This window comes from Bos taurus, chromosome 4, assembly GCF_002263795.3.
Source record: "Bos taurus isolate L1 Dominette 01449 registration number 42190680 breed Hereford chromosome 4, ARS-UCD2.0, whole genome shotgun sequence".
NCBI lineage: Eukaryota > Metazoa > Chordata > Mammalia > Artiodactyla > Bovidae > Bos > Bos taurus.
Window position 1 is genome coordinate 32286554 of NC_037331.1, and position 144179 is coordinate 32430732.

Genomic DNA, 144179 nt, shown 5'->3' on the forward strand with positions numbered 1-144179 from the left:
GAGGCACCATCCCGGTAGGAGTAATTGACCCTGATGCCTCTTTTAATAAAGAACATGCACCCCTGTTGGTGGGAGTACAGGCAGTAGACACTGTCAGCTCCTTCAGGAATTCCCAGCTGCAGAACCTCCTTACCTAATCATGCCCCATCTTGGCGTGGTTATTGAACATTTACTGATTTACCAGTCGGCTTCACCTAGGAACCCTCAAGATTCCTGTGGGGTCAGTTAAGTCCAGAGGCACTCCTTAGAAAACCACCTGTATGCTAAACAAGAGTTTACTTCCTGTGGGAACCCAACCTGTGATGAGTTGCCTTTAAGGCTCTCAGCTTTTATAGTTTAACTGTACCAAAACAGAGAAGAGTATGGGATTACTATTAGGGGCAACTAATATGGTCCCTGGGGAGCCTCAAAGAGTTATTGAATAAAAATAACAATTTAGTCCTTCAAAGATGTTTGTTAATAATGAGAACAAACTGTTTTTGAAATATGAGAGTATTTTGAAAATGGGTATTTGTCCATTGTTATGTGAGTTCACTACTGAAAACATGTCTCTGTAAAAACCCTCATACTTAACAAATGGAATTTTCTATCCTGTTTACCAATTTTTATTAACTGTCTATTGGTGTTGAAATTTTCCTTATATTTGAATTTTCTCTAAATTATTGAATTGCCTAGTGATCAAAGCAGTCTTCATGTTTTGAAACTTATCTACAATTCATTGCCACCCCTTTTCTCATTTCTTGATACCAAATTAGGGATTTTTTAAAACTACTATTTTCTACAAAACATTTGTGCTACGTCTTAGCTGTGGCATTTGAGACCCTTAGTTGCAGCATGTGGGATCTAGTTCCCTGACCAGGGATGGAATCCAGGCCCCCTGCAATGGAATCTCAGCCACCAGACCACTAGGAAAGTCCCCCAAACTAGGGATGAAAGAATGAATTTTGGAAGAAAGTATTTCCAAAGGTAAGAAAAATTATTTCATTTCATAAGCTAGCCTGGTTAAGTTTTTTTCCTCATAGCTTCTAATGAGCTACAAATAACTCCTCAGTGCCAGCACCCAAGCATGGTCCACCAAGTTCACCTTCAAGTGTCAATGTTTCTGGTAATAATGATTTCTAGAACTCAAGACACTGAAATACATTTTTTTGTGTTTTGTGTGAAAATGAGGTTTTTAAAAGCAATATTATGGAAATCTTTTAATAGACAATACATAAAACCAGTGTACCTAATTTATAATGCTAAATTTTCAAATTCTCAAAATTTTACTTGAAATTAGTTTTCACTGACATAAAGCAAATTCACTATTCATAATTCTTAGAAAACAATTATGAACACAGTATGTAGAGTCACAAGTTTATTCCATTTTTTCTAAAATAGGTATGCAATTCTATAGAAAAATGCAAAATCACTTTTATTGTTAATATTTACATTTGGTTCTGTAAACAAAACTGGCAAACCCCCATTCCCCAAACTAAGAATTTTTATACATATTTATAAAAATGTCAAGAATATGATCTACATTGCTTCTGAAAGGCATTTATTTTAAACCTAAAAGCCAGTAAATGTAGAAGTTGAAGGGGAAGAGAAAAACATTGTTAACAGATTTGAATTTTCCTCTTCCAAAATATCTAAAACATCACATATATTATTCTTTTCAGTATAGCTTGTGAAACCCAAAAATTCTGATTTCTCTTCACTAGTCTGAAATAAATCCAGTAGAGATTTTACTGGTGAGCTACAAACTCTGTTTTCTTGTGTAGTAAGAAATTCAGTTCTTTTTTTATCTAACTCTACATTTGGTTCCAGGTTTTCCTTTTTATTTCTTCCTAATGGTATTTTCACTTTCCGACAGATTTTACCAGAAGGCAAACTATCCGTACTCTTGATGTCACACGTGTTGGGTTCCTCAGGAGGGCTTTCGGATGGAATTTCTGCCCAAATTGTCAGGTGCTCCTGTGAACTGTTTATTGCTAACAGGTCACAATCACGATGAAATACCGAATAAAGGTTCTTTTCTTTCAGATGCTTTGCTGGAAAAAGCACAGTATCTAACTTTTGTTTCCATTGAGATGCGCTATCATCTGTATTGAAATTAGAAACTTGTATAGATGTCTGTGGCCTACATGGACAGTGATCTACCTTTACTTCTAAGTCACTTTCATTTAAAATTAATTTGTGTTCAGAAACATCAAGAATGTATTCTTGTTTACTTTTACATGGAGGCAGAGGTGTAAAATTTTGTTTTACGTTATTTTCAGCTGGATTTAACATGGAACATTTATGAGATGTTTTATCATCAAGTTCTCTCAGTTCACTAGAACGGCGGAGGGTATGTTCTGAAGAAGACACAAACTTTTGTTCAGGTTCCCGAACAGGTTCTTTATATAGGAAACCCTGCTCCATCATATGTACATTTTCCCTGGAGTCTTTCTGAGAATTATGCAGCAATTTCAGCTCTTTAGTTCCAGACCTTTTCACAACATTTGCAATAATAGGAGAAAGGGATCCAACACTGTATTTTATTCTTCAAAGGAAAAAAAAAAAAGAAAAAAATTAAAATAATTGCTATCAAAACTCTTTGAGTATCTTTTAAACCTGTTTATGAAATTTAATTAAGAAAACATTACAAAAATATAGAACTCTTAACCTTTAGCCAAATTTGCTTTAGATGTTTTTGAAGTAATGAAACTTTACAGATATAGCTGAAAACTCTAGTGTGCCACTCCTTATCCACATTCTTCCACTTTCTACCACAGGCAAGCAGTATCTTGAACTTGGTATTTAAAACTGCTTTGACCATATAAACCAAGGAAAGATGATGGTGAAGGGATTTGAGTCTGCTCCTAATTTTTTTATTATCTTAAAAATTTTCTTCCATGTTTTGATTTATTTTATTAAATTAGTAGTCCTTAAGCTTCATACACATATTTGACCTGAAACTCTCTTCTTCATAGAGCCTCTTAATATTCTTGAGATGCTATTTTGTATTGTGTGTGTGTGCTCAATATCCTACTCTTTGTGACCCCATGGACTGTAGCCTGCCAGGCTCCTCTGTTTATAGGATTTCCTAGGCAAGAATACTGGAGTGGGTTGCCATTTCCTCCTCCAGGGAATCTTCCCAATCCAGGGCTTGAACCCATGTCTCCTGCATTGGCAGGTAGATTCTTTACCACTGAGCCATGTGGTTACAACAGCTCACTAATTATGTTTTGTTATACATGTCATAGATAACAAAGAAAAATACAGAAGTCCAACTGCCCCTTCAAAACCAGAAGGGTTCCTTTTCTACTTATTTTGATACTTTCACTTAAGACTCCTCTTGAACAAATGGAGGATATAAAATATAAAAACACTAGTCCAACACCACTCTCTCCTTTGAAAGTCCAGAGATGTTTAGGTGACTTGCCTGTAGAGATAAAAATTGTGCAGGTAATAAGATAACTGATTATGGAATAACCAGTTGATGTATAAGTACTAGTGTAGAATTTTGCTGCAGAATGTTTTTAGGAAATTCCACATTCTTACCATAGCCTATATATGTTTTAATAGTTGAAGATATGCTTCCTCCCCAAATATTCTATTAAATCAATCATGAGCAGTCATTCTGAATGTTGCAGAAATACGATGTTTAGTAGTCTTTATGCATTTATGATTGGTCTAGAAACAGATATAAGGAGTAAACAACCTACTGCATTATTACCAATTCTAGGGTATATCCACATGAAAGCATTTTTAAAAATTTTAGATTTATTGGTATAAACTTAATGAGGCTTAGTTTGTCAATGTACAGTTACTGTATATTGAACAGCACTGTATTCACTTAATATTTATTAAAGGTACTGACACAACTTTTATCAGCAAGCAGAGCAGAAATATCTAGTAAAAGTATAAAGAAGACTTAACAGAAGTAGAAGAATTTCTTAAAACTCCTTAAGAATAACAAAAAGTTCTATTTTTTGAGTCCAAGGAGATGGTCTAGATGAGGGGCCAAATCTATCTAGTGTGCCACCTATTTTTTAAATAAAGTTTTACTGGAACATAGCCATACTCATTTACTTTACCGTCTGTGGCTGCTTTCATTGTACAGAGGCAAAGCTGAGTAGCTGCAGTAGACATCTTGTGGTTCACAAAGCGTAAAACAATTCTCTATATTTTTTGCCAACTCCTCTTTTTGACTATACTGTTAAGAAGAGAGCCTTAAAAGTAATCTAAGGTAAGCACTTTTGGTGGTGGAAGTAATCAGTTCTTAACCATATTTATATCCTGAAATTATAATCCTTCTAACAACAGAAAACTTTGGATTTATTTTTAGTTTAATAGTCTGATAGTCTTAAAACTTAGGTTGATAAATTACCTTTTCTTTTTAGGCATGTCCCTTTCGTACTCCACAAAGTCAAAAACTAACTTAGATATAATGTCATCAACAACTTGATAGTGATTACTCTGTGCAAAGTTTCTGTGTTGCTCACTCAGAAGATGCTAAAACAAAAAAGTATATAATAATTATATTTTAAAAGCAATAGATACTTTTTTGTTCAGGTTTTCTAATATTTTCTTGCACTTAAAATTAAGTTTCTAATAACTACTCCAAAGAAATATCCTTTATCAGAACTTAAAATAAGTAGAATAAAAGTTATCTCTCAGAAACCACTAAAACTACTTTGGTTTTCAGTCTTCCATTTTCCAATGAGAAGAATCAAGTACTAATGAATTTGTGGTTTTAAGGGAACTGAAAATGAGGGAGTTACATCAGAAAATGAAATAAAGCTGAAGAAAAACAGAAACACTGAGCATTTAGAGTATGCTATGAGCATTTAGAGTATGCTAATATTTTTGGAAAGACTTCTCTTTACTACATTATTTTATCCTTATATAATTACCACCAAGTAGTAAGTTAGGTAAAGCTTATAAAATATTAAAATACATGAAATGTTATTTAACATATAAGAACCCAAAATAAGAATCTAGAAGATATATTAAAAAGAAAAAAAGTACAACTAATGCTGGGAATAAAAACAACATTTTTGAGATAAGCAAATAATCTCAATTACCCAGTACTTATGACAGAGAGTACCGAGACGGCCTTCTTCATTTTAAGGGTGGTCAAGAACAAAGTCAACAAGTTCAGTGTATTGAGATAAAACTTAGACGAAATATTTTTGAGAAAGTTCAGCTTTTGATTAAAAATAATTTAAAACTATTTTCCTCCTTTATTAGATAAACTGAACACAAAAATGTGACACAAACTTCTGTTATAAAACAATTTATAAATTCAATTTAGAGTCTAAATTCAATTTAGAGTCTGAAGACAGAGGTATAGTTTATGAATCAGATATTTCAAGTACTTTTTCTCAACGTTCCCACTATCTTCTACCAAAACCAAGTACCAAAACAGACCTAACTATTATTTTAACAATTAACATTCAAACAATAACAGCTAATATTTAACAAGCACAGTGCCAGGTATTGTCTAAAGTCACAGAGGCAGGAAGCCAGGATTCAAACCTGGGCTAGCCTGGATCCAAAGCTCTTTTGCTTTTTTTTTAATCAGTTTACAAATGTAATTGTTCCCATCTTCTCTTCAGACCACATACATTTTCATCTATTTCTCTTTCTGCTATTGCAAAAAAAAGTCTCCACTTTCTTCTCATCCTCCCATTAGTAGATCTCTTGCCCATTTGTAAATTGCTAAGGACTGAAATACTGCACTTCACAGCCATGGCCCTTCATCTCCTCTGTCTCTCCCAACATCCAATCAATTAGCAAGCCTCCTTGGCCTTAAATCACATCCACAGTCTCACCATGTCTGACCACTTCTGCTACCATTGTTTAGTCCACCAATATCTGTTCTTTGATCCCATCAGTTTACTTTACCATTTCTGCATTGCTTATTTCAACATTCACAAGTCTGTCCCCTCAAAGTCACACAGGTCTCTACTCAGATATCACCTGATCAATTAGGAATTCCTTGTCTAATCTAAATAAACAGCAAGATCTTCTATTCCTGCTTTCTCATAGCACTGATGTAATGTTCTCTATATATGCCTCACTATTCTTTTATCCTACGGTTACCTCTTTCTCCTCCCCTTCCACAGAATGTATCTTCACGAGGGTCAGGAATTGGTCTCTTTTGTATGATGCTTTTCACTCAGAGCAGTGATTGGTACACAGTAACCGCTCAATAAATATTTGTTGACTGGATAAAAATGACTTTTCAATATATATTTCCCCAGTTGGGGTTCTTAAAATATAAGATAATTCTATCAAAAAGAAGTATATGCTACTTCATAATTACAAAGCTACCAACCACAATCAAAAGAATAAGCTAAAATTTATACAGCAGATATTATTCATAGTTCTGGAAACATCAACCCCCTGAATACAAAATCATATTTACAATGTCAAGATCTTCATATTTCTGCAAGCAACATTCACAATATCCCTTTTTTTTCTTCTCTTTTAACTGGAATTGAACTGGAATTCCACCACATTTATCACCATCTGTTTGGATCCTGATAGAAATACATGGTAAAAGATTAACTACTGAACACAGGGAATACTTAAAAAAAAAATTTACAGTCCTAGACTTTAAACAACATCTGCTATAATCTGCAGAGATTTATATAAACAAATACTTCTAACCATTTTTCTTTTTAAGAAAATAAGCAAAATGAGAATTTAATGATTATTCAGGAATTATCTCATCACTGAAGAGAAACAAGGTATTTTAATAATTTTTAAGTATTTTTTAGCTTCTCCTCTCAAACCCCAATCTAAAGTGTCTAAATGTGACACAATGAAAAAAATTCAGACTTTAAATCTAGCAAAGGGGCATGAAAAATATCCAAAGGAGAAACCTTAATAGTGATCACTCACACATACACCCCCCCCCACAGCATTAAATGAATTATTTAAAGTATTTATTAAAAAGATTAAAAACTGCTTGAAGGTAAAACCAACCTTAGTTTAACTTGAGTTTGCTTTTGGGTGCTAGATGGCTTCTCTGCATCAAATGGGCTGGAGGGCTTCTGAATAGAATAGTTTATAAAAGGCATATTGGTCAGCTGAAGATAAAATGGCCTATAAAGCCTAAAAGAGTATAAAAACAAACACATGAGAATCTTTATGATGAAAGAAAACATGCTTTAAGTCTTATATTTTAAAATCATATAATTCCTCTGAAGTCTGAAACAATAGAAATCAGTTAAAACTTACTATCTTTCAGTTCAGTTCAGTTCAGTTGCTCAGTCGTGTCCGACTCTTTGCGACCCTTTGAATTGCAGCACGCCAGGCCTCCCTGTCCATCACCAACTCCTGGAGTTCACTCAAACTCATGTCCATCGAGTCGGTGATGCCATCTAGCTATCTCATCCTCTGTCATCCCCTTCTCCTCCTGTCCCCAATCCCTCCCAGCATCAGTCTTTTCCAATGTGTCAACTCTTCGCATGAGGTGGCCAAAGTACTGGAGTTTCAGTTTTAGCATCATTCCTTCCAAATAACACCCAGGACTGATCTCCTCTAGAATGGACTGGTTGGATCTCCTTGCAGTCCAAGGGACTCTCAAGAGTCTTCTCCAACACCACAGTTGGAAAGCGTCAATTCTTCAGTGCTCAGCTTTCTTCACAGTCCAACTCTCACATCCATACATGACTACTGGAAAAACCATAGCCTTGACTAGATGGACCTTTGTTGGCAAAGTAATGTCTCTGGCTTTTGAATATGCTATCTAGGTTGGTCATAACTTTCCTTCCAAGGAGTAAGCGTCTTTTAATTTCATGGCTGCAATCACCACCTGCAATGATTTTGGAGCCCAGAAAAATAAAGTCTGACACTGTTTCCACTGTTTCCCCATCTATTTGCCATGAAGTGATGGGACCAGATGCTATGATCTTAGCTTTCTGAATGTTGAGCTTTAAGCCAACTTTTTCACTCTCCTCTTTCACTTTCATCAAGAGGCTTTTTAGTTCCTCTTCACTTTCTGCCATAAGGGTGGTGTCATCTGCATATCTGAGGTTATTGATAGTTCTCCTGGCAATCTTGATTCCAAATATTTACTATTTTTAAGAACACAATTCAGTTGTATTAAGTATATTCACAATGTTTTCAGATTCTTAACACCTGTTCATATCTAAAGCTTTCATCTTTCAAAACTGAAACTTTGTATCCATATACAATAAAATAAGTAACTCATTTTCCCTTGTATTAAATATATCCACAATGTTTTTAGATTCTTAACACCTGTTCATATCTATAGCTTTCTTCATCTTTCAAAACTGAAACTTTGAATCCACATATAAAATAAGTAACTCTTTATTCTCCCTTCTCCACCAGACCTTGACAAGCACCATTCTATTTTACTTTGTTTCTATGAATCTGACTACACTAGGTATCTCATTAGATAGAATCATGCAGTAATTTCCTCTTATTTCATTAAGCACAATGTCTTCAGAGTTTATCCATATTGTGGTATGTATCAAAATTTCATTCCTTTTTAAAGTTGAATAATATTCCATTGGGGGCTTCCCTGGTGGCTCAGATGGTAAAGAATCTGCCTGCAATGTGGGAGACCTGGGTTTGATCTCTGGGTTGGGAAGATCCCCTGGAAAAGGGAATGGCAACCCACTCCAGTATTCTTGCCTGGAGATTTCCATGGACAGAGGAACCTGGTGGGCTACAGTCCATGGGGTTGCAGAGAATCAGACATGACTGAGCAAGGCTAAGCATAGCAATATTCCATTGTATATATATATACCATATTATCCATTCATCTGTTGATGAACAAATTTTGGTTGCTTCTGCCTCTTGGCTATTGTGAATAGTGTAGCGCTGCATGCATGTGCAAGTACTTCTTCAAAACTGTGTGTTTCTTTTGGATATATATACTCGGAAGTGGAATTCATGGATCATACAGTTCAGAATTTTTGAGAAATCTCTATATGGTTTTCCTAAGTGGTTACACTATTTTATAATCCTACCAATAGTGCACAAGAGTTCCAGTATCTCCACATCTTCACCAACACTCATTTTTTCTTTTCAAAACAGTAGCCATCCTAATAGTTGTGAGGTATTAGATTTCTTTGGAGAAGGAAATGGCAACCCACTCCAGTATTGTTGCCTGGAAAATCCCATGGACCGAGGAGCCTGGCGGTCTACAGCCTATGGAGTCGCAAAGAGTCGGACACGACTAAGCAACTTCACCGATTTCTTACTGTGGTTTTGATTAGCATTTCTCTAATGATTAGTAATGTTGAACATCTTTTCATACGCCTGTTGGTAATTTGTATATCTCTGAATCAATGTATGAACTTTGCCCCTTTTTCAACTGGGTCATTTGACTTTCTGTTGTTCTTTATAGTAACATCTTATTAGATACATTATTTGCAACTTTCTTCTCCCTTTCCATAGGTTGCCTTCTCATTGTGTTGGGTTCTTTGGGCACAGAAATTTGTAATTTTGATGTAGTAAAATTTAGTTCTTTTTGCTTCTGCTTTTAGTGTCATATCCAAGAAATCAGCACCAATTCCAATGTCATAAAGCTTACTCATGGTTTTTTACCCAAAAGCTTTATAGTTTTAGGTCTCTGATTCATTTTGAGTTAATATTATATATTGCATAAAGTAAGAGTTCAACTTCATTCTTCTCTGCATGTTGCTATCTAGTATTCTCAATTTCATTTATTAAAAAGACTGTCCTTGCCCTACTGAATGCTCTCAGCACCCTAGTCCACAATCATGTGATCATATAAAGATTTGCTTTGGGGCTCTTTCTTCTATTTCATTGGTTCATACATCTGTCTATATGTCAGTACTGAACTGTTTTGATTACTATAGCTTTGTAGTAAGTTTGACATCAGGAAGTACAGACCTCCAACTCTGTTCTTCATTTTCAAAATTACTTTGGGTGTTCAGGGTCCCTTGAGATTCCATATGAACTTTAGGATGGATTTTTCTCTTTCTATAACAACAGTCATTGGGATTTTGATAGGGACCGCACTGAATCTGTAGATCACTTTGGGTAGTACTGACATCTTAAAAATAAGTCTTCCAATCCATGAACATGGACTGTCTTTCTACTTATTGATGCTTCTCTAGGCCTAATTTTAAATTGTACTTTTCTGTCACAGCAGAACATTTAATAAAAAGTGTTCAACGCATCTTTATCACCTCAGTGAGTACCTAAGAGAATTAATCACATGTGTCTAAATGAGTAGTAGAATGTTAAGAGAAATCTAATTCTCCCATGCCAAATTAATTTACTTATGTCTGTAGTCTTCATTAAGATTATGTTACAGAGGTTCAGAATGAGTTTAAGAAAACTATCAACTTAGATGTTATAGTCAGATTTTACATTTCCAAGTAGTAACTAATAATTTCTTTTTCAAAAATGTAAATGCAATCTTTAAGTAAATCTTTAACTAAATTGTATGGTATTACATTCAGCCAGAGAAGGGTTATTTGAAGTACTGAAAAATGAGTTGGTCTCATGGTTGCTCTAAACTATATTTTTAAGTAATTATTATCTAAAACCTACTGAAACTAAATTCAGTCCTCAAACACAAAGTAATTAATGCTTTTTAAAAAATTTTAAATTGAAGGATAATTGCTTTACAGAATTTTGTGGTTTTCTGTCATACATCAACAAGAATCAGCCATAGGTACACCCATGTCCCCTCCCTTCTGGACCTCCTTCCCAGCCCCACCCTTCAGCCTGTCTCAGAGGCATGTTTGAGTTCCCTGAGTCATACAGCAAATTCCCATTGGCTATCTGTTTTACATATGGTACTGTAAATTCCTGTTACTCTCTCCATAGATCTCCCTTTCTCCCTCCTCTCCTCCTACCGTGTCCATAGGTCTGTTCTCTATGTCTGCTCCATTGCTGCCCTAATGCTCCTTTTTGAAACTGTGCCACGTGCATATTAGTATCATGTAAATCTAACATAAAGGGCCCTAAGAGTATTAGTGGAAATAGCTTAATTAGATTTTCTCCTTTAATCAAATATTTTCTCCTTTTAAATCATACAGATTGAATTCAAGATACTTACTGGCTCATATCTTCCACCTTTACAAAAGGCTTTTTGAGTCTACCTGCTTGGGAATATATAAAGTATGATATTAGGTACTTACAAATCCAGAATTTTTAAAAATTTTTTAACAAAACTTCTTGGGCTAAAATAATCCAACTATGTATCCATTACCCATTTCATTTCAGTTTGAAATTTTCAGCTTCAGGTAAGGTATCTTATAATTATAAATCCATTTCCAAAATAACAAACTCTCTGTCTATATTCTGAAATTCTTAAACTGAATCAATCCCTCAAAGGATCTACAAGTAGAATTCAGGAGAATTTTGAGCTAAAAACAGGAAAATTTGAATTTCATGTTTACTAGTCTCTAAACGAAATTCAACATTTCCTCCAATTCTGCACATAACTAAGGGCCACAGTAGTATTAGCAGTGCTTCTAATTTTGATACCAGTTGAACATTTCCATATCATATTAGTTACTACAAATATTTCAAGGCATCATTTACACTCATCATTTAAAAACCGAATTACAGTAGCAATTATAATCTCTGGTAGAACTTTTTAATGTGTAATAAAAACAAGTATATAACTATTGTACACTGAAAAATATTCTGATAACTGAATTTCAATATCATTTATTTTCTTAGTAATATGATGAATTAAAAATGTATAAAAAATTATTCCAACAAAAGCCCGCAGGCTTCACCAGACAGCCATAGGGTAAAAGGCTACCAACCCACTGAATAAGTCATTTAAAGGGTTGGTTACATGATTTTTCAGTAGACTTTTTAAGTTTGTTCTATTTTCTAGCAAAACATGCACACTTAAGAAAATCAAAATACCTACTTTTTGTTTTCTGAGTGCCAACACCTACTCTCTTCCCCTGGAGAGGTGGGGGGAAATATAGATATATAGTGAAAACACTGGGCTTGAAAAGGGAAAACAGGTACTACAACTGTTCAATATCCTTAAAATTAAAAAACCATATAGAAAAAGAACTATATAAAGGAAGGCTGATTACTGTAGTTTCATGGGGGAAAAAAACGAGAAAAAGCTGCTTTTTAAAATCAGTTCAACCAAAGAAATGAAAGGAAACAAAGATGATTCAAGAATTAAAGATCTTAACCACTGGTATGGAACTTAGTAACCCAAGCTTACTTTTACAGTACACCCAACACATACCTTGCATTTTAGCTATAATTGGTTTTTATCTTCACAGAAAGAAATCAACCAATAATGAAAAAGCATGGTTAAAAGAATAATCTAAAAATAGTCATGTTAATTATTTTTATGTCCTTATTCAGCAAAACCTTTGTGATAAACTCATCAAAGAATTATTAAAAAATTTATTAGCCTGTTAATTCTAGTCAAGATGGAATATATTCTATATGGTCACTCCCCATATGAAGTGATGACAATAAAAACTGGACAAAATTCAATGAACTACTACTTGAGGACTAAAAGTAAACAAAAGTAGGTGTACTGCAGAAGAAGTCAAAATTATCTTTAAGGGTAAGGGGATGGGGGATATTTTTTCTATTCTCCTACTCTCTTTTCTCTTGCAATGCTTCTTGAAGAATGGACCTCTAGTCCTGAGATTGGCAGCAATAGCAGAGTCAGTGGCTGTAACTCCTATACAAACCTCATCTTTTTGGCTACAAAGAGCCAGGAAAGAGTACAAAGGGAATCCCTGTATTATTTCCTCTTTCTTTTTTCCCTCAGTTTTGACATGAGAGTGGACCCCAGTTAAGACACTGCAGCTGTAAAGGTGCCACAGGCAGCCAAACTTGGAAGCAACCAAGATGTCTTTCAGAAAGTAAATGGGTAAATTGTGGCACATCCAGACGGTGGAATATTCAGCAACAAAAGGAAATGAGCTATCAAGTAACAAAACAATATGGAGGAACTTTAAATGCCTATTAGTAAGTGAAGAAGCCAATCTGAAAAGGCTAAAGACTGTATGATTTCCAACTCTACTGCATTTTGGAAAAGGTAGAACTATGAGAGTAAAATGATCAGTCTTGCAAGGAAATATCGTTAATTGGCTATCACAGGATCCTTCCAAAATAGCTATCCAACCAGGTTCCTCTTCTATTAGTTATTTCTCAGTCATGTTCCAAACTCTTAAAAATAAAATCTAACTCTACATAGTGTTCAAAGACCTATCTTAACCTACTAACCTTTCTAGCTTCATTTATCACTTTCACACTCAAAGATCAGGTTGTATTATACTACAGAAAATTTTCCAAACATGCCATCTTACATATGGCTTCATGTCTTTATATACATTCTTCTATAAAATTTATTTACCATTTAGATTCATTCAACAATTGAGTGAAAAAAAACCAGACCACAAAAGAATGTTGTGAGATATGACAACTATGAGAAAGCAAAGGGATGAGAGAAGTTCCAGATGAAAATAAGTTCAAGGAGGAAGTGAACAGTAGCTGAGAGAACCAATATGACTGGTTTTTAAAAAGTGCACACCTGAAATGCCAAATTGGTCAGTAGTACAGGTTGAAAAGTGAATGGGAAGTGTAAAAGTGGAAATGTCAAATGCCTGGATGATATAAAGATTAAATAGTAGGTAGGGATGTGAGGTCAAGGAAGTTTTTATTGTATTTATTGTTTTAAAGGACAGAAGAGGTTTGTTTTAAAGGATCATGAAGGCAAGATTCTATACAGAGGCTTTGTCAAGGAAGCTAGTCAAGAGAGAAGAAACGGAAGATGTAGAGCATTAGGTCTAACAGACGTTAATGCCCAACACACTTATTTAACAAATATTTTGAGGTTAGGCCAGATAGTCATACTATATGACAGAAATTAGAGAACTTGATAAGTAAGCCTCCTTATTTGTGTTCCTGAAAGGAGTGTATTATACACATTAGGAGCTTCTCATGCAATATGTCAGTCATGGTGTTTTCTTTCAGAATGAACAAAAATATCTGTTCTTTTGGCTCCAGTAGCCATCAAAGAGGAAATGGCAACCCACTCCAGTGTTTTTGCATGGAGAATCCCAGGGACGGGGAAGCCTGGTGGGCTGCCGTCTATGGGGTCACAGAGTCGGACACGACTGAATCGACTTAGCGGTAGCAGCCATCAAAGAAGAAAATAAAACTATGCCAACCATCCCTGAGACAACTTTCACCGTATGAGTAAATCCTAAAGTGATAGGCAATAATTTATTCAGATAACAGAATATGTATACAGTATACATGATTACCCCTTGTATATTCTGGCAGTAATATTTTCCACTTGGCAAAAAAGTTTATAGATACATAACTAAAAACCAAGCTTAATCATTTTCTCTAATTAGTTTAAAAATTAAGGAAAATAACATACCACATCTCTTGCAGAAGTGCTTGACTTCTTGAGTAAATACAATTCCTTTTTCCTTTGTTCAATGTAATATCTAATGTCTTTTTTAAAAGAAAGAAGGGTTTAAGATTAGCATTTTTGCCTTTGCAGTTAAACACTGCTACTTTCTTAAAATTGTACTAAGTTTAGATGAAAGAATTAATGTTACAGGTATGTCTTACTATTAAACTCTCACTATCTAAAATTAGGAAGCAAGAGACAGATAGACACTTAGAGCAAATACTGTCAAAAACAGTAATAAAATCCTTACCATCAATATGAAGAATTTTTACTCCCCATGATAAGGCATTAGATAATATACTGTTTGAAGGAATAAAGTCCTGTTAAAAAAAAAAAGTTTGACAGATTTTCTAGGAAATTACTATTTTAAATGAGCTAAATTAAAAATATTATTGAAGTTTAATATCACTTATGGTTATTCAGAACAGACTCTACACAATTACAATAACCATGAGGACAGCAGTTTTTCCTTCTGGAATTTCTAAAACCATTCCTGATTAATACACTCTGATATTCTTGACAATGTACCCTGTAGCCTTACAGTTAATAGTTTCAAGAAATTATTTTGTTTTAAATCACAGAATGCCACAAGCTTCAGAAGTGTCCAGTAATACTTTAAAAGGCCACAAGATGGAGGTGTTACTTCATGAAAAGCATAAAACAAGACACATGCTGATATTTAGGCTTTTTCTATTAAAAATGAGGAAAAGATTTCAGGAACATCTCTATTTTATATTTCAGTTTCTAGTAACAGAATAAACACTGTGAATTTTTAAAAAATTCCTACTTACATGGTCCTTGATAGCTTTTTCAACTAATAATTTTCCTCTGCTCAAACACACCTATAGAAAGACCAAAGAACAACCAAACTATAGTTATACATAGTGCCTTACTGGAAAAAATTTTAAAAAGACAAAATGAGCAAAAGTAGATAAAATTTAAAAATGAATTTTAATATAAACATGAGCTTTAAAATACATACATTTTATTTACACAAGTCTTAATTACCATCAGCGTAATAAATATATGGTAAAAACTGATCCCCTTACAGTCTTTGTTTGCAATTAGATTTCTGATGAAAAAGTTTGTTTCTTCTTTTTTAAGTAGAGCAACTGAACTCAGCTGAATGAGATCCAAGGTCAGTTCTGTAGTAAAAGTTATTCAACGTGAAAAATAAAATAGACTGATTTGAGATTCCGTCTGTAATTAAATGTAAGTTTACATTTTTAATTTCTTGTTTAACTGAAGACCTAATGATATGAGTAGACTGGATATATTGGTTTTTACACAGCTTCAGTTTTAAATAAGACATTAGGAAAATTAGTTGAAATGCTATCAGCAGCAACTAATTTGGAACTAGTCACGGTTGTACAACCTTGTTCCTCAAAAAAAGCAGGAACTGAAAGAATGTATGAGGCTTCCTAGGTCTCTCCTTCTTTGACTTTTTTCTTCTATATATTTGTCTCTTTTTTCCCAAGTGATTTCTCTTGTGTAACTCATTTCTCTTACCTGTTCTTCCCTGCCTCCAGGTGTCCCTGCTTCCCAAATGGCTACATGAGGTAAATGGGGACGATATTTAAAATTATTTAATTAATTTCAATTTAAAAATGAGATAAACAGTATTTTTCCAATCTCTTCTGCTTTTCCTAACCAATTAAATCAATTTAATTTACCCTTCACTGTATCTTACAACTTACTGACAACTGAGTGGTAGTGATGTGACTGAACGCAGGAGGAGAAGGGGACAACAGAGGATGAGATGGTTGGATGACATCACCGACTGGATGGACATGAGTTTGAGTAAACTCCAGGAGTTGGTGATGGGCAGAGAAGCCTGGCGTGCTGCAGTCCATGGGGTCACAAAGAAGTCAGACACGACTGAGCGACTGAACTGAAGTGATGTCAGTAAATCTAGACCAGGGGCTGGCAAACTTTTTCTTTAAAGGGCCAGACAGTACATGTTCATATGACTCTGCAGGCCATATAGTCTCTGTTGCAACTATCCCACTCTACTTTTATAGCAGTAAAGCAATCAGTCAATACCTATATGAATGGGTATGTCTGTATTCCAATAAAACTTTTATTTATGAACAATGAAATTTGAATTTCATATAACTGCCAATTGTCACAAAGTATTCTTTTTGAATGTCCCCTCAACCATTTGAAAATGTACATGCCTAGCTTGCACGCTATAAAAAAATCGGCAGCAGGCTGCATTTGGCCCCTGGGCTACTGTTTGTTTACTATGCTCTGAAACAAACAAAAGGCATCTATTCCTTCTTTAAAAAATGACCTGCTGTCATCTTTTAGTTGTAAATTACTCTAAACATAAGTCATCACTAAATGCAAGGGTGTATTTTAGGAATCAGAGTATGATTGTGCTCAGTCAACCAGTCATGTCCAATTCTGTGCCACCCCATGTATTGTATGTAGCCTGCCAGGCTCCTCTGTCCATGGAATTTTCCAGGCAAGAATATTGGAGTAGGTTGCCATTTCCTCCTCTAGGGGATCTTCCCAACCCAGGGTGTGAACCTGTGTTTCCTGCATTGGCTGGCAGATTCTTTACCATTGCACCACCTGGGAAGCCCCCTGGAGTAGGACTATATAGTATTATTAGGAGAAAAAAATCACCATTCTATATACAACAGCAGCCTTATGGACAACTAGAAAGCCACATTTAATGTAGATACACTTAATGTAGATATTATTCTACCTAGGTGAACTCTGCTGTCAGCCCACTCTTAATTATAACATCCTATAGACTTTCAGGGGCTTCCCTCATAGCTCAATTGGTAAAGAATCTGCCTGCAATGCTGTAGACCCTGGTTCGATTCCTGGGTCGGGAAGGTCTGCTGGAGAAGGGATAGGCTACCCACTCCAGTATTCTGGCCTGGAGAATTCCATGGACTGTAGAGTCCATGGGGTGGCAATGAGTCGGACACAACTGAGCAACTTTCACTCACTCATGCATAGCCTTTCAGAGTCTCAAAGCATATTTAAGAGACTTACTGTATCTGGAGACTTAAATGAACTTCCATCATGGCTGGGATGAGGTGATGTGGTTTCCGCAGTATTCGCAGATTCTGGACTTGGTATAGGAGAGATTCGTCCCAAGGTTTGTGCAAATTTAGCTTCCTTTTTATTTGAAATAAGATAACTGATATCTTTGCTGAGAAATTCTTCAACTCGCTAAAGGAAAAAAAAAATATTTTTAAGGAACTCATATAAACCATTAACTGTTTCATATGCTAGGCACAATAGGAAATGTCAATCTGAAACATATTCAATATTTTCTAAATTTCTATGCTGTATTATTCTGAGCCTTGAGTCCTGAGAAAGTACAAGGGGAGTTCTAACAACCCAAGAACAGCATGTAGTTTATATATAATAATTAGTTTAATCCACATAACCCATGGTACTGGAGAAGAAAATAGAAGAGAAGTGAAGGCACCTACCTGAGGTTACGCCAGTCATAAAGGAACTTGAATAAAGGTATTTTTTTCTTAACCTTAAAAAAATTTTTTTTAATTGACGTATAGCTGATATACAATGTTGTGTGAACACAGGTATTCTGATTCACGTTGATGCTCTAAAGCAGAACTGTCCAGTAGAATGCATTGTAATGATGGAAATGTTCTTTATCACCATTGTTCAATATGGTAGCCATTGCCACATGGAGTACTTGAAATGTAATGTGATTGAGCAAATGAATTTTAACCTGGTTAATTTTAGTTACCTTAAATTTCAGTAGCCAATTGGCTAATGGCTACAGTAATGGACAGCACAATTCAAACTCATAAAGTTATAATATTTTTCCATAAGAGAAACTATTAAAAGATAGGAAACCTTTACCCTTAAGAGTGTATGACTATTTTGAAGAGAATTTCCCTAGTCTGAAAACCACTGCCTGAATTAATAAACACATATACCAAAGTCAATGCTGAAAATCACTCCCATTCAAAGGTAGGAAAATTAACTATTTGCATAAATGAAGCTAAAAATATTTTAAACAGCTGTATCTAATTTCTACAGCATCTCACAACATAAATGAGGATAATAAAAGTGAAACAAACTATGTAATAATGACTTAATTTCATCTAAGCATTACATAGAATTTGTCGCTAAGACCAGCAGCTGCCTTGGTTAAATACAAATCACTACGTCTTTTTCTGAATAACATTTTCATCACCAGTAAATAAAGTACATTTATATATGCCAAGGATTACAAACTCAAATGCCTACAAGGGTCATCAAGAATGCAAATGAACAATTACATATCAAATACTCTTAAAAAATTTTTTTTTCATAAATATGTGGGCCCTCACACTAACAGAAGTCCCAGTTTTTCAAGAGAAGCCCAATCTCCCACGTTTTAAAAAAAACCCAAAAAAACTGTGATAAAATATTTAACAATATTTTCCTTTTAGACCATTTTTGAGTGTACAATAGAGTGACATTGAGTACATTCACAATGTTTTAATAACCATCCCATTATCAATTAAGATCATGGCATCTGGTCCCATCACCTCATGGCCAATAGAGGGGGAAACAATGGAAAAAGTGACAGACTATTTTTTGGGGGTCCAAAATCACTGCAGATGGTGACTGCAACCATGAAATTAAAAGACGCTTGCTCCTTGGAAGAAAAGCTATGACCAACCTAGACAGCATATTAAAAAGCAGAAACATTACTTGGCCAACAAAGGTCCGTTCAGTCATTGCTATGGGTTTTCTAGTAGTCATGTATGGATGTGAGAGTTGGACTGTGAAGAAAGCTGAGCACCGAAGAATTGATGCTTTTGAACTGTGGTGCTGGAGAAGAGAGTCCCTTGGACTGCAAGGAGATCCAACTAGTCCATCCTAAAGGAAATTAGTCCTGAATATTCATTGGAAGAACTGATGCTGAAGCTGAAGCTTTGGCCACCTAATGGGAAGAACTGACTCATTGGAAAAGACCCTGATGCTGGGAAAGGCTGAAGGCGGGAGAAGGGGATGACAGAGGATGAGATGGTTGGATGGCATTACTGACTTGATGGACCTGAGTTTGAGTAAACTCTGGGAGTTGGTGATGAACAGCAAAGGAGTCGGTCACAACTGAGCAACTGAACTGAACTATTGATTTCTAGAACTTGATCATCATTGTAAGCTGAAACTGTACCCACTGAACAGTAACTCCCCATTACCCCTCCCACCAGCCTTTTTATCTCTTTTAATCTCTACTTCCTATTTCTGTGAATCTGACAATTCTGTCATTGGTTAGTCACTAAGTTGTGTCCAACTCATTTATGACCCCATGGACTGTAATCAGCCAGACTTCTCTGTCCATGGGATTTCCCAGGCAAGAATACTGGAGTGGGTTGCCATTTCCTTCTCCAAGGGATCTCCCCCACACAGGGATCAAACCCATATCTCCTGCACTGCAGATGGATTCACTGCTGAGCCATCAAGGAAGTCTCTTGACAATTCTAGGTAGTTCATATAAGTAGAATCCTGTAGTTATCTTTTTGGGTCTGATTTATTTCATGTAACAGTGTTTTCAAGGTTTGCCCATGATGTAGCATGGAACAGAATTCCATACCTTCTCAGTGTTGAATAATATTCCAACCACAACGGTGTGATCACTCACCTAGAGCCAGACATCTTGGAATGCAAAGTCAAGTGGGCCTTAGGAAGCATCACTACCAACAAAGCTAGTGGAGGTGATGGAAATCCAGTTGAGCTATTTCAAATCCTAAAAGATGATGCTGTGAAAGTGCTGCACTCAATATGCCAGCACATTTGGAAAACTCAGCAGTGGCCACAGGACTGGAAAAGGTCAGTTTTCATTCTAATCCCAAAGAAAGGCAATGCCAAAGAATGTTCAAACGACTGCACAACTGCACTCATATCACATGCTAGCAAATAACGCTCAAAATTCTCCAAGCTAGCCTTTAACAGTACGTGAACAGAAAACTTCCGTATGTTCAAGCTGGATTTAGAAAAGGGAGAGGAACCAGAGATCTAATTGCCAACATCCTTTGGATTATCAAAAAAGCAAGAGAGTTTCAGAAAAACATCTATTTCTGCTTTATTGACTATGCCAAAGCCTTTGACTGTCTGGGTCACAACAAACTGTGGAAAATTCTTCAAGAGATGGGACTACCATATCACCTAAACTGTCTCCTGAAAAATCTGTATGCAGGTCAAGAAGCAACAGTTACAACTGGACATGAAACAACAGACTGATTCCAAATTGGGAAAGTAGTACGTCAAGGATGTATATTGTCACCCTGCTTATTTAACTTATATACAGAGTACATCATGAGAAATGCTATACTGGATGAAGCACAAGCTGGAATCAAGATTGCTGGGAGAAGTATCAATAACCTCAGACATGCAGATGACACCACTCTTAAGGCTAAAAGCAAAGAACTAAAGAGCCTCTTGTTGAAAGTGAAAGAGTAGAGTGAAAAAGTTGGCTTAAAACCCAACATTCAGAAAACTAACATCATGGCATCTGGTCCCATCACTTCATGGCCAATAGATGGGGAAACAACAGAAACAGTGACAGACTTTACTTTTTTGGTATCCAGTATCACTGCAGATGGTGACTGTAGCCAGGAAATGAAAAGACACTTGCTCCTTGGAATAAAAGCTATGACCTAGACAGCATATTAAAAAGAAGAAACATTACTTTGCCAACAAAGGTCCGTCTAATTAAAGCTATGGTTTTTCCAGTAGTCGTGTATGGATGTGTGGGACTAGAAAGAAAGCTGAGCACCAAAGAATTGATGCTTTTGAACTGTGGTGTTGGAGAAGACTCTTGAGAGTCCCTTGGACTGCAAGGAGATCCAACAAGTCCATCCTAAAGGACATCAGTCCTGAATATTCATTGGAAGGACTGATGCTAAAGCTGAACATCCAATATTTTGGCCATCTGATGCGAAGAGTTGACCCATTTGAAAAGACCCTGATGCTGGGAAAGATTGAAGGCAGGAGGAGAATGGGACGACAGAGGATGAGATGGTTGGATGGCATCACCGACTCAATGGACATGAGTTTGAGTAAGCTCCAGGAGCTGGTGATGAACAGGGAAGCCTGGCATGCTGCAGTCCATGGGGTCGCAAAGAGTCCGACACAACTAAGCGACTGAACTGTACATATAAACCACATTTACCCATTCATCTGCTTATTAATATCTGTTTTTTTCCCCCACCTTTTGGTTACTGTGAGTAATGCTGTTCTGGACATGGGTATATAAATTATCTCTTCAAGATGCTTTCAGTTCTTTTGGATATATACCCAGAAGTGGAATTGCTTGAACATAATAATTCCTTTCTTTATTATTTTGAGGAAACAACATGTTTTCCATAGTAGTTGCACCATTTTACAATCTGACAGTGCACAAGGGTCCCAGTTTCTCTACATCCTCACTGACACCTATGTTGACAGTCGCTGTCCTAATGGATGTGAGGTGGTAACACACTGCTTCTTTGGACTGACATATAGTTAATTTACAATGTTGTGTTAGTGTGTGGTGTACAGCAAAGTGATTCAGTTACACATTCATATATATATTCTTTTTCATATTCTTTTCTATTATAGTATATTACAAAATACTGAATATAGTTCCTGTGCTATACAGTAGGAACTTGTTTAATTTTAAGTTGGTTTTCTATGTCTGTCTTACTGGGGTCTTGATTTGCAGTTCCCTTTATTTTTTTGGGCTCCAAAATCACTGCAGATGCTGACTGCAGCCATGAAATTAAAAGACACCTACTCCTTGGAAGGAAAGTTATGACCAACCTAGATAGCATATTCAAAAGCAGAGACATTACTTTGCCAACAAAGGTCCATCTAGTCAAGGCTATGGTTTTTCCGGTAGTCATGTATGGATGTGAGAGTTGGACTGTGAAGAAAGCTGAGCACCGAAGAATTGATGCTTTTGAAGTGTGGTGTTGGAGAAGACTCTTGAGAGTCCCTTGGACTTCAAGGAGATCCAACCAGTCCATTCTAAAGGAGATCAGTCCTGGGTGTTCTTTGGAAGGACTGATGCTAAAACTGAAACTCCAGTACTTTGGCCACCTCATGTGAAGAGTTGACTCATTGGAAAAAACTCTGATGCTGGGAGGGATTGGGGGCAGGAGGAGAAGGGGACGACAGAGGATGAGATGGCTGGATGGCATCACTGACTGGATGGACATGGGTTTGGGTGGACTCCGGGAGTTGGTGATGGACAGGGAGGCCTGGCGTGCTGCAATTCATGGGGTTGCAAAGAGTCGGTCACAACTGAGCGACTGAACTGAACTGAATAGTGATGTGGCACATCTTTTCTTGTGCTTATTGGCCATTTATATATATCTTCTTTAGAGAAAGGTCTACTCAAGTCGTTGCCTCATTTTTGAACTGGGTTGATTTTTGTTGAGTTGTACTCTTTATAGTTTGGATATTAATCCATCAACAGATATTGCAAACAGAAAAAAGTTGCAAAATTTTTCTCTCTCATTATGTGGGCTGTCTTTTTTACTCTTGACAGTAGTCCTCTGATGCACAAAACCTCATTTTTATTAAGTCGAATTTATCTATTTTTTTTCATTTGTTGTCTGTGTTTTTGGTATGATAGTCAAGGAATCAATGCCAAATCTAATACCATTAAGATTTTCCCCAATACTTTCCTCTATGGGTTTTAGCTCTTACGTTTTAGATCTTGATCCATTTTTAATTAACTGCATCATATAATGTACAGTAAGGGTACAACTTTATTCTTCTGCATGTTGATATTCAGTTTTCCTAGCATTTGTTGAAAAGATTATCCTTTCCCCATTGAATGGTCTTGGCAACCTTGATGAAAATCAGGTGACTATGAGAGGATTTCTGGTTTCTCTCTTCTATTGTATTGGTTTGTATGTCTGTCATTATGCTGCTGCTGCTAAGTCACTTCAGTCGTGTTGGACTCGTTGCGACCCCATAGACAGCAGCCCACCAGGCTTCCCTGTCCCTGGGATTCTCCAGGCAAGAACACTGGAGTGGGTTGCCATTTCCTTCTCCAATGCATGAAAGTAAAAAGTGAAAGTGAAGTCGCTCAGTCGTGTCTGACTCATTATGCTAGTACCCACATTTCCTACACCTCTTGTAACTCTTTAGTAGTGAACAAAATATCTTTCATAGTCTGGTCCCAATGTAACATTGTTTCTTGCTATTTCCCCCATCTAAATCCCAAGATCAAGTCATACTCTATTATTAACAGCTGCTCAAACCACACATACATATATTTTATGTATGCTCTTTCTTCTATTTAGTTCGTTCATTCTACCTGGTATATTCCTACTAGGCTTTCAAGATTCAGCTCAAACTTTATCATTGCTATAAATTGTAAAAGGCAGAGTTAATAATTTCCATTTCTGTATTCTAATGGCAATTTCTACATAATTTCTGATAAAGCACTGACAGTGCTATACTGCAATTTATTTATTTAGGCGTCTGATGTTCCTATAGGCCGAGAATTCATAGAGGATTAGACTACATCTAATTTTTGCATCCCTGTCATCTTAAAAAGTGCTACCATATGGGAAACACTGGTGGAATAATTTCTGAATGAATTTCCATATGTTCAAATCATAATCAATCTTCAAAGCTGAGTTCAAATTGTGTCCATATAATGGCCTCCAAGGTTCCTCAGTTGGAAATAATCTTTCCCTTTTAACATTGTTATATAACAATTGTAACAATGCCATCTCTACTTGATTAGAAATTGCAGGTGGACTAGGTATCAGATTCATTTTTGAATCTACCAAAAAAGTTAATACTGGGTCCTGTACCATTAACTTAGTTTTGTCAGTCTTTATTAGCTATTATTGAATCTAGGTCTTTAAAAGTGTAAACTCAAAATTTATTTTCTAATGACTCAAAGGTTACACTGAACATCAAAAACAAGTAACTTTATCCTCAAGTCCATGATATGGTAAGGTATCTGACCCTGTATCTCTTTTCTTTCCCAACTCTCTTATTTTAGCCCACACTGTTTAGACATGGGCCTTTATATGGATGGTTTTACAATAGCAGTCTTCCTTTCCACTATTAAAGATATTTTCCCATTATGTCAGACTTTCCTGATGTGCTCTCAGTGGTTTAATTTTCAGAAGTGTATTCTCCAAATAAAAAGTGTATTTAGATGTTTTCACTGACTCAATGGACATGGGTCTAAGCAAGCTCTGGGAGTTGGTGATGGACAGGGAAGCCTGGTGTGCTGCAGTCCACGGGGTTGCAAAGAATCGGACATGACTGAGCGACTGAACCAGATGTTTTCATTAAGATGAGAGAAAAAAATGCATAGACCATTTTAAAACAGACTAACACTGTTAATAGCCTGAGGCAGGATAAATTACAAATGGATAAAGGATTTAAGTAATTATAAAAATAGTAAGCATAATCCTTTCAAGGAATATCTATGGAACTATTTCTTAGAGTTGAATCTTAAAACTTAAGTGTATGGAGGTCAAAGTTCCTTTATAGTTCACATTTGAGATCTTAACAGTCTTTTTCAGTGATAGAAACAGTACTGTGCTAGGGACAGAAATCATGACATCAATGAATTATTGGAAAGGTAGTGTGTTGGGGAGATCAGAATTTGATTTAAAAGTTTTTAAGAGAAATTAAAGAATAATCAAATTCAGTGCAAAATCCACAGCTCTGGGGAAATACGCTCTTCATTTCATTGGCCTACTTCAAACCATTTTAGGATGAAAATTTGATAAAACCAACTCTCAACTATTATCTAATGTATAAGTTAACTCAAAATTTGGTTCTTGCAAGTGTCTCAGGAACTGCTATAGGGATGAGAGCTTCTGTACTGCTCTTTTAGCTAGAGCAGTGGCTTTATACATTGGTCTTCTTAACATGATTTTGTTTGAAGGGCTCCACTGCTAAAAACGCAAATCTAAAATTACTGATTTACATCAGTAGGGTTAATGAGTTTTTCCACTGTAGCCATGGATTCTAGAGGAACAGAATGGTGCAATACAATGTGAGTCTGGAAATTAGGCTGATTCTACCCTGAGCCAGTCACTTAACTTCTCTGAACACTTGAGTACTTACTTTTTAAAATGAAAGGATCCTTTATTTAAAGGTGCTAGGTTACAAAACATAACCTTTAGGAATGCAGTCATATGGTTATTCTGATAACATGCTACTACTATGACAAGTGTGTGACAATGTTTTAGTCTAAGAAAACAGCAAAACAGTAGAATAGTTTTTCAAAGACAGAATAAGTAAAATATCAGTAAATAGTTCCAAAAAACCTCTTACATGTTCAGCAAATTTTTATTCTCATTATGGCAGGATTTACTCATATTATTAAAAAATGCTGCTGCTGCTAAGTCACTTCAGTAATGTCCAGCTCTGTGCGACCCAATGGACGGCAGTCCACCAGGCTCCCCTGTCCCTGGGATTCTCCAGGCAAGAACACTGGAGTGGGTTGCCATTTCCTTCTCCAATGCAGGAAAGTAAAAAGTGAAAGTGAAGTCGCTGAGTCGTGTCGGACTCCTAGTGACCCCATGGACTGCAGCCCACCAGGCTCCTCCGTCCATGGGATTTTCCAGGCAAGAGTACTGGAGTGGGGTGCCATTGCCTTCTCATATTAAAAAATGCTAACCAAGACAAACTCAAAGTACAGCAGGAAGAATCAGGAAATTAAATCTTAACCTTGGCAAAATTTATCCAGTATCGCCCTTAATCCTAAAAAAATCTTGTAATTTATCCAAATTTTCTAATACTCAAATGTATAACGTAGGAAAGAAGCATATTTCCCATATTCATAAACCAAAAGTGGTACCTTAGTGACATTCATTCTTTTGAGTCTGTATCAGTCAAAAGAAACTTTAAATCTTTGTGGTTTAAACAGGTTTTCCTTGTTCTCTAAATACCATCTTATTTATATTTAGCTTCCTAATAATCACAATCAAAGAGCTCCTGCCATCTGAAGGACATCCCAACATTACAATGAAAAGGCAATCAGCAGTTCCTCCAGGACAAGGGTGTCTCATTTTTCACACTGTGAACTTTACACCAGATAGAAACCTGAAAGTTCTGTCAGGTTTCCGAAGTTACATGACTTTGCATTAATGATAAACAGATGATAAAAAATTTAAGCTTGGTAAACAGTGAAAGTGTTAGTTGCTCAGTTGTGTCCAATTCGTTGTGACCCTCGACTGTATAGCCCTCCAGGCTCCTCTGGCCATGGAATTCTCCAGGCAAGAATACTGAAGTAGGTAGCCATTCCCTTCTCCAAAGGATCTCCCCTACCCAGCTATTGAACTTGCGTCTCCTGCATTGCAGGCAGATTCTTTATCTTTTGAGTCATCAGGGAAGCCCCTGGTGCTATATGGTTATACCTTTTTTTTCCAAAAGAAAAATTTTAAATGATTATAAGTTAGAAAGTTTTTCTTTTTGGTCAAAGTGCATGGATTTGACTTACCCCTCCCAGATCCTTAATGTCCTTTTGCAGTTTTTCAGATGTGGTGACAGAAGGTAAGTCAATGTAAAATACTTTACCCCAGAGAGGTTTATATTTGGATTTTTCTGGTTTGTTATCAGTTTTCAGAGATTTCAAAGATGGTCGGTTTTTTTCATTTTTAACTTGGATTCCACCTGTTGTTTAAAAAATTAGAATTAGATCATGCTTTATGCAGACAGAAAATTTTTCAGTTCAGTTCAGTCGCTCAGTCGTGTCCGACTCTTTGCGACGCCATGAATTGCAGCATGCCAGGCCTCCCTGTCCATCACCTACTGTTTAAAAAATAATTTATGTAATAATCATATCACAGAGGGAAAAATATAATCCTACTAATTCAGCATTAACATTTTAATATATTTCCTCTGTAGTGTCACTTAGGATAATGGCAAAATAGTCTTTAAACAGATACTGTATGTCACAAAACGTTTATTGTTCATAGGAACTGATTTGCAGGAAATATTCATGCATTTAATCCTGTTTTATGCATTAAGGCATAGAACTATATAAAACCAATTTCAAAGTTTTCATAGGATGTAAACTCCATGGAGTATTTACTCAACAAATACTTACTGAGCTTCTGGCATTCTGTTGAACACTCAAAACTGGTACTGACCTAGTCCTCAAAGGTTCCTGACTGCTCAAGGTTAAGTTTCATGTAGAGTCAGTGTATATTAAAAAAACTTAACGGTCCACTTGAAGAACCAAATCACCATTTATTTCATTCTTTCTTTTGAAAACAGATCTAAGCTACAAACAGCTGCTTAAAAATTAAAGAACTCAAATCTGTTTATAGTAGGAGACCATGTATACATACTGTACATAAAGACACACACACTATATATTAGGAAGAAACACTTGGAGGCCGGACTACTTAACAAGTGCCTGAAAATGAGAGTTTGCTTTTATTTCTGTTTATAATGTTGAAAACAGCAAAGGTGTGTTTGAAATAAAATACTTTGCTTCAACTTCATAAGACCAAAAATCCGCAATTTAATCAGGAAGCGAAAAGCCCCGAACACATCTGCTTTTAAACCAAGGCTCGATCTGCAGCCTCCAAGGGTCGCAGCATCTGTGGGAGCCCCGGCGGGCTCCCGGGTCCGCACACTGTCTTCTCGTTTTATAATCGACCATACGACGAGGAATTTGGGGCCGAGATCCCTCTGCTCCCTGAACCGTGCCTTCCTTCAGGCCACAGAGCAGGACGCACATGTCAGGCAGAAAAGCAGAGAGCCCCAGGGCGAGAACTCTTTAGAATCAACAATGGAACCAGGAGGGGAGGAAAGGATTAAAGGGACTGCAAACGGAGGAGGGGCTTCCTACCCTGAAAATGTCCTTTGCTGTGGATCCTCATGACTCCGGAGTTCATGGCAGCCGCCCAACACCTACATGCTGGGTTGGGAGAGGGTGTTGCCCCGGGCCGCCGCGAAAACTCGGCTTCTTCGAGGTCCGTTGACCCGCCGGTCGCCTTTCCCCTTCCGCGGGCCACCACACCCACGCAGTAGAGATGCCGCGCCCGCTGGCTTGGTTTCCGGGGCCGAATCCGGCCCCAGAGCGCGGAGAAGGAAGAGGAAAAGCAAAAACGACTGGGCTGCGGCGGTTGAAGATTTGAAAACGCGTCACGCGGCCGCGGCGCCGATACGTGCGCCCCGCCCCCCTCACGTCGCGCGCCCCGCCTCGCGCTCGCCCCCACGTGCCCGCCCCTCGCGCCGAGCGCCCAGTCCCTTAGTGCCCGCCTCCTCGCCCTGCGCGTCCCGCCCCTCGCGCCTGCGCCCCGCCCCCAAGGGTGGTGTCTCTGTGCCCCGCCGGCTCCTCCTATGCGATGCCTTCCCGGCTTCAGGTCCGCGCTCGGTGGTCGCCGCCCCGCGTCCCTTCGCTACCCTGAAGAGTCCTTGTGGTTCCGAGTTGACCGAACAGAGTGAATGCAGTTATCGCCGCCGGCCGGCCCAGCTCTCCACCGGGGTCATTCCGGCTTTCTAAGGTTGCTCGGACCGCCGGTCCTCCAGTTGCTCCCTCCACCAGGTACGCTTGTTCCCCGCGGGTCGACTGTTCCGGCTGCGGGGGACGCAGCGGTTGCGGCCGAGCCCGGACTCAGATTGGGGCGGGGCGGGTTGGCTGCTGCAGGCTCTGTTCTCCGCGCCCCGAGTGCGGTTTTCCCGCGGTCATCGGGCCATCTGGAGGCAGGCCGCAGAGAGATTTCACGGGACAGAGCGGCGGGGGGCGTCGAAGCGAGGGTTGGGCCAGGAAGCCCCCGGCCTAGAGCGCGTCCTGGGCGCCTTGTGCTTTTTGTTATTTACGTGCGCTACTCTATTGACCTCTTGTACCTACATCTGATTTCGTTTTACTGAGAAGTTTATTTCAACAGTACCTGGAAAGGAGATTTGAAATCTCAAGTCTAGGTTTTTGGGTCTGGACAGATCCGTTTGTAAAAATTTGGTTAAATTACTTACTCCTTTTGAATCTCGGTTTTTTACATCTCTTAAAATGGGATTTGTAGTAAGGATTCCATTGAGATGCTTTGAAAACTAAGTTAATTTCGTCTTGTGAGAAAACACTTCACACACACACAAAAGGATTTTGGTATGTTTCTGCCTGTAAACTTCTTAAGGAGTAAAAGAGTTAAATTTTGTACTATGCATTCCTTACCACCTGGCCATGATAATCACTCATTGTTTGGTGGTTGATTTTTAACTTGTTATGAAAAAGCTCAGGGAAGTTAGTGCCAGTACCGCTGTTCCACAAATAGGTACCTTAAAAAGCGTAGAAAAGGGGATATTGTAAGTACCTTTAGCCAAAATGGAGGACACAAAGAGATGGTTCAGCTTTGCTAAGGGAAATAAGAGTTTTGCTGTGAATGGCCTTAGTTTGAAGGGTGTGGGGAGATACTAAAGGATCTATTTTTATTAGATCGTTGATAACATTTGTTGTAGTTCAGGGGAGATGTCTGGGAGAGAATGGTGGGCGTGTCGAATAGAGGGAAGATAGTTTGAGAGACTGACAGCCCAAGCACTGATTCTCAGTCACGGGTGATGCCTATGAGGTTGTCAGAGCTTTAAAGGCTGAAGGAGGTATAGTTTGGACAAACATGCAACATTATAATTTCTATTTGGGAAAAATCTGTTTTCAAAAAAGAAGCTACAGGAAGAGCGTGAGGTTTTTATGTTTATAAAAAGTTTTAAAAGATTGAGAAACACTGATACAGAATGCAGTTAAAGTTATGGGAGGAAATGGAAATTGCCCAGGAGAGCATGTGAAATAAGAGAAGTAGTGATGAGCAGAGGATGATGAAATAGTGAAAGAGTTGGAGAAAAGGCCACAGAGTTAGGAAGAAAACTTGGAATTAATCTTCAAATGTCACAAAATTATGAACATTGGCATCGTGCAGGCTTCACTGACTATATGGTTTTTGGGTAATTTTGATCCTAAATTTTAATATCTGAAAAGGGAGTAAAAAACACTTCTCAGATGTGAAAATTAATTGGAACGTTTTTGAAAGCCTAATTAGTACCGTGCCTGGCACAGAGTAAGAGCTAAGTAAGTGCTGTCATCCTGGTGAACTCTATATCAGCCTCTCCAACTTCTCGGGTTCTGAAAAGTTAAGTCTTGAAAAATGGGCCTTTGATTCTGGTGTCTAAGATGTCCTTGGTGCATTAGTGAGAATTTCAGGAGATGGCTAAGGTAAATACAGTACTAGATGAAAATGATGGGCTTGAAGTGGTGGTGGATTGAGTATACATTTTGCAAAAAATGTGTCAGTATAGGAAATTATAGTGATAGGAAGGGAAGATAGGGTCTTTGGAAGGTTTGGGGATATGAAAGTCAAAGTTTTAGTCGCTCAGTCATGTCCAACTCTTTGTGACCCCCTGGACTGTACCTCTATTCATGGAATTCTCCAGGCAAGAATACTGGATTGGGTTGCCATTACTTCCTCCAGGGGATCTTCTAGCTCACTGACTGAACCCAGGTCTCCTGCATTGTAGACAGATTTTTTACTATCTGAGCCATCTAGGAAGCTCTTAGGGGATATGGAAAAGATTTAAATATGTTTCTGTTGAAGAACACAAAAATAGGAAGGCCATTTTATGTTGCAGTGAAAGCTGAGGTACCTTTCTTATTTGCTATAATGAGGAAGGACAGTAACACAGTAGCACCCAAGGCTTTGAGACACACCCTCGACTGCACTGCAGGTGATAATGTCAAGCTGTGAATAAGCAGAAAGTTTGTTTTGCTGCACAGTGTTAGAAATTTTCTGATCTGTAACCCAAAGACAATTTTAAAAAATTATTAGTGGAGCGCAGATCTTTTGGTAGCCAGTGGAAGAAGGATGTAGTCATATATCTATGGCCTGTAAACATAGACACCTCTTTACCATCATGTATATAATCGGGGTTATTGGTAAAAGAATAAGGTTTATGTTAAAGTATTTCTTGAGATGTGCTTCAGGTGAAAGTTATGAATGCAAGAAGAGATACATGGAGGCAGCATTCCTTGTGGAAAGTTGATTAAAGAGTTCTGTTAAGCAAAGCTGGAGAATATGAGCAAAATCATGGTCTAATTAAATGAACATTTGGCAGTGAATCAAGAGAAAATGAGTTTCATTCAGTACTGACTCTGTTCCTAGGTAGTTTTATGACCTTAGGTAAATATTAACCTTGCCATACTGTAATTTCCTCATCTGTAAATGAAAATAATATGTGTTCTGTCTAACCCACAACTTTTTGTAATTATCAAATGAGACCTTTGCTTTTCCAGACCACCTCATATATATACAAATATAAATTTTTTAATTCTTGAATCTAGGCAAAGGGATTTATTCATTCTTCTGTAATATCACTATCCTTTATTTCTTTTCCTTAAGCCTCTCTACCTGCTGATAATCGTTCCTCTTGCCTTTTCATAGTAAGCCTGACTTAGAATTAACCTTTTTCTCCTTCGGGCCTTCAGTAGTAGCCCAGTTTGATTTATTTGCCAACTATTGATATATTGTCTGCTGAAATGTGTTCTGTTGCTGTATTTATTATTTGAGAGTCTCACTACCCTGGTGAATTGGAGGACCTAAGGTTCTTCTGAGGTTAAGTTCGTAGTTTTGCAAGCTAAGCATATGAAAGAATAGAGTTGAGTAGTGGCTGTGGCACTAAAGTCCATGTCTTAGTTGACTGGGAAACCGAGGAAAATTCAGCATGTCAAGTCCTTGAACACAACCTAAGTAAAGGGTCAAAAATGAAATTTGAGAGTGGATCACCCTGGGACAATATAATCTAGAGGCTGTTGTGGCACCTGTAGGAGCTGTGAAGGATAATGAGTCGGTTCAGAGGTTGTGTTACATTCTGAACTAGATAGTAAAGTCCTTTAGGACAGTATGGAATCCGTTTTGGGCTGTGATTATAAAACAGTCTACCTTCCTAGTACACCGTTTTCTTCTGCGCTGACTGAGCACCTGCGAGTGAAAACTAGAATGAAACCCAAAGGGTGAATAGGAGTTTGTCAAGAGGGAGCATAACACATTTCAGGAATTGCAAAAGCTCGTGTGCTGGAGCAAGGTTAGTAATTTATGTGAGAGGTGATTTGTAGCTTAGACTAGGGTGATGACAGTACAGCGAATGATATTTGAGGGTTAGAATGGTTAGGGCTGGATGATAGGTTGGATGAGGAGGAAGAGCAAGAATGACTCCCAGAGTATTGAAATGGTTAGTTTTACTTAGTGGGGAAGATGAGCAGGTTGTGGGGGATTTTTGAAAATTTCTTCTGCTTAATAAATCTGAGATTGTTTATGAAACAAGCCAGCGGTGGGTGCTCAGGTGGTTGCATTTGTGTGAGCTTTGAATCCTTTTTGTGGGTTATCTCAACTTTATCCACACCTTGGAAATGGGGCTTTTACTCCCATTTCGTAGATTGGGAAACTTACGCAAAGAAAAGTGAAAGGAAGTTGCTGAGAGTGAGGACATTGACTTAGGGCAAGTCTCTCCCTCAGCAAATGAATTCCCAGATTGAAATCGCTTCCATTTTGTAATTTTTACCATATGTTCACTCATTATATAATAGTTATTGTACTTCTACTGTGTGCCATTGACTGTGCTTAGTAGTGGCCCTTCTTAAATAGTCATAAATACTGCTTACTGACTGGGTGTCTGCTGTGTCCCTCCATTTTCCTTACTTCATTCTCTTTACCCCAATTCCTTGTTTTTATACTAGTTTGCCTTGATTTTCTTTTCTTGCTCATTTCTATGTTTATAGTGTTGTTTTAGGCCCATGTATGATGACTTTACAGGTGTTCTAGACTAGCTCACAGGCTTGCTTTTCTGTTTTATGCTGAGGTAAGCATGGTGATGGAGAAAGCAGTGGCACCCCACTCCAGTACTTTTGCCTGGAAAATCCCACGGACTGAAGAGCCTGGTGGGCTGAAGTCCATGGGGTCACAGAGAGTTGGGCACGACTGAGTGACTTCACTTTCACTTTTCACTTCATGCATTGGAGAAGGAAATGGCAACCCACTCCAGTGTTCTTGCCTGGAGAATCCCAGGGACGGGGGAGGCTGGTGGGCTGCCGTCTATGGGGTCACACAGAGTCGGACACGACTGAAGCGACTCAGCAGCAGCAGTGAGATTGGTTTACTTTAAGACTCCCATAGAAATTGCGTCATGTAGATTTATAAAATTTCTAATACCTTTTTATAATACACATACAATACAATGCACCCATTTTAAGCATACAGATTGATGAATTCTAACAAATATATATATCCATATGATTACCACCTCCCCCATCAAAATAAAGAACATGTCTGTCACCTCAGAAGGTTATTTCACTCCTTGTTCCAGTCTCCTTTCTCCTGCCATTGAAACCACTCTTCTTTCTTTCTTTCTTTTTATTTTTTAAATTATGAAAGTATGATAACACATTTACAGGAGACTTGGAAAATACAGAACAAAGTTACATACAGTTGCATTATATATTGCAGTTATTTTTTAAGTAGATAAATTGAGATTTTTAGTTGGAGTTTCAATATCAAACTCTCAAAAATTAACAGAATGAATATACAGAAAAGTAGAAGGATATAGTAGACCTGAAAAGCATCATGAACCAATTCAACATAATTAAGATTTATACAAATTTCACACAACAGGATACAAATTCTATTCAAGTTCCCATAGATTATAAACTAGGAGACATTGAGACATATCCAAGGACTTTATAAAACAAGGTGCAAAAATTTCATGATCTAAAGAGTATTGAAATCTTACAGAGTCTGTTCTTTTATCACTGTGGAATTATGTTAGGAATCAATAGCAAAAGATATTTGAAAGGTAACCACTCTTGTGATTTCTAATATCATAAATAAATTTCCCTATATTCCAGATTCATATAAATGAAATCCTATAATTTATATGTTTTGTATCTCAGATATTTTGTATAACATAACATTGTTTATGATTCATCCATGTTGCTGCATGTATCTATCAGTAGTTCCATTCCTTTTTATTGTTGAGCTGTTGTGAGAATATGCCACAGTTTATCCATCATCTGTAGATGGATATTTGAGTTATTTCTAATTTTGGTCTTTTATGATAATGCTGCTATGAACATTTGTATGTAGTTGTGGACTTTTTTTTAAATTTTTCTTGGAGTTGACTATAGAATTTTTTTGGCTGTACTAGATCTTCATTGCGGGGTGCAGGCTGATCTTGTTGTAGAACATGGACTCTGGAGCACACAGGCTCTCTAGTTGCTGCTTGGAGTCAGTAATTTTGGTGTGCAGGCTTAGTTGCTCCATGGGAGAAACTACAGACGTTTTTAATAACCATTCCCTCCAGCAATGTATGCGAGTTCTAATTGTTAAACATCCTCCTCACTCACTGGGTGCAAACTAGTATCTCATGTCATTTTTTAAACACTTGAGATGAAATTCTGTAACATGAAATTCATTTAAATTATTTTGAAGTGACTTTCACTGTATTCATGGGGTTGTGCAACCATCACCACTAGAATATATGCAGGACGGTAGAAAGAAATTAAACAGGCATTCCTGATCCCACCTTCCTATCCCTCACCCCGTGGCACCTACTAATCTGCTCTCTGTTTGTATGGATTTGCCCATTATGGACATTTCATGTAAATGGAATCATAAAATAGGTGTTTTTTGTCCTGGCTTCTTTCTTCTGGCATAATATTTTCAGGGTTCATCCATGTGTTAGTACTTCTGTCTTTTTTTAGTAACTGAATAAAAGAAAATTCCCTGGTAGGGATAGACCACATTTTGTTTATCCATTCATCCATTTGTTTTGTTTAAACATTTGAGTTGTTTATTCTTTGGTTGTTGTGAATAATAACTCTCTGAACATTTGTGTCCAAGTTTTTGTTTGACTCTGTTTTTTCAGTTTGCTTGTTAATATACCACCACGGTGTGATCACTCACCTAGAGCCAGACATCCTGGAATGCAAAGTCAAGTGGCCCTTAGGAAGCATCACTACAAACAAAGCCTGAACACTCGACTGTTTCAAATCCTGAAAGATGATGCTGTGAAAGTGCTGTACTCAATATGCCAGCAAATTTGGAAAACTCAGCAGTGGCCACAGGACTGGAAAAGGTCAGTTTTCATTCCAATCCCCAAGAAAGGCAATGCCAAAGAATGCTCAAACTACCGCACAGTTGCACTCATCTCACACGCTGGTAAAGTAATGCTCAAAATTCTCCAAGGCAGGCTTCAACAGTATGTGAACGGAGAACTTCCAGATATTCAAGCTGAATTTAGAAAAGGCAGAGGAAACAGAGATCAAATTGCCAACATTTGTTGGATTATCGAAAAAGCAAGAGAGTTCCAGCAAAGCATCTACTTCTGCTTTATTGACTATGCCAAAGCCTTTGACTGTGTGGATCACAACAAACTGTGGAAAATTCTTCAAGAGATGGGAATACCAGACCACCTGAACTGCCTCCTGAGAAATCTGTATGCAGGTCAAGAAGCAACAGTTAGATTTGGACATGGAACAATAGACTGGTTCCAAATCGGGAAAGGCTGTATATTGTCATCCTGCTTATTTAACTTATATGCAGAGTACATCATGTGACATGCCAGGCTGGATGAATCACAAGCTGAAATCAAGATTGCTGGGAGAAATATCAATAACCTCAGATATGCAGATGTCACTACCCTTATGACAGAAAGCGAAGAAGAGCTAAAGAGCTTCTTGTTGAAAGTGAAAGAGGAGAGTGAAAAAGTTGGCTTAAAACTCAACACTCAGAAAACTAAGATCATGACATCCGGTCCCATTACTTCATGGCAAATAGATGGGGAAACAATGGAAAAAGTGACCGACTTTATCTTTTTGGGCTCCAGAATCACTGCAGATGGTGATTGCAGCCATGAAATTTAAATATGCTTGCTTTAAAAAAGCTATGACCAACCTAGAGAGAGTATTAAAAAGCAGAGACATTACTTTGCCAACAAAGGTCCGTCTAGTCAAGGCTATGGTTTTTCCAGTAGTCATGTATGGATGTGAGAGTTGGACTATAAAGAAAGCTGAGCGCCAAAGAACTGATACTTTTGAAGTGTGGTGTTGGAGAAGACTCTTGAGAATCCCTTGGACTGCAAGGAGATCCAACCAGTCCATTCTAAACGAGATCAGTTCTGGGTGTTCATTGGGAGGACTGATGTTGAAGCGGAAACTCCAATACTTCAGCCACGTGATGGGAAAAGCTGACTTATTTGAAAAGACCCTGATGCTGGGAAAGACTGAAGGTGGAGAAGGGGACAACAGAGAATGAGATGGTTGGATGGCGTTACTGACTCGATGGACATGAGTTTGAGTAAGCTCCGGGAGTTGGTGATGGACAGGGAGGCCTGGTGTGCTGCAGTCCATGGAGTCCCAAAGAGTCGGACACAACAGAGCAGCTGAAATGAACTAACTGAGAATTGCTGGGTCATCTAATGTTTAACATTTTCAGGAAGCTCCAAACTTTTCCACAGGGGCTGCATCATTGTACATTACTATAAACAGTGTATTATAGAAGTTTGCCTATTTCTCCACATGCTCGTCTGCACTTGTTATTTTCCTTTTTTTTTAAGATTAAGTTAATAGGCTTCCCACTGGGAGTGAAGTGGTGTCTGATTGTGGTTTTGATTTGCATTTCCCTAATGAAAGTGAATGGCACCCAACTCCAGTACTCTTGCCTGGAAAATCCCATGGACGGAGGAGCCTGGTAGGCTGCAGTCCTTGGTGTCGCTAAGAGTCGGGGATGACTGAGCGACTTCATTTTCACTTTTCACTTTAATGCATCGGAGAAGGAAATGGCAACCGACTCCAGTGTTCTTGCCTGGAGAATCCCAGGGACGGGGGAGGCTGGTGGGCTGCCATCTATGGGGTCACACAGAGTTGGACATGACTGAAGCGACTTAGCAGCAGCAGCAGCAGCAATGAAAGTGAAAGAGGAGAGTGAAAAAGTTGGCTTAAAGCTTAACATTCAGAAAACTAAGACCATGGCATCTGGTCCCATCACTTGATGGGAAATAGATGGGGAAACAGTGGCAGACTTTATTTTTTTGAGTTCCAAAATCACTGCAGATGGTGATTGCAGCCATGAAATTAAAAGACGCTTACTCCTTGGAAGGAAAGACCAACCTAGATAGCATATTGAAAAGCAGAGACATTACTTTGCCAACAAAGGTCCGTCTAGTCAATGCTATCGTTTTTCCATGTATGGATGTGAGAGTTGGACTGTGAAGAAAGCTGAGCGCCGAAGAATTGATGCTTTTGAAGTGTGGTGTTGGAGAAGACTCTTGAGAGTCCTTTGGACTGCAAGGAGATCCAACCAGTCCATCCTAAAGGAGATCAGTCCTGGGTGTTCATTGGAAGGACTGATGCTAAAGCTGAAACTCCAATCCTTTGGCCACTTCATGCAAAGAGTTGACTCACTGGAAAAGACTCTGATGCTGGGAGGGATTGGGGGCAGGAGGAGAAGGGGATGACAGAGGATGAGATGGCTGGATGGCGTCACCGACTTGATGGACATGAGTTTGGGTGAACGCCGGGAGTTGGTGATGGACAGGGAGGCCTAGCGTGCTGTGATTTATGGGGTTGCAAAGAGTCGGACACAACTGAGTGACTGAACTGAACTGAATGATTTGTGATATTGAGCATCTTTCATATGTTACTTGGCTGTTAGTATATCTTCTTTGAGTAAGTGGTCAGGTACCTTGCCCATTTTTTAATTGGGCTTTTCTCTTTTTGTTGTTGGATTGTAAGTGTTCTTAAAGATTTTCTATTCTAGACTCTTATCACATAGATTTGCAGATATTTTCTCCAATCATGTGGCTTGTCTTTTTTACTTTTTGGATAGTGTCCTTTGATACACAACAGTTTTAAATTTTGATAAAATTCAATTTTATTTGCCCTTTGTGTTTTTGTTTTTCGTACTTTTGGTGTTATCTTTAGCAACCTGTTGCCAGATCAAGGTCACTTAGCTTAGCTTTACTTCATCTTATCTTCTAAGAGTTTTATAGTTTTAGTTTGGGTCTTTGACTTCCCTGCTGGCTCATACAGTAAAAGCGTCTGCCTACAATGGGGGAGACCTAGGTTCAGTCCCTGGGTCGGGAAGATCTCCTGGAGCAGGAAATGGCAACCCACTCCAGTACTCTTGCCTGGAAAATCCCATGGACAGAGGAGCCTGGTAGGCTACAGTCCATGGGGTCGCAAAGAGTCGGACACGACTGGGCAACTACACTTTCACTTACACTTTAGGTCTTTGACCCATTTTAAGTCAATTTGTGTGTATAACATGAACAAAGAAAGGGTCAAACTTCATTCTTTGGTATGTGGAATCCATTTGTACCAACATGGATACATGTTGGTATCTTTCTTCTCAAGAAAGCCTGTTGACCATAGATGTATGGGGTGGTTTTAGGACTATGAATTCTATTCCATGATTCTTATGTTTATCCTTAAGCTAGCTAGTTCCACAGTTTTGATCACTGTAGCCTTTTAGTAAGTTTTGAAACTGGGAAGTCTCAAGTCCTCTAAATTTTTGTTTTTCTTTTTCAGGATTGTTTTAGTTATTCAAGATGTCTTGAAATTTCGTATGAGTTTTAGAATAAGCTTGTTCATTTCTACAAAAAGAGCAGTTGGAGTTTTGAGAGTGATGGTATTGAATTTGTATAGATTTGCAATCTTGACAGTATTGTGGATTTCTGTCCATGAACACTGGATGGTTCCAGTTTGTTTAGGTCTTCTTGAGTTCATTCTGCAGTGTTCTGTAATTTTCATTACTTATACATTTTTGGTCTTTACTTTCCATTAAATACTTTCCAACAGCACTATGTGGACTTCCCTGGTAGCTCAGCAGTAAAGAATCCGCCTGCCAGTGCAGGAAACGCAGGTTCAGTCCCTGAGTCAGGAAGATCCCCTGGAGAAGGAAATGGCAACCCACTCCATAGAGGTGCCTGGTGGCTTACACTTCATGGAGTTGCAGAGTCAGACATGACTTGACAACTAAACAAGACCACTGCATGGTCTGTGGTGGTTTGAATTTATGGAACCTCAGATGTAGGAGGCGAGAAGACCAACTGTAAAGTTATACTTGGGTACTTTTGTAACAGAGATTGTTTTGTTAATTTTATTTTCAGGTTGTCAATTGCTATATAGAATCTCAACTAATTATTATATATTGATCTTGTTTGCTGAATTAATTTATTAGCTCTGGTAGTTCTTTTTTGGTGTATTCTTTAGAATTTTCAAGATATAAAATCATGTCATCTGTGAATAGAGATTGTTTTACTTTGTTCTTTCAAATCTTCATGCCTGTATCTGTTTTTACTGCTTAATTGCCCTTGCTAGAACTTGCATAATTATGCAGTAAAGCAGCATTTTTGTCATTTTCCTGATGTTAGGGGGAATGTTTTCCGTTTTCTTCCATTAAGTCTGATGTTATATGTGAGTTTTTCTTAGATGCCTTTTATCATGATGATGAAGTTCCTCAGTTTTTATTGTATTAACTGAGTTCATCATGTGGTTCTGTTGATCTAATTAATATGGTGAATTCTGTTGATTGATTTTCATAAGTTGAACCACTTTTGCATGTTTGAGATAAATCCAACTTGATCAGGGTGTAAATTATTTTAATATAGGGTTAGATTCAGTTTACTAGCATTTTGTGGGGAACTTTTGCATCTATATGAAACTTGCACAACTCAGATGAGACTTAAACCCATGGGCTGAGACTGTTACTCAGCCAAACTCAGTTTAGGACTTGAGCCCACAGACTGGGACTTGAACCCAAGTCTTTTTATTGAGATTGCGCACCTGGTCTCAGGACTTAATGAAGCTCAGGTTCTTTATATTTTGTCTCAGAAAGACTTCAGTTCAGTTGAGTTGCTCAGTCATGTCCAACTCTTTGCAACCCCGTGGACTGCAGCATGCCAGGCCTCCCTGTCCATCACCAACTCCCGGAGTTTACTCAAGCTCATGTCCATCAGGTCAGTGATTCCATCCAACCATCTCATCCTCTGTCGTCCCCTTCTCCTCCTGCCCTCAATCTTTCCCAGCATCAGGGTCTTTTCAAATGAGTTAGTTCTTCGCATCTGGTGGTCAAAGTATTGGAATTTCAGCTTCAGCATCAGTCCTTCCAATGAATATTCAGGACTGATCTCCTTTAGGATGGACTGGTTTGATCTCCTTGCAGTCCAAGGGACTTTGAAGAATCTTTTCCAACACCACAGTTCAAAAACATCAATTCTTCAGCACTCAGCTTTCTTTTAGTCCATCTCTTACATCCATTCATAACGTCCATTCATAACTACTGGAAAAACCATAGCTTTGACTAGATGGACCTTTGTTGGCAAAGTAAAGTCTCTGCTTTATAATACGCTATTTTTTGGTCGTAACTTTTCTTCCAAGGAGCAAGCGTCTTCTAATTTCATGGCTGCAGTCACCATCTGCAGTGATTTTGGAGCCCAAAAAGATAAAGTCTGTCACTTTTTCCATTGTTTCCCCATCTATTTGCCATGAAGTGATGGGATCAGATGCCATGATCTTAGTTTTTTGAATGCTGACTTTTAAGCCAACTTTTTCACTCTCCTCTTTCACTTTTGTCAAGAGGCTCTTTAGTTCTTTGCTTTCTGCCAAAAGGGTGGTGACATCTGCATATCTGAGGTTATTGATATTTCTTCAGGCAATCTTGATTCCAGCTTGTGCTTCTTCCAGCCCAGTGTTTCTCATGATGTACTCTGCATATACGTTAAATAAGCAGGGTGACAATATAGAGCCTTGGTGTACTCCTTTCACTATTTGGAACCAGTCTGTTGTTCTATGTCCAGTTCTAACTCTTGTTTTCTGACCTGCATACAGATTTCACAAGAGGCAGGTCAGGTTGTCTGGTATTCCCATCTCTTGAAGAATTTTCCACAGTTTGTTGTGGTCCACACAAAGACTTCAATGAGTGACAAAGCAATAGTTACGAAGTAGGATTTATTTAGAGATACACATTCTGTAGACAGAATGAGATCCCATGTCAAAAGGTGAGAGTGGTCAAAAATACATGGGGGCATTAATTTTTAATGGGCTGAGTAACTTCATAGGCTAATAAGTGGGAGGATTATTCCAACTGTTTCAGGGAATGGGGGGAGAATTCTAGGAATTTGGAGATTTCTAGGAATTGGACCACTGCCCACTTTTTATCCTTTTATGGTTTTCCTGGGAACTGTCATGGTGCCCATAAGTATATCATTTAGCATGTTAATGTATTATGATGAGTGTGTGATAAGGTTCAAGGTCTACTGAAAGTGGAATCTTCTGCCATCTTGGTTCTGACCTGTTTATGTCATATCATCGATATGTCCTTCTTTAAGGTTATGTCCTGCCTCCTTCCCTCCTGTTTTTTATATATATATATATATGAAATATTAGTATGTAGTTTTCAAGTGATATGTTTTTCTGGCTTTGATGTTAGAGTAATATTTGTTTTATAGAATGAGTTAGAAAGTGTTACCTTTCTTCAGTAACTTTTGGTACTTTGTGTGTTTCTAGGAATTTGTTTATTTCAAGTAATTTGTTGACAGATTTTTGTTCAGTTGCTAAGTCATGTTTGACTCTTTGCAACTTCATGAATTACAGCCCATCAGGCTTCCGTGTCCTTCACTAGCGCCCGAAGTTTGCTCAGACTCGTGTCGTTTGAGTTGATGATGCCATCCAACCATTTCTCATTCTCTGTTACCCGCTTCTCCTGCCCTCAGTCTTTCCCAGCATCAGGGTCTTTTCCATTGAATCGGCTCTTTGCATCAGGTGGCCAGAGTATTGGAGCTTCAGCTTCAGCATCAGTCCCTCTCTAGTGAATATTCAGGGTTGATTTCCCTTAGAATTGAGTGGTTTGATCTCCTTGCTGTGCCCCAGACTCTGAAGAGTCTTCTCCAGCACCATAATTTCAAAGCGTCAATTCTTTGGTGCTCAGCCTTCTTTATGGTCCAACTCTACTTGTTCATTTCCTGTAATAATTTTTATTCCTGTAAAGCTTCTGGTAATATCTCTACTTTCATGCCTGATTTTACCAATTCGAGTCTTCTTATTTTTCTTGGTCAGTTTAGCCAAAAGTTAATTTTGGTGATCTTTTTTAAAGAGGTCTTCCATGGTGGCTCAGACAGTAAAGAATCTGCCTGCAGTGGGGGAGACCTGGGTTCAATTCCTGGGTCAGGAAGATCCCCTGGAGAAGGGAATGGCAACCCACTTCAGTATTCTTGCCTGAAAAGTCTCATGGACAGAGGACCCTGGTGGACTACAGTCCATGGGATCGCAAAGAGTCGGACATGATTGAGTGACTAACATTTCACTTTTTCTTTTTTGAAGAACCAATTTTTGGTTTCATTGATTTTTCTCTGTAGTTTTTCTACTCTATTTACATTCTAATCTGTAATATTCCTTTCCTCTTCTTGTTTTGGGTTTAGTTAACTTTTTTCTTGGGTTCCGTAAAGGAGAAGTTCAGGTTTGAATAAAGATTTGAGATCTTTTGTTTTTTTAATGTAGACCTTTACAACTATAAATTTCCCTCCTCTTAGCACTCTTAGTACTGCATTTGTTGCATTCCTTAAGTGTTGGTACGATGTGTTTTCATTTTAATTTCTCTCAAGGTATTTTGTAATTTACCTTGTAATGGATTCTTTGACCTGTTGGTTAATTAAGAGTGTATTGTTTCATTCAACAGCTTTAAATTTCCAAATTTCCTATTGTTATTGATTTCTATTTTTTTCCTCCTGTGATCAGAGAAGATGCTTTATATAATTTTTAGTCTTCTTAAACTTAATGGAACCTTATTTTGTATTGTAACATATCTGTCATGGAGAATATTCCATGTTCACTTGAAGAATGTATTTTGCTCTCGTTTGGTGGAGTATTCTATGTATGTCTGTTAGGTCTAGCTGGTTTGTAGTAGTTAATTTTCTAGCTCCTTGTTAATCTTTTGTCTAGTTCTGTTTATCATTGAAAATGAAATATTGAAGCTTCCAACTGTTGTTGTCTTCTGTCACTTTTTGCTTCATATAATTTGGGGCTCTGTTGTATATATGTTTATAGTTTTTTAAAATCGTGGTACATTGACCTTTATATCATTCTTCTTCGATGTTGTAACTATTTTTGTTTTAAAGTTTTTGTCTGGTATTATATTGGCACTCTGGCTCTCCTTTGGTTACAGTTTTCATGGAATAAATTTTTACATTTTCATTCTCAACCCATTTACAAACGTATTTGGTTCTAAAATGAATTTCTTGTAGACAGCATGTAGTTAAATCACTTTTTATATTGACTCTTCCAGTCTCTTAGAGAATTTAATTCATTTGTCTTTAATGAAATTATTCAAAATAGAAGGCTTACATTGCCACTTTGCTCTTTTTTTCTGTATGTCATACTTTTTCGTTTCTCGATTCATTTACCACCTTCTTTTGTGTTGGATGTTCAGGTGTAATGTTTTGATTGTATTCTCATTTTTTCTGTATATATTTTAGTTATGTTTTTAGTTTATTTCTTGAGGATTGCAATTCACATTTAATTTTTAAGTGTATTTCAGATTAATACCAATTTGGTTTTAATGGTATGTAAAAACTTTTCTCCTATATAACTCCATTCCTCCAACCCCCTTGTAAATGACATATCGTTACTGTTATATATTATGTATGTGATATATATAAGCACATATAATGTGCACTTAAATGTGTCAATTACAAATATGTAACATAAGTATAAATATATGATGTTTATACATAGTAAAGCATATATTGTATATAAGTAAATATGCAACATTAATGATATTGTGTATTGTAAATAACAATGTTATGCATGACAGTGATTAACATAGTTGTTGGTTTGTATAATTGTATTTTAAGTCATTAGAGGGAAGAAAAAGAGGAATTACTAATTAAAGATCCATTAATGCAGACTTTGGGCTTCCCTGGTGGCTCAGAGGATAAAGCGCCTGCCTGCAATGCAGGAGACCCGGGTTCAATCCCTGGGTTGGGAAGATCACCTGGAGAAGGAAATGGCAATCCACTCCAGTATTCTTGCTTGGAGAATCCCATGGAGAGAGGAGCCTGGCGGGCTACAGTCCACGGGGTCGCAAAGAGTCGGACACAACTGAGCGACTTCACACATCACACACAATGCAGACATTTATGTTTATGTTGCCTATACTTATGTTTTATTATTTTATTATAAGTTTATTTTTGTGTTTGAATCTAAAATAGGTCTCTTATAGCTAGGATATAGTTTGATCTTTTTTTTAAAAATTCTGCCAGTCTTTGCCCTTTTCTTGAATTATTTAATCTGTTTTACATTTCAGTTCAGTTCAGTGACTCAGTCATGTCTGACCCTTTGCGACCCCATGAACCGCAGCATGCCAGGCCTCCCTGTCCATCACCAACTCCCGGAGTCCACCCAAACCCATGTCCATTGAGTCAGTGATGCCATCCAACCATCTCATCCTCTGTTCTCCCATTCTCCTCCTGCCCTCAATCTTTCCTGGCATCAGGGTCTTTTCAAATGAGTCAGCTCTTCTCATCAGGTGGCCAGAGGATTGGGGTTTCAGCTTCATCATCAGTCCTTCCTATGAACACCCAGGACTGATCTCCTTTAGGATGGACCGCTTGGATCTCCTTGCAGTCCAAGGGACTCTCAAGAGTCTTCTCCAACACCACAGTTCAAAAGGATCAGTTCTTCGGCTCTCAGCTTTCTTTATAGTCCAACTCACACATCCATACATGACTACTGGAAAAACCATAGCCTTGACTAGGCAGACCTTTGTTGGCAAAGTAATGTCTCTGCTTTTTAATATGCTGTCTAGGTTGGTCATAACTTTCCTTCCAAGGAGTAAGCGTCTTTTAATTTCATGGCTGCAGTCACCATCTGCAGTGATTTTGGAGCCCAGAAAAATAAAGTCAGCCCCTTTCTACTGTTTCCTCATCTATTTTCCACGAAGTGTTGGGACCAGATACCATGATCTTAGTTTTCTGTGTGTTGAGCTTTAAGCCAACTTTTTCACTCTCCTCTTTCACTTTTGTCAAGAGGCTCTTTAGTTCCTCTTCACTTTCTGCCATAAGGGTGGTGTCATCTGCATATCTGAGGTTATTGATATTTCTCCCAGCAGTCTTGATTCCAGCTTGTCCAGCGTTTCTCATGATGTACTCTGCATATAAGTTAAATAAGCAGGGTAACAATGTACACCCTTGCTGTACTCCTTTTCCTATTTGGAACCAGTCTGTTGTTCCATGTCCAGTTCTAACTGTTGCTTCCTGACCTGCATATGGGTTTCTCAAGAGGCAGGTCAGGTGGTCTGGTATTCCCATCTCTTTCAGAATTTTCCACAGTTCATTGTGATCCACACAGTCAAAGGCTTTGGCATAGTCAATAAAGAAGAAATAAATGTTTTTCTGGAACTCTTTGCTTTTTCCATGATCCAGCGGATGTTGGCAATTTGACCTCTGGTTCCTCTGCCTTTTCTAAAACCAGCGTGAACATCTGGAAGTTCACAGTTCATGTATTGCTGAAGCCTGGCTTGGAGAATTTTAAGCATCACTTTACTAGCGTGTGAGAGTGCACTTGTGCAGTAGTTTGAGCATTCTTTGGCATTGCATGACTTTGGGATTGGAATGAAAACTTACCATTTCCAGTCCTGTGGCCACTGCTGAGTTTTCCACATTTGCTGGCATATTGAGTGCAGCACTTTCACAGCATCATCTTTCAGGATTTGAAATAGCTCAACTGGAATTCCATCACCTCCACTAGCTTTGTTCGTAGTGATGCTTTCTAAGGCCCAGTTGACTTCACATTCCAGGATGTCTGGCTCTAGGTAAGTGATCACACCATCCTGATTATCTGGGTTGTGAAGATCTTTTTTGTACAGTTCTTCTATGTATTCTTGCCACCTCTTCTTAATATCTTCTGCTTCTGTTATGTCCCTACCATTTCTGTCCTTTATCGAGCCCATCTTTGCATGAAATATTCCCTTGGTATCTCTAATTTTCTTGAAGAGATGTCTAGTCTTTCCCATTCTGTTGTTTTCCTCTACTTCTTTGCATTGATTGCTGGGGAAGGCTTTCTCATCTCTCTTTGCTATTCTTTGGAACTCTGCATTCAGATGTTTATATCTTTCCTTTTCTCCTTTGCTTTTTCCTTCCCTTCTTTTCACAGCTATTTGTACAGCCTCCTCAGACAGCCATTTTGCTTTTTTGCATTTCTTTTTCTTGGGGATGGTCTTGATCCCTGTCTCCTGTACAGTGTCACGAACCTCAGTCCATAGTTCATCAGGTACTCTGTCTATCAGATCTAGTCCCTTAAATCTGTTTCCACTTCTACTGTATACTCATAAGGGATTTGATTTAGGTCATACTTGAATGGTCTAGTGGTTTTCTCCAATTTCTCAATTTCAGTCTGAATTTGGCAATAAGGAGTTTATGATCTGAGCCGCAGTTAGCTCCCGGTCTTGTTTTTGCTGACTGTATAGAGCTTCTCCATCTTTGGCTGCAAAGAATATAATCAATCTGATTTCAGTGTTGACCATCTGGTGATGTCCATGTGTAGAGTCTTCTCTTGTGTTGGTGGAAGAGGGTATTTGCTATGACCAGTGCATTCTTTTGGCAAAATTCTATTAGTCTTTGCCCAGCTTCATTCTGTACTCCAAGGCCAAATTTGCCTGTTACTCCAGGTGTTTCTTGACTTCCTACTTTTGCATTCCAGTCCCCTATAATGAAAAGGACATCTTTTTGGGGCGTTAGTTCTAGAAGGTCCTGTAGGTCTTCATAGAACTGTTCAACTTCAGCTTCTTCAGTGTTACTGGTTGGGGCATAGACTTGGATTACTGTGATATTGAATGGTTTACCTTGGAAATAAACAGAGATCATTCTGTTGTTTTTAAGATTGCATCCAAGTACTGCATTTTGGACTCTCTTGTTGACTATGATGGCTACTCCATGTCTTCTAAGGAATTCCTGCCCACAGTAGTAGATATAATGGTCATCTGAGTTAAATTCACCCATTCCAGTCCATTTTAGTTCGCTGATTCCTGGAATGTTGATCTTCACTGTTGTCATCTCCTATTTGACCACTTCCAGTTTGCCGCGATTGATGGACCTAACATTCCAGGTTCCTATGCAGTATTGCTCTTTACAGCATGAAACCTTGCTTCTATCACCAGTCACATCCACAACTGGGTGTTGTTTTTGCTTCGGCTCTGTCTCTTCATTCTTTCTGGGGTTATTTCTCCACTGGTCTCCAGTAGCATATTGGGCACCTGCCCACCTGGGGAGTTCCTCTTTTAGTGCCCTATGTTTTTGCCTTTTCATTCTGTTCATGGGGTTCTCAAGGCAAGAATACTGAAGATTTGTATCTGTCATTTTGCTATTTGTTTTCTGTATGTCTTACATTTGTTGTTATAGTCTTCCTTCATAACTGCCTCTTTCATTTTAAATAGATATTTTCTCATACACAGTTCCTTGTCTCTGTTTCATCTATTATATTATTTTCTTAATGGTTGCCTGGGTAATTGTAATTAGTATTTTAATTTATAACAATCAGGTGAGTGTCTTTTTAATTTCAGTAGTATACGGCTCCACCCCCTAATGCCTTCGTGTGTGTTGTTGCTGTCATGCAAGTTACATCTTTATGTATTGTATGCTCATTATCAGAGATTTATTTTATTCCTTTATCCAGTTGTCTTTAAAAAAAAAATATTTTATTGAAGTATATTGACCTACAATGTTTCAGATGCACAGAAGGTGATTCAGTTATACAAATACACATATATTATTTTTGAAATTATTTTCCATCATAAGTTATTACAAGATATTGACTCTAGTTCCCTGTGCTATGCAGTAAACCTTTGTTGCTTGTTTCATATCTATTTTTTAATTAGAAATCTAGCATTCTATTTATACTAAGTCAAACAGGTAGAATCAAAATGTCATAATTATTTTAGTTAGGCAAAAGTTCATAGGTTTTCTAAAATATATATATTATGCATATATATATATGTATGTATGTACGTATGTAAGAAGAGATGGAGAAATTGGAGAACATAAACTAAATGAAATGAGAGCACTGAATATGAAATAGAAAAAGGGAAACAAACTAGATAAAAGTAAAAGATCATCATATAGTTCAGTTGTTTTTAAGCATGACTGCTCATTAGAAACATATCTGGAACTCTGGAGGAAAAAAGGCAATACTCAGGTATTTGTATACAAATACATTTGTATTTTTCAAAAAATTTCAAGAAAATTCTTGAAATTTTAAAATTCTTGGATTTTAAAAAGGGATTACAAGTTTTTCTATTAGATCCTAGTTTTGGTGATATAGAGTTCTACTCTTCTGTTAACCAATCATGATACAATTAAGTGAGTAATAGTTACATAATCACAATAGTAAAAGATGTTTATCAGTTTTCACGATCAATAGCCAGACCAAAAAAAGATAATTGTAATTGCAAGCCATCATGGGAACATGATTAACTTAATATAAAAGAATTGCATACAGTTTGTGGGGGTCAAGCAGAGTGATAGGACAAGTGGAAGTGCATACATGCACATGTTTTCATCCACCCAGTCTGTGTCTTTTGGTTGGTGCATTTATTAATCCTCTTACATTTAAGGTAATTATCAGTATGTATGACCCGATTACATTTTCTTAATTTGGGGGGGTTTATTTTCTGTATGTCTTTTTCTTCTCTTGTGTTTCCTGTGTAGAGAAGTTCCTTTAGCATTTGTTGTAAAGCTGGTTTGGTGTGCTAAATTCTCGTAACTTTTGCTTGTCTGGAAAGCTTTTGATTTCTCCATCAAATCTAAAGGAGAGTCTTGCTGGGTAGAGTATTCTTGGTTGTAGGTTCTTCCCTTTCATCACTTTAAATATATTATGCCATTCCCTTCTGGCTTGTAGAGTTTCTGTTGAGAAATCAGCTGATAGCCTGATGGGAGTTTCTTTGTATGTTATTTGTCACTTTTCTCTTGTTGCTTTTAATATTTTATCTGTATTTAATTTTTGTCAGTTTGATTACTATGTGTCTCAGTGTGTTCTTCCTTGGGTTTATCCTGCCTGGGACTCTCTGTGCTTCCTGGACTTGGTTGACTATTTCCTTTCCCATGTTTGGGAAGTTTTCAGCTATTATCTCTTCAAATATTTTCTCAGGTCCTTTCTCTCTTCTTCTGGGACCCCTGTAATGCTAATGTTGGTGCATTTAATGTTGTCTGAGAGGTCTCTTAGGCTCTTTTCATTTCTTTTCATTCTTTTTTCTATATTCTGTTCTGCGGCAGTGATTTCTACCATTCTGTCCTTCAGGTCATTTATCCGTTCTTCTGCCTCAGTTATTCTGCTATTGATTCCTTCTAGTGTATTTACCTGGAACTGCTTTTCAAAAAATTGGAGAGGGAAATGGCAACCCACTCCAGTGTTCTTGCCTGGAGAATCCCAGGGACGGGGAAGCCTGGTGGGCTGCCGTCTATGGGTCGGACACGACTGAAGCGACTTAGCAGTAGCAGCAGTGTATTATTTATTTCTGTTTGTTTGTTCTTTAGTTCTTGTAGGTCTTTGGTAAACATTTCTTGTATATTTTCATTCTTTGCCTCCATTCTTTTTCCAAGATCCTGGATCATCTTCACTATCATTCTGAATTCTTTTTCTAAAGAATGGGTTGCCTATCTCTACTTTATTTAGTTGTTTTTCTGGGATTTTATCTTGTCTCTTCATCTGGGACATAACTTTCTGCTTTTTCTTTGTGATTAACTTTCTGTAATATGGTTTTTGTTTTAGCCACCTTGAGACTCTGGTTCTAAGTTCTTCTTTTGTCTGCCCTCTGATGGATGAAGCTAAGAGGCTTGTAAGCTTCTTGATGGGAGGGACTGGTGATGGGGAAAACTGGGAATTGCTCTAGGGGCAGAGTCTCAGTAAAGCTTTAATCCAGTTATCTGCTGATGGTTGCACGCCCTCCCTGGTAGCTCTTTGGCCTGAGGTGACCCACCAGGGGGTCTGCGAGCTCTATGGTAAGATTAATGGTGAACTCCAAGAGGGTGTGTGCTAAGGGGGACCTTCTAGTGACCTTGCCCCTGTGGTGAAGCCCTGCCAAGCCAGGCCTCCACAGGAGCCCCTCCAACACTAGCAGGTGCTTTTGGTTGAGTCTCCTGTGGTGTCACTGCTCCTCTTCTCTGTGTCTTGATGCACACAAAATTTTGTTTGTGCCCTCCAAGACTGGAGTCTCTGGTTCCCTCAGTCCTCTGGAAGGCCTGTGATCAAATCCCGCTGGCCCTCAAGGCCAGGTTCCCTGGGGATTCTCAGTCCCTTTGTTGGATCCCCAGGCTGGGATTCAGACCCTTCATAATAGTGGGAGAACTTCTTTGGTGTTATTATTCTCCAGTCTGTGGGTCACCCACCTGGCAGGTTTGGGATTTGATTTTATTGTGATTGCGTCCCTCCTACTGTCTTGCTGCAGCTTCTTCTTTGTCTTTGGACGTGGGGTATCTTTTTGGTGGGTTCCAGTATCCTTCTGTCGATTGTTGTTCAACAGGTAATTGAAATTTTGGGGCTCTTGCTGGAGGAGATAAGCACACATCCTTCTACTCTGCCATCTTGAGCTGGAAGACCCTTTGTCTTTTATATTTATCTATGTTGTTACTTTTGCCAGTGCTTTTTGCTTCATCATATGAATTCTAGTTACTATGTAGTGGTGTGTTTCATTTTAACCTGAACAGTATGCCCCCTAGTATTTCTTGTAGGACAAGATCCCTAGAGACAAAATCTATCAGATTTTGTTTATCTGGGAATGTATACTGCCTTCTGGCCTCCAGGTTTTAGATGTGAAATCAGCTTGTACTCACTGAAGATCCTTTTAATGTAATGAATTGCTCCTCTCCCTGTTTTCAGGATTCTCTTTGTGGTTGGCTTTTGGCAGTTTAATTACAGTGTTTTTAGTGTGGCTCTCCTTGAGCTTATCCTACCAGGAGTTTGTTGAGACTCTGGAATGTGTAGTTTCTTTTTCTCCTTCTCTTCTTCCTCCATCGCCTCCCCTCCCACCCTTCTGTTAATCAAAGTTTGGAGGCTTTTGGCTTCTGTTCTTTTTGTTCCTTTCTGTCTTCTGGGACTCTCATCATGTGTAGGTTAGTATGCTTGATAAAGTCACGTAGGTCTCTTAGACTCTGTTCATTTTTCTTCATTATTTTTCTCTTTGTTCCTCAGATTGAGTGATCTCAATTGATCTTCAGGTTTACTGATTCTTTTGTCTGTTCTATCATATATGCTGTTGAACCTCTTGTGAATGATTCATTTCTGTTTTTGGTTGAATTGTTTCTGCCTTTTTTGGTTCTAATTTGCGCTTCTTTTTCTGGTTTCTTAAAGCAAGTGCTTAGATCCTTGTTTTTTAGATTTTTTTTTTAACAGAAGCATATAATGTCATAAATTTCTTTGTAAGCACTGCTTTAGATGCATTTCACAATTTATGGCAACTCTTGCCATTTTACTTCGATATAGGTTTTGGGAAGTATTTTATCAAATCCACAATTTTTTAAAAATTGAGAATTTTTGTTAGGATTCCTGTAAATTTAGAACCAATTTGGAAGGTTTGATATAGCATTTATTATTTCAGTCCATAAAGTGGTATTTTTTTCTATTAAGACCTTTAATTTTGTTTTAATTTTATTTTTTAAATTGAAATATAGTTGATTTACAGTGTTTTGCCAATCTCTGCCTAAAGGAAAGTGATTCTCTTATGTACATATAGAAATGCTTTAAAATATTCTTTTCCATTATGGTTTATGGCAGGATGTTGAATATAACTCCTGTGCTATATAGTAGGACCCTGCTGTTCATGTGTCCTGTATATATAGTGTACGTCTGTTAATCCCAGATTCCCAGTACTTGCCCCACCTTGGCAACCACAGGTCTGCTCTCTGCGTCTCTGAGTTCATTTCTGTTTTCTGGATAGGTCCGTTTGTGCCGTATTTTAGATTGCACATGTAAGTTACATCATGTGGTACTTGCTTTTGTTTTTCTGACTTACTTCACTTAGTAATGGTCATCTCTGGGTCCATCCATGTTATTGCAAATGGCATTATTTCATTCTTTTTTATGGCTGAGGAGTATTCCATTGTATATGTGTACCACATCATCTTTATCCATTCATCTGATGATGGACATTTAGGTTGCTTCCATGTTTTGACTATTGTGAGTAGTGCTGCTGTGAACATAAGGGTGCATGTATCTTTTTGAATTATAAAAACTTGTATTTTTCTTTTTGAAGTGTTTTATTTTATTATTATTGGAGTGTAATTGACATACAATGTTGTGTTAGCATCTCTGTACAATGAAGTGAATCAGCTGTGTGTACACATACATCCCCTCCCTCCTGGCCCTGCCTTCCAGCCTCCCGTTTTACCCATCTAGGTGATCACGGAGCACCAAGCTGAGTTTTCTGTGCCATTCAGCAGGTTCCCACTAGCTATCTGTTTTATACATGGTAGGAGAATCCCAGGGACGGCGGAGCCTGCTGGGCTGCTGTCTATGGGGTCGCACAGAGTCGGACACAACTGAAGTGACTTAGCAGTAGCAGCAGTATTTATATGTCAGGCCTGATCTCCCAGTTGTCCCATCCTCCCCTTCTCCCATGTGCTCATGTCTGTTCTCATGTCTGCATCTCTATTCCTGCCCTGCAAATAGGTTCGTCTGTATCATTCTTTTTTAGATTCCACATGTGCATGCATGCTAAGTTGCTTCAGTCATGTCTGACTCTTTGTGACCCTATGGACTGTAGCCTCCCTGGCTCCTCTATCCATGGGATTCTCCAGTCAAAAATATTGGAGTGGATTGCTGTGCCCTCCTCCCGGTGGTCTTCCCGGACCCAGGAATCTAACCCACATCTGTTATGTGTTCCGCATTGGCACGTGAGTTCTTCACCACTAGTGGCACCTGGGAAGCCCCAGATTCCACATACATGTGTTAATATATGATACTTGTTTTCCTCTTTCTGGCTTACTTCGCTGTGTTTACAGACTCTAGGTCCATCTACATCTCTGGAAATGACCCAGTACAAATAACCCAAATTTCGTTCCTTTTTATGGCTGAGTAGTATTCCATTGTGGCCTTCCCTGGTGGCTCAGCAGTAAAGAATCTGCCTGCCAGTGCAGGAGTCATGGGTTTGATATCTGGGTTGGGAAGATCTCCTGGAGAAGGAAATGGCAACCCACTCCAGTATTCTTGCCTGGAAATCCCATAGACAGAGGAGCCTGGTGGGCAACAGTCCATGGGGTTGCAAAGAGTCAGACAGAACTTAGAGACTAAAAACAACAACAGATATTCCATAGTATATGTGTACCACATCTTTATCCATTCATTTTCCAGTAGACACTTACGGTGTTTCCATGTTTTGACTATTATAAATAGTGCTGCTCTGAACATAGGGGTGCATGTATCTTTTTGAATTATAAAGACCTGTAGTTTTTTTCCCCTCGGCAATGTTTTGTTGTATTGTTTTTTTATTGGAGTATAATTGCTTTGCAATATTGCATTAGCTTCTCCTGTACAACTAAGTGAATCAACTGTGTGTATACATGTATCTCCTTTCTCTTGGACTTCTCTCCCATCACTCCTCCCATCCCACCCATCTAGGTCGTCACAGAGCACCAAGCTGAGTTCCCTGTGCTCCATAGCAGGTTCCCACTAGGTATCTGTTTTACTGATGATACCGTATATATGCCATCCTAATCTAATTCATCCCACCCTCCCAGCGCCCCTTTGTGTCCATATGTCTGTTCTGTATGACTTATTCCTGCCCTACAAAAGAGTTCATCTGTACTGTTGTTCTAGCTTCCACATATATATGACATTTATTTTTCTCTTTCCCACTTCACTCTGTATGACAGGCTCCAGAACCATCCACGTGTTTACAAATGGCCCAATATTATTCCTTTTTATGGCTGAGTAATAAATATTCCATTGTTTATATGTACCGTATCTTCTTTATCCATTCACCTGTTGATGGACATTTAGGTTGCTTCCATGTCCTGGCCCTTGTAAATAGTGCTGTAATGAACCCTGGGGTACATGTGTCTTTTTCCATTGTGATTTGCCCAGTAATGGGATTATTGGGTCGTATGATAATTTTATTTTTGTTTTTTTAAGATGCCTCCATACTGTTCTTCATAGTGGCTGTATCAATTTACCTTCCCACCAACAATACAAGAGGGTTCCCATTTCTCCACACTCCCCAGCATTTATTGTCTGTAGGGGTTTTTTTGATGATGGCCATTCTGACTGGTGTGAGGTGATACCTCATTGTAGTTTTGTTTTTTTTTTTAACTTTTAATTTTGTATTGGGGTATAGCCAATTAATGTGGCTTACCAGGTGGCACGATTGTAAAGAATCTGCCTGCTAATGCAGGAGACTCAGGAGACGTGAGTTGATGCCCAGATTTAAAGATCACATGGGGTGGGAAATGGCAACCCGCTCCAGTATTCTTGCCTAGAAAATTCAGTGGACAGAAGGAGTCTGGTGGGCTACAGTCCATGGGGTTGCAAAGAGTTGGACATGACTGAGCAACTGATTAACACACACAGCCCATTAGCAATGTTGTGATGGTTTCAGGTAAACAGCAAAGGGGCTTAGCCATAAAGATACATATATCCATTATCTCCCAACCCTGCTCCCATCCAGGCTGCCACATAACACTGGGCAGAGTTCATGTGTTATGCAGTAGTCGCTCGTCGGTTACCTGTTTAAATACAGCAGTGTGTACGTGTCCATCCCAGCTCCCCAACTGTCCCTCGTGCACATCCTTCCTCTCCTGGTAACCGTCAGTTCTATCTCTAAATCTGTGAATCTTCTTCTGTTTTGTAAGTTCATTTCTATCTATATCATTTCTTTTTAGATTCCACATATAAGGGATGTCATACTATGTTTCTGCTTCTCTGTGTGACTTAATTACTTAATTAATTACTGACACTCTGTGTGTCAGTCTCTAGGTCCCTCTATATTGCTGCAAATGACATTATTTTGTTCTTTTTAATGGCTGAGTAGTTAAGCTATTTCAAATCCTAACAGATGATGCTGTGAAAGTGCTGCACTCAATATGCCAGCAAATTTGGAAGACTCAGCGTGGCCACAGGACTGGAAAAGGTTGGTTTTCATTCCAGTCCCTAAGAAAGGCAATGCTGAAGAATGCTTAGACTACCACACAGTTGCACTCATCTCACACGCTAGTAAAGTAATGCTCAAAATTCTCCAAGCCAGGCTTCAGCAATACGTGAACCGTAAACTTCCAGATGTTCAAGCTGGTTTTAGAAAAGGCTGAGATCAAATTGCCAATATTCGCTGGATCATGGAAAAAGCAAGAGAGTTCCAGAAAAACATCTATTTCTTCTTTATTGACTATGCCAAAGCCTTTGACTGTGTGGATCACAATAAACTGTGGAAAATTCTGAAAGAGATGGGAATACCAGACCACCTGACCTGCCTCTTGAGAAATTTGTATGCAGGTCAGGAAGCAACAGTTAGAACTAGACATGGAACAACAGACTGGTTCCAAATAGGAAAAGGAGTATGTCAAGGCTGTATATTGTCACCCTGCTTATTTAACTTCTATGCAGAGTACATCATGAGAAATGCTGGGCTGGAAGAAGCACAAGCTGGAATCAAGATTGCCAGGAGAATATCAATAACCTCAGTTATGCAGATGATACCACCCTTATGGCAGAAAGTAAAGAGGAACTCAAAAGCCTCTTGATGAAAGTGAAAGAGGAGAGTGAAAAAGTTGGCTTAAAGCTCAACATTCAGAAAACGAAGATCATGGCATCTGGTCCCATCACTTCATAGGAAATAGATGTCAGACTTTCATAGGAAACAGTGTCAGACTTTATTTTTGGGGGCTCCAAAATCACTGCAGATGGTGATTGCATCCATGAAATTAAAAGATGCTTACTCCTTGGAAGGAAAGTTATGACCAACCTAGATAGCATATTGAAAAGCAGAGACATTACTTTGTCAACAAAGGTCCGTCTAGTCAAGGCTATGGTTTTTCCAGTGGTCATGTATGGATGCGAGAGTTGGACCGTGAAGAAAGCTGAGCGCCGAAGAATTGATGCTTTTGCAGTGTGGTGTTGGAGAAGACTCTTGAGAGTCCCTTGGACTGCAAGGAGGTCCAACCAGTCCATCCTAAAGGAGATCAGTCCTGGGTGTTCTTTGGAAGGACTGATGCTAAAGCTGAAACTCCAATCCTTTGGTCACCTCATGCGAAGAGTTGACTCATCGGAAAAGACTCTGATGCTGGGAGGGATTGGGGGCAGGAGGAGAAGGGGACGACAGAGGGTGAGATGGCTAGATGGCATCACCGACTTGATGGATGTGAGTTTGAGTGAACTCCAGGAGTTGGTGATGGACAGGGAGGCCTGGCGTGCTGCGATTCATGGGGTCACAAAGAGTCGGACACGACTAAACCACTGAACTGAATTGAATAACGAGTGATGTTGAGTTTCTTTTCATGTGTTTATTAGCTATCTCTATATCTTTGGAGAAATGTCTATTTAGGTCTTTTTCCCACTTTTTGATTGGGTTATTTGTTTTTCTGGTATTGAGCTGCTTGTATATTTTGGAAATTGTCAGTTTCATTTGCTATTGTTTTGTCCCATTCTGAGGGCTGTCTTTTCACCTTGCTTATAGTTTCCTTTGTTGTGTCAAAGCTTTTAAGTTTAATTAGGTCCCATTTATTTTTGTTTTTATTTCCATTATTCTGGAAGATGGATCCAAAAAGATGTTGCTGCTGTTCATGTCATGGTGTTCTGCTTATGTTTTCCTCTAGGAGTTTAATAGTGTGCAGTCTCACATTTAGGTTTTTAATCCACTTTGAGCTTATTTTTGTGTATGGTGTCAAAGAATGATCAAATTCTGTTTTTTAACATGTAGCTGTCTAGTTTTCCCAGCACCGTTTGTTGAAGAGACTGTCTTTGCAGCATTGTGTAGTCTTGTCTCCTTTGTCATAGATTAATTGACCATAGGTGCATGGGTTTATTTCTAGGTTTTCTATCCTATTCCATTGATCTGTGTTTCTATTTTTGTGCCAGTACTGTGCTGTTTTCATGACTGTAGCTTTGTAGTATAGTCTGAAGTTAATTTCTCAAGATTGCTTTGGCTTTTCAGGGACTTTTGTGTTTCCATAAAAATTTTGAGATTGTTTTTTTTGTTCTAGTTCTGTGAAAAATGCTATCGGTTGGTAATTTGATACGGATTGTGTTGAATCTTTAGATTGCTCTGGGTAATAGAGTCATTTTGACAATACTGATTCTTCCTATCTGTGAACATTGCATATCTTTCCATCTGTTTGTGAATTTTTTGATCAGCTTCTTAGAGTTTTTGGAATACAGGTCTTTTGTCTCCTTAGGTAGGTTTATTCCTAGTTTTTTTTTTGATGCACTGATTAATGGAATTGTTTTTTGGCTTTCTCTTTCTGATCTTCTGTGGTTGGTGTATAGAAATGCAACAGATTTCTGTGTGTTAATTTTGTAATCTGCAGTTTTGCCTAGTCCATTGATGAGGGCTGCCATCTATGGGGCTGCACAGAGTCAGACGTGACTGAAGTGACTTAGCAGCAGCAGCAGTAGTTTTCTGGTAGCAGTTTTACTGTCCTTTATGTATAATATCATGTCACCTGCAAACGGTGACAGTTTAACTTCTTTTCCAACATGGATTCCCTTTACTTCTTTTCCTTCTCTGATTGCTGACGGTAGGACTTCCAAAACTATGTTGAAATAAAGTGGCAAGAGTAGACCTCCTATTCTTGTTCCTATTTTAGAGGAAATGCTTATAGCATTTCGCCATTGAGAATGATGTTAGCTGTAGGTTTGTCATATACTGCCTTTGTTATGTTGAGGTATGCCCACATTCTGGAGAGTTTTTTTTTAATCATAAATAGTTGCTGAATTTTGTGAAAAGCTTTTCTGCATCTATTAAGATGATCATACGGTTTTTATTCTTCAGTTTGTTGATGTGGTGTATCACACTGATTAATTTGTGGATATTGAAAAATCTTTGTATCACTGGGATGAACCCCACTCGATCATGGTATATGATCTTTTTAGTATGTTGTAGGATAAGAATCACTAGTATTTTGTTGAGGGTTTTTGCATCTATGTTCATCAGTGATATTGGCATGTAATTGTCTTTTTTTGTTGTATCTTTGTCTGGTTTTGGTATCAGGGTGATGGTGGCCTCATAGAATGAGTTTGGAAGTTTTTCTTCCTCTGCAGTTTTTGGGAATAGTTTCAGAAGGATAGGTGTTAACTCTTCTCTAAATATTTGATAGAATTTGCCTGTGAAACCATCAAGTTCTAGACTTTTGTTTATTGGGAGATTTTTAATCAGGATTTCAATTTCAGTGCTTGATTGGTCTGTTCATATTTTCTGTCTCTTTCTGGTTCAGTTTTGGGAAACTGTACCTTTGTAAGAATTTGTTCATTTCTTCCAGATTGTCCATTTAATCAGCACACAGTTGCTTCTAGTAGTCTCTTATGATCCTTTGTATTTCTGTGGAGTCAGTTGTAACTTCTCCTTTTACATATCTTTTTAAAAAATTTTATTTATTTTTGACCGGAGGATAATTGCTTTATAATATTGTATTGGTTTCTGCCATATATCAACATGAACCAGCCATAATTTGTTTCTAATTTTATTGATTTGAATCCTCTCCCTTTTTTTCTTGATAAGTCTGATACAAGGATTATCAGTTTATCTTTTCGAAGAACCTGCTTTTAGTTTCTTTGATCTTTCCAGTTGTTTTCTTTGTCTCTATTCCATTTATTTCTGCTCTGATATTTATGATTTCTTTCCTTATACTAACTTTAGGTTTTATTCTTCTTTCTCTAGTTGTTTTAGGTGTATTTGTTGTTTTATTAGCCACTCAGTCATGTCCCACTCTTTGCAACCCCACAGACAGCACCATGCCAGGCTTCCAGTCCTTCAGTAACTCCCAGAGTTTGTTCAAACTCATGTCCATTGAAATGGTGATGCTATCCAACCATCTCATCCTCTGTCATAATCTCCTGCCTTCAGTCTTTCCCAGCATCAGGGTCTTTTTCCAGTGAGTCAACTCTTTGCATCAGATGGCCAAAGTATTAGAACTTTAGCATCAGTTCAATGAATGAATCAGGGCTGATTTCCTTTAGGATTGGCTGGTTTGATTTCATTGCTGTCCAAGGGACTCTCAAGAGTCTTTCTCTAGCACCGCAGTTCAAAAGCATCAATTCTTCAGCACTCAGCTTTCTTTATGGTCCAACACTCACATCCGTACATGACTACTGGAAAAACCATAGTCTTGACTATATAGACCTTTGTTGGCAAAATGATGTCTTTGCTTTTTAATACATTGCCTAGGTTTGTCATAGCTTGTCTTCCAAGGAGCAAGTGTCCTAATTTCACGGCTGAAGTCACTGTCTGCAATGATTTTGGAGCCCAAGAAAATAGTCTGTTGCTGTTTCCATTTTTTCCCCTTCTATTTGCCAAGAAGTGATGGGACCAGATGCCATGATATCAGTTTTGTGAATGTTGACTTTTAAGCCAGCTTTTTCACTCTCCTTTTTCACTTCCATCAAGAGGCTCTTTATTTCCTCTTCACTTTCTGCCATAAGGGTGGTGTCATCTGCATATCTGAGGTTATTGATATTTCTCCTTGCAATCTTGTTTCTACCTTCACCTTCATCTAGCGTGGCATTTACCATGATGTACTCTGCATATAAGTTAAATAAGCAGGGTGACAATATACAGCCTTGACATATTCCTTTCCCAATTTTGAACCAGTCGTATGTTCCATGTCTGGTTCTAAATGTTGCTTCTTGACCTGCATACAGGTTTCTTAGGAGGCAGATAAGGTGGTCTGGTATTCTCATCTCTAAGAATTTTCTAGTTTGTTGTGATCCACACAGTCAAAACTTTCATGTAGTCAATGAAGCAGAAATAGCTGTTTTTCTGGAATTCCCTTGCTTTTTCTGTGACCCAATGAATGTTGGCAATTTGATCTCTGGTTCCTCTACCTTTTCTAAATCCAGCTTATACATCTGGAAGTTCTCGGTTCACATACTGTTGAAGCCTAGCTTGAAGGATTTGAACATTACCTTGCTAGCATGTGAAATGAGTGTAGTTGTGCAGTAGTTTGAACATTCTTTGGCATTGTCCTTCTTTGGGATTGGAAGGAAAACTGACCTTTTCCAGTCCTGTGACCACTGCTGAGTTTTCTGCATTTGTTGGCACTTTAACAGCACTTTAACAGCATCATCCTTTAGGACGTGAAGTAGCTCAGCTGGAGTTCCATCACCTCCACTAGCTTTGTTCATAGTAATGCTTCCTAAGACTCATTTGACTTCACACTTAAGGATGTCTGGCTCTAGGTGAGTGATCTACTACATTGTGGCAGTACAGGTCATTAAGACCTTTTTTGTACAGTTCTTCTGTGTATTCTTGCCACCTCTTCTTAACCTCTTCTGCTTCTGTTAGGTCCATACCGTCTCTGTCCTTTAGTGTACCCATCTCTGCATGAAATGTTCCCTTGTTATCTCTAAGTTCCTGAAGAGATCTCTAGTCTTTCCCATTCTATTATTGCCCTCTCTTTCTTCGCACTGTTCGCTTAAGACTTTATCTGTCCTTGCTGTCCTTTGGAACTCTGCGTTCAGATGGATTTATCTTTCCTTTTCTTCTTTTGTCTTTCACTTTTCTTCTTTTCTCAGCTATTTGTAAGCCCTCCTCAGACAACCATTTTGCATTTTTGCATTTCTTTTTCTTGAGGATGGTTTTGATCACCGCCTCCTTTACAGTGTTACAAACCTCCATCCATAGTTCTTCAGGCGCTCTATCAAATCTAATTCCTTGAATCTATTTGTCACTTCCACTGTGTAAGCATAAAGGATTTGATTTAGGTCATATTTGAATGGCCTTGTGGTTTTCCCTAGTTTCCTCAATTTAAGTCTGAATTTGGCAATAAGGAGCTCATGATCTGAGCCACAGTCAGCTCCCAGTCTTGTTTTTACTGGCTGTGTAGAGCTTCTCCATCTTCGGCTGCAAAGGATATAATCAATCTAATTTCAGTATTGACTATCTGGGGATGTCCATGTGTAGAGTTGTCTCTTGGGTTGTTAGAAAAGGCTGTTTGCTATGACCAGTGCGTTCTCTTGGCAAAACTTTGTTAGCCTTTGCCCTGCTTTATTTTGTACTCCAAGGCCAAATTTGCCTGTTACTCCAGGGATCTCTTGACTTCTTCCTTTTGCATTCCAGTCCCTTATGATGAAAAGGACATCTTTTTTGGTGTTAGTTCTAGAAGGTCTTGTAGGTCTTCATAGAACCATTCAGCTTCTTCAGCATTAGTGGTTGGAGCACAGACTTGGATTACTGTGATACTGAATGGTTTGCCTTGGAAACTAACCGAGATCATTCTGTCATTTTTGAGATTGCATCCATATACTGCATTTTGCACTCTCTTGTTGACTGTGAGGGCTACTCCATTTCTTCTAAGGGATTCTTGCCCACCGTAGTAGATATAATGGTCCTCTGAGTTAAACTCGCCCTTTCCCCTCCATGTTAGTTCACTGATTCCTAAAATGTCAGTGTTCACTCTTGCCGTGTCCTGTTTAGCCATATCCAGTTTACCTTGATTCATGGACCTAACCTTTCAGGTTCCTATGCAGTGCTGTTCTTTACAGCATCAGACTTGACTTTCAGCAGCAGACACATCCACAGCTGGCGTTGTTTCCACTTTGGCTCAGCCTCTTCATTCCTTCTGGAACTATTTTTTTACTTCAGTAGCATATTGGACACCTACCGACCTGGGAGGGTGGGTTCATCTTTCAGTGTCCTATCTTTTTGCTTTTTCATCCTGTTCATGGGGTTCTCAAGACAAGAATGCTGAAGTGGTTTGCCATTCCCTTCTCCCATGGACTATGTTTTGTCAGAATTCTCCACCATGACCTGTCCATCTTGGGTGGCCCTACACGGCATGTCTCATAGTTTCATTAGGTTATACTAAGTTGTTATCTGCAGGTGTAAGGTGAGGTTGTTTATTTGTGATTTTTTCCTTGTTTCTTGAGGTAAAATTGTATCATCATAAACTTCCCGCTTAGAGCTTCTTTTGCTGCATCGCATAGGTTTTTTACTGTTGTGCTTTCGTTTTCATTTGTCTCTAGGTATTTTTTTATTTCCTTTTTTATTTTTTCAGTGATCCATTGGTTGTTTAGTAACATATTGTTTAGCCACCACGTGTTTGTGTTTTTATAGATATTTTCTTATAGTTTATTTCTAATTTCATAATGTTGTGATCAGAAAAGATGCTTGATATGATTTCATTTTTCTTAAATTTATCAAGGCTCGCTTTGTGGCCCAGCATGTGGTCTGTCTTAGAGAATGTTCTGTGTACACTTGAGATGAATGTGTAGCCTGCTGTTTTTGGATAGAATGTCCTATAAATAGCAATTAAATCTCTCTGCTCTGTTACGTCATTTAAAGCTTGTGTTTCCTTATTTATTTTCTGTCTCCATTATCTGTCCATTGGTGTAAGTGTGGGGTTAAAGTCCCCCACTATTATCATGTTACTGTCGATTTCTCCCTTTATGGTTGTTAGTTTTTGCTTTACATGTTGAGATGTTCCTGTGTTGGGTGTATATGTATATTTATGATTGTTATGTATTCTTGACTCGAATACTTAATCATTATGTAGTGTCCTTTGTTTCTTATAATGCTAAGTCACTTCAATCGTGTCCGACTCTGTGTGACCCCATAGACGGCAGCCCACCAGGATTCTCCAGGCAAGAACACTGGAGTGGGTTGCCATTTCCTTCTCCAGTGCATGAAAGTGAAAAGAGAAAGTGAAGTCGCTCAGTTGTGTCCAACTCCTAGCGACCCCATGGACTGCAGCCTACCAGGCTCCTCCGTCCATGGGATTTTCCAGGCAAGAGTACCGGAGTGGGTTGCTATTGCCTTCTCCGGTTTCTTATAATAGTCTTTGTTTTAAAGTCTGTTTTGTCTGATATGAGTATTGCCACCCCAGCTTTCTTTTGATTTCCATTTGCATAGTATACCTTCTCCCATCCCCTTACTTTCAGTCTGTAAGTGTCCCTAGGTCTGAAGTGGGTCTCTTGTAGACAGCATATATTCAGGTCTTGTTTTTGTATCTACCCAGCCAGTCTGTGTCTTTTGATTGACTATTACTATGTGTGATCCTAGATGTTATTCTTTTTGTTGTTGTTGTTTATGGGATCCCCTGGGTCAGGGACTGAACCCATATCCCCTGAATTGGTAGAAGACAATGGCAACCCACTCCAGTACTCTTGCCTGGAGAGTCCCAGGGACGGAGGAGCCTGGTGGGCTGTCGTCCACGGGGTCTCACAGAGTCGGACACGAGTGAAGCGACTTAGCAGTAGCAGCAGCAACAGCCCCTGAATTGATAGGTGGATTCTTCACTACTGAACACAAAGGAGGCCCCATAGGTGTTTTATTCTTTTTGTTGTAGTGATAATTGGGATTGTTTCCTTAATTTCTCTTTGTGATCTTTCATTGTTAGTGCATCGGAATGCAAGAATTTCTGTGCATTAATTTTGTATCCTGCAACCAAATTCATTGATCAGCTCTAGTAGTTTTCAGGAGAAGGCAATGGCATCCCACTCCAGTACTCTTGCTTGGAAAATCCCATGGACGGAGGAGCCTGGTAGGCTGCAGTCCATGGGGTCTCGAAGAGTCGGACACGACTGAGTAACTTCACTTTCACTTTTCACTTTCATGCATTGGAGAAGGAAATGGCAACCCACTCCAGTGTTCTTGCCTGGAGAATCCCAGGGATGGGGAGCCTGGTGGGCTGCTGTCTCTGGGGTCGCACAGTTGGACACGACTGAAGCAACTTAGCAGCAGCAGCAGCAGTTTTCCAATGGCATCCTTAGAATTTTCTTTGTATAGTGTCATGCCATCTGCAAAAGGTGAGAGTTTGAGTTCTTCTTTTCCAGTTTGTATTCCTTTTATTTCTCTTTATTCTAGGATTGCCGTGGCTAGGATTTCCAAAACTACGTTGAATGAAAGTGGCGAGAGTGGATATCCTTGTCCTATTCCTAATTTTATAGGAAATGCTTTTGATCTTTCACCATTGAGAATGATCTGTGCTGTGGGTTTGTCAGTATGGCCTTTATGATATTGAGGTAGGTTCCCCTGTGCCCATTTCCTAGAGAGTTTTTATGATACATGGGTGCTGAATTTTGACAGATGCTTTCTGAATCTGTTGAGATGATCATGTGGATTTTTTTCTTCAGTTTGTTAGTCTGGTATATCACATGGATTTTGCATATATTGAAGAATCTTTGCTTCTCTGGGATAAATCCCAGTTCATCATGGTGTATAATCCTTTTAATGTGTTGTTGGATTGGTAGGATTTTGTTGAGGAGCTTTGTGTCTGTATTCATTGGTGATACTGGTCTTTAGTTTTCTTTTTTTGTGTGATATCTTTGTCAGGTTTTGGTATCAGGGTGATGGTGGCCTCATAGAATCAGTTTGGGAGTGTTCTTCCCTCTGCAGATTTTTTGGAAATTGTTTGAAGAGTATAGGAAGGATAGGTGTTTAGCTCTACTCCAAATATTTAACAGAATTTGCTTGTGTAGCCATCTGTTCTGGACTTTTATTTGTTGAATGATTTTTAATTACAGCTTTAACTTCATTACTTACGGATTGATCTGTTTATACTTTCTATTTCTTCCAGGTTCAGCCTTGGAAGATAGTACTTTACTAAAAATTTGTACATTTATTTCAGGTTGTCCATTTTATTGGCATATAGTTGCTTATAGTAGTCCCTTATGTATTTCATGGCATGGGTTGTAATTTCTGCTTTTTCATTTCTGAGTTTATTGATTTGAATCCTATCCTTTTTTTTCTTGATGACCTTGGCCAAATGTTTATCAACTTTATCTTCCCAAAGAACCAACTTTTAGTTTTATTGATCTTTATTTCTATTTCATTTACTTCTGCTTTGGTCTTTATGACCTATTCCTTCTGCTAACTTTAGGGGTTTTTCCTATCTTTGTCTAGTTGCTTTAGGTGTAAGGTTGAAAGTGAAAGTGTTAGTCGCTCAGTGGTGTCTGACTCTTTGAGACTGCATGAACTGTAGCCTGCCAGGCTTCTCTGTCTGTGGAATTCTCCCGGCAAGAACACTGGAGTGGGTTGCCATTCCCTTCACTAGGGAATCTTCCAACCCAGGAATTGAACCCAGGTCTCCTACATTGTAGGCATATTCTTTGCCAACTGGACCACCAGGGAAGCACCCAATTGTTTGTTGGAGATTTTTCTTGTTTCTTGAGATGAGATTGAGTTGCTACAAATTTCCCTTAGGACTGCTTTTCCTTTGTTCGGTAGATTTTAAGTTGTGTTTTTCATTGTCATTTGTTTCTATGTTTTTTTGATTTCCTCTGATATTTCTTTTAGTGATCTCTTGGTTATTTAGTGGTGTAGTTCTTAGCTTCCATGTGTTTGTATTTTTTTTTTTTTTTTTGCAGTTTATTTTTCTTACTGATTTCTAATCTCAGCATTGTGGTTAAAAGAGATGCTTGATATGATTTCAGTTTTCTTAAATTTACCAACACTTGATTTGTGGATGAAGATGTGATCTCTCCTGGAGAGTGTTCTGTATGCACTTGAGAAGAAAGTGTGTTCTGTATGCACTTGAGAAGAAAGTGTGTTTTGCCACTTTTAGGTAGAATGTCCTGTAAATGTCAGTTAAGTCCGACTGGTTTGTTGTGCCATTTAAAGCTTGTGTTTCCTTATTTATTTTCTGACTGCATGGTTTGTCCATTGGTGTAAGTGGCGTGTTAAAATTCCCCACTATTGTGTTGCTGTATTTCCCCTTCTACGACTATTAGTATTTGCCTTATGTATTGAGGTGCTCCTATGCTGGGTGCATGTATATATATAATTGATATATCGTCTTGTATTGATTCCTTGATCATTATGTAGTGACCCTCCTTGTCTCTTGAAACAGCCTTTATTTTAAGGTCTAGTTATCTGATACGAGTATTGCCACTCCAGCTTTCGATTTCCATTTGCATGGAATATTTTTTTGTCTTCTCATTTTCAGTTTATATGTGTCCCAAGGTCTAAAGTGGGTCTCTTATAGACAGGATATATATATAGGTTTTGTTTTTATATCTCTTCAGCCACTCTGTGTCTTTTGGTTGGAGCAGTCATTCTATTTACATTCAAGGTACTTAGCAATGTGTATGTTCCTATTACCATTTTCTTAATTGTTTTGGCTTTGTTTTTGTGGTTATTTTTCTTCTTCCTAGAGAAGTTTTCTTCTTCTTAGAGAAGGTCCTTTGGCATTTGTTATTAAACTGGTTTGGCGTTGCTGAATTCTGTTCAGTTTCGCTTGACTGTAAAGGTTTTGATTTCTCTATTAAATAGGAATGAAACCCTTGCTGGATAGAGTAATCTTGGTTGTAGGCTTTCCTCTTTCATCACTTTTAATATATTCCACCACTGCCTTCTGGCCTGCAAGTTTCTGTTGAAGAATCAGTTGATAACCTTATGGGAATTCCCTTGTGTGCTATTTGTTGCTTTTCCCTTGCTGCTTTCAATATTTTTTTCTTTGAATTTAATTTTTGTTAGTTTGATTAATATGTGTCTCAGCATGTTTCTCCTTGGGTTTAACCCTATATGAGACCCTGTGCTTCTTGGACTTAGTTGACTATTTCCTTTCCTGTGTTAGGGAAGTTTTTGACTATAGTCTCTTCAAATATTTTCTGACTCTTTATCTTTCTCTTCTTCTGGGATCCCTGTAATTTGAATGTTGGTGCATTTAATGTTGTCCCAGAGGTCTCTGAGACTCCCCTCATTTCTTTTCATTTTTTTCCTTTATTCTGCTCTTCAACAATTATTTCCACCATTCAGTCTTCCAACTCACTTACTCGTTTTCTCTGCTTCAGTTGTCCTTCAGTTATTAATTCCTTGTAGTGTATTTTTTCTTTCAGTTGTTGTGTTGTTCACCACTGTTCTTTAGTTCTTCTAGGTCTTTGGTAAACATTTCTTCTGTTTTCTTGATCTGTGCCTCCCTTCTGCTTTTGAGGTTTATTATCAATACTCTGAATTCTTTTTTGGGTAGGTAGTCTATTTCCTCGTCATTTATTTGATCTTGTAAGTTTTTACCTTGCTCCTTCGTCTGTCCCATCTGTCCCATATTGTTTTGTCATCTCATTTTTTTTGGATGGATGGGGCTTTGTTTTTCCCTTGCTGGTTGTTTGCTGCAGTGTCCAGCACTGGAGTTTGCATGCAGTTGGATGGAGCTGAGTCTTGGTGCCAAGATGAGGATCTGTGGGATAGCTCACACCAGTTAACATTCCCTGGGATTCTAGATTCTCTGTTGGTCTAGTGGTTTGGACTTGGTGCTCCCACCATGGGAGCTCAGGCCCAAAGCCTGGCCAGGAATGGAGACCCCTGTATGCCATGCAGGGGGGTAGGGTGGGTAGGCAACAAAGAAAAAGGAGCAAAACAGTAAGAAAGAATAAAAAATTTAAAAAGAGTAGATATTTTAGGAGAAATGAAAATGAGACGACAACAACAAAGTAAAACAAAACTACAACAGCAGAAAAAGCCAGAGAAGGCCCTAGGGGAGGAAGGCGCTTAGGCTGAAGAGGCCAGCAGCTAGAAGAGGCCCTTGGCGGGGGTGGGGGCTAGGCTCAGGACCCTCTAGGCTGGAGGGGACCCCAGAAGGTGGAGATTCAGGCCCGAGACCCCAGCAGGCTTGCCAGTGGTTGAGTAGGTGGGGGAGATGCTGGGTACATTCCCCTCTGGTCCACTGTCTCCCCAAATCCCTTCCCATCCCTGCTAATCCTCGCTCTGTGGGCGGGCCCCTCTGAGAGTGGTGACCCCTCTCATCCTCCTGCTGCCCCTCAGGGTTTCTGCTCCCATCCCGCCTCTACTTTTCTTTTCCCCCCTTTCCCCCCATCATCCTACCCAGTCGCCTGGGAATTCCTCCCATCCCTTAGGTGTCCAAGGCCTCTCAGCAGCCCTGGTAGGTGCCCGGGTTTTGAGAAGATGTGAATTCAGCATCCTCCTGCTCTGTCATCTGGACTCCACCCATAAAGACCTTTTAGTTGGTGAAATTTTATGTTTTTTAAACAGATGTCTTGAAAATATTTTGTAAAACTTATCCCCAGAGTACATGAAATTCTTCCATGCTCCTATACATGCTGTTTATTTTAAATTTTATTTTCTATGTATTACAGGTATATAGAAATGATTTTTAACACTTTAAAAATAATATTTATTTGGCTGTGCTGGGTCTTTGTGGCCGCACAGGCTTTTCTCTAGTTGCGATGAGCAGGGGCTGCTCTCTAGTTGTGGGGTGCATGGCCCTCTCAGTGTGGTGGCTTCTCTTGTGGAGCACAAGCTCTGGAGTGTTTAGGCTCCAGTATTTGTGGCAGGTGACCTCAGTAGATGCAGCTCCTGGGCTCTGGAGCACAGGCTCAGTAGTTGTGGCGCACAGGCTTGCCTTGCAGCATGTGGGATCTTCCTGGACCAGGGATTGAACCTGTCTCTCCTGCCTTGGCAGGCAGACTCTGTACCACTGAGCCACCAGGAAGCCTAGCATATTGATTTTTATAGCTAGCAACGTTGCTAACTTATTAATAATTCTATGATGAGTTTAAGTTTTCTGTGTTCACAATTGTGTCATCTGGAAATACTGATTTTTTTTTCCTTTATGAACTTTATATGTACTTTTTGCTTATCTAGATGGCTAGGAACTTTAATAAAACATTAAGTAGGGGTAGTGATAAATGTATGTTCTTATCATGTGCTTGATATCAAAAGGAAACCTTCAATACTTCATTATTCAGTGTAAGAATGCTTTTTAATTTTTACTTTGATACATGAGATGTTTGGAGGGGTGTTATTCAGCTTCCCGTTATTTAGGGATTTCCAGATACCTTTCTGTTATTCTTTTCTAGTTTGTCAGAGAACATATTTTATATTATTTAAATCCTGTTAAATTCATTGAGACCTGTCTCATGACTAGAATGAGGCTTATTGTGGTAAATTGTTTGGTAAATTGTGTGTCTGTTTTTCCCAGTAGCAAAAGAGTAGTTTAATACTTGTGGATAATCTAAAGGATGAATGTTAGATAGCCTGTTTAAAATTCCTCATGGAAGTAGCCACTACCAGATGGAGTATTTATGCATTTAAAATTTATAGTGATTTGTAGAATTGAATACTTGTGGCTATGAGAAACCCATGCATGTAGTGAAGAGTATTGTATCTCTTATGTTACAAGTAGTGACTCAAGTGGCCCCAAATTATAAAACTCAATAACGATTTCTCTTCTCCTTTGGCTTGTGTGTGTTGGTCGCTCAGTTGTGTCCGACTGTTTGCAACCCCATGGACTGTAGCCCTCCAGCCTCCTCCGTCCATGGAATTCTCCAGACAAGAATATTGGAGTGGGTAGCCATTCCCTTCTCCTGGGGATCTTCCCAACCCAGGGATCAAACCTGGGTCTCCTGCATTGCAGGCAGATTTTTTATTGTCTGAGCCATCAGGGAAGACTTTCTTTGGCTTAGTATATGTTATTACTTTTTTGTGATTAGGTTGGTGATTGTTTATGTACAAAGTATTGATAGCCTTTTCATCACGAAAAAAATACATGAAATTTTCCAACTATTCAACAAATAATAAAATTATGCATATTTTGAAAAGATGCACAACATCATTATTCCTTGGGAAAATGCAAAGTACTACTACATTGGGATATCACTACTCAGCTATTCAAATGATTACAGTTTTTAAAAATAACTGTACCAAGTGTTTTAAGGATATGGAGCAACCAGACCTTACATGTTGGTGGGAATATAAAATGATTAAACTGCTTTGGAAAATACGTTTGCAGTTTCTTAAGAATTTAAGCATGCATTTGCTGTTTGATTCAGCCATTTTATTTCTCCTTATTTACTTAAGATTTATATGTGAATAATTCATAGCCCCTTTATTTGTACTAGTCCCCATCTTGAAGCAACCTAAATTTGTATCAGCCAGGGAATGAATAAAGAAATTGTAGTATATTTATGCAGTGGGATACTACTTAGTAATAGAAAGGAAGTAAGTATCAATACATAAATGAGTGTCAGAAGACTTAGGGTAAATGAAAGATGCCAAAAGAAAATTAATACATACTGTGTGATTCCATTCGTGTGGAATTTTCAGAAATTCTAACTAAACTGTAGTGACAGCAGGTCACAGCTGCATCCGTGCAGGGATGGGAGCTGGGAAGTAGCACCGGCAAAGGAGCAGAAGGACACGAATGGGCCCGCCACTTCTGTTCATTTTGTTGATGAGTGATAGTTTCACAGATGGTCAACACTCATGTTGTAAGCTTTACTTATATGCAGTTCATTGTATGTCAGTTAATCCTCAGTAAAATTGTGAAGAGAGAAAATAACATGTGATATAGATAAATAGAATGTTACTCAGCTAGGAAGAAGCGATTCTGCCATTTGTGACGTCATTGATGGACCTTGACATTATGCCCAGTGAAATAAGCCAGAAAGAGAAACCCAAAGACTGCATAGCACCTCTTGTACGTGGACTCTTAAAAAAATCAGAAACAGAGTAGAAAAGTGGTTGTCAGGGGCCAGGGTGTGGAGGAAATAGGGAGAGGTTAGTAAATGGTGAAATTTTCCAGCTGTAAGAGAAATACAGTTTGATGATCTCATGTAAAATATGGTGACTATAATTGATAATACTGTGTTGTATAACTGACATGTGCTAAGAAAGTAGAACTTAAATGTTTTCACTAAAAGACATATTGCTAAATATGTGAGGTGATGGATGTACTGATTGATTAGATAGAAGGTACTTTTTCACAGCATATACATATATCAAGTCACTATAATAATCTTAGGAATTTTATATCAGTTTTACATTAGTAAAGAAAAAAGAATGAAAGGAAAAGAAAGTCTGTAGCAAATTAGGATTGGAAAGAAAATTCCTTAATGTGATGAAGAATGTTTAAAAATAAATGGATAAAAAGTCTAGAGCAAACATCATTCTCATGGGTAATCTTAGAAGAATTCTTTTAAAATTCAGAAATGGAACAAATATACTCATTTTCTCTATTTATCTAATACTGTATTAGACATCTTAGCTATGCAAAAAGGAAATTAAGATGGTAGCATGATGATTAGGAATGATGGAAATCAGTCATTGTTTGCAGACAAATATGCACTTTGATGGACTTCTCACATGGCACAGTGGTAAAGAACCCGCCTGCTGATGCAAGAGATGCAGTTTCACCCCTTGGGGTTGGGAAGATTGCCTGGAGGAGGAAATGGCAACCCACTCCAGTATTCTTGCCTGGACAATTCCATTGACAGAGGAACCAATGTATAGTCTATGGAGTTGCAAAGAGTCAGACATGACTGAGCCACTGAACACAGCATAGCATACACATTTACATAAAAAACTCAGCGAGAGTCTATAAGTCAACAGTTAAAAATAATAGAGGATTTTTTTTTTTTTTTAGCAAGATTGGCTGGATACATGCTTAATAGATAAAAAAAATCAGTTGCATGTTCTAACTGCACAGAGCAAGGGAAAGTCGCTCAGTCATGTCCCACTCTTTACGACCCCATGGACTACAGTCCATGGAATTCTCCAGGCCAGAATACTGGAGTGGGTAGCCTTTCCCTTCTCCAGGGGGGTCTTCGCAACCCAGGGATCGAACCCAGGTCTCCTGCATTGCAGGCAGATTCTTTACCAGCTGAGCCACAAGGGAAGCCCAAGAATACTGGAGTGGGTAGCCTATCCCTTCTCCAGCAGATCTTCCCAACCCAGGAATCGAACTGGGGTCTCCTGCCTTGAAGGCAGGTTCTTTACCAACTGAGCTATCTGGGAAGCCTGACTGCACAGAGAACATGTGATTAAAAGGAAGACACTGTTTTATGTTAGTAGTAGAGATTATCAGGTACCTAGAACTAGATCTGCCACAATATGCAATATCTCTGTAGGACAAATTTTAAATCTTCTCAGAACAACATTAAGATCGGAGTAAATGAAACAAAGGTCTGTCTAGTCAAAGCTGTGGTTTTTCCAGTAGTTGTGTATGGATGTGAGAGTTGGACTATGAAGAAAGCTGAGTGCCGAAAAACTGATGGTTTTGATCTGTGGTGTTGGAGAAAACCCTTGAGAGTCCTTGGAACTGCAAGGAGATCAAACCAGTTAATCCTGAAGGAAATCAGTCCTGAATATTCATTGGAAGGACTGATGCTGAAAGTGAAGCTCCAACACTTTGGCCACCTGATGGGAAGAACTGACTCATTGGAAAAGACCCTGATGCTGAGAAAGATTGAAGGTGGGAAGATAAGGGGACAACAAAGGATGAGATGGTTGGATGGCATCAGACTGGATGGACATGAGTTTGAGTAGGCTCTGGGAGTTGGTGATGGACAGGGAAGCCTGGCGTGCTGCAGTTCATGGGGTTGCAAAGAGTCGGACACGAATGAGCGACTAAACTGAACTGAAATGAAAGAATAGACTGTATTCATGCTTAAAATCCTCACCAGTTTTATCTGTAGATTCAATTCAATTTGAGTCAAAATCCCAAAGAGGTTTTTCAAGGAACATGGTAAGATGGTTTTTAAACTTCTGTGAAGGGACCATAGGGCCAGGAGTAACCATGACACTTGTGAAGAAGAGGTACAGAGAGGGTAGACTTACTCTACCAAACATGAGGACTTGTTAGAACATAATAATAATACAGTGTGCTACAGTTTAAGGATGGATAAGTTGGCAAATAGAATAGAGAGACCGGAAGCAATTCCATACTGAAATGAAACTTAGTTTTGACCAAGTAGTATGTCAGTTTAAAGGAGAAAGGAAGGATTTAATATTTTTTTAATATATTTTTTTTTGACATGGACCACTTTTAAAGTCTTTTTGGAGTCTGTTACAATATTGCTTTTATCTTTCCGTGTTTTGGCCCTGAGGCCTAGGGGATCCTTGCTTCCTGACCAGGGATTGAACCTGTACCCCCTGCATTGGAAGACAAAGTCTTAACCACTGGACGACCGGGGAAGTCCCAGAGGGATTTAATGTTTGGAGCTGGGTAAAGTGGTTATCTGTTTTAACATGGAAAAAAGTGAAATTGGATCACTGCTTCACATGCTATTAAAATACTTCTGCATGGATTGAAGGTGAAAGTTTAGTCACTCAGTCATGGATTAAGGACTTAAAATTTGGTGATAGCAAAAGTTTAAAACTTTTAGGGAGAAATATAGATGAATATGTTTTGGACATTTGAGTAGGGAAAGATTGTTTAAAGAAAGCACAAAAAAGTTATCTATAAAGGAAAAGATCAATAAATTTGGCTACATTAAGAACTTTGACCTTTTCCTTATACCATATACAAAATCAACTCAGAATGGATTAAGATTTAAGCATGAGGCCCCAAATATAAAAACTCCTGGAAGAAAACAGGATAGCAGCTTCGTAGCATTTATCTTGGCAGTGATTTCTTGGATGTGACATGAGAAACAACAATAAAAATGAAAGTATATTAAACTGAAAAGTTTCTATACACCAAAGGCAGTAAACTGGTAAAAGGACAGTCTATAGAATGGGAGAAAAATATTTACAAACAATATATCTATTAAGGGTCTAGTATCCAATGGCACCCCACTCCAGTACTCTTGCCTGGAAAATCCCATGGATGGAGGAGCCTGGTAGGCTGCAGTCCATGGGGTCGCTAAGAGTCAAGACTCAGCGACTTCGCTTTCACTTTTCACCTTCCTGCATTGGAGAAGGCAATGGCAACCCACTCCAGTGTTCTTGCCTGGAGAATCTCAGGGACGGGGGAGCCTTGTGGGCTGCCGTCTATGGGGTCGCACAGAGTCGGACACGACTGAAGTGACTTAGCAGCAGCAGCAGCAGTATCCAAAATATTTGTGAAGCACCTGCAGCTTAAAAAACAAATAATTTGATTTAAAAATGGATAGAAGACCTTAATAGACATTTTTCAAAGATGAGGTACAAATGACCAACAGTATGTGAAAAGACACTGAGCGTGACTAATCATCAAGCAGATGAAATCAAAATCCCAAGGTTGTCACTTGATACTTCTTGTTCAGTCGCTTAGTCATGTCTAACTTTGCAAGCCCATGGACTGCAGCATGCCAGGCTTCCCTGTCCTTCACTATCTCCAGGAGTTTATTTAAACTCATGTCCACTGGGTCCATCCACTGAGTCAGTCCATCGTCCATTCAACTATCTCATCCTCTGTCTCCCTCTTCTCCTGCCCTCAGTCTTTCCTAGCATCAGGGTCTTTTCCAATGAGTCGGCTCTTCTCATCAGATGGCCAAAGTATTGGAGCTTCAGCATCATTCCTTCCAGTGAATATTCAGGGTTGATTTTCTTTAGGATTGACTGGTTTGACCTTGCTGTCCAAGGGACTCGCAAGAGTCTTCTCCAGTACCACAGTTCAAAAGCATCCATTCTTCAATGCTCTGCCTTCTTTATGGTCCAGTTTTTACAACCATATGTAACTATTGGAAAGACCATAGCTTTGACTATACGGACCTTTGTCTGCAAAGTGATGTCTTTGCTTTTTAACACAGGTTTGTCATAGCTTTTCTGCCAAGAAGCAGTTGTGTTCTAATTTCACAGCTGCAGTCACCATCTGCAGTGATTTTAGAGCCCAAGAAGAGGAAAATCTGTCACTGCTTCCACCTTTTCCCCTTCTATTTACCATGAAGTGATTGAACCAGATGCCATGATCTTAGTTTTTTTTTTTTCAATATTTAGTTGTAAGCTGGCTTTTTCACTCTCCTCTTTCACCCTTATGAAGAGGTTCTTAAGTTCTTCTTTGGTTTCTCTCATTAGAGTGGTATCATCCGCATGTCTGAGGTTGTTGATATTTCTGGTAATCTTGATTCCAGCTTGTAACTCACCCAGCCTGGCATTTCTCATGATGTGCTCTGCGTATAAGTTAAATAAACAGGATGACAAACAACAGCCTTGTTGTACTCCTTTCTCAATCCTGAACCAGTCAGTTGTTCCATACAGAGTTCTAACTGTTGCATCTTGACCCACATGCAGGTTTCTCAGGAGACAGATATGATGGTCTTGTATTCCCATCTCTTTAAGAGCTTTCCACAGTTTGTTATGATCCACACAGTCAAAGACTTTAGCATAGTCAGTGAAACAGAGGTAGATGTTTTTCTGGAATTCCCTTTCTTTTCTCTGTGATCCAGAAAATGTTGGCAATTTGGTCTCTGGTTCCTCTACCTTTTCTAAATCAGCTTTTATGCCTGGAAGTTTTCAGTTCACGTGATGCTAGTCTAGCTTTGAGGATTTTGAGCATAACCTTAATAGCATGGGAGATGCGTGTAATTGTCCAGTGGTTTGAACATTCTTTAGTGCTACCCTTCTTGGGAATTGGGATGAGGATCAACCTTTTCCAGTCGTATGGCCACTGCTGTGTTTTCCAACTTTGCTGACATACTGAGTGCAGCACTTTGATAGCATCATCTAGGATTTTAAATAGCTTTGCTGGAATTCCATCACCTCCACTAGCCTTATTGATAGCATTACTTCCTGAGGCCCACTTGACTTCACACTCTACAATGTCTGGCTCTGGGTGAGTGATCACACCATCGTGGTTATCTGGGTTATTGAGACCTTTTTTGTACAGTTCTTCTGTACCTCTCTTCTTGATCTCTTCTGCTTCTATTAGGTCTTTACCATTTCTGCCTTTTATTGTGCCCATCTTTGGATGAAATGTTCCTTTATATTTCTGATTTTCTTGAAGAGATCTCTAGTCTTTCCCTTTCTGTTGTTTTCCTCTATTTCTTGGCATTGTTTGTTGAAGAAGAGGAAATTTGACAAATAGAACTATAGATAGAAGTCCATAATATTGTACAGTAGGCAGCGAACAAAATCATTCCAAAAGACCTCTTATGTACATACAATAACATTATCTCACCAAACAAAATCAAGAATATTTTTGAAATATCTGATATCCAATCCGTATTCAGATTTCTTTAGTTACTTTCAAACTGGCTTTTTAAAGTTCTCTTCTTTAAACCAGGATGCATTTGAGTGGATTCCTTTATTCTAGAACAGTGCACCTCCCTGCCACCTTTTTCCCACCGTACTTTCACTCAAAGAAGCTAAGACCTTAGTCCTGTAGACCAGAGGGTTACCTTCTCCTGTATTGTGGCAACCTTTACCATGTTACCTTAGTCTGAATTTCCTCCAAGCGTCACAAAATCTGGTTGTTCAACTCCTATTGATACTAAGACGGATCAGTATGTGCAGGTTTAGAATTGTCGGTTTTTAAAGTAGAGTATATTTGCTGGGATAATATGAAGATTTTTGTGTGATAATGCTTTCATAACTCTAAGGTAATATTTCTGGAGTGCTCTTCATATTCTGCAAAGTACTTAATAAAATATTTCATAAATAATAGTTAATAAATATTAGTTGATTTATGTTTTAAAGCTTTTTTATATACTCCTTTCCTTTAGGTTTGCTATCCGTTTCCTGTGTGAAAAGATAAGACAGTTTCTTTCTTTTTTCACTACAGATTTTCAGATACTGATGTTACAAACAATAAAATATTGGAACATAGAGTTGAGGAAAAGACTTAAATCAGGTAGGTAAATAATAAAAGCCTAAAGAAACAATAGAAGCATTCATTTTTATAAAGGTTGTAATTGGGATAATTGACAAAATTGGAAAATGAACTTTAGAATACTGTCAGCATTAAGTTTCCTGAATTTGGTAATTGGACCTCAATTATATGAAAATATTCTGAGGTGTGTAGGATGAACGGGGTATGATGTATGCAGTCTACTTTCAAATGGGTCAGAAAAAATAAATGATATGTAGTATGGGAGAGTGTTGGTGAATTTATGAGCTAACAGTAACTCATATATTACCATAGAAATATAAATTGGTCCAGTCTTTCTGGAAAGCAGTGGTAATTTTTCTCAGGTTTTTAGTTTAGCCCAGCAGTCTTACTTTTTCTCCTATAGTAATTGTAAAGACACTACAGTAAGATGTATGTATAAATATATTTATATGAGAGTTCATGAAATTAAAGAATTAATAAATTGGCAATAACCTGAATATCTAAGAGGCTGACTACATAAATATAATTGAAAACCATGTAAGCATTAAAAATGATAATGTCAATCTGTATTTATTAACATATCTATATTTTTAAGCATCAAAGTTGGCTACTAAAAGCTATGAATGGTGTTAATCTATTTTGTCTTTCAAACAAGATGCATGTATAGATACTTGAATGTTCGTACATATTCAGTTAGATGTAATCTGCCTCCATATTTGCGTTTTTGTGTACATAGACCTTTGGAAAGATGATACTATATGTTGCCAGTAGTTATTCTTTTAATAAGTTTATAAGTGATTTTTATACTCTTTTGTGTTGAGTTTTTCAAAAGAGTATATATTGCTTTTCTCACTATCTTATTTCTAAAATAATGCTTTTTATGAAGCTTATGCTTTTGATTTATTTTGTACTTTTGCAGCAGTGTTTGCAGTGCAATAAAAATAGTGCTGTATTTGCTGATAACTCGACTAGATTCAAGTATCTGAGTGGTTCTTATGAGGCCGAATTCTGATTTTGAGTCTTATTGGTCAGCTGCTTTCATTCTGTTCCATGGCCGGAGTGTTTTCTTAATGCTCTATTGATTTGTCTTGCAAATGTGATGCTGCTCACATAGCTTAGCTGAAGTTACCACTTTTGGAACATCCGAGAACACGTTCTATTAATGACAGTTGTGTAGTGCTTTTGCGTATGGAACTTATGTGTATACTTCTGCTGGTCAACAACATGTGCTTTGATAGGAATACTGGTTTTAGTTTTTATAGTTTATTTAACTTTTAGCAGTTAGTTTTGCGGGCATCTTCTGTTACACTTTCATTTTACATCTTGCTTTTCTTTAACAGATTTTGCTGCTGTTAGTTAAAAGGATATGGATCCTGAATCAGAGGGACCAGCAGTTATCACAGTGACGCCGCTTCAGCAAATGTTCGCCTCTTGCACTGGAGCTATACTGACATCACTGATGGGTAAAATAATGTTAGGATGTAGATTATGTATCTGAATGAATTATTGATCCCACTTGAGTTTTACTCTGAAATACTGATAATATTATCATTCATGCTTCATCATGGTAACGGGAAAGAGCCCTGGACAGAGAATCGAGAGACTAGAATTTTAGTCTTTGCTTTGCTGTTCTCAGGATGAATGTACTTTGGGATTGTCTTTATTCTTTTTGAACTTAATTTTTCCTCTCTAAATTTAGGGGCTCAGATCTGAAGTTCTTGGAGGTCTCTGTCAAAACTTTTATGACGATTATCCTTTTTAAAATAGTAAAAATATGGGGTTAAATATTAGCATAATGAAAAACATAGATGTTGGGTAACTTACAGTAGCAACAAATTCAGATTATCATTTACTTTGCTTTTAGTGAATTGCTTAAATTTCTCTGGACTACATTTCTCTGTCTTTAAATGAATTTCTTATAGACACAGCCAAATGACACAGTAGGTGACAGTTTAACATTTGAATGAGTTGGCTGGTTCATTTAAGTAAGATAGCAGGTATTGTCTCTCAGTTCCGTCTGACTCTTTGCGATCCCGTGGAATGTAGTCCACCAGGCTTCTCTGTCCATGGAATTCTCCAGGCAGGAATATTGGAGGGGGTTGCCATTTTCTTTTCCATGGGATCTTCCTGAGCCCGGGGTTGAACCCAGGTCTGCTACCTTGCAGGCAGATTCGTTACTGCCTGAGCCACCAGGAAGCCCAAGATGGTTAGAACAAATGTAAACTAATTGTTTTAGCAGTCCATTCTGAAGGAGATCAGCCCTGGGATTTCTTTGGAAGGAATGATGCTAAAGCTGAAACTCCAGTACTTTGGCCACGTCATGCGAAGAGTTGACTCATTGGAAAAGACTCTGATGCTGGGAGGGAAATGGGGGCAGGAGGAGAAGGGGACGACCGAGGATGAGATGGCTGGATGGCATCACTGACTCGATGGACGTGAGTCTGAGTGAACTCCGGAAGTTGGTGATGGACAGGGAGGCCTGGCGTGCTGCGATTCATGGGGTCGCAAAGAGTCGGACACGACTGAGCGACTGATCTGATCTGATCTGATTTTACTTCAGATCATAATGCCCATTTTCCTTTGCTGCACTGTTCCCATATAGAATAACACAATATGGTAGCAAGAATGAGTTATGGATAGCTTACTCAAATTTTCGATACCTGTGGTTTTTATTTGATACAGATGAATTTAACAGAGGGAAATTTTAATATAGGGAGACATATTATTTGATTATTGATTACTTGTAATACATAGTTATCTTCAGATATTTAAGTGGTCTTTTGGAACATTCACTTTTATCTTAGATAACATATTTTCTTAGAAATACCAGTATTTTAGCTTTAATGTTAATGGAATTATAGCCATAGAAATAGTATAAATGAGAGTTTGCTGCTGCTGCTAAGTCGCTTCAGTCGTGTCCAACTCTGTACGACCCCATAGACGGCAGCCCACTAGGCTCCTCCGTCCCTGGGATTCTCCAGGCAAAAACACCGGAGTGGGTTGCCATTTCCTTCTCCAATGCATGAAAGTGAAAAGTGAAAGTGAAGTCGCTCAGTCGTGTCCGACTCTTAGTGACCCCATGGACTGTAGCCTACCAGGCTTCTCCATCCATGGGATTTTCCAGGGAGGAGTACTGGAGTGGGGTGCCATTGCCTTCTCCAAAATGAGAGTTTAGTACCTGTGAAAGAAGTAACAACTTTTTCTCATTGTTCCTCTTTAAACAAAATTCAAATGCAAAAAATTAGAATGTTAATACTTAAAACCACTTTATGATAAATAGTTTTAACCATTATATAGGTATCATGTGTATTTTCTTTGGACAAACATCTATACAAATTACAGATATCACTTGTTAATTGAAATTTTATGTATCTTCATAGTGACACCCTTTGATGTTGTTAAAATTCGACTCCAAGCCCAAAACAACCCATTCCCCAAAGGTATGTGTTCAGCTTATCCTGAAAATGTTATGTTAGGTTTTTAAATGTCACTGCATTCATTTTTTTAAGAAAATAATATTCTCTTTTTGCCAGTTTTTGAAAACTGATGCCTTTGTCCTCATGCGGAAACATTTTCCTCATTTCTTAGTTATACCTGATGAAGTCTAGGCAGAAAACAAGTACAGTTGACCCTTGAAGAATGAGGAGGTTAAGGTTGCCCACCGTTGGTGTAGCTGAAAATCTGCCTATAATTTACAGTTGGCCCTCAGTGTCCATAATTCCTCTGTTTTTGCAGTTCCTTATCCTTGGGTTCAGCCAACTGCAGATCGTGTAACACTGTGGCATTTACTATTGAAAACAATCTGTATAAGTAGACCCTCACAGTGCAGACTCATGTTGTTCAAGGGTCAACAGGCTGTGTGTATACGTGCATATGTATAACACATATAACACTTTCATGAACCTACTAACAAATGGAGAGGACAGTTTTGTATTTCAGTATATGCCTCACAAGTAAGAACAGAATTTTACTTATAAGGGACCTTGAATCTAGCTTCCTACTTTAGTCCAAGAGCTGTGCCCATCCTACAGTATTCCTCCAATAGGCATCTAATTGTCGCTTGAATAGTAATAGGAAATTCAGTATTTTATCAAGCAGCTTGGTTAATTGCTGGACATTAGAGCTTATGTGGACTTTGAGAAGAGTAGTTATATGTTTTTATTAGATAGGCAAAATAACAATTCCTTGATCCATATTTTGCGGTTTTTATAAAAATGTCATTTCGAACGTGTTTAAATAGCAGAAAACAGCCTGTAAAAAAACTCATACATAAATGCCACTCTGTTGAATGTGTATCAGGGAGACAGAATGAACAACAGGTATTCAGGTGGATGAAAGAATAGGTGGATTGTAGGAAAGGATGAAAAACAGAGTAGTTTCCTATATATTAAAGATAGACCAGTGTATTATGAAACTGATAGAATTATATACGGTCAAATGGAGAAGACAGTTATGGGAGCAAGAATGAATCCAATAATGGGAAGGAATCATTATTAGACAAAGTTGTAGTCAATTGGGAAGGAGCTGGCCAGTGTCTAGATTAAGAAGTAAAAATACAGAGAAAGGGACAAAGCATAGCTTTATTTGCATGGGTTGAGATTATGAAAAACATTTTTTCATAATCGACTTTTTCAGTTGAGATGTAATTGATACAGAACATAGTGTTAGTTTTAGGAATACAGTATAATGATTTCATGTGTGTATATATTGAAAAATGATTACCACAATAAGTTTAGCCAGGATCCATCACCTCATATAGTTAATATAATTTTTTCCTTGTAATGAGCTCTTTTAAGATTCAGATATGCATTGTTTCATAATATATTTTGGTCAGAATTTCCCTTACACACCACAGACTTTTCTTCTGATCAGATAGAGAAGATGCACACCCATACTGTCTTTTCAAAAAGAGGTTTTCCTCGTATCTTTTCTCTCCATTCCCTCAGATAACTGAAGAGAATTTTTTTCTGTGTACATTTTTTGACTATAGTCCTGCAAACAGAATCCAGTAATTTATTCAATTGCTTTTCACCACTGTGAGTTTAGAGCCCAGTGCTGTCATTAAACAAATCAGATTGTTTCATCCTAAAAGGTGAAGACAAAATTGTGTCTTGTTCATCCTGCTCCTTGTATTTTTATTTTGATCATCTGTAAAAATAATACACTTGTGTGAAATAAGTGTTGACCATTGTAATCTTCTTTGTTAGGAAAATGTTTTCTATATAGTAATGGACTTATGGATCATCTGTGTGTCTGTGAAGAGGAAGGCAACAAAGCATGGTATAAGAAGCCAGGACATTTCCAGGGAACATTGGTAAAGAGATTACATTATTTATAATCACAGCATGTTTTTTATTCTTATGTTTATTCTTCTATATGAAAGACTCAACAGTTGCAAGACAGTAAAGAGTCCATCATGTAGTTAGCACACAGTTAAAAGGTAGACATTGAAGCAAAAGAGGAGAAGGACTTTTTTTACTTTTAATTCTTTGTTAACTTTATGTTCATCTGTTTATGCTTTCTTATATATGGGGGAAAAGGAGTAGGCTTTTAAAATTTTGAAATGCTTGTAGATCATAATTTTAAGAAAAATATTCAGAGACAGACCCTGTGTACCCTCTGCCAGTTTCTCCCAGTTGGTTACATGCAACAGGATGAGTACAATATGACCATCAGGATGTTGACATTGATACAGTGAAGATACAGAACAATTCTACCACCCAGGGATCCTTCCTGTTTCCATTCTGTAGTCACACCCACTTCTTAACTCCTACCAACCACTAGCCTGTTCCCCGTTTACATAATTTTGTCATCTTAAGAATGTTCTATAAATGGAATTGTAACAGGACATTTTGGGATTGGTACTTCTGACTTATTTTAATTGTCTGAAGATTCATTCAAGTTGTTTAATGTATCAATAGTTTGCTCCTTTTTATTACTCACTAGTATTACATGGTATGGATATGCCATAGTTTGTTTCAAGTGGTTTCCAATTTTTGGCTCTGAATAAAACTGCTGGATATGTTCATTCACAGGTTTTGGTGTCAACATATAAGAAAAAACTACTCACTGTTTTTCTCTCTGAACACTCAGAATTCTTCTGAACAGATTAGTGGTATTTTCCCCTCTACCAAGCAGTCCTCTAGTTCAGACCGGTAGTGTTCTGCAGTTTAACTCCATTCTGACACCATCTACCTGGAGTTAGTTGTTAGCTCCCATGGGGATGTTCCCATTTCAGATGCCACCCTCAAGGCCAGGTTGTCACCCATGCTTCTGACTGACCGGCTGCAAGTCAAAAGACGGAAGTTCCCACGATCCTTTCCTTGGGTTCAGTAATTTGCTAGAATAGCTTGCAGAACTCAGGAAGGAATTTTACTTAAGAGATTACTAGTTTATTATGAAGGGACACAACTCAGGAACAGCTAGATAGGAGAGGTGCACAGGGCAGGACTTAGGGGAGGCATAGAGCTTCTATGTCCTCTCCAGGCCTGTCATTCTCCCAGCACCTCCCTATGCTCACCAGCCTGGAAGCATCCAGATGCCTTTCTTCAGAGATTTGAATGGAGGCATCACTCGTCATTGTTCACTCACTCAGTCATGTCTGACTTTGCAACACCATGTGCTGTAGAACACCAGGCTCCCCTGTCCTTCACCATCTCCCTGAGTTTGCTCAAACTCATGTCCTTTGAGTCGATGCCATCCAACCGTCTGATCCTCTATTGCCACCTTCTCTTGCCCTCAATCTTTTCCAGCATCATGGTCTTTTCCAGTGAGTTGGCTCCTTGCATCAGGTGGCCGAACTATTAGAGCTTCAACATCAGTCCTTTCAATGAATATTGAGGTGACTTCCTTTAGGATTGACTGGTTTGATCTCCTTGCTGTCCAAAGGACTCTCAAGAGTCTTCTCCAACACCATAGCTCAAAAGCATCAATTCTTCGGCACTTAGACTTCTTTATGGTCGAACTCCGACATCTGTAGATGACTATGGAAAAACCATAGCTTTGACTATACTGACCTTTGTCAGCAAAGTGATGTTTCTGCTTTTTAATACGCTGTCTAGGTTGGTCATAGCTTTTCTTCCAAGGAGCAAGCGTCTTTTAATTTCATGGCTGCAGTCACCATCTGCAGTGATTTTGGAGCCCAAAAAATAAAGTCTGTCACTTTTCCCACGGTTTCCCATCTATTTGCCATGAAGTGATCTTAGTTTTCTGAATGTTGAGTTTTAAGCCAACTTTTCACTCTCTTCTTTCACTTTCATCAAGAGGCTCTTTAGTTCTTTGTTTTCTGCCATAAGGGTGGTGTCATCTGTATATCTGAGGTTATTGATATTTCTCCTGGCAATTTTGATTCCAGCTTGTGCTTCATCCAGGCTGACACTTCTCATGATGTACTCTGCATATAAGTTAAATATGCAGGGTGAAAATACATAGTGTGGACGTACTTCTTTCCCGATTTGGAACCAGTCTGTTGTTCCGTGTCCAGTTCTAACTGTTGCTTCTTGACCTCCAGATTTCTCAGGAAGCAGGTCAGGTGGTCTGGTGTTCCCATCTCTTTAAGAATTTTCCACAGTTTGTTGTGATCCACACAGTCAAAGGCTTTGGCATAGTAATAAAGCAGAAGTAGATGTTTTTTTTTTTCAGAAATTCCCTTGCTTTTTCTATGATCCAAAGGATGTTGGCAGTTTGATTTCTGCTTCCTCTGCCTTTTTTAATCCAACTTGTACATCTGGAAGTTCTTGGTTCACATACTTTTGAAGCCTAGCTTGAAGAATTTTGAGCATTACCTTGCTAACATTTAAAATGAGCTCAGTTGTGTGGTAGTTGGAACATTCTTTGGCATTGTTCTTTAATGGGATTGGAATGAAAACTGACCTTTTGCAGTCCTATGGCTACTGCTGAGTTTTCTGAATTTGCTGGCATATTGAATGTAGCACTTGAACAGAATCGTCTTTTAGGATTTGAAGTAGGTCAGCTGGAAATCCTTCACCTCCACTAGCTTTGTTTATAGTAATGCCTCCTAAAGCCCACTTGGCTTCACACTCCAGTGTGTCTGGCTCTAGGTGAGTGACCACACCATTATGGTTATCCAGGTCATTAAGATGTTTTTTGTATAGTTCTTCTGTGAATTCTTGCCACCTCTTCTTCATATCTTCTGCTTCTGTTAAGTTCATACTGTTTTTATACCTTTGTTCTATGTCAATTAGGAAATTATAGGAATTTTGGAGCTGTGTGCCAGGAACCATGGATTAAGACCAAAATGTATATATTTTCTTAATCATAATATCATTGTAAGTTTTCATTTCTCTGGAGTAAGTATCCATGAGTTTCTGGGTCATATGGTAGTTGCCTGCTTATGGTTTAAGAAACTGCCAGCCTGTTTAGTAGACTGATAGTATCATTTTACATTCCTGTGGCCGTGTATGACTGTCCTAACTTCTCCACATCCTCACTAGTATTTGGTGGTGTTACTATTTTCATTTTAGCAGTTCTGATAAGTGTGTAATAATACCTTATTGTGGTTTTAATTTACATTTTCTGTAGTGGCTACTGATGTTGAAAATCTGTTCATATGTTTATTAGCCATCAGTTTATCCTTTGCAGTGAAATGACTTTTCATGTCATTTGCCCATCTTCTAATTGAACTGTTTATATTTTTACTGTTAAGTTTTGAGTACTCCTTGTATTATCTAGATACTGGTCCTTTGTTGAATATGTAGTTACTAAATTACTAAATTTTTTTCCCCACTCTTTACCTTCCCCCTTTATCCTCTTAAGCAAGGTCTTTCATGGTGTAAAAATTTTTAATTTTGATGAAGTCCAATTAGTTTTTACTTTATAGATCATGCTTCTGGTGTCAAATCTAAGAATTCTTTATTTACTCTTAGATCTGAAGATTTTCTCCTATTTTTAAAGTCCTTGATCCATTTTGAGTCATTCTTATATAATATATAGATTTGAGGTTGAAGTTTGTTCTTTTTTGTTTATTTTACCCAATGGTTGTCCACTTGCATTTGTTGAAAAGGTATCATTCCTCCATTAAGATGCTTTTGCACTTTGTCAGAAATCACTTGGGCATATTGTGTGGATCTATTTCTAGGTTGTTTATCCTGTAACATTTATCTATTACCTACATCAGTACCACACAGTCTTAATTAGTGTAGCTGTAGAGTAAGTCCTGAAATCAGGTAAACTGATTCCTTCTACTTTATTCTTATTTTTCTTTTTGAAAGTTGTTTTAGCTATTTCTAAAGTTCCTTTGTCTTTCCATATAAAATGTTTTTGAAATTTAACATTTATTTTTGTGGGTGCTGGGTCTTTGTTGCTGCACGAGGGCTTTCTCTGGTTGCAGCGAGCTTGTACGGGGGCTACTGTAGTTGTGGTGCTCAGGCTTCTCATTGCCGTGACTTCTTTTGTTGTGGAGCTCTGGTTTACTGCCTATGCTTTCTTCTGTAAGTTTTTTGGTTTCACGTCTTAGATATAAGCCTTTAATCTATTTTGAATTTATTTTTGTACCTGATGTGAGAGAGTAGTCCAGTTTGATCCTTCTACGTGTAGCGGTGCAGTTTTCCCAACACTGTTTATTAAAGGGGCAGTCTTTCCCACACTGTGTATTCTTGCCCCTTTTATCATAGATTAATTGCTTATATAATTGTGGGTTCATTGAGCTGTCTCTTCTGTTGATCTGTGTCTGTTTCCTGCCAGTACCATATTGTTTTGATTCAATTGCTCAGTTCAGTCTCTCAGTAGTGTCCAACTCTTTGCCACCCCTTTCCCTTGTTGATAGTTGTTAGTGTTTAGAAATGCAGTAGATTTCTGTATATTAATTTAGCATCTTGCAACTTTATTGACCTCATGAGGAGCTCTAGTAGTTTTCTGCTGGCATGTTCAGGATTTACTGCGTTTAATATCATGTCATCTGTAAATGGTGACAATTTTACTTCCTCCTTTCCAGTTTGGAATCCTTGTATTTTTTTCTTCTCTTCTGTGGCTAGGACTTTGAAAACTATGTTGAATAAACCATGTTGAGTAATGAGAGTAAGTGTATCCTTGTCTTGTTCCTGATCTTAGAGGAGATGCTTTCAGCTTTTCACTGTTGACTATGATGTTAGCTGTGGGCTTGTTCTGTATGGCTTTTAGTGTGTTGAGGTATATTCCCTCTGTAACCATATACCCACTTTGTTGAGGGTTTTTATCATGAAACAATGTTGAATTGTGTCAAAAGCTTTTTCTGCACCTATTGAGATGATCATGTGGATTTATTTTTAGCTGAATTATTTTATTTTTATATATTTATTTATAAACTTTATTTTCTTCTTGGCGGTGCTGGGGCTTCGTTGCTATGCAGGCTTTTTTTCCGTCTAGTTGCTGGGAGTGGTGGCTACTCTGTAGTTGGTGGTGCACGGGCTTCTCTTTACGGGGCTTCTCTTGTGGAACACAGGCTTTAGGTGGCACAGGCTTCAGTAGTTGGAGCTCACGGGCTCAGTAGTGGTGGCTCTTGGGCTCTAGAGCACAGGCTTAGTTCCTCCTTGGCATGTGGGGTCTTCCTGATCAGGGATCAAGCTCGTGTTTCCTGCATTGGCAGGCAGATTCTTTACCACTGAGCCACCAGGGAAGTCCTCCTCATATGGTTTTATTCTTCAGTCTGTTAATATGGTGTGTCATTGATTGATTTATTGATACTGAACTGTTCTTTCATAAATCTCACTTGATCCTGGTATGTGACCCCTTTTGATCAGTGTTTATCTTATTAAATTTGGTTTGCTAAGATTTTGTTGAGGATTTTTGCATATGTGTCATCAGTGATACTGGCCTGCCATTTTCTTTTTGTGTGTGACATCTTTGCCTGCTTTTGGTATCAGGGTGATGCTGGCCTCATAGAATGAGTTTGGAAGTTTTTCTTCCTGTACAGTTTTTTGGAATAGTTTCAGAAGGATAAGCATTAACTCTTCTCTGAGTATTTGTTAGAATTCACCTGTGAAGCCATCTGGTCATGGACTTTTGTCTGTTGGAAGTTGTTAAATTACTGATTTAATTTCATTTCTGGTAATTCATTTATTCATATTTTCTGTTTCTTTCTGGTTTAGGAATTTTTCCATTTTTTTCCTGGTCATCCATTTTACTGGCATGTAGTTATTAATCTGTTAGGATCCTTTGTATTTCCGTGGTGTCAGTTGTAAAATTCCATTTTGATATATAGGTTTTTGTGTATATATTCCTTTGCTGAGCTGTTCTAATGTTTCATTTGTTTCAGACATCTTTGTAAGTGATGGTCAGTGGTTTATATATTGATTGCTCTAGAACCTTTGTCAGATAATCCTGTCAGTCTCACTGCCGGTGTCTGTTTATTGTCTCCTTTCATTCAGGTTGGCATCTTTCTTCCTGTTTATTTATTTATTGGCTGCACCATGTGGTTTGCAGCGTCTTAGTTCCCCAACCGGGGATCGAACCTGGCACCCTGGCAGTGAGAGCGCCAGTTTCTAACCACTGGACCACCAGGGAATTTCCTCTTCCTGCTTCTTAAAATGACAAGTGATTTTTTAAAATATTTGAACCAGGAAATTTTAGGTATTATGAGTCTCTGAATCTCATTTAAATATCCCAGTTGGCCCTTTTGACACTGTCAGCTCAGGAAGAGGGCGCCACCTTATTAATGGGCTGGCAGAGCTGGAAGTCCGTGTTCCTCACTCAGCCTCCAGACACATGGAGTGGGGGTCGGGGCTTTCACTTTGGGACGCTGTGGTCTGAGTGTTTGTGTTCCCTCCAGAATTCACTGTAGAAATCCTAATGCCTGATGCAATCGTTTTAGGACCTGGAGCCTTTGGGAGTTGATTAGGTCATGAGGGCAGAGACCTCATGAATGAGATTATTGCCCTTAGAAGAGAGACCGCAGAGCTTCCTTGCCCTTCTGCCTTGTGACGACACAATGAGAAGTGTGAAATCCAGAACAGGGCCCTCATTTGACCTGGATCTTGGACTTCCGGCCTTGAGAACTGAGAAATAAATTAGTGTTGTTCATAAGCTACCCACTCTGTAGTGTTTCATTATAGCAGCGTTAACAGACTAAGGCAGTGGGAGTGGAATTTCTGACTCCCCTGGTGATTTCCGTTGCCTCTGGTGAGGCGGCCTTATCACTGTCGGGTCTCCACTATTAGTCCTCTGATACTACTAAGTGCCCTTGACATACTCATCATTGTTACTGAAAATCCCCAGGTTGGTAATTTTAAAATCTCTGCCATATCTGAGTCTGATTTTGATGTTTGGTTTGTTTCTTCAGACTACATTTTTTGCCTTTTGGTATGCTTTGTAATTCTTTTTGTTGAAAGCTGGGCATGATGTATTGGGTTAAAAGACAGACCTTGAATGTGAAGTGTTATCCAGCGAGACGCTGGGCTTTGTTTACTTCTGGATAGCTGTGTTGTAGAGACTGAAATTTCCTCCACTCTCCCAGTTGTTGTCTTACCTGTTGTCTTTTCCTGGAGATTCCTCAGATAGTAAGATAGTTTCCCTTGAGTGTTTCTCCTTTAAAAAAAAGGAGAATAGAGATTTGGGGCATATTTGAAAAGTGGTTTCTTTTCCCCTTACCCTGCCGGAAACAGGAGGGGGTTTCTCTTTGATTTTACCAGTGAGGATCTGGTAGGGCTCAGGGGCTAAAAGTCATAAAAGCGTGAAGGCCCTCTCAGAGTAGCGCCTCAGAGGTTTTGATTCTCCGGTTAGTCTACACTGAGCTTCCAGCCGTTGGTCAGTTGTAGCTCATAGCATTCCTGTTGGTGCTGGTTCTAACTGCGGGCTTCTGCTCTACTGTGCTGTGAGTCTCTGTATTTGGATGGTCTCTCCAGGCTCAGACGGTAAAGCATCTGCCTACAATGCGGGAGACCCGGGTTCGATCCCTGGGTTGGGAATATCCTCAGGAGAAGGAAATAGCAACCCACTCCAGTACTGTTGCCTGGAAAATCCCATGGATGGAGGAGCCTGGTAGGCTACAGTCCATGGGGTCGCAAAGAATCAGACACGACTGAGCGACTTCACTCTCACTTACCAGTGTTCAAGGTAGCAGTTTGACCAGTGACCTCAATTCTCTGATTATCCTAAGAGGAATTGATTTTTCAGTTTGTTCAGGTTTTTTCTTGTTGTGAGGATGGAAGTGATGCTTTCAAGCTCTTTACATGCAGAACCAGAAATCAGAATTATTCTTTGGATTTATTTTGGTCATTGCATTTTACTTTCTTAGGTGGAAACATGAATTATTGATTTTAAGCCTTTCTTTCCTCAACTCCACATTTAAATTTCCTTCAAAGTACTAAATTAGATATGTTCCAAAGATTTTGATGTTGTATTTTCATTATCAGTTGAAATATTTTGTGATTTTCTTTGTAATTTCTTTTGCCATGGATTATTAATTTTCCAATAATTCGATATTTTCCTAGATACGTCATTGTTCCTGATTTCTAATTTAATTCTGATCTGATCAAAGGAATATACTCTTAAGTTTTCAGTTTTTTTTAATGTATTGAGTCTTGTGTAATGGCCCTGTGTGTGATCTGTCTTGGTGACTATTTTGTGCTCTTTAAAGTGTATATTGTATTCTGCAGTTGTTGGGTATAGCGTTCTATAAGCCATTAGGTCAAGGTGGCTGATGTTTTATTTAGATCTGCTGAAGTCTTACAGAGTTTTAAAAATTATTCTATTATTCTCTGATAGAGGATATAATAATCTTTAGATAGGATTGAGGATATGTCTGTTTTCCTTTTTAATTCTCTCTGGTTTGCCTCATAGGGTTTTGAACCTCAGTTATTAGGAACATACACATTCACTTGATATGTTTTTCTGATACATCAGTATTATCTTGCAGTCTTTTATCTGAATGTAGTATAGCCACCTTTCAGCTTGCAGCTTTTAGCTTTCTCATAGTAGTGTTTATGTAGCCTGTCTTTTTCCATTCTTTTACTCCAAGTTGGTGATATAGTTCTGTCTTGTTCTGTTACCCTCTGTGACCCCGTGAACTGCCAGGCTCTTCTGTCCATGGGATTCTCTAGGCAAGAATATTGGAGCCAGTTGCCATTTCCTACTCAGGGGATCTTCCGGACCCAGGGATCGAACCTGCATTGGCAGGTGGATTCTTATCCGCTAGTGCCACCTGGGAAGCCCTAGAGACTCCACAGATAGTATGCAGATGGCTGTTGATGTAGTGAGTTTTAATCGGAAAGTTTAGTCCTTTAATATAATTTTTCATATGGTTGGAGTATTAATCTGTTTTTGTATATTTTTCTAATTGTTCCCTTTTTTCCTCCTTTCCTGTTATTGGTTTGAATTTTAATAACATTATATTGATTCCTCAATTCCTGTTTCTAGGCAAACGGTTCTTCAAAAGTGTTTCATGTGGGGCATATCTCATGTGCGTGGCATTGTCTGTCCTTTGTTCCTGGTCATCTTTTCAAGGCTGTTTGGAGAGTGAATGACCTTGGAAGATAGAGGCATCCTTATTCCCCGTTGTAAATGGTTTGGTCCCCTGAGGTCGGCTTCCTCCCCTGTAGTGCATCCACCGTGTGTTCAGGTGTCATCCAGCCTTCTTCACACGCCTGTGGAAACTGGGGCTCAGGATACAGGGATCAGAATGCCAGTACTCTGGCTGCTGCTGTTGCTGTGATGATGAGCTTTATGTCTCACCCCAGAGAGTTTCGTCTTTACCTGGGCTCTCTTGATGCCATGCAGGCCGACTTGCTAACTCGCAAGTAGAGTGGATCTCGGGCCCCCATGTCCTGGCACCCTTACCCCCTCCTCTTTGTTTGTGCTGCTGCCTCACGGATGGCACATCCTAGTACTTTACAGATGCCACAGTTCACAGTTTAAATAGTTCACAGTTTAAATTCAATTTAAATAGTCTTATGGCAGAAAGTGAAGAACTAAAAAGCCTCTTGATGAAAGTGAAAGAGGAGAGTGAAAAAGTTGGCTTAAAGCTCAACATTCAGAAAACTAAGATCATGGCATCTGGTCCCATCACTTCATGGCAAATAGATGGGGAAACAGTGGAAACAGTGTCAGGCTTTATTTTTCTGGGCTCCAAAATCACTGCAGGTGGTGATTGCAGCCATGAAATTAAAAGACGCTTACTTCTTGGAAGGAAAGTTATGACCAACCTAGATAGCATATTCAAAAGCAGAGACAGTACTTTGCCAACAAAGGTCTGCCTAGTCAGGGCTATGGTTTTCTCAGTGGTCATGTATGGATGTGAGAGTTGGACTATGAAGAAAGCTGAGCACTGAAGAATTGATGCTTTTGAACTGTGGTGTTGGAGAAGACTCTTGAGAGTCCCTTGGACTGCAAGGAGATGCAACCAGTCCATCCTAAAGGAGATCAGTCCTGGGTGTTCATTGGAAGGACTGATGCTGAAGCTGAAACTCCAGTACTTTGGCCACCTCGTGCGAAGAGTTGACTCATTGGAAAAGACCCTGATGCTGGGAGGGATTGGGGGCAGGAGGAGAAGGGGATGACACAGGATGAGATGGCTGGATGGCATCACTGACTCTATGAACATGAGTTTGAGTAAATTCCGGGAATTGGTGATGGACAGGGAGGCCTGGCGTGCTGCGATTCATGGGGTCACAAAGAGTCAGACATGACTGAGCGACTGAACTGAACTGAACTGATGTCTTTGAAATAGTTAAAAAGAAGTACATATTTTACCTGTAACCATATATTTACCACCTCTTTTGTTCTTCCTGCCTTTCTGAAGATGATAGTTACTTAGTGCCACCATGACCCTTTATCCTAAAGAATTCTTTCAGCATTTCTATAATGAAGATATTTTGGCAGTGTAATCTCTGTTTTTGTTCTATAGAAATGTCTTTATAAAGCATTTTTGACATCTTTTTGGCAGCATACAGAATTCTGGCTTGCTTTGTTTTTTAGCACCTTAAATGTGTCATTACATTGTCTTTTGGCCTTTCATGTGTCTGCTGAGAAGTTGGTCTTCATTTAATCATCCTTCGTTCTAATGAGGTGGATGAAACTGGAGCCTATTATACAGAGTGAAGTAAGCAGGAAAGAAAAATACCAGTACAGTATACTAACGCATATATATGGAATTTAGAAAGATGGTAATGATAACCCTGTATGCGATGCAGCAAAAGAGACACAGATGTATAGAACAGCCTGTTGGACTCTGTGGGAGAGGGCGACGGTGGTATGATTTGGGAGAATGGCATTGAAACATGTATATTATCATATGTAAAATGAATCGCCAGTCCAGGTTTGATGCATGATATAGGATGCTTGGAGCTGGTGCAGTGGGATGACCAAGAGGGATGGTATGGGGAGAGAGGTGGGAGGGGGTTACAGGATGGGGAACATGTGTACAACCCGTGGCAGATTCATGTTGATGAACCAATACAATAGGGTGAAATAATTAGCCTCCAATTAAATAGAAACCTGGAATGTCAGGTCCATGAATCAAGGCAAATTGAAAGTGGTCAAACAGGAGATGGCAAGAGTGAACGTCGACATTCTAGAAATCAGCGAACTAAAATGGACTGGAATGGGTGAATTTAACTCAGATGACCATTATATCTACTACTGTGGGCAGGAATCCCTTAGAAGAAATGGAGTAGCCATCATAGTCAACAGAAGAGTCCGAAATGCAGTACTTGGATGCAATCTCAAAAACAACAGAATGATCTCTGTTTGTTTCCAGGGCAAACCATTCAGTATCATAGTAATCCAAGTCTGTGCCCCAACCACTAACGTTGAAGAAGCTGAAGTTGAACTGTTCTATGAAGACCTACAAGACATGCTAGAACCAACACCAAAAAAAAAAATGTCCTTTTCATCCCATTTTTCTTCATTTGTTTTCTCTTCCTTCTTCCAATTTAATTTTAGATTTGTCTTCAGTGACTCCTTGCTGTCTCCTTTCTGCTGTTAAGCCCACTTTTTAAATTTTTCATTTCAGGTTCAGAACTTTCACTTGGCAGTTTTAACAGTAATTATTTCCTTGCTGAATTCCAAATTTGTCCATGCACTATGGACCCATCATCTTTGTAACCCTTGCACATGTTTATAATAGGTGTTTTAGAGTTCTTGTCTGCAGATAGCATCATCTTAATCATCTCAGTGCTGGTTTCTGATGACTACTTTTTCTTTTGTTTCTTTTTATGTCTCATGAATTTTGACTGGATAGTGATCATTATGAAGAATGCTCTGTAAAGACTCTGGGTTCTGTTATATTCTTCCCAAGAGTCAGTTCTGTTCTAATAGGCAGTTAACTTTGGCTAGATTCAGACTATACTCAGGCACCACTGTGGTGGGCTGCAGCTGAAATTCCCACCCCGTCTGCCATCCACGGGGTGTCTGGTTTGTTTTTGTTGTCTTCTCCTGGGGCTGCACAATTGAGTTGTGAGCCACATCTTGTGGCTGACTTTGTTGCTAAATTCAAGGGCTTACATCCTTTGTCTGGAGAAGAAAATGGCAAGCCACTCCACTGTTCTTGCCTGGAGAATTCCATGGGCAGAGGAGCCTGGAGGGCTAACAGTCCGTGGGGTCACAGAGTCAGACGTGACTGAGCGACTAAAAGGGCAACAACAACATGTCCTCTGTAGCCTCTCTTCCTGGGATTTCCCTTCTAACGTTCCGATTAGTCTACGAGCCTAAACTCTGGTGTTTGCTATCTCAAGCAAGTAAATGTACTGTTCCTTGCAGCTCCCACGGGCGAAAAGCTGTAAATGTGCAAACCTCATTCATGGGACTTTGACTTTTAACAGTAAGCTTCCCTCTAGCTTCTAGTTGCTTTTTGTTCTTCCTCAGAGGTTTCAAATATTGGGTTTAAATAATGTTTTCTCAGATCTCATAATGGGAGAGGAGAGTTATTCTAACTTTCTGCCATCCCTCCACTTCCTTTTTATAATAATCTTCAAAAAACATTGCTTCTCAGCCCTAAGTAGAACAATCCCAAGCTGAGTAATGTAGGTTTATTTTGTAAGCAGGAATTGTGATTTAGAAATGCTTTATTTCTGTCTGGAAGTTGAGAAAAATTCTTTTTTTTTCCTTTTTAAATAATGGGCATATATAAATCTGGGAAGCATTTATTTTAGAAATAAATGCTTAAAAGAATCAAATACCGTTTATCACTATAAACATTTTTGTTTATTTTGACCACTTTTTTTTCTATTACAATTTTAGGATGCTTTTTTGAAAATCATTCGAAATGAGGGCATTAAATCCCTGTGGAGTGGCCTTCCTCCTACGTTGTAAGTTGAAATTTAGTATTTTTCTTATTTAGTGATGGTAGTGGTTTTGTTTTGCCTTATCAGTATGATGGGACATCATGCATTTTGAATATCAGAACATTTCATTTTCAAGAGCATTGTTTTGTGACTCTCACAACTACCCCACATTTAATGATTGGCTAGAAGGACTCACAGGATGTATACTAATGTCTGTGGTTTATTACTGCAAAAGGCAGGAAGTGGAATCAGTAAGGAGAAAAGCCACGAAGCAGAATCAGTGAGGGGAGAGGCATGGAGCACAATCAGTGAGGGGAAAGGCATGAGGCTGAATCAGTGAGGGGAGAGGCATGGAGCACAATCAGTGATGGGAGAGGAATGGAGCGGAATCAGTGAGGGGAGAGGCATGGAGCGGAATCAGTGAGGGGAGAGGCATGGAGCGGAATCAGAGAGGGGAAAGGAATGGAGTGAAATCAGTGAGGGGAGAGGCATGGAACAGAATCAGTGAAGGGAGAGGCATGAAGCAAATCAGTGAGGAGAGAGGCATGGAGCGGACTCAGTGAGGAGAGAGGCATGGAGGGGACTCAGTGAGGGGGAAAGACATGAAGCGGAATCAGTGAGGGGAGAGGCATGGAGCGGAATCAGGGGAAAGGCATGGAGCAGAATCAGTGAGGGGAGAGGCATGGAGCAGAATGGAGAGGCATGGAGCGGAATCAATTAGGGGAGAGGCATGGAGTGGAATCAGTGAAGGCAGAGGCATGGAGCAAAATCAGTGAGGGGAGAGGCATGGAACGGAATCAGTGAGGGGAAACGATGGAGCAGTATCAGTGAGGAGAGAGGCATGGAGTGGTTGAGTGCGGGGAGAGGCATGGAGCGGAATCAGTGAGAGGAGAGGCATGGAGCGGAATCAGTGAGGGGAAAAGACATGAAGCAGAATCAGTGAGAAGCGGCATGGAGCGGAATCAGTCAGGGGAGAGGCATGGAGTAGTTGAGTGAGGGGAGAGGCATGGAGTGGAATCAGTGAGGGGAAAAGGCATGAAGCGGAATCAGTCAGGGGAGAGGCATGGAGCGGTTGAGTGAGGGGAGAGGCATGGAGCGGAATCAGTGAGGGGAAATGACATGAATCGGAATCAGTGAAGGGAGAGGCATGGAGCGGAGTCAATGAGGGGAAAGACATGGAGCAGAATCAGTGAAGGGAGAGGCATGAAGTGGAATCACTGAGGAGAAAAGACATGAAGTGGAATCAATGAGGGGAGAGGCATGGAGTGCAATGGGGAGGCATGGAGCGGTTGAGTGAGGGGAGAGGCATGGAGCGGAATCAGTGAGGGGAAAAGACATGAAGCGGAATCAGTGAAGGGAGAGGCATGAAGCGGAATCAGTGAGGAGAAAAGACATGAAGCGGAATCAGTGAGGGGAGAGGCATGGAGCGGAATGGAGAGGCATGGAGCGGAATCAGTGAGGGGAGAGGCATAGAGCGGAATTAATGAGGGGAAAGGCATGGAGCAGAATCAGTGAGGAAAAAAGACATGGAGCGGAGTCAGTGAGGGGAGAGGCATGGAGCGGAATGGAGAGGCATGGAGCGGAATCAATTAGGGGAAAGGCATGGAGCAGAATCAGTGAGGGGAGAGGCATGGAGCGGAATCAGTGAGGGGAGAGGCATGGAGCGGAATCAGTGAGGGGAAAAGACATGAAGTGGAATCAGTGAAGGGAGAGGCATGAAGTGAAATCAGTCAACGGAGAGGCACGAAGCGGAATCAGTGAGGGTCAGGCATGGCGGGGTCTTAGTGAGGGGGGAGGCGCAACAGGACCTGGCCAGCAGAGTCCTCCCGAGACCCCGCTGGTGACACGAAGGGCGCTCTGCGTCTCCCAGCCCCGGGCTGTCACCGCAAGTTCAGGGGTTCTTCCTTACCAGCAATTGAATCTGAGTGTAGGGTTTGCACTGGGGCTAATGATACAGCATGCTGTGTTCATGACTGGCTGTGGTTACTGAAACTCCAGCCCCCCAAAAAGAAGCAGATGTTTGCCAAAACTCACATCATTTGCACAGATCATTGCAGGCAAGCTCGTTTAGTGCTCCAGACGTACAGAAAAGCCTTGTTACAGGGAGTATTTCGAGGGCTAAATTCCTCTAAGATGACCCAAGGTCAATTAGACAAATAGGCCCTCCTGAAGATACTGGATTTGGGGCAGAAGCATTCTTTATTTTTCCATGTTCAGAAATTAAGAAACTAGTGTTCGTTTCGGTTTTTATTTTACTAAAATAATGAGAGGTATTGTGCTATTTATACTTCTTTTCCAGATAATTAAATTCTGTACTAACTAGCTATTACGTGAATTCATATGACAAGCTAGTAAGGCTGAATGTAAAAATTCCAATTAATACCTTGCCTTTCTCTGCCTCGTTTCTTTCTGATTTATCTTGTTATGGAGCCCATTAGTCAGTTTTGAGGCACCTACTCTAAACAGTGCCTAAGGTTATAAGGTTGGTGATAGATCCAGGAGCAGCAGTCAGTCCTGTTCCTAAGTTCTCATCACCACACTTCTCTGTTGAGTATTAGGTGTTCCCACGTGTGGTCTGTGATAGTCCTTTGGTTAGACCAGAAACAGAGACTGGTTTCTTGTTGCGCTAAATCTTTATGACATGATAGTACCTTCGACTTTGTATTTAATTAATAACTCCCTCCTGATATTTTCATTTGAAAGAATGTCATTGGAATTTCCTTTGAGTATATATAATTCTGGTGATGTTATTTTCAGTTATAAGTAGGTATGACATGGTCCACAGTTCAAAAGTATTTTATAATTGTGCTTGTACTTTTTTACAAGTAATATTTACAAGATTTTTTACTTTAGTGATTTTCATGTTACCGTAATGTATGTAGTTGGGAATGAAGACCAGACACAGAATAAGTCAAGACGACTTATTTGTCTTTTCTTATTTATGACCTGACTGGGTGCTCTAAACTTACCTTCTCTACTACATTACAAATCTCTGGAGAGCAGAAACCTACTTTACATCTTTTGTTGTCTAAGTTAAACACTGCTAATTCTTAAAGAAAAACTGATCTCACAGCTGATTTGCTGTGGTTTTCAGCTTCTGTAAAATAGGAGGATCTTCATTTTTACTTCCCAGGTGGTGCAGTTGGTAAAGAACCCACCTGCCAGTGTGGGAGACACAAGAGGTGTGGGTTTGACACCTGGGTCAGGAGGAGCCCCTGGAGAAGGAAGTGTCAACCCACTCTGGTGTACTTGCCTGGGAAGTCCCATGGACAGAGGAGTGTGGCGGGCTGCAGTCCATGGGGTCTCAGAGAGTCTGATATGACTGAGCACACATGCTCTGTGCACTGTGTCTTGTGCTTCATAATAATGTAAGACTATGTTTCAGCCTTTTGATAGTGCTGTACTAATCTTTTCGTTTGTTCTAACAGAGTGATGGCAGTTCCTGCCACAGTTATTTATTTTACCTGCTATGATCAATTAACTGCTCTTCTGAGATCTAAATTAGGAGAAAATGAAAGCCGAATACCAATTGTTGCTGGAATCGTGGCCAGACGTAAGTAATAAATTCACAATGTTTTCATTCTGATTTCTACTTAAAGCTTGCTTTAAAATGTTTACAGTCATAGAGAATTTCGAGTAGTGTATTGCTAACGGTTTATTTTGCATCATATTTGTCCTCATATGTCAACACATACGCTCTAGCGGTCATATTGTGTGGTGACTGCCATCAGAATGGGACAGGATCAGCCTATCCTGTTAATTCTTGGACAGAGGTTTTAGGTTTGAGATTGTAGACCTTAGATTCTAGATTTTAGGATAATAACACAGAGTCTAATTAAAGCCAGAGTCTTTTATCATTTTCTGTATACACTTTGTGATTCAGAGTTTAATCAGAAGGACATTTTTCTCTGTGTAGTGGAAGTGAGGTTTATAATAGTCCTGGTTGATGTATAGTGGCTGTGGAACTGCTCTTGAAAGAGTAAAGTGTGTGAAATACCTTTATCAGGGGGAAAAAAATCTGAGCCAGGATGTTGCCATCATTAGATACTAGATACAGTTTGCAGACATTTCAGAATAAAATTTAAAATACGAAAATGCATGAAATACTCATTTCTGCACGCATGTTTTCATAATGCATGGCTTTGCTTTTGTTGTATTCGCTTGTTTTGTACAGTTGGTGCAGTGACTGTAATAAGTCCACTGGAATTGATCAGAACCAAGATGCAATCTAAGAAGTTTTCTTACGAGGAACTGCATCGATTTGTCAGCAAGAAAGTATCTGAAGATGGTTGGATTTCCCTCTGGAGGGGCTGGGCTCCTACCATTCTTAGAGATGTACCATTCTCAGGTAGGATTTATCTGCTACATTTTAAGTAGCTTTGTATGTACCACTTTTAAATGAAGGAAATTCTAGACTCTTTAAGGCTAAAGGTAAGTTACTGTCTTAGGTGACCACACACACCTCGTTCAGCATGGCTCTCTCAGATCTTGATGAGTATTTATTTAATGAACGGTTTCTGTTTCAAGCCTGGTTTTCTTTTCTCTTTGTTTTCTTTCTTTTTAAATATCAATTGGTGAGTACTCATATGTAGGTAATGAAGCTACCTTTAAAATTATTGTAAAGAAGTCACAATTAGTAAGATATGCAAAGTACTATGAATCAAAATATCATAACATTTAAGACCACCTGTGAATTATATTGACTCCTACTTTTTTCAGTTATTAAAAATCTCTCCCACTTGAGTGAGTGTCTTGTAGGGACTATTATAAATCAGATTCAAGATGGTGCTAATCATTGAATTATGAAGAGGGAGAAAATCATGAAGAAATACAAAATTAACTTATAGAATGTGCATACTTCAGTAGTACTTCTCTTGTGAAACTGATGTTTCCATTTAAAACCTGGAAGAAAGAATTATTGAGGACCATTGTATTAACATTCCACATTCTTTCTCCCTTTGATTTAATCCTTTGCTTGGACTCCTGTTCACAGTCCTGTATCTTTCCCTTTCCATTAGTATTTTTCTTCAACTTTTGTGTTCAGCTGTGCTTTTTAGAAACACCATGGATTCCTAGACCAATACTTTTTCATTTTTTGTTTTGATGTTTTATACATAAAAAGTAGTAAGGATATAAATTACCAAGTGCACTAATAAACACCTGTGACATCACCACCTCTGTATATGAATTAGAACACTGCAGTTTTTAAAATCATGAAACCACGTATGTCCACCTCCACTGTCACATCCTTGGTGGTAACCTCTTACCTGAATTTTTATCATTTATTTGATTTTAAAAAGTAGTTTTATCACATGTGTATTATTGCTAAACAGTGGTATTCAGTTTTGCCTATTTTTGAGGTATAAAATTTATTTTACTTGGAAATATTCCTTAAGTTTTGTTTTATATGTGCAACTGTTTTTTTTTTCACTCTTGTTTATACATGAATAAACAAGTAAACAATGCTGTGAACATTTTTTAAGTCTCTTACTGGGTATGTACAAGAATCTGCAGCTTTTAGTGCCTATTTTTAAAAATCTATTAAAAAAATGTTTTCCAGGTGTTTGTGGATGTTGCAATGTGAGTTGATTTTTTGTCTGTTAGCTTATATTCAGCTTCTTCTAAAACTTATAAATTCTAATTTGTCTGCCTTTTGTCTATGTAGACAATAATGTGTTAATTATAACTATTTCATTTTTAAGTTCGTGATGAATATCCTTTATCCAGTTGAAAAAGCTGCCATTTATTCCTAGGTTTCTAAGAAATTTCTTTGAATGCTTTTCCATCATTTTTCGATTGTTCTACAATTCTGTTAATGTGGCACAGGGCATCTAAAGCATTTCTGTTTATCACCATTGTGTTTATCAGATAACCTAATTTAGTCATGGTGTGTGATAGCTCATGAAATACTTGTTTTTCTTTTTTTGGAGTTTTACATCAGTATTCATGAGATGTGACTCTCCTTTCTTCTCGTGTTCTTGTTGGGTTTTGAGATTAAAGTCCTACTTTTTACTGATGCATAGTTTTGTTTATAAGACTCCTAGAATATTACTGAGAATTTGGTTACTATTTTTACAAATTTCACCCAGTATTTGTCTAAATAGAAAGCAAGGTGTATCAATATTAGAATTCTCCTTTCATTTAATATATAATATTCTTCAAATATTTTCCATAAAGTCCACATTTCATTTCTAAATGTGTTCATTCTATTCTGTTTTTGTAGCAATGTACTGGTATAACTATGAAGTCTTAAAGAAGTGGTTGTGTGCAAAATCTGGCTTATATGAACCAACATTTATGATCAACTTTACCTCAGGGGCATTGTCTGGTTCTGTAAGTTTATTCTTTTGTTATTATATTCCAAAATAGTGATAATTGTCTTACTAAAACAGAACAAAATATTATGTACCATTTCATGTCTATTGAGATAGAACAACTTTAAAGTAGTGCATCCTCAAAGTGCTAAGTATTTACTACCCTATTTTGAAGATAAATTATCAGTACTAGCCATTAAATATTTTAAAATGCATTTTATATCTCTCTTTATTACAAGTACATTATGTCTTTCTGAAACTTTTGACCTTGTTAGATCATTAGTTATGATAATGAGTTTAGATAGTACTTTATTACACAAAGTATTTGGCAATTTGGTCATTAAATACCAGTAGATCTTGTTAGTTAATAGTTTATAAATGTTATCTCTTATGTATCATCTGATTGAGTAGAAGTAATTGCATCCTTTTCTGCTAATTCCTGTTTCTTTGGGAACATTCTAGCTGAGTGCCTCTTAAAAGAATTAAAAAAAAACTTTACAATTAGAAGGGAGCAGTACCCAGTGACAGAGAAGGCAATGGCACCCCACTCCAGAACTCTTGCCTGGAAAATCCCATGGGTGGAGGAGCCTGGAAGGCTGCAGTGCATGGGGTCGCTAGAGTCAGACATGACTGAGCAAGTTCACTTTCACTTTTCACTTTCATGCATTGGAGAAGGAAATGGCAACCCACTCCAGTGTTCTTGCCTGGAGAATCCCAGGGACGGGGGAGCCTGGTGGGCTGCCGTCTATGGGGTCGCACAGAGTCGGACACGACTGAAGCGACTTAGCAGCAGCAGCAGTACCCAGTGACCATTTTTCGGTAGTAGGGAGTTCACCTTTGGCCACTCCTCCACATAATGAAAACTCATGTAGTGGGCCTTTATGCAGATTCTTATCACCATGATCTTGGACACAGCTTTCTTATCCCCATATACTTAGAGAATGAATTTGTGATGACACAGTGATGTGCTGACATATTGGAACCAGATAAATAGAGTGAAGGAGCACAGTGTGGTCATAGAGATTGGCAGAAAAATATTGGAGTCACTGTCAGAAAACCTAGGCTACAGAAGGCACTGAGATTGTGTTCAAAATTGAGACGTGAAGATTCTTGGGTCTGGTATATGTCAAATTAACCCTAGTGGGGTTTAAATATATTGAGGCAAAAGAGCAATTCTTTGTAGCAATTTAAGAAGTTAGAATACCAGCAAAATCTTTATGATTAATTATTTCTATTTGTGAGGTGATTAACTTACAAATTTTATTTATGTCTTAATCCACCATGAATGATAAAAAACAAGTACCATTTATGTTTAGTGATCCATAACAATCGTAGAACCAATTCTGTACTTAGTACTTTATGTAAAAAAAAAAAAAGCTGAATGGCTGTAGGGTGTTGTCTGCAACAGGAAAAGCACATCAGTGGGATAACGTCCAGGCTTTCTCTTAGAAAACCGAACAGCCTAAAGCCTGTTATTCTGTAGACTGTCAGGCTCATACCCATCGTTGCTACCTTTGATATGCCCATCGGCCCTCCCTATCCAGGGGTTCTGCATCTGCAGATTGAATCAATTCGATTCTTGGCTATTGAATCCACAGGTGTGGAACCACAGACACGGCGCCCAATTGTGCTGTGCCATTTTATATCAGGGACAGATACTCCACAGGTTTCAGCATCTGTAGCCAATACACCTCAGATACTAAAGGACAACTATATGTGTTAGATTTTGGAGAAACGATAATTGATTTTATCTTACCTGAGATCTTTGAAACTGATTTCAAGAACTTAAATCTCTTTACATTGATGGGTGAAATAAAAATAGATGACTTTAAAGGTCATTTTATGAGCATATTGGCCAAATGTAAGTTGGGAAACAGAAAATAGAGACTAGGTTTTACTTTGCATGACTGTTATATCAAATATAAGCCATTCTTAAGGGAATTTGTTCTTTCAGAAAACCTTTCTTGCTTAATTAAGGCATTGTGGAAATAACGGTTAAATTGATTAATTTGAAGTTTTTAATTATTTTAATTGGAGGCTAATTACTTTACAATATTGTAGTGGTTTTGCCATACATTGACATGAATCAGCCATGGGTGTACATGTGTTCCCCATCCTGAACCCCGCTCCTACCTCCCTCCCCATCCCATCCCTCAGGGTCATCCCAGTGCACCAGCTCTGAGCACCCTGTCTCATGCTCGAACCTGGACTGGTGATCTGTTTCACATATGGTAATATACATGTTTCAGTGCTGTTCTTTCAGATCATCCCACCCTTGCCTTCTCCCACAGAGTCCAAAAGTCTGTTCTTTACATCTGTGTCTCTTTTCCTGTCTCGCATATAGGGTCATCACTACCATCTTTCTAAATTCCATGTATATGCGTTAATATACTGTATTGGTGTTTTTCTGACTTGTTTCGCTCTGTATAATAGGCTCCCAGTTTCATCTACCTCATGAGAACTATTCAAATGGATTCTTTTTAATAGCTGAGTAATATTCCATTGTGTATATGTACCACAACTTTCTTATCCATTCCTCTGCCAATGGACGTCTAGGTTGCTTCCATGTCCTGGCTTTTATAAACAGTGCTGCGATGAACACTGGGGCACATGTGTCTCTTTCAATTCTGGCTTCCCTGGTGTGTATGCCCAGCAGTGGGATTGCTGGGTCGTATGGCAGTTCTATTTCCAGTTTTTTAAGGAATCTCCACACTATTCTCCATAGTGGCTGTACTAGTTTGCATTCCCATCAACAGTGTAAGACTGTTCCCTTTTCTCCGCATCCTCCAGCATTTTTGTTTGTAGACTTTTTGATAGCAGCCATTCTGATCGGCATGAGATGGCACCTCATTGTGGATGTTGAAACCCATAAAGAAAACATATGTAGCACTAAAAGTTCAAAAGTCCATTTTATTTAATTTTTTTTAACAATTTTAAAAACATTTGGAAAATTGTAAATGCTATTTACTAAGTACTTTAATTTCTGCTTTAAAATACATATTATGCCTTCATCTGTGGTAAAGGAATAATGGAACACACAGGAGCATCAGAAATTGTTATTACTGGTTTTGCAGTCAGAGGTCTGGTTGGAATTCTGACTGCCAACTAGTGTAGTGTGACCTCAGGAATATAGGGGGACTGTTCTCTTAGTCCTGAACTTTGGGAGGAATACACAAGACTTTATCTGTTCTCTTCAACAGGAGCTTCTCTTAAACATCCCTGGTTTCACTTTATGTTTCAGTTTAGTTATGATTTTATTACTGTGTTTATTAAGTAATATGCTAATTAGAGTATAAAATACTTTGGGAAAAATTTAAATTTAAATTAATTTTATTTTTTGTTAGTTTGCAGCTGTTGTAACTTTGCCATTTGATGTGGTAAAAACACAAAAGCAGACCCAACTTTGGATATATGAAAGCCAGAAAAGTAAGTTTAATTAATTTAAAATGTGTCTAAGGTGCCATGAAAAATATTTTCTTTCTAGATAGTTAGGAATATCTAAGGTACGGAAGACAAGATTCCCCCTGCCCCTTGGTTGCCTTCCTCTCTACTTAACTCAAACTAATGTATTGTTAGAATGGAGTACCCAGAAAAACTTCTAAACCTAAACAAAAAATTTAAGAAATTTTAAAGACTATATTAGTATGCATATACATATTATTTTTTCTTTTCTATTTTTTAGCTTCCCTTCTGATGTGTTTTTTTTTCCCCCTGCCTGTTATCCCATCTACTTCTTTATAACCTGTAATTTCTTCTAGAACAAAACTGTCCTGGGGCCTTCCCCTTTAATGCAGAAGGTGCAGGTTTGATCCCTGGTTGGGGAGCTAAGATCCCACATGCCTCCTGGCCAAAACACCAAAACATAAAACAGAAGCAATACTGAACAACCACAATGAAGAATTTAACAATGGTCCATATTTATAAAAAAATACTATTAGTTGCTTCTACTAGATTCATTCTGTTATTATTACAGAAAGTGTAGCAAGCCCACTGGAAATAGGGCTTTGTTTCTGAAACATAAAATTGTTAGGATTTGATCATTTGGATGGTCAGTAGAGGAGTGTTTATTGTTGTCTGTGCTTGAAATATTAATAACCACAGTGTTTCCTTACAGTGTATGGAGTTGCTTTTCCCCTGTAGAAAGAGCTCTGGGACATTGGATCTTTAGGCAGGGCTCTGCTTCCCTCCAGTTGAGATGTCTTCTTGTTCGTCGTCTTTTACATTCATCTCACCCTACTATTAAAATAGAGACCAGTTTGAAACTTGAGCTCCGTAAGATTAGAAATACCCAGCTACTTAGCCTCCTTTCTTTACTAGTTGTTTCCAAAGTTGAAAACAATTAAACAAGGAGTATAAGTTGTCAACTTGTAGTATAAAGCTTTTGTCACTGACTGTTTTTAGAGAGTTAAATTTCAGTCATAAATACTTTGTTCTTGGTTTAAAAATGTATCCTTTCTGTTTGGTTGCTCTAATTACTGTAGTTATACTTACACTATTTATATAGATAGTTTAGCTTCTTAAATGACAAGGCCTCATTTATCTTCATAGGGAATCTGATATTATATAGAAGACATTTTGAGATAATGAGCCCCTCTTCATTAAGTTGCAGATTCTACAGAGCTGTTACTGAATGATCCCTTTGCCTAATTTTCCCTTTTTCCCTAGGCACACGTACTGAAATGTACTTTAACCCTAATGACTCAGAGTAGTCCTCACTGTACACACTGATCACTGTAGTTTCATAGCACAGCTCTCAGAAGCCAGTAAGACCATTAGGAGTGTCTGCCTAGCACGCACTGGTCTGGGAAGACTGAAATCCTCAGCTGTCACAGTGGTAGGATGCCCACCTTTTAGCAGATTTGTTTTCACCTTTAGCGTCTGTAGTCTGGGGGCTAAGCCAGCTGCTTAGAATCACTGTGTACAACGAAGGTCAGTGAACTTTGTGTATGAGCACATTCATGAGGTTTATGTTTGAATCTGAGTAACATCTATTTTTGCTGATTTCAAAAGATGTATAAATCTGTTTCTTTACTGTGTTCCAGACACTTGAGCAGTTGCAAATAAGTGAGATGTTACTGTTAGTTACAGGAAAACTTCCCTTCAGAGGAGACAGGACGGATTTATTTCAAGACTAGCACATCTATTCAGAAAGATTCTAGTAAAGTGGAGCCTCCCTAGGGAGAATAAGCTATTTTTCCTTAAAGCTTCTCTTTGGGGAAAAAAGTTTTTTTAATGTATGCACTAAAAGTACAATGAAAAATGGTTATCGTGGCTTCACTTGGGGAACCCCATGAAAATTCCTGTACATCTTTAAAAATTTTTCCATTATGAAAGATTTTTAAGATACGGAAAAAAGTATAAAGGACACACATCACCAAGCTTAAACATCAATTCAGGAGAGGCTTTCTGTATGTTCCTCCTTGATTGCATCTGGTCCTGTGTACCTTAAAAGTGCCTTTAAAAATTCTTTTTAATGAATCCAACTATTAAAAATAAGATTTAAAATAGTTCTTTATGTAAACAGATCTGTTCTTATTATACTGAAATGATATATCCCAAAGCCCATAAACACTCTTTTATGTGTATTTATCTATATTAGAAATTAAGTGGTAATTTATAATAGCATCGTTTCTTTAACATTTAGTTTCTATGCCTTTGCAAATGTCAACCTGGACTATAATGAAGAACATTGTTGCTAAGAATGGATTTTCTGGATTATTTACAGGTAAAAATATTTCCTTTACCAAACTGTTGACTAAAATGTTTACTTTTTCCTTTTAAATTAATTGCCTTTCAGCAGAAAATTTTTGAAAATATTCCTCATTTACTATTTCCTCCTAAATATCTTTGCTGTAAGTTTAAAAATTTTAAATACCAGTTGCTTTTGAAGTAATTTGGAATCAAAGTGAGGAGTGAACAATTGGGCTTGTTCTTTGACACCAGTTATGGGACAGTGTTTTATATGTTACCTCACTTAATTTGATAACTGTCAGAATGAAACCAAATAAATTACATTTTAAAATGTACGGTAAGATTTGGTCTGAACTTTTCTCTTCCCTTTCTAGGACTGATTCCTCGTTTAATTAAAATTGCTCCTGCTTGTGCTGTTATGATCAGTACATATGAATTTGGGAAGTCTTTTTTCCAGAAACAAAATGCTCAAAGACAGCGATACTAGAGATGCTGTTTCAACCTGAAATAACAGCCATGACCAAATAATAAGAGGAGACTCTTAGGCAAGAGCTTTTTTTCACTTTTTTTGCTATTATCTTACAGTGGTTTTCTATCATTCTTATCTATAATTTAAACGAATAGTAAATCTCTACTTTGCATTTAATCATTCTAATTTCAAATTTTTATCCTAGTTTTTGAGAATTAGAATTCCAGAAATCATAACCATTGAGCATTCTTGTAAAGAAGAGAAAAATTATTCTACACTGAAAGCAATAATCTCAGAGTTTGGTACAGATTTCTGTGTAACTTCATCCTGTTGGGAGTGTCAGAGTCGTCAGACATTTTTGCAGTTGTGTGCTGAATGATGTACAGAGTCTAAAAGAATTCCCAAGTCTTTTATACACATTTAAATCATGGACGTAGATACTTAACTGTTTCAACAAAGTAGATAATGGAAAGCAGTCTTTAAATATTATTATTCACATCATTTACCAAATATTGCCTATCAGTTATTTTCTTTAATTCATATGTATTTGGGTGTTTCCCCTGCTACCCCGCCCTGTTACTATTTTAAGGCCTCATGTGTATTAAGATTTCTCTGATCTGAGGTATGGCTATCTTACATTCATGAACCAAAAATATAACTTGTGTGATATTGATGCTGCTATTTTTGATGTCTAAAGACCCCGTATTATCTACTGTTTCTGTGAGAGAGCGCGTTCACTGACTGTATTCAATGTTCACTTCAAACTTGGGTGTTCAGTGGAAAAGCACGTTGCATTCAGGCAGTGAGAAGGCTGTTTCAGCACAAGAAAGGCCTCTGGTTTCAGCTGTCTTGCCATCAGGTATTACCGTTTGTGAAGTTCTCTAGGTCACGTCTGTTCGCTTGTTCTAACACCACTGAGACAGAGTATGTTCAACATGTCCCTTGACTTTACACATCTCACACAAGTGTGCTAGACAAGGAACTACCCAGCTAGTTTCCTTGAAGAAAGAGCTTTTGGTCACTGGAGGCTAATGCCTAAGAAGTTTAGTTTATGAATGTAAGAATGAAAAAGAATATGATTTCAAGACAAACAATATTTTTAAATATTTTTGTTTTTCTCAGGATCTGTATACTCTAAGAAAAAGCACTTTATTGCAGTCTATCTGTATTTTTTGAAAATGTGAAGCATTTTTTCCCTAAAATGGAGTAATATATATTTAAGTGACAAATCTCTAGTGTTGGTAGGAATTAATGTATTTTCTAATATAGTAGAAAACTATTTAATGTTTCACCTGAAATAAACTATATAGGGTTTGTATTTAAGCTGTTTGTGTTTATTTTATCCTGTGTTGATTTACCTTAAGTTTGCAACATATATATCCATAAAAATATAAATACATTTTCATTGCAATATTTTGTGCTTTCTTAAAGCTACCACTGTGCTTCTAGCTAAATACTTTCATATAAAATTATGTTAATGCTATACTATCAACATATATATAAAACACACATGAAAGTTTATCTTGAACACTGAATTTAACAGTATTCAATTTAAATTTACCTTTGTTCTGCTGTGCTTTTGGGTAACTGGTAGGAAAAGGCAGAAAAATTTAGATTTTGAACAACAGTCTCAGAAAACAGTTATATTTTTCAAGTTAATGTTACTTATAAACAAACAGAAGGGAAACTTTCATTCTCTCCTTGCCCCACTATTGACTGCATTGTGGAAAATTCTTATTTTATAACTAAAAGAATTTAAATAAACCTAATTCCCTGTAGTTTTTGTAACATGCATTACATGCAATGTATCTGAAAGAAAAGAAGTCTGAATTTAGGCTTCGTCTATACTTAAGTGGAATTTCCTGGTGGCTCAGAGGATAAAGCATCTGCCTGCCATGCGGGAGACCAGGGTTCGATCCCTGGGTTGGGAAGATCCCCTGGAGCAGGAAATGGCAACCCACTCCAGTATTCTTGCTTGGAGAATCCCATGGGCAGAGGAGCCTGGCCGGCTACAGTCCACGAGGTCGCAAAGAGTTGGACACGACTGAGCAAGTTCACTTCATACTTAAGTGGTAAAAAAGCATTACTAGTGGGAACCAAAAACGGTTTGGCTACAATCTGTATTCTTGGTAATGTTTCTAAATGCATTCTGTTAATGTTAAAATTTCTAACATACACATTTAATTTCTTATGTGTAAGTTTTTTAAGAAACATGTCTTATTCAAGTATTACATGCTTGCTGCCTTTCATATAATTCCATATTACTTTTCAAAAATAAAGTTATTTCTAGGAAAACTAATCAATTACTATGTTTATTTAGCCACATTTGACTCCTTTAATTCTAGCCTCTTTTTTTTCCCCTGGGGCACAAATTCTAGGGATATGGGAAAGCTTAGTGTATTACTTTTTAATTTTTGTCCAAAATGAACTTTTAAAAGTAAATTACTGTTATTATGTTTTAATCCATCACTCAACACTTACTGTGGTAGGCAGTATAAAAAGCACTGGAGGTAAGACATTGCAGCTACTCTCACTGGTCTTAAGGTTTCAGCTGTGATTGTTAGAAATAAACAAAAGAAGTAATGGAAAAGCTGAAGAATTCTGCGCGGCCTGGGGTGCAGAGGCTGGTTGGGAAATGGTTCTTAGGACAGGCAGTCCAAGGCAACATACCTGGAGGCTGGGAGTCTTCAGGCAGGCAGTGGTACTTAGCACCAGTGGCTTGAGCAGAGTGTACATGCCCCCTGGTAGATCAGATGGGAAAGGAGTCCAGGGGGCCTGGTCTGCCAACGAGCAACAAGAAAGCAAGAGAAAACCTAGGAAGTATTTTGGGCCCAGCTCTGAAAAGTTAGAGTTGTGTTTTGTTTTTCTCTCAAGAGCTTTTTTTTTTTTTAACTGAAAGAAAATAGGATAGCATAGGTTAGCCTTGAATAAAACAGAAAACACCAGAATGTGTCACATATTAAGACCAAGTGTTGTACAGTGAAGCTGGTTTTAGAAAAATGACTGGCAGGATGAAAAATGGGACTTATGATCAGGTGACCTATTTAAAAACAAAAGTTTTGGTTTATACTAAAGTATATTTTTAAAAGGTACCACCATGGCATTGGTATAATTTTATCTTCCCCCTCCTTTCAGTGGGAAAAAAAAGCTAAAGCAAAATAGAAGTTGCTTTGCTTACTAAAGAGCAAAGTGGACCAGGTAAAAGAAATTAAGAGCCCTGATGGTCAAAGCAGTCACATGACATTTCCAGAGTAATCCAGTGTATGAGCTTATCAAAACCAGAAACTGTAACCAACAATGGGAAATTTAACAAAGAATTTACATAAGTTGTAAATTTGAGAAACATTTTTAACCACTTGAAAACTTGTATGTACATCTAATAAAGATGACTTAAAACCAAGTTAGTCTACTTGGATGTTTAAGGTTCCTGTCAGTCACAGTTAATAGTAGTTTGCATTTGGTACTTAACCGCTTCAGAACTTACAATTTTATTTAATGTTGACTTTATCCTGATGCCATCACATAGGTGCTGAGAGGATGGTGGTGGGTCCATTTTACACATCAGAAAACAGGGTTGTTACATAATTAAATCACAACTCAGCCAAAACCACTACTTACTGTACTACTTGAGTGAATGTTGTCAATTTTAAAGCATATTATGTTATTTTTTAGAAAATAAAAAGTAATTTGAAACAAAATGACGATTTCTCCAAAATCATTTTCATATTAGTATTTGAGGTGTTAATACACACTTACCACATTTGTTGAAGCAAAAGTTCAGTGTATACCTTGAATCAAGTAAAATTTTGTCAAAGAAAAAGCAAGACTACTACTGCATGGTACAAAATGTTTAATACACATGCAACAAGTATCGTACATCAAGGCAACGAAATACACATGGAAAGGGTGTGTGAACAATGAACACTGCTGAAGATCGAGACACACCTCATGCAAACACTAACAAACTATCTCTATAACTAGCGGGAAATGAACTGTGTAGAAACCTGAAGTCACATTAGCAGATCAAGTTTATACCAAGAGCTCCAAGAAAGGAGGAAAAGTCACTGTCCTCAGATGTCGTCTTTCAGTCTGCGTTCAGCAGCGTGGTAAGATGCACAAGATTCGGTACACATTAGAACAAATCCGAAAATTCTGATCAATTATGGAATCCTGTATTTCCTTTCTATATTATAAAAATGTATGAAAAATGTAACAATGATTTTCTTAAATTACTAAAGGATAATGTCGTTTGAGAGTGGACCATGAATGAAAGCATTGAAATAGTCTGACTGTTGTTAGGAAAGCAGCAGCAACAGTGCTTAAGGCCAAAAGCCTAAAATTTTCAAAGGTCCCCCCACCCCACCCTTAATCGTCTCTGATTCGCTCCTCCCAAGGTTTCCAGTAACCTTGTTTTAACCTTCCTTCCATTCCCCATGCAGAATTACAAATTGCTGTAGATACATCATTCACAATAAGGTATACAGAATTAAGACGAGATTGATGGTACCATTTCTCAAGAATATTTGCATTACTACAGGTACCAAAGACTTAAGCTAAAGGAAGAAAGCTCTGAGTATGTTCTGATACATCTAAATAACTTAAGGGCTTCTTTGTCCCGGAAATGACATTGTTTGAACTGTCTTAACACAGGACTAGCCTTGTTACTGTTTATTATCTTAAATTCCGAATAATGAGAGTCAAGTATTGCAGAGAACCACCACACTCCCACATTTCTAATACAAAGAATGACTGTGGTAAGTGCTGCTTTTCAATCAGTATTTTAGGAGGAATGTTCTTTCAAAAGTCAAAGTTACTAAGTTTGAATGTACTGTTTTATTAACAAATAAAAAATAGCATACAAAGTCCCGGATAAGTATTGTAATAGCCTCTTCATGTAAACAAGGTATAAAACATCTTTGGCACAACATGTGCCAAAAATGTAGAACAGATGTTGAAAACAATTTTATCTTACTCTAGAAAATGTTTTTCTCATCTTACTCTAGAAAATGTACTTCATACATTTCCTTTTTCAATATGGTGGAATCTGGGGGGACCAAATGTACAATTGTTTCAAAATTTGCAAAAATTTAAAAGACAGCTCAGAGATTTTTAAGAAAACTAATTTTTAACTAGTAATTTTTAAGGTCAGTTTTAAAATGAGATTATGGCTGTTAAAGCACGTAAGACACAATTCACTCCTGCACACGAGAGAAAAACAGCACTGGGTGTCAGACATGCTGTTCAGTGTGGTGATGAGCCTACTGATCCTCATTTTAAAACTTCTCAAATCCTTAAATGAACTTGAAGTCTTTCCTGATAAAATTGTTTTCAACATCTGTTCTACATTTTTAAGTTTTTCCAATTTATGGGACATAAATGTGATCAATTTTAAAATTGGTAAACTTTAAAGGAAATTTTGGAAAACAAAATGTTATTCATTTTACCTAAATGGCCTAAAATACTGTAAAATACTTTCCTCGTGACCTGAACAAATTTAGTAACTGCCTAAAGGCATGTCCTACAAAATTTATAAAATGCTGAATGGAATGTTAGGTTGATGCTAAATGGTAACTGTTACAGACAAACTGAATAAATTGCTGTGAAACTGCAGCTGAGAACCTTTCTCTTCACTTCAAAGGCAAGGCATTTAAACATCAGAACCTGGGAAGGAGTTCATGAAATATGAAATAAGTCATTTTTAGAAAATGTAATCATTGAATAAGAGAGCAAAAGAAAATACTTAAATATCTAGAATAAAACCTTGAACTCAGTCTCTGGCAACTATAATACATTTAAATATATGAAAATCAGCTGAATAATAAATATGTACAATTTGCAATGGATTATTAGAGGATATCTGAAAGTTTTTTAAGCCTATTTTTAAACTTCAGTGACAAATATAATCATTTTAAAATGAAAAATGGCAGCATTTTTTTTTCACCCAGAAGTTTACGTGGAGTGGACTGAATTCTCTAATACAAGCAACAGAATTCCAGACATGTCCCAGAACAATATAAAATTCCAAAGATTTTCCCAGCAGTCAGACTTACGTATATGGAATATTTGCAACATAAAAACTTCTGGCTTTTACATACAATTTTTCAGGATGGAGTCAGACCTGGACTTGTCATCTCTGTTGTAGGACTTGCAAGGTAGTCATTCGATTTTAGGCTTGTTAGAGATTTGTAACTTGCCACTGACGTTAGAGACCCACAGAGGCCAAGTAATGAGGGAGTATCTTCTTTACCTGAAAATCAGGATAAGATAACAAATATTTAATTGCTCTTGAAGCTTGATACTAGTAAGATCCTAAAACCATTAAACTTTACATACTGTATACAATTGCAAACATACTGTAAAATCAAACATCTGTATGTTGATGTTTGATCTTCCAGTAGTTTCAATGCTGCCCCTTATAGAAACATTACAGTGGGATTATTTGTGCTTCTTTTAAGGTTCTAGGTATCGAAGCTTGAGATATTCTGGAACAAAAATGGAATTCACCTTTTTGAGGGAGAATATGGTCATATCCAATTAGTAAAGAATAACAAAAAACTATAGCAACAATACAAGTGCCCAGGTGACAGAAATACCAGGAAATCTGTATGTGGGTAAAAGTGATGCAGAAGCAGCAGAACTGCTTCAGTTCACTTGGAGGCTGGACCTAGGGAACCTCTGTCCACGACTGAATAACTGAATAAACTTATTCAGCATCTACTCTGCACCAGGAATACCATTACCTGCTAGAAGTCAGTCGGTCCCTGAAGGAGGAGTGGCAGAGCTCTGTGTCCATGCCTGGGGAAAACACGTTCTTTCCCGAGCAGAACAAGTTTCAGCCCCCACTGTGCACACACTTGATCTAAGAGGCCAGCCTAAGGCTGTGAAAGGCTAGGAAGGTGAAAATCACATTCACACTATTGTGCAACCATCACCAACCACGATTTCAAAACCTTTTCATCATGCCAAACAAAAACTCCCTACCTCTTTAAACAGTAACTTTCCTTTCTCCCCTTCCCCTCAGTCTCTGGAAACCTCTAACCTACTTTCTGTGAATTTGCCCTTCCTAGAGTCATTCTTAAAAGTGGAATCATACAGCGTTTGCCCTTTTGTGTCTGGCTTATTTCACTTAACGTAATATTTGTTTTCAAGGGTCATGCATGTGGTATGTATTCCTTTTCCATGGCTCATTAACATTCCATGGTGTATATATATGACATTTTGTTACTCCACTCATCTGTATGGACATCTGGGTTGTTTCCACCAATCGACTACTGAAAATAATTCTGCTGTGAACACTGGCATCCAAGTATCTGTTTGAGTCCTATTTTCAATTCTTTGAGAGTACATACTTAGATTACACATATTTTTTAAATATACAGATTATAACAGTAATTGCAAAGACTAAAAGTCTGACATACACACTGGAGTAATATGCAGGTGTAAAAGAGAATGAGAAAGATCTCTATAATTTCCAGGATATACTATGTAGTGGAAAAAGCAAAGCCCATAACGTGATCTTTTATATTGAGGAACATGAATTCATTTTAATTTGCATGTGTTTTTAAAGAGCAATAGATAATTAAACCAATAAGATAGTTACTTATGAAAGTAGAAGTTAGCAGAGTTGAGATGAACCTTAAGCATAGTACTCTGGGATATATTTGCAAGATAAAATAATTAAAAATGAATCAATCTATTTTAGTTTATCCTATTTTAGTAATAGAGATTATTACTTTGAAATTAGAATAATAAGGAAAAGCAAATAATTATGTTCCTATAAACTAGGGACCAATATTTTCCTCATAAGAAAGATATAAAAATACAAAATCAAGTACATGGAAACCTTTTATGTATGAATTACAAAATAAAATAAATTTAAGGTATATTTTTCTTTAAAAAACTTTCTAACTCACTAGTGAAGAGGCTAGAAATAGTGACCAGTCCAGTCAAAACAGGCACCTCTATGGCCCAGATTATGTTCTCCGGTGTCATTTTCTAGTGTAAGGAAACAGGACTTCTTGGAGAAACAGCTGGTCCTGGGTATGGGCATGAAATGTACCAAAGAAACTCAGAACATCTTGTTTTCCACAAAGCAAGGAAGCTGTGACAGACTACTGGGATGTCAAAAGGAACTGTCTTTTAAAGGGTCTCTCTGTGCAAAAAGGACAGTGACCTCCTAATGAGTGTACTAAAAAAGATGCATTATTTATACTGTATTCTCCCTGATGAAATTAAAAGACACTTTTAATTCCTTTCCTTGGAAGGAAAGTTATGACCAACCTAGACAGCATATTAAAAAGCAGAGACATCACTTTGCACACAAAGGTGCATCTAGTCAAAGCTATGGTTTTTCCCTGTGGTCATGTATCAATGTGGGATTTGGACTATAAAGAAAGCTGAGCACCGAAGAATTGATGCTTTTGAACTGTGGTGTTGGAGAAGACTCTTGAGAGTCCCTTGGACTGCAAGGAGATCCAACCAGTCCATCCTAAAGGAGATCAGTCCTGAATATTCATTGGAAGGACTCATGGTGAAGCTGAAACTCCAATACTTTGGCCACCTGATGGCAAGAACTGATTCACTGGAAAAGACCCTGATGCTGGGAAAGATTGAAGGGAGGAGAAGGAGACAACAGAGGATGAGATGGTTGGCATCACCAACTCAAAGGACATGCTGCTGCTGCTAAGTCGTGTCAGGGAGTTGGTGATGGACAGGGAGGCCTGGTGTACTGCACTCCATGGGGTCGCAAAGAGTCGGAGGCGACTGAACTGAATGATTCTTCCCAAATATGTGTAACCAGAATACACTAAGAATGAATGACCAGAGAAATCTAAATTATCAGGGATTTAACAAAACAGTTGGCTTGGTGCATAAAATACATAAATGTCAAGTGAGAAAAAGTTGGGGCGGGGGAGGGGGGGGCGGTGGCGCTGCTCTGCTAGATGAAAGAACACCAAAGAGATTGAAAACTAAATGCTCTGTGTGATCCTTGACTGGATTAAAAAAAAAAAAGCAATGAAGAATCAAAATTAAGAAACATTTCCAGTTACAATAACATCTAAAAGAATAAAATACCTAGGAATAAAGTTAAGCAAAAGTATGCAAGTGTGTACACTGACAACTACAAAATAGTGCTGAAACAAAGTTGAGGTTAAAATAAATGGAAAAACATCCCTTATATTTTGATGGATTGGAAGATAATATTGTTAAGATGGCAATGTCTCCCAAATTGATCTACAGTGTAATCCCCATCAAAATTCTAACTGCCTTTTTTTATTTTTATTTTTTTTAAATTTTATTTTATTTAACTTTATAATATTGTATTGCTTTTGCCATATATCAAAATGAATCTGCCACAGGTATACATGTGTTCCCCATCCTGAACCCTCCTCCCTCCTCCCTCCCCATACCATCCCTCTGGGTCATCCCAGTGCACCAGCCCCAAGCATCCAGTATCGTGCATCGAACCTGGACTGGCAACTTGTTTCATATATGATATTATACATATTTCAATGCCATTCTCCCAAATCATCCCACCCTCTCCCTCTCCCACAGAGTCCAAAAGACTGTTCTATACATCAGTGTCTCTTTTGCTATCTCGTATACAGGGTTATTGTTACCATCTTTCTAAATTCCATATATATGCGTTAGTATACTGTATTGGTGTTTTTCTTTCTGGCTTACTTCACTCTGTATAATAGGCTCCAGGTTCATCCACCTCATTAGAACTGATTCAAATGTATTCTTTTTAATGGCTGAGTAATACTCCATGCCTTTTTTAAGAAATGACAGTTCAGTCGCTCAGTCGTGTCTGACTCTTTGCGACCCCTTGAAAACTGACCTTTTCCAGTCCTGTGGCCACTGCTGAGTTTTCCACATTTGCTGGCATATTGAGTGCAGCACTTTCACAGCATCATCTATAGCTAGTAGTTAATTTCTTTATGGACATGTAGGTAACAATATACTTACTCTGTTAGCCGTGTATTGAGTTCAGCGATGTCACTGATGTCAAACCAGCCTATTTCTTGTCGTAGAATAGCATGAAAAAACTCTTGCCTAATTTTCTTAATCTGCCGGCCAGCTGCCAAAGTCCAAAATGAAACCTGTATATAGGCAGCAACAAGAACTCCAGCACCTAATCCTGAATAATAATATGCATATCTGGAAAACAATTCAAAAGTTTCTTTTAAATAGAGTCTTTATGCTTGCAAGAGAAATATTTAGAATTGGAAATTAATAGTGACAGATCACAAAGACCATGTAGGACATTATAACACGTACAGTTTTTTTTTGTCTTTTCTGACATTATAATAGAATAGTGGCCAATCTGTCCACTTGAATTATCAGCCGAAGGTAAAATAAAGTTGTGTGCTTAACTGCAAACATACAGTGGTGTTTATGAGTCACTTTTAAACCTACACTGATAATCTGTAGACACAATTTGACTCTTCCATAATTCACATTCTAGACTTGCATATCTTACTGTCTGAAAAGCTTCACCACATTGCAAATACAGGAATAAACAGGCTGAACATGCAAAATGGCTCTGAGTGTAAGTTTTTCCCATATTTACACAAAGAACAAAAAGCCCTCTTCCTGATTGGCAGGAGTTGAAAGAATTTTTAAAAACAATGCGAAAATGTTATGAATTCAAATCAACTCAGAGTGTAGTCGTAACTAAATTGGAGGGACGTTAGTATCTTTAGAAATATAAATTCAATTTCATTACTCTCAAATATATTTTCCTTTCAGGCTGCTACGGCAACAGACAGCACTCATTTAAGTCGGCAACATTAATTGAAAAGTAAACACAAACATTATGTGACAGGCTTTGGGGATTTCTATTAAGAAGGTGAAGAAAGGGAAAAAATGCCATAAATGACATTATTAGATCAACAGACAAAACTGGAATTCAGATGGTAGACTGGGTCAAAGTACTGTATCAATATGAAATGTACTGAGGTTGATAGCTGTGCTGTGGTTATGAAGAGAATGCCCTGTTCTTGGAACCAATCAAGTATTTATAAGTAAAGGAACATGCTCTGGGCAACTTACTTTTTAAAAAAATTATTTATTCTTTTGGCTGCCCTGGGTCTTCGTAACAGCATGTGGGATCTATTTCCTTGACCAGGGATCAAACCCAGGCCTCCTGCATTGGGAGGACAGAGTCTTAACCGCTGGACCACCAGGGAAGGCCCCTGTGCAGCTTACTTTATTAATTTTTAAATTTTTTTATTATTATTTTTTTTTTACTTTACAATATTGTATTAGTTTTGCCATACATCAACATGCATCCGCCACTTGTGTACACAGACAGCTGATACAGGAAGCTTGCAGCTTACTTTAAATGGCAGGGGAGGGAGTATAAATGGAAACAATAGGATAAAGAGTCTAACAAAAGCTAAAGAATATCCAGGGATTCTTTGTACATGCTTATAACTCTTCATAAGGTTGAAATTATTTTCAAATAGTTTTTAAAAAGCACAGTATAAAGAAGTACATATGATATATACATATATTAGCCAATTACCTAGTCATTTCTTCCAGAATTCTGCCTGAATTTAGCATTGCCAGTGAAAAATTCACTAAATAAAAACAAAATAAAAATAAGACATTTTTGAAAGGCACTGCCAGGTTTTTAAAATCTTTTTCTCTTTCCCTCACTCTCAAGTCACTCTTACCGTCTGGCCCACGTAAAGGGCCCTGGGGTTTAGGTCCATCGTGGGTCCAGTTGGGGAAGTAAAGCCCTCCCTCCCAGGTGCTGCCCCCCTACCAGAGGCCTTGGGCCTTTAGCAACACAGCTTCCTAGAGCAGCAGAGAGGAGCTGATGAAGGGTATACAGAAGGCAGAGGAAGAAAAAAGAAATGGTCCACATAGAAACACAGGATTTACCAGGCACTTTTTTCTTAGTGGTGCAAAGTGCTTTACATACTTGCTTCTTTTGATTCTATGTTACTATATGTATGTGTTTCCCTTACATTCTTCCTCACAACGTAAATAATGGAAAGTCTGAATTACATTCACGGCAAAGGGAGAAAAAGACAAGAAAGATCACTGAGTTGCTCAAAGACAAGTCAGTGGATCACTGGTGATCCGTCAGGGTCCTGCATTCCTTGTCTTGGTTACTAGCCGTCCTGTAAACTGGTATGTTTAAAGCATTATTAACTGGAAGGAAATCGTCTTTTACTTTGAACTAATTTTGATAAAAGTGTCAATGTGCCTTTTCTGGTTCACATGTTTTAGTAACAGCTAGGATCCAGTGAGCATTTATTGTATGCTGGGCACTGTTCTGAATACTATACACGCATCACATGGTCTAATTCTCACAATTCCATAGATAGGACTATACAGGTAGGGCTATATCATAAATTCCTGTTTTACAGATGAGGAAACTGAAGCACAGGGATATAAGGTAACTCACCCAAAGTCACTCAGTTATGATAGTAAGTAGGCTGAGAGTCCTAACGCTCCTCATACAGCACCCGACACTATGCCACACCAACTGAGTCACGGGGTAATGGCTTATTTTCACTTCTTTAACAGACACAGAGTAAAACAAAAAGAAAACAGCCCATACCTACTGCATTCAGAGTAACAGGATACAGTGTTACCACGGCACTGATGGGAAAAGCACATTTACCATGATGCCCGGAGAGAAACTAGGCTTTGCTCCTTTATCACGGGCAAACAGCCCTGAGGTCACATTTTCTGGGTGCTGTGTTATCACGCTTATCTTCTTCCAAAGGGCGATGAGGTAGAAATTTATTTTAAATTTAACCTACCGTCAGGATCAATTACCAGGCCTGTAGCCCCGATGGTGGCATAATTTCTCCCTCAGGATTGCTCTTTCTGTAGATGTTCATAGCAAAGTGTTTCTGCTTATTGATCTAGCTCGTTATCAGCTACTAGGTCCTTGAGGAAGCAGACTCTATTTCACTTCTGTTCTCATCCATTCAGTTCTGTGTGCTCATTTGCTTCCTGAGTTCATAAATCTGGCACCTTCGATAGCTATGTTAGAAGTGTGTTTGGAATGAGAGGCAGACAAGCTGTGCGAAAGCTGAAGTATGTGCAGAAATCATTATTCAAAACCACAGGAAACCTACAGATTATGCGTGCAGGGCTATTTTCCCCCTGAACTTAGAAAGCAGGTGAAATCTTAAAGTGACTTTTTCTCTCCTCCAACACCAATATTATAACTCGAACTGATCTTCCCTCCTAGGAAATAAGAATCTACAAACATTACAAACGTGACCTGCTCCTTTCTCAGAGTCCCAGGCCGAGAATGGCAATCTAATTCTGCGTGAGCAACCCTAGAAGCCCTAAAGCCCCTAGGAAACCAAGTTTCTGCTGCCAGAGGACCAAGATATGACAAATGTGTATGAATGTGTTCCTTGAAGAGTCATGTGATGAAATCTGGAATGCTAGATCTGGAAATCTCACAGGATTCGATCTGGAGAAGGCCGCTATCTGGTCTTCCAGATGCTACATATTGGGCTTCAGCCTCACAAACAATCTTCAAGGAGTTACCTGGTTGCGTGGCTCACAGCACTGTCTGCCTGTTAGAATCACGTGGGGTGGGTGGAAAAATATATAGGTGTCCAATGGGGACGACAGAAGATGGTTGGATGGCATCACCGACTTGATGGACGTGTTTGAGTAAGCTCCAGGAGTTGGTGATAGACAGGGAAGCCTGGTGTGCTGCAGTCCAGGGGGTTGCAAAGAGTCAGATATGACTGAGCAACTGAACTGAGGCTCCATCCAAGACCAGCTGAATCAGAACCTCTAGCTGAGTCTAGATCATAATCTAAAAATTGCTTCCAGTTGACTTTAATATACCAGGATGGAGAACTCCTTCTCTATTCTGCATAAATGCCTCCCATAGCAAAGAAATGGGAAATTCTAAAGCTGCTTTTTAATTTTAGACAGTTCCCATATATTCCATGCATTTTATAGATGAGGAAACAGAATCTAAGAGTGGTTGTTGCATTTCCAAGTTCTTACAGCTAATTTCCCCTCAGTGTTTATGTTCCAGACACTTGACATAAGTCATCTCATTCAATTCCATCAGCAAGCCTACCTTTCAAAGGTGATAACAGTAGGGATAATAGAGGTTAAGTAATTTGCCCCCAGCTCAGGTACAGGCCTAAATAATAAATGTATCCCTTAAGGAACACTCAAAGAGACACTAAATAAGGAGTGCTGTCACTTTGAGTCTCAGAGTAAATCGATGTCTGCCTCCCTTGATTCGGTCCAGGACTTCTTTTATTAATATTACATAGAAACACTCAGCACAAGACAGAATTGGTGGATGTCCAGGCAGTTTTAGCAGTATGGGTAATAAGTCAAGGTAACTGGGGCTCAAAAATGTCTTTTCCTTTCATCTACGTGGCAATGCAAGGGCACGCAGGGTGTATCAATTTCTCCACACAACCTCCTACATTTTTACAGCCACATAGACTTGGCATAAAACATCAAGTTCCTAATGCTCTGTAGAAATACCCTGTTTCCTATGACTCCATTCTTAGGGTTTGGATGTGGAATGTTTTACGCATAGTTTCTGCACAACTGAGTCACTGTGAGGGAACAGCCTTGCCACGGAGACTTTATTCCGTTGACAAGGATGGAGTCTGTTCACAATAACTCATTGTCAGACCCTCTTGTGATTTAAACCTTTTTTTTTTCTTCTAACATTCTCGTCTCATTTGGCTCCCATTGAGTCTTGCTGCTCAAGAATCCAACAATTCTAAAAAACAGACTCTAGACAAACATCATCTCGGTGAGACGAGCTAGCGAGCTCAGCTATGGACACCTGAGGACTCTACCAGCTCTCAACCCCCATGACTTTGGCTAAACTCTACAAACCTAAACATATCAAAGAGCTGTCTGGATTCAGAGCGAGCATGAAATGTAACAATTCGTTTTCTCCTAAGAGCCATGGGAATATTATTTGTACAAACCTGAAGAGTGAACACTGGCATTAATAACATTTGAGGGACTTCTCATTCCAAACCCTCCAAGATAATCAAGTTGCCTAATGACAAACGTGGCTGTAGGGAACCAAGTGTCATTTAATTCGGAGGTCACCGAAACAGCTGGCAACTCTGGTGAGTGTATCACTCCAGCGGTCACAGGTCTGCAGGGGACTTGCTCGTGCCATTCCCCAGAAAGACCTTGAATTTGGCCCTGGGCACAGTACGTGGCACCTGTCTGCCATTCCAGCTTCGAAGCAATTCAGTTGCATAATTAGAAACACATTAAAAATAAGCAGACTGCCCCAAATAAGGAAGCTGTGGAATTACTCTGGTGTTAGCAAAAACCAAAACGGGACTAATAAAACTGGACCAAATGTCAGCCTGCCTGGGATAAGTACATTGCATCCAGTTAAAAAAATTAACTGTGATAAGATATACATTACCGTCTTAACCATTTAAAGTGTATAGTTAAGTAGTGCTAAATATATTTACACTATAGTAAAATCAATCTCCAGAACTTTTTCAGCTTCCCCAACTGAAACTATGCCCATTAAACAACTCCCCATTTCCTTATCCTCCACCCCCAGCTACCACTATCTTCTTTTCTGTTTCTATGAATTTGGCTACTCTAGACACCTCCTATAAGCAGAATAATTTGATATTTGTCTTCTTTCACTTAGCGTAATGTCCTCAAGATTCATCCATGTTACAGCAGGTGTCAAAATTTCCTTCCTTTTTAAGGCTTTTTAACACTCCATTTAAAATCCTAAATTGAAACCAGTTTTGACTGATAGATTCTAATATGGGCATCCTCCTGTTCTGTGTGTGTGTATTATACATCTATAAAGCTTATAAGAAGTAAAAGGAAAATAAAAATTCCTAGTTTCCTTAAAGACTTTTTAAACTATCCTATCTTACTCTTTACAATATTTGTGTTAAAGTTTTGGCCACTGGTCAAATACAAGTAATTCAGTTAAAACTTTCCCAGACACAATTTTTAAAGGAGAATGTACAGCACTTACATTGGCAGTATAATGTGCACAGTCGTGAGCGTGGTATGGACGTAGAAAGACTCGTAAAATTTGGGGAGGTTATTTATTCTCTCCAAGCCTCAGTTGTCTTCATGTGTCACTGAGAATAAGACCTAGCACATGATACACACTATGAAAGATTTCTATTATTTTTGTTATAAAGAGGTTCTTCTCAGAGACAGTAGTACTAGAGAATAAATAAACTCTTTTTGTAGGACTGTGCTTTAACTATGCCAAGGATGCTTCTACTAGACATCTAAAAGGTAATAGTATTCATCAATATTCATGTAAAGAGATCCTATTGTATAAACTAAGCAATCACGTTCTTAGGTAATTACAACTAAGCCCTACAATGCTAACCAAATATGTAGCTCTCAACAGTGAACACTGGAAACTCTTCCTGAGTGTCATCTAAATACAGTCTACTGCCTCTCGGATGCCTCTACTGTGGAAGCTGCCTCTCCTTTATTAGCCGTCTCCTTCACATCCCCCATCTGTGAGCAGCAGGTCTCTAGGGAGGAACTGAGCCATTGTGCTGGGTAGAAAGCATGGCTATCTTCCTTTCTATGCTAAGTCTGTCTAATATGAAAATAACTTTGTCCATTGGAACCTCACTCCAATGCTGCTGACATAGCCCCTCGCACTGATGGCATTAACTTATGTGACTCCTTTGGCACTCCAGTAATTTTAGTCTTTTGGGAGAGTTTCAAAGCACATCATTCTCATACTGAATCCATTCACTCTTTAGTAAAGTGCTCTGTTAAGGAACAGTCAACCTTTTTGATCCAAATATTAGAGACAGAAAGTAGGTGTCATTTTAGCAAGAAGGATAGGAGAAAGGGGGAGGGGGGGGGAAGAAGAAAAAATAAAAAACAGACCCACAAGCTGAGGACAGCTAAGAAGTATTGCCATGCCAACTGATGCATTTTGAAGCTGCTGCTGCTGCTGCTAAGTCGCTTCAGTCGTGTCCAACTCTGTGCAACCCCATAGATGGCAGCCGACGAGGCTCTGCCATCCCTGGGATTCTCCAGGCAAGAACACTGGAGTGGGTTGCCATTTCCTTCTCCAGTGCATGAAAGTGAAAGGTGAAAGTGAAGTCGCTCAGTCGTGTCCAACTTGTAGTGACCCCATGGACTGCAGCCCACCAGGCTGCTCCATCCATGGGATTTTCCAGGCAAGAGTACTGGAGTGGGGTGCCATTGCCTTAAGTAAAAAGTGAAAGTGAAGTCGCTCGGTTGTGTCCGACTCTTAGCGACTCCATGGACTGCAGCCTACCAGGCTCCTCCGTCCGTGGGATGTTCCAGGCAAGAGTACTGGAGTGGGTTGCCATTGCCTTCTCCTATTTTGAAGCTAGCTCATCAATAGTCATTAACTGAATGGACACTGTGCAGACATGCTCTGCTATGGTTCCACCATCCTCAAGCAGACTAACTTCCTTACTTTATTGAAATACAAAGCTTTCTGGAAATTTCCTTATTCTATACTTAAAGTCCAATAGCATACACTTATTTGTTGAAATTTAACTGATTATTTGAGGAATTTTACTGAGAATTTTAAAACTCCTTCTGTGATATCTGAAGCTACCCAGATGTCCAAACCATGAAGCAAGCAGATGATGAATAGAAAAATCAATTTCTAATCTTTCACTCAGTTAAATAAATGAATACATCTATCAGATCAGATCAGTTGCACAGTCGTGTCCGACTCTTTGCGACCCCATGAATCGCAGCATGCCAGGAATATATCTATACATCTACATATCTTAATTAAAGAAATGCTTACCTGGAAGGGAGAAATTTCCTCCAGTATTAACAAATCTGTCAGTCATTTCTCCAAATACTATCATCATGAGGGGCAGACCTGATCCATGAGTTATGGCCATGATAGTGCCAAAAGACATAAATAATTTATCCTGCCAATCAGAGTATCGAAACTAAAAAAAAAAGAAAAGAGAAGAATACTTAGCTTGTATAACAGAATTTCTCTTTTTTCACAATGTATATTCTTTGGAATTTTCTTTAAGGTCAGTACTTTTGTAACCGTTCCAAATAAATGTATTAGGGAAAAAAGAGAATTTCAATTCAAATCATTGACAGAGTAATTTTGAGATTCTATTTATTTTGTATCTGTGTGGAAAAAATCCTAATTCCATTGAATCAGTGTCTTATTTGGATAAGTAATGGCAATATAATCAGAAGGGACTAAGATTTGGTTTCATTAAGAAATACTGTTTGATCTTCCAGAGCTCCTGAGGTAGTGCATTAGAAACAGCTAGGGGTTGATCTCATTTACATACACACACATAATACATCCTTTAAAAAGACATTCAGAATATTTCAGAGAATTATAAAGGGTGGAGAGGGAACGGATATTCTGGGTTTTGAGGATAAGGCCCCTTTAAGAGGCTTAAGTTAGCTTTTGGAAGACAGATCAATAGTGAAAGGCAAGAAACTTAAGGAGTGCCTGGGTGTGTGCTTTAGGGAAGTCTTGCTTATGGAGATGATACTCATTGTAGAATCTTGAAGGACAAGAGGGAATTAGCGAAGAAAAACTGGGGGGTGCAGAGAAAGTGGGGGAAGTGGGGACTTAGAACAGCAGGGTGACTGGAAACTACATGAGTAGTTTCATTAGTAGTTCACATAGACGGCAGCCCACCAGGCTCCCCCATCCCTGGGATTCTCCAGGCAAGAGTACTGGAGTGAGTTGCCATTTTCTTCTCCAATGCCTGAAAGTGAAGTCACTCAGTCGTGTCTGACTCCTAGCGACCCTGTGGACGGCAGCCTACCAGGCTCCTCCATCCATGGGATTTTCCAGGCAAGAGTACTGGAGTGGGTTGCCATTGCCTTGAGTCCTCAGGGAACTCCACGTGGTGGAATTTCTAAGCACACAGTGCAGAGTATGGAGGACGATATTAGAGAGAGGTCTAAAAGGCCTGGTGGCCACACCAACTATCTTGGATTTAGTACCATCTATAGAGGGCTTCCCTGGTGGCTCAGCTGGTAAAGAATCTGCCTGAAATGTGGGAGACCCAGGTTCAATCCCTGGGTTGGGAAGATCCCCTGGAGAAGGGTAAGGCTACCCACTCCAGTATTCTGGCCTGGAGAATTCCATGGACTGAATAGCCCATGGTGTCACAAAGAGTCAGACACGACTGAGCAACTTCCACTTATCACTTATAGAGGGAAGTGGTTATACCAGTAAAGTGCACAACACCGAAGAACTAACCAGCGATCAGTGTCATAATACTCCAAAACCCTTTGTCCTTCACCACCTTTTTTAGTTCTCTCCAAATTCCCACTTTTTCTCCCCATTTCTGATTGACTGAAACTATGCCTCTCTCTCTGTTCTTCTTTCGTCCTCTGCCTTCCAGACTACATCTCCCGTCTCTCAGTTTTCCATTTCTATACTCTCCCCTCTGTCCCTCACATCTCTCTCATTTTTTAACCCTTATCTCTGCCCATTTCCCCACCCCACTCCCTTTGGGGGACAAAGAAGGAACAATCATCAAGAGAATGGGTGATGAGTCAGGCTGGCAGATGGTCCTTGAGAGCGGAGGCTGAGTCAGAGGGAGTCACTACGCAGGGCACCTTGAGGTTAAAGCATAAAGTCGGGGGGCGGTGTGCCAGCTGCTCTCAGGGATTTCCAGAAGTTTGGTCTGGGAGACCGAATTCCATCATTAAACACAGAGGGCAAGCAAGAGTGTTGAGAGAGACAAAGGGTGGGAAGCCAGGTGGAGCTTGGAATGAAACAAGGTGGGCAGGTAAAGTCCAGAGCAGGTGGGAAGGGCCCCTAAAATTACCACAAAAGGGACCAGTGTCCCCAGGGTTCACCTTAGTGGTTGGAGGGGAAGGGAGATAGAGCACTTGAGTTTCTGGGCCACAGCTCAAGCACAGGAGCAAGTTGACATGCAGTGTTGTCTTCACCAAACATTTACGTGAAATTGCTGCTGCTGTTGCTAAGTCACTTCAGTTGTGTCCAGCTCTGTGTGACCCCATAGACGGCAGCCCACCAGGCTCCTCTGTCCCTGGGATTCTCCAGGCAAGAATACTGGAGTGGGTTGCCATTTCCTTCTCTACGTGAAACTGAGGAAAGTTTTAAATGCTTTTCATAGTACATTTGAAACTCATGTAATGTAATATATTCACTGCACCTCAATTAAAAAGTTTCTCATATTAATGAAACAAAATTTTATTGTCTCCAAGCTTCAGTGAAAATTCCAGGAATTTCACAGTAATATCCTAAGTAACCTAGATCTGTTTTCAGTGATTTTTCAACAAAAGAAGGCCTTTCTGTGTTCTGCTGTGTTAAATCACTCAGTCGTATCCGACTCTTTGTGACCCTATGGACTGTAGCCAGCCAGGCTCCTCTGTCCCTGGGATTCTCCAGGCAAGAATATTGGAGTGGGTTACTCCATGCCCTACTCCAGGGGATCTTCCCAACCCAGGGAACGAACCCAGATCTCCCACTTTGCAGGTAGATTCTTTATCATCTGAGCCATAAGAGAAGCCCGAATGCCTTTCTAACTCCTATTAAAATGCAGTTTTATTCTGAACCTCAATCAGAACAGCAGCAAAAAAATTAAGAGTGGAAAAGGTTACATTTATATTTAAGGTTAAACTTGCAAATTCAAAGGAAAATTTCAGTTTCTACTTTAAGTTTTGTGACATTTTGTTTTCTGTAAGAGGCAGATTTAAAACCTTTGCATTAAAGCCAGATTTAGTTTTATAAACAATTTATTCTCTAAAGTACTGAATTGAAAAGACGTTACCCTTACTGAGATTTTTAAACACAAAAGTCACAAGCATAAGGGAGAAGAGAATGAAACTTAATAAGTTGGAGATTTCAGATGACATGCCTTTTTTTTTTTTTTTTTACCAACTTCTTTGCTATCAAATAATGGCTGTCATAGTTTGAAACATATCATATTCACCAAAAATGGGCAAACATTTTCTTGAGTCCCCTCTCTAAGACATATTACAAATGAAAAACAGATTTGACTTTTTCCAAAAATATGTTGGCTTGCCCTGGACCAGTGGAAAACCACTGAGAATTATCATAAACATATCTGAATCTGTAATAGTAACTTCATATTTAATCAGTTTTCCTGGAGGCCAATGTGAACATAGATTTCTTAAGCATTTACAATTTTCTGTAGTTAACAATCTCCTTATACGCAAGTTTATTTTAAGGTAAATTTGTGTGTGTGTGTGTGTGTGTGTGTGTGTGTGTGAGAAACAAGTGCAGAGATGTATTTTTCTGAAATTAATTGGTTTGTATGGTGCTTCAAACACCAGTCCTAACTTCAATTTCCCTGTACACCAGTTAGCTCTGCTCTCCCAGCCAGCCTATCCCTACCTGCTTTATCTTCCACCTTGAGAATGTGGGCCATTAAATGCAATGAGCCAATCCAGGACATCTGCCGCTGCCTGCAGACAAGCTTAAAGCACTTCTCACCACAGATCCAAGACATCAAACGTAAATGAAGGCAGAACGGATTCAAACTTAGTATTTCACAGCTTACCAATGTTAATGGTCCAATCAAATGTACTTTCTTCATTTTTTCCTTAGCTTGGCTGCTGTAAAATATATATATATATTTTTTATATATAAAATTTTTAAATTTTTGAATTTAAAAACTCTTACATAATATTTCACAGTCAACTGAATATAAATTTAAGTAGTTGCCATATTTGAATATTATATTTTCAAATGTAAAAGAGTGATGTCCACAAACTGTCGAAATTATCCAGTTTAACACGCAGTGTAAGGCAATGACCAAGTGCAAAGGTAACTGTCCAAGGCACTACAGGAATCTCTGGATAACCGGGGAATGGTCACCTGCCTTGCAGCACGCATGCGCAGAAGGAAGATGACCATGTCAACAACGTCTGCAAGATCAGTTAATGCTTCATGTGCTAAAAAGGTACATATTGATCTAAAATTAGTAAAGGCCACTCTTCTGAATGATTACAGGGGGTGCAGTCAGGAAATCCTGTCGGCTCTACATTCAAACTACATCTGGAGTTCGCTCACTCTTCACCACTTTCATAACTATTCTAACAGCCCGGAGAACTCCTGCCTTGTTTCTCCACTTCCGCTTATGCCCACTTGAGTCTATCTGCAACACGATACTCAGAGTCATCATTTAAAAACACAAGTCACAGGCTTGCTAAAGAGGAGGAAGAGGCAAGGGACGGATTGGGAGTTTGGGATTAGCAGATGCCAGCTATTACACATAAGATGGATGAACAACAAGGTCCTCCTGAAGAACACAGGGAACTATATCAACATCCTGTAATAAATCATAATGGAAAAGAACATGAAAAAATGTGTGTGCAAATATATACATATATATATGAATAGTGGATCATTTTGCTGTATAGCAGAAATTAACACAGCATTGGAAATCAACTCTACTTCAACAAATTAAAAAAAAAACTCTCAGGTCATATTATGCTGCTACTCTGCTCAAAGGCTTACAAGTGGCTTCCACTTTTCTCAGAGTAAAAGCCAGATCCTTACACTGGCCTCTCCGGCCCCACATGATATTCTTTGTTGCCTCTCTGAGCACAGTGCCCACTCCCACTCCTGCCAGCTCTGCTCCAGACACCCAGGTCTCTCTGCTGCCGCTGTCCTGTGAACACTCCAAACACGTCCCCCCACAGGGTCTGCATTACCTCTGCTGGGAGGGGTACATATATGCCACACAGCTCTCTCTTTTTTTTTTTTTTTTCAAGTTCTTGCTTAAATATTGCCTTCTCAATATGACCTACCTTAACTACCCTATTTAAAATTGCTTTTTTGCACTCCTGATTTCTTTAGGCTTAATTAACGTGTTCCCATAGCATTCATTACCTGCTAACAATTGTTTGAAGGACTAAGTGCCCCTGGGAAAAGAGTTTATGGATGCTTCTTTTTCACAAATGATCACATATTTGCATAGATCTAACTTTATATTACTTAAAGCCCAAGAGTGCCCCTGGTTTCCTGGTCTGGGATATCTGATGCCCTTTGGTGATAATTTGTCTCAGAAGCACAGGCTATTAATTTGGTTTTAGGTTGGAAATGCTGTTGCTTCTTCAGTCTTGGGTATGGAATGAAACATAATCTGGTTCTCCCCTTAGGCAGGAAGATGGAATTTGATGTAATATTTTTCTTTTATGTATCTTGGGCTTTAATTCCATGGCATATAAAGACTACTTGCAAGATTTTAGCAACTACTATTCAGCATATGTATTGTTTACATCTATTCTCAATAATAAATAAATGCTAACTGTAGGAGAGCAGACTTTTTTTTACCTAAATGCATTTATTTAAATTTCCAGGTAAAGTTTTATTCACAGGACTTGATCCCAAACTATCTGGAACATTTTCTGAAATCAAAGGACTGACATCTGCAATGAAATATGTTCAGAAGAATGTGACAGGCGAAACTGCGTGATCGCAACAACCATGGAACTCAGTTTTCCCTGGACCACTGAAGTGAGCTGAACTTCCTTTAGCATGCAAGATTTGGTCCAGTTTTTATAAAAGTGTGTCTCATTACACTTAAGTTCATAATCTTAACTTTTTCTTAGTCTTTTATACTCTTTGAACTGTCTTCTTCCCAACACAAGGCTGTGAGCTCCACTTCTGAGAACTCCCTTGGGTTCTGCTGTGTTACTGCATCTTTTGCAGGGGTAACCCCTCTGTATACTCACCAATGTTTAGCCTGTGCAACACAGAAATAGACTTCTTGGAGAAAATGCCACCTATTTATAGATTCACAGTCAATTCCAGCCTAAATTGCCAGCGAATGAAAACCACATTTTTCTAGAAGAAAAAATACCACCCATCGGTTTCCCAATTTTATAGGGCAAATTAGATATTCTGTGAATGAATACCATGGTACGTAGAAGAAATAAAGCAAGATCACCGTATGAAGAAATTAACAGACTAAAATAATGCCCCGGTTTAACCACCAGATAGGCATGTTCTCTGTTAACTAATCAGGCCACTTGCAGCTTGAGGACCCACTACAGAACCTGATAAGTTTGTCCCTCTGGGTGATCACTGGATGACACAGGTCAATTGGTTCTGGGTGGCTTGGCATGAACTCAGAGACCACAACAGCCTCATAAATTTTGACGCTGAAGGCAAAAACGATTCACTGTCCTCAAAGTGAAAGAGGGACAAAGCCAGCATGCCACTTACTGATTGCTTCTGCCCCTACTAAGGTGGAGAAGTGAGAGTGACAAGGGCCCTTGGGGCCAAAGAGCCAGCACAGGGAGAAAGACAGGCAAGCAGAGAAAGGCAGAGGTTTCCCCCTTGCATTTGAGCAACAGTTTCTTTGGAAGCGCAGGTAACCCACCCCAGGCTGCTCAAGGTTCCCCTCCCCACCTCACCCCTCACCCCCCAGAGGGGAGAAAGAGGGAACCGGAGAGCTGAGAGGAAGGCGGGTAAAATGAGGAGGAAGAGGAATAATGAGTGGAGGAAGGAGCTGCCTGCTTCACTACACTTGTTTAAAACGCACAACCATGAACAGCAGGGGTCTGATGCTCTTTAAGCCCGGAAGATCAGACGATGCTTATGAGAGATTTCTGGAAAAGTCGTGAGCTCCATAATGCAAGGAGTGTTACACCACACATGCTCATGGAAGGGCCCTGCACAAAGGGAAGGGGCGCCTTCAACCGTGCTCTCTTTCCTGGTGGTGTTTATTGGCGAAGTCGTGTCTGACTCTTTGCCACAAGAGGACTGTAGCCCACCAGGCTCTTCTGCCCATGGGGATTCTCCAGGGAAGAATACAGGAGTGGCTTGCCTTGCCCGTCTCAAGGGGATCTTCCCAACCCAGGGATCCCCGCGTCTCTGAGGGATTCTTTATCACTGAGCCACCAGGAAAGCCAGCCTGTCGCAAAAGAAACCTCAGTGACATTCCTTGGGTAAAGTCAGAACCACAGAGAAGACTCTAAGGAAACTCCAAAACAAAGGCCAAAGGCATCATCCACTCAACTTCTTTGCTCGGCTCCATGTGGCTCTGCTGACTTGTGCGTAACAAGAAAAGCAGAAAAGTAGTGGCCGAGAGTGATGTACCTGCTGACGCCCAGTTCAAATCCGTCCTCCCTGGTCTCGGTGATCCGGAATGTTGCGATCCTTCCCACCTCTGGATCCATCTCCGCCTGGGGAGAAACCAGTCTCAGGTCCAGGGGCACCAGCCCCAGCCCGGGGAGGTCGCTCAGCCTCCTCACAGCACCCCCCTCCTCACCCAGCCGGGGTTCGGGGCCAGCAGACTGGTCGCCGGGACCCGGGAGGACCGCGCTGATGCCACGCTGCCCGCCGCCGGGAGCCCACCTTCCCGAGCTTCCCTCACCCGGGACTGCGCCTGTTTGCAGCTGAGCCGCTGGGCGCCGGGGCTGCGGGGCCTGGGACTTTGCTCGCCCCCGCCCCTCGCCCCTCCCCGAGAGTGTCCGGCCCCAGCGACGCCTCCTGAAGCCGGAGGCGCTCCAGCTGCCAGGCTCGCTCCGCACACCCCGCGGGGAAGGGTGCCCGGCGCGCCGCCCCCCGCTGCGCCCACCCCCGGCGAGCAGCTAGCCCCGCGACCAGCCTGGTGCCGCTGGGGGTTCCGAAAGCCTCTCCTGGCGGGCCACTCGAGCCCTCCAGAGTGACTGTCACACTCCTTCAGTGCAGTTTTCTTTTTGAAGCCTTGCGGGGGACAGTTTGTACATGCTCACCCATGATGGGGCAGCTGAGGGACAAGAGAGACCCCTAGGCTCGCCTCTCGCTGCTTCTGCATCCCCGGGTCTGCTCCCCGGGGGGCACCGAAGCCACCCGTCTCTTGGGATGCTGAGGACAGGGCAGGGCCGCCCAAAAACATCGCATTAAGCTCTTCGCAGGATAATGCAGCCGGTGCCTTCTCAACACTTAGAGGCACAGAACTTTAGGGCTGGAGGGCTCTTTAGAAATCGCCAAATTCAACCGCTTCTCGTCCACTCCCTTTCTAATAGGAGACTGAAGCCCAGAGAGGTCGAGTCTCGCCTGTGGCTGCGTCCTCAGGACCAGGGTCCAGTCTCCAGTGTCCTCTCCTGGCATCCTGCTCTGATCCTGCACTTCTCCCTGTGCTCAGGTGTCTCTACACCTCGCGCTCTAGGTGTAGGATTCACACGGGAATCCTCTGTGTGGTTTTCTCATCCCTTTTCATGAACCGCCACGCTCCTTCCTAAAGGGAAAATCTAAAACAGGGAGCAGCATGTTATCACAGCTTTGAAGCCAGTGGGATCCAAACTCAGAGCTTCGTATCTTACTAGTCATGTCACCTTGGACACTCTCGCTTCTCTAAGCCTCAGTTTCCTCACATGGTAACATAAGGATAAAACACCCCCCTTACTAGGTCACCTTGAGGAATAAATGAACTAAGAAGGCAGAAGGAGCTGGTACTGAGCCTGAAACAAAATACACTCCATAAACGTGGCTTCCCTTCTTCCCAACCAGGTAGCAGGGCTACCTGCTGGGCCTTGCTCCCGCTGTCTTGTTAACACAGAAGTCATCCCGTGGCTTTCTCGGGTTCCCAGAGAAAATTAACAAAGAGCATCCTACAAGAGGAGGTGCTGTCGGCAGACCTTGGAATCTCACCTGTTCACTTACTGTTTGGCCTTAGGCAATTTACTTAATTCTTGATTTTACGGAAACCGTAAAATTGAGGTGTTATTAGGATTAGACATAATGTGTATAAAGTCCTTGGCATATAAGAGGTACCTAGTATTAATAGTTACAAGATCAGAAGAGGCTGATGAGGAGAGACTGGGATAAGAGCCAGGAGCTCTAGCACTCACTCTAAAATATACCACTTATCTCTACCCTGCTCTGCATATCACCTTGAGCTAGGCAGAACCTGATTTGAAGAGATGACTTAGAGTTGATTGGAACTGTGGCATGTTCTAGAATTATTAAAAATGAATTTATTTACAGGTTTTCCTAAAAATGTTTTTTCTTCTTAGCCCATCTACCACTATCAGGAGGATTCTCTTCTTTGATCAACCAGAATTCCTCTTCTTCACAAGTCTAACAGGTGGTCAGATCACTATTTTAAAAATACCCTACAATTAAAGCAACTGAAATTGTTGAGCTGAAAGAAAGCTTGGTGGTGACAGGAGAACATTATAAAGCTCAGTAGCCTGTAAGGAGATGGTAGCCTCTTCAGTTTCTATAAAATACATCTTGGGGGAGTAAAAAGGTAGACACGTGACATAGTAGGAAGCTTCTGAACTAAAAAAAAAAAAAAAACCAAAAAACCAACACACAGGAACATGACATTTTCCCATCAGAGTCAGTTCATAAAGTTGTCCCTATAAAAAGTGCTCATTGTATGTTGCTTGCGTCTGGGGCCTGTGTGTGGGGAGAGAGAAGCCACGCCCACATGACTGTATTCATGTATTTGCCTGTGTTACAGCCCATTCCAAGGGCTACTTTTACATTTATCTAATAACAGTAAAACAGGCTTACCTGGGGCATCCATCCAGTCATTAAAAAACAGTATTTAAGCCACTGTGATAAACTGGGGAATTTATCATGGAGCCATGACATTCAGGCTATAAGAAATCTCAACTTTCTTTTATTGGTAGGATATTGAGATAATCCTGCTTTGTTCTCATTGATGTAGAGTTAATATCCTTCCCTCCATCTTACTTTTTCTACATGTTCCATTAGTTCTTTCTTTTTTAATCTTAATTATTGCTTTTTAAAATTATTTTTATTATTTGGTTCTTTTGATTTAATAAGTGCATATTTCATTTTATATTTAACAGTTAACTGTTTCCTAGAGATTATGACCTATCTTTGACTAAACAGTGGTACTTTTTCCTCTTCCAGGCCAATGCAAGGACTTTAAAATTCTCAAACCTCATTTATCCACCTCTTACACACTACTATTATCATGTACTTTAATTTTTTTCTATCTTTTATGACCCTTGTGAGAAATTATTTTATATTCATTATCATTTAGATTTATCTATACATGTATTATCCTTTTCTTTCTCTTTATTTCTTCCTACACCTCAGAGCCACTATCTTGGATCATTTTCCTTTTACTTAAAGAACGCTTCCTCTAGCCAGTGATAACTTTTCTCAACCTTTTTTTCCTGAGAAGTTATTTCACGTTTATTTAGGAAAATTATTCAGAGATTTGCCTTTGTTGTTCAGTTGCTAAGCCATGTTGGACTCTTTGTGACCCCATGGACTGCAGCTCGCCAGGCTTCCCTGTCCTTTACTATCTCCTGGAGTTTGCTCAAACTTATGTCCATTGAGTCAGTGATGCCATCCAACCCTCTCATCCTCTGTTGCCCCCTTCTCTTCCTGCCTTCAATCTTTCCCAGCATCGGGGTCTTTCCCAGTGAGTCAGCTCTTTGCAACAGAGATTTGCCTTACTGGATATCAAGACTTTTATTGTGAAACAATAGTGATTAAGGCAATACATTTTGGACAGAGATAAACAAAATTAAAGTGAAACAGAATACAGATCTTATAACTGATGGAGCCAGAATTCTAATCCTGCCTGTATTCTTAGCCACCACTTTAACTAGTGCAGGGCAGTGGGGATGGAGAAGATGGGTCAAATGTAGTGGATGGTTAAAACATCTTCTTCCTCCAATTCACTGATCTTAGCATATTTTAACTGTTCCTATTTTGGTGTGCTGTCTTCCACTCATCTTACAGACATCTACAACCCCTTGCCTTCTCTCTTTATCAGGTTTCTTAGTAAAACCACAACTCTGGCTAATTTAAATTATCCAAATACTGCAAGCTTCCACCATGCAACAGAGCACAGCTAAAGAAAGACACAAAACCATTTGACTTGTCCCACCATGAAACTAAGTGATCCTTTACTATATATGTAATGTATTTACAATGCTTATTATTTATTGTCCATTCTGAGGGATGCAAGCTTCATAAGAACAGTTTTTGCTGTCTGATCCACTGGTGTGTTCCCGCCTTTGCTGCCCAATAGCGACTGTCTCCTTATTCACTCTTTCCACTGTGTCAGACCGTTGCTTCATGCTTCCTTTTCCCTCAAATATCTTTCAGTCATTTTATGTCTTCACATTCTGCTGAAGTACTATGCTTCTTATTTCACTGATAAAAGTCACAGTGTTTGGAAGGGAACTGCCACAATCTCCCGCCGTGACACCTACCCACTGCCCAGCATCTGCACCCAGCACCCGCCTTCCCTGAATGAACCAGCTTCTCCAATGAACTACCCATGCCCTTATCTGCAACCGGTCCTTTCATCTGTACTTGGATGCTGTGGATCCCAGCCCCTCGGGAATGAGCTCTTCAGCAGACATGATTCCTCTCTCTCCTGCCTTGTCAACTTCTCTGTCCCTGCTGGACCACCCCTGTTTCTTCATCTTAAAAAACACTCTCTTGACCCCGCTTTTCTTACTAACTGCCACTGCCTTTCCCTCCTTCTCTTTGCAGCTAAGCTACTAAGAGTTCCATCACTTTCTCCATTTCCTGTCCTCCTGTCCTCCCTGAAACACACTCATCAGGAGTTTGACCTGTCACACTACCAAAACTGCCCTGGTTAAGTCACTGATAACCTCTACCGTGCTACCTCCAAAGGTCAATTTTTTGTCCTTATCTGACTTAACAAATTCAAGCAGCTGACAGATTTATCTTTCTCTCTTCCTTGATACATTTTCCTCACTTGAATTCTAGGACACCACATATTTCTTGGATTTTATTCGGCTTTACTGGTCACTCTTTCTCAGTGTCCTTCAGCTTGTGCCTCTTTTTTCTGCCTCTTAGCCGACACTGGAGTGCTCCAAGGCTGACGGTGAATCTTCTCTGCCTAGTCTCACTCCCTCTGAGATCTCAGCCGGTCTCATGGCTTTAAATACTATCTGTACCCAATAATGTCTAATTTTTTTTTCTAATCTAGACTTCCTTCCTGAATTCCTGGCTCATATATACAAGTGCATCTTCGATCTCTCTACTTCGATGTTTAACGTGCCCAACCTTGACTCTTGACCTTTCCCCTGAACTGGCCTCTCCAACAGGTGTCTCTCCTTCTCAGTTGACAGCTCCACCATCCAGATGACCAGCAAAAATATTGAGTCATCCTGCATTCTTCTCTTTCTTCCCCACCTCATACTCCATGAGAAGATTTTATAGGTTCTGGCTTCAAAATATATGCTCAGTTGCTCAGTCATGTCCGACTCTTTGGGACCCCTTGGACTATTGGTCCTGTTAGGCTTCTCTGTCCATGGGATTCTCCAGGCAAGAATACTGGAGTGGGTTGCATTTCCCTCTCCAGGGGATCGTCCTGACCCAGAGATCGAACCCGGGTCTCCTTGTCTCTTGCATTGGTAGGCGGGTACTTTATCACTGCGCTGCCTGGGTCTGACTATCTGTCTCTCCCCAGTTCTACCAGCATGGTGCAAGCTGCTCTCATCTCTCACCTGACTGACTGCAGTAGCTTCTTCAGTCTCCTCTGCTCCTGTCTTTGCCTCCTCTCCTGCCTTTGTTCATTCTCAAAGCAGAAGCCAGAGTGATTCATCTGAAAAGTGGGTCCGATCACGTGATCCCTCAAGTCCTAATTCCCCAGAGGCCCCAGTCCACTGGGAGCCTTGGCCTGCAGTGGCTGCCCTCTCTGCAATGTTTCTGGCCTCACTTTCTGCCTCTCCCTCCCTCACTCCTTGCCAGCCACACCGGCTTCTTGGATGCTCCTCAAACAAGATGGAATTACACTTCAGGGTGTCCGTGCTAGTTGTTCCCTCTGCCCCGAAGTCTCTTCCCCAAATATTCACACGGCTAAAACCTTCACCTCCTACAAGTCTCCTCTCCATTCCCGTCTTGTCGATGAGACCACTCCTGACCTGCTTGAAAACCGCATCTCTTCCTCCCAGGACTCCCAGTTCCCCTTTACTCTACTTCAGTTTTTCTCCCCACATCATTCCCCACCACCTAGTCTACTATACAATTTATGAAATGACTATGCTTGCTATTTATTGTCACCTCAGTAATACATCAGACCCAAGGAAAAAAAGGTATTTTTCTCTGCTTTATTCAATGAGGTGGCCAACATTTGCTACCCATACTTACTAAGTACCAGACCTTGTGCAAGGATTTGAGGACATAAAGAAAAACAGGTCTCAGCTCCTGCCTCAAAACGGACTGAGAATATACCAATACAAAAATCAGATCTCTATAGTTTTTATAAAATTATGAAGCCATCAAACACAGGTTATCACCTCATTGAAATCTCAAAAGAAGCAGCGCGTTCAAGGTAAACAAGTGAGGTGGTATTATTCTCAGTTTAACGGTGAGGAAATCACAATTCCTAAAAAGTGAATGGAATTAGGACTCCCTGGGGAAGACTTGTGCCAGCAGAGTCATGCCTATCTCTGTATCTGTCCCCAAAGCACTTGAAGGTTATTAAATGTGTACTGAATAGATCCCTAGCTTTAAGCTGTGGCATAAAAGATTTACATGCAAAAAAGAATGTCTTATAACTAAGAGCCAAAGGGAAGAACAAACTCCATCTACCAAAGTATTTTAAAATACTTAATATTTTGTATATTTTATATAATATTACATTGTAATTTTGTATATTTTACAAAATATTACATTGTAATAATTGAATATCCTATTTTATATATCTTATATTTACATGTGTACTAATTTGCAACAGTTTTCTCTGCAGAGAGAATGATGGAATCGGCTCTCTGTCCAGTGGACTTTCAGCTTGACGGTAATATTCTCTGCAGTGTTTCTCCTGCTATATTGTCTTTGTGGCTAACAATTCTCAGACTTTTCATCTCTGAAGATAGACTGTTAGATGTTATCTTTGACTGTTATATTTGCATGTCACCACACTGCACTGGTGCTTCACTAGTAGCTGTTAAACAGCCTGCCTGCAATGCAGCAGACCCTGGTTCAATTCCTGGGTCAGGAAGATCCCCTGGAGAAGGGATAGGCTACCCACTCCAGTATTCTTGCCTGGAGAGTTCCATGGACAGAGGAGCCTGGAAGGCTGCAGTCCATGGGGTCACAAAGAGTCGGACACAACTGAGCAACTAACAGTTTAGCACTTCGCTACATTCTGTTTCCAAATTTCCTGCCCCAATACCCCTGCTTAAATCTTGCATCTTCCTCTCCAAGTTGATAGATCATAATTTCTCTTATCTTCACTGCTTTTAAACCATGTTCAATCTTACAATTTTCTCCCAAAATTCTTTTCAAAAACCTTATCTGCTTGAAAAACAAAAATTCCTCTCCACCTCTGACCTCTTATCTCCTAAAAAGCCTTCCCTTTGGGTCTCACTTTTCTTTGCTCATTATAAAATTCATCTAACTCGGCTCCAGCACTTTGGAAGGCATTTGTAAGATGTTAAGGACAAGGGTAATGCTGATTTCCAATGTAACTGGCTTTAATGGATATTTCCAATGATCTCTTCCTTGCCCACTGTGTGTGTGTTCAATCGTGTCCAACTCTTTGGGACCCATGAACTGTAGCCTGCCAGGCTCCTTTCGCTGTGGAATTATCCAGGCGAAATAATACTGGAGTGTGTTGTCCTTTCCTAATCCAGGGGATCTTCCCAACCTAGAGATCTAACCCGCACCTCTTGTGTATCCTACACTGGGAGGTGGATTCTTTACCACTGATGCCACCTCGGAAGACTGAACTCTTCCTTACACCCTCTTAAACCAGGGTAGACTTGCCAAGGTATGACAGAAGTTAAAATTAAAGCAGTTGGGAAAAAGCATCATTATTAATCACCGATGTCATATCATTTCCTCCAGGATAGAGTAATGGCACACTGAGAATCCCAAGGTCACACTGCCTCGTGGAATTCTGTGCCCTGTGAGGATTATGGTAACAGTTGGGTAGACAGGAAGGGGTGCGGGGTGCCAAGGTTGGAGAGTGAATGAATAAGCTCCAGGAGAAGGCAATGGCACCCCACTGCAGTACTCTTGCCTGGAAAATCCCATGGATGGAGGAGCCTGGTAGGCTGCAGTCCTTGGGATTTCGAAGAGTCAGACATGACTGAGCGACTTCACTTTCACTTTTCACTTTCATGCATTGGAGAAGGAAATGGCAACCCACTCCAGTGTTCTTGCCTGGAGAATTCCAGGGACGAGGGAGCCTGGTGGGCTGCTGTCTATGGGGTCGCACAGAGTCAGACACAACTGAAGTGACTTAGCAGCAGCAGCAGCAGGGTCACTATGCTTTGGGTCATTAATGTTGACTCTTAAGTTTATTCTAAAACTGCACATTTTCAAAAAATTATACTTTACTGCATAACAGATTAATAATATTTGCTCATATCATACTAAAATACCTATGGATAACATAACAAAGAAGAACAATAACATTATGTTTGCATTTGTTGTTAGTTCTGTTACTCACAGCACTATTTCCTAGCCCTAAAATTGTGGCATCTTAAGGGTTCTTTAATCACGTTAGAGAGAGTTGTGAGATGTTCAGAAATCTACTGAAGCAAAATAATTGGGGTTTGCAATCATCTGTGCAATATTTTTGGAACTCTACTAATATTAGGTAGAATCTACAACTCTCTTTGTCTCACACCTTTGCTACTCTTTTAAAACTTTTAATTTTGAGATGCTTATTAATTCATATATGGTTGTAAGACAAATACAGAGACTCGCTGTACTTTTCTTAGTTTTCCCAATGGTTATATACTTTATTTATGTACGTAAATTGATAAGGGATATTGGTCTGCTGAGTGATATTTCACTGAAACTTGGACATCTGAGGTGTTCTGTTGTGAGATTCCAGACCTCACTGAAACCTTTTGTTCTCTTTGATTTGAGGACAGTGCCCCACCAGAGAGAGGGTGTCATTCTTCACTTGGTTTCCACTGACACTGAGGTGGGAGGGGCTCCTTGTTACTGTAGAGCAGAGGCAGCGGGGCTGACTCCCCGCTAGGCCTCCACTGATCCCCTCCTGGCTTGGCAGAGAGGGAGTGCATTGTTACAGCTCTCCACGTGGTCGCTACTGACACTGCAATGGGGAGGTAGCCTCGTTACTGTCAACATGAAAGTCCTGAGCCTCCACGAGGCCACCTCTTCTCAAATCCTCATCGCTGCTGGTAGGGATGAAAAGCCAGCTCCCTGCTGGCAGGCAGTGAAGCTGGGGCGCACTTGTACAGCCTCGTGAGGGTGGAAGTCAAGGTTTGCCACTTAGTCTTTCCAGGCATGGGTCTGGAGCATACCATCGTTTTTCCTATGCTGTCTGGCTAGAGTAGAGGCTGCCATCTACACATTTTATGTTTTGCTGGGCTGTCTCTTTCCTGGTCCTTTAGCCAGAGAGAGCTGGCTTTTGTTGGGGCTTTTTTTGTCTGTACACACTGGCATTTCTGGGTTTTCATCTTCTTCAGCTCCAAGCTGACATATATAAGGCAAGAATAAAGCAAAACAAGATAAAAACATCAGACAAAAAAAAAAAAAGAGAAATAAAATATATCAAAATTGGAAGTAAGAGGTAAAATTATCAGAGCATACAGATGATACGATGCTCTATATAGAAAACTCTAAAGACTCTACATGAAAACTATTAGAACTGATAAATGAATTCAGCAAGATATCAGGATTCAAGATTAATATGCAGAAATTGGTTGTATTTCTTTACAGTGATATGAACTACCAGAGAGCAAAAAAAAAAAAAAAAAAAACTCCCATTAAAATCCCATTAAAAAAATATCTAGGAACAAATCTAACCAAGGATGTAAAAGACTCATACACTGAGAACTGTAAGATACTGATAAAGGAAATCAAATATGAATCAAGAAAATGGAAAAATAATCATGCTCTTGGACTGGAAGAATTAATATTTATAGTTAAAATGGCCATACTATCTAAAGAACTCTACAGATTTAATGTGATCCCTATCAAATTACCCATGACATTTTTTTCATAGAACGGGAAACAAATAATTCTAAAATTTATTTGGAACCACAAAAGGCCCAGAATTGCCAAAGCAATCCTGAGGAAAAAGAACAAAGCAAATCTTCGGAACAGAGTAGACAGTCCAGGAATAAACCCACACACCTAAGTTCAATTAATCTTCAACAAAGGAGGCAAGAATATAAAGTGGGAAAAAGTCCCTTAGAAAGTGGTATTACAAAAGCCAAGAGCTGCAATTAATGAATTTAGACTACAGCCTAACACCATACACAAAAATAAACTCAAAATGGCTTAAAGACTTAAATATAAGACATTACATCATAAAACTTCTGGAAGAGAACATAGGCAAAACATTTTCAGACATAAATCATACCAATGTTTTCTTATGTCAGTCTCCCAAGGCAACAGAAATAAAGCAAAATTAAACAAATGGAACCTAATCAAACTTAGAAGCCTTTGCTCAACAAAGAAAATCATAAACAAAATGAAAAGATAACTTATGGAGTGAGATAAAATATTTGCAACCATGCAATATGGTTGCAAACTTTATTATTGGTTGGTTAAACCATGCAACAAACAAGAGCTTAATTTTCAAAACATATAAACAGCTAATAAAACTTAATTTCCAAAACATATAAACAGCTAATAAAACCAACAATATTACTGGTTGATTAAACCATGCAACCAACAAGAGCGTAATTAATTTCTGAAACATACAAACAGCAAATAAAACTCAATAACAAAAAACCCAAACAACCCAATCAAAACATGGGCAAAAGACCTACAGAGACATTTCTTCAAAGAAGACAAACAGATGGCTAAGGAGCACATGAAAAGATGCTCAACATCATTAATTATTAAAGAAATACATATCAAAACTACAGTGAGTTATTACCTCACACCGGAATGGCCATCATCAAAAAGTCCACAAGTAATAAATGCTGGAGAGCGTGTGGAGGAAAGGGAATCCTCTTGCACTATTGGTGGGAATGTAAATTGCTGCAGTCACTATGAAAAACAGTACGGAGGCTCCTTAATAAAATTAAAAGTTAGTTACCATATGATCTACCAATCCCATGCTATGCTGTGCTTAGTCACTCGGTCATGTCCAACTCTTTGCGACCCCATGGACTGCAGCACGCCAGGCCTCCCTATCCATCACCAACTCCCAGAGTTCACTCAGACTCACGTCCATTGAGTCAATGATGCCATCCAGCCATCTCATCCTCTGTTGTCCCTTTCTCCTGCCCCCAATCCCTCCCAGCATCAAAGTCTTTTCCAATGAGTCAACTCTTTGCATGAGGTGGCCAAAGTACTGGACTTTCAGCTTTGGCATCTTTCCCTCCAAAGAAATCCCAGGGCTGATCTCCTTCAGAATGGACTGGTTGGATCTCCTTGCAGTCCAAGGGACTCTCAAGAGTCTTCTCCAACACCACAGTTCAAAAGCATCAATTCTTCGGTGCTTAGCCTTCTTCACAGTCCAACTCTCACATCCATACATGACCACTGGAAAAACCATAGCCTTGACTAGACGGACCTTTGTTGGCAAAGTAATGTCTCTGCTTTTCAATATGCTATCTAGGTTGGT

The 144179-nt window shown here is 39.1% G+C and overlaps 3 protein-coding genes across 6 annotated transcripts; 1 reads left to right on the forward strand and 2 right to left on the reverse strand.

The window, feature by feature from the left end:
- Positions 1–1344: 1344 nt before the first annotated feature.
- Positions 1345–28389, reverse strand: DBF4 (DBF4 zinc finger). Of its 2 annotated transcripts, none has more exons than XM_005205256.5 (12): positions 28215–28389; positions 26856–27028; positions 17414–17593; positions 15196–15246; positions 14655–14724; positions 14369–14445; positions 11873–11909; positions 11045–11090; positions 6964–7092; positions 6401–6515; positions 4358–4482; positions 1345–2527 (listed from the first exon to the last, which is right to left on the reverse strand). In XM_005205256.5, exons 1-12 carry the CDS (start codon positions 28258–28260, stop codon positions 1552–1554), a joined length of 2025 nt encoding a protein of 674 aa, XP_005205313.1. In that variant the 5' UTR covers positions 28261–28389; the 3' UTR covers positions 1345–1551. The 2 variants fall into 2 exon arrangements, with proteins under 2 accessions (XP_005205313.1, XP_059741806.1); XM_059885823.1 differs by having other exon boundaries at positions 11045–11083; positions 11869–11909.
- A 299-nt stretch (positions 28390–28688) lies between these two features.
- On the forward strand, positions 28689–109014 carry SLC25A40 (solute carrier family 25, member 40). 3 transcript variants are annotated; one of them, XM_059885733.1, is made up of 13 exons: positions 28702–28913; positions 35267–73480; positions 76958–77026; positions 78346–78468; positions 80386–80445; positions 82213–82319; positions 95174–95241; positions 98646–98770; positions 99392–99565; positions 101441–101550; positions 104876–104957; positions 107176–107256; positions 107597–109014. In XM_059885733.1, the coding sequence occupies exons 4-13, from the start codon at positions 78372–78374 to the stop codon at positions 107707–107709; spliced, it is 1017 nt and encodes a 338-aa protein (XP_059741716.1). In that variant the 5' UTR covers positions 28702–28913; positions 35267–73480; positions 76958–77026; positions 78346–78371; the 3' UTR covers positions 107710–109014.
- Positions 109015–113391: 4377 nt separating this feature from the next.
- On the reverse strand, positions 113392–133544 carry LOC785370 (uncharacterized). The gene is made up of 6 exons (XM_059886055.1): positions 133446–133544; positions 132764–133257; positions 129216–129270; positions 125477–125627; positions 117661–117852; positions 113392–113938 (listed from the first exon to the last, which is right to left on the reverse strand). The coding sequence occupies exons 1-5, from the start codon at positions 133542–133544 to the stop codon at positions 117827–117829; spliced, it is 825 nt and encodes a 274-aa protein (XP_059742038.1). The 3' UTR covers positions 113392–113938; positions 117661–117826.
- Positions 133545–144179: the final 10635 nt, after the last annotated feature.

What these genes read in the sequence shown, in the direction of transcription:
- SLC25A40 (XM_059885733.1), top strand. Translation starts at nt 78,372, where the DNA reads ATGGATCCTGAATCAGAGGGACCAGCAGTTATCACAGTGACGCCGCTT. An exon ending in GACATTTCCAGGGAACATTG is followed by an intron (nt 82,320 to 95,173) that starts GTAAAGAGATTA and finishes TTACAATTTTAG; the next exon opens with GATGCTTTTTTGAAAATCAT. An exon ending in TAGAGATGTACCATTCTCAG is followed by an intron (nt 99,566 to 101,440) that starts GTAGGATTTATC and finishes CTGTTTTTGTAG; the next exon opens with CAATGTACTGGTATAACTAT.
- LOC785370 (XM_059886055.1), bottom strand. Translation starts at nt 133,544, where the DNA reads ATGTTTTTGGGCGGCCCTGCCCTGTCCTCAGCATCCCAAGAGACGGGT. An exon ending in TGATTGGACCATTAACATTG is followed by an intron (nt 125,628 to 129,215) that starts GTAAGCTGTGAA and finishes TTTTTTTTTTAG; the next exon opens with TTTCGATACTCTGATTGGCA. An exon ending in AGGAAATTTCTCCCTTCCAG is followed by an intron (nt 117,853 to 125,476) that starts GTAAGCATTTCT and finishes ATTGTTTTCCAG; the next exon opens with ATATGCATATTATTATTCAG.
- DBF4 (XM_005205256.5), bottom strand. Translation starts at nt 28,260, where the DNA reads ATGAACTCCGGAGTCATGAGGATCCACAGCAAAGGACATTTTCAGG. An exon ending in GCACTTCTGCAAGAGATGTG is followed by an intron (nt 11,910 to 14,368) that starts GTATGTTATTTT and finishes CCACCTCTCCAG; the next exon opens with GGGAAGAGAGTAGGTGTTGG. An exon ending in AAGGTGGAAGATATGAGCCA is followed by an intron (nt 7,093 to 11,044) that starts GTAAGTATCTTG and finishes ATACTCTTTTAG; the next exon opens with GCTTTATAGGCCATTTTATC.